This window comes from Notothenia rossii, assembly GCF_949606895.1.
Source record: "Notothenia rossii genome assembly, chromosome: 2".
NCBI classification, from domain to species: domain Eukaryota; kingdom Metazoa; phylum Chordata; class Actinopteri; order Perciformes; family Nototheniidae; genus Notothenia; species Notothenia rossii.
The window spans coordinates 52,142,556-52,286,734 of NC_136904.1; the positions used below are offsets into that span (position 1 = coordinate 52,142,556).

Below are 144,179 nucleotides of genomic sequence, written 5' to 3' on the forward strand. Positions count from 1 at the left end.
TTATTTAAAAGATAGTGAGTAGAATATTGCATTTACACAGAGCATCCACAGATTAGAAGTAGCAGAGTAGAACATTTAGTAGACTATTTTTGTAATTATGAGAAGGAAAATACATTACGAGTGATGTTGTTCCCCCACACAGAAAACTATTGTGTCCACACAACTAGTGAGGCCAAGAAGACGGGCTTCCACCCAAAATATGCAAGGGGCGGCGATACACCTGACGTGAAGCTGTCCAGACCTGAAAACAGAAACTCGATTCTGCTGTGGTGAAGTCTGGCTACAAAGGGAGGTGTCCGATAGGGTCGCTTGTCTCAAACCAGTGAAGAAGTCAACAAGAACCCAGCTGAACTAGAGAGTGACTGTTAACGGGAGAACAGTGACGGAGCGACGGAGACTGGCCCAACATTTTCCAGCCAGTACATAGATGGACCCCGTCAGAAGACCGGGGCTGTGTTTAAAGGGGAACTTCATTTATTGTTAGCCAGAAGTGCAGTTTTTAATCAAACAATTATTTGATTTATGGAGTCAGATTACATTTTTCTCATAAACACAATTTTATAATCGGTCTGAAGTATCTGTTTTAAGGCGTGAGCTGCAGATTAAATAACATAACACTGATTGAGAGCTTGGATGAAGAAGTTGTAGGGTTTTTACAACAGTTTCAAGAATCAGTCTTTATTTATTTATTCTTGAGTAACTTTACTGATTTATAGTGTAATGCGTAAGGCAATATCTCATTTGAGTGAGGGGCACCAGCCCTTCATGCAGGTCACTCTCTGTGAGAATAGTTCATATTTTCCCTCCAGTTTGGAGAAATATTATTTTATCATATGTTAGTTCAGCAGTGTCAACCAATCCTCTAATCCTAGAATTATTGAGACGCATTAGCGACACCAGGGGTATTGTTTTTCGCAGCAACGATGATGCATAATACCATTACAAAAGCCATTATTGAAACAAGTAAACTATTAGAAGTGCTAATTGCTGATTTTTTTTATAGTGAATATGCATTTATACCATCAGAAAACCATAAATCATACGATATTTTTGTACCCCTTGTGGGTACACGGAGAAGTTATATTTCTTTAATGCAACGTTATGGGTTTTACATGTCCTGTTCAGAATAGGGTAATCATTGCAATATTAATTGAGCATTTTATGCTCAAAGGAGGGAGTGTCATGATTATACAGATATGTTGATTTCAGTGACGTAGTTAATAAATAATAACATGTAGTCAACAAGAGGTATGCCGAAGCTCGGGCCTTCTCCAAGGAGGGAGTGGTCCAGTTTTAGATATTAGACAAATAGAAGTGGATGAATATGTCAGAACTCTGAATAATATTATGCAAGTTTTGTCTACACAGCAGGCTAGGAAAACTACAGAGATACCAGACGAGACACCAGAAGAGACTCCTGTTCGGCCAGGTGATTGGGTGAGGGTGAAAGTTCACAAAAGACAGTGGGCTGATCCCCGGTGGACGGAAGCGTGAAAGGTTGTAACAAACTTCACACGCGCTCCGGTTTAAAGGTAAAGAAAAAGGAGCAAATTGATACCACCTCACACATTGTCACCCTTCACTGGCGACTTCCAGAACATTATTGGGAGTTAGGACTGATTTGGCAGAGCTGGAACAAAACAATAAATAGAAATAAGATAAAGATAGAAACAGCTCAAAAGACAAATTGTTTATAGATTGTACATTAATGTGAAAACCTATTTTTTGTTTTACATCTGTAAAAAGAGTCCAATTTCTTATGTTATTTTTGTACTCATTATTTAAATTCTGTAACGGACACAACCAGGGATAAAATAGAGATGATGACAAGAACAAAGCCAAACCAATTGTGGGGTCCCCTAGGGATAAGAGTCAGAATAGCATTGTTGATTGTGCTCATTACACTTGGCACCTTTCTGGTTGGAAGGGGAGTACAATATTATGTAAGACATGGATCCATTAGTTCACTCATAGAATGCCCACATCACTAACAAGACTCCAGCTGTGTTTCAGAGACTTTCACTTATCCCCAGAGCCAAAAGATCAGCTGAGCAACAAGAGGAGGAGTTAGAAATACTCGGTCCCAAACAAGAGGCGGTTATAATCAAGATGATTCACCCCCTTATATGCAGTTCTTGTATCAAATGATGAGATGGGTTTAAGTGATTGGGATATGTAAGTGATGGGGATTTACAGATTAGGGGAATCTCTAAATACACTGGATCCATGTTTTAGTCTGTACCAGAAACACCCCCTGTTAAGCTATGAAAAACCGATCGGTGACCTGAGCACAATTATTGAAAATGATTGTTAGACACAGGCTACTAACCCACAAGTACAGCTTTGTACGTACAAACTCTATGAACAAGATTCCCCAGCAGATAGTGGCGACATTGCAGATATGTCCAGTCACAAAAGTTACTAAGGTTCTAAATAACAGTGAGATTTAAAGTGATGGAGAAAATATGGAGACGTTCTTTTATAGTGTGTGAAATATGTGGTGCTTGAAACATCTATGTATTTAAATGTATAGAAGAAAATGGTTTCCTGAAAGAGTTAATTGGATTAAACATGTTACAGTGGGTGAAGGCAATGTTTAGGGATATGGTAAAATTATTAGTAGACATGAATTGTGTTTAGACGACATTTAACAACTAAGATGGATAGTAAGATTAGGAAAATAGAGTGGAAAAGGTTGGATTTATTTTACCTCAGTGTGTTAGAATTAACTATAGATAATGCGTCCCGAGATCTCTCTCTCTCTCTCTCTCTCCGCCTGTCGGAACGCTACGACCCCATCGTCCAAGCAGACAAAAGACCTCACCACGGAAGACTCCTCCTCCTCCATAGAACAGACAGAGAACCAGAGCTGAACCAACAACTCCAACGCTGCATCCAGAACTATCTCCACCTGAGGCACCAAGAACCAAAACCAGGTGACATAAAAAGGCACACTCTCATCGGTCCCCCACAGGACATGAAGTTCCAAGCTGAGCCACAAGATTTGGGCACAAGAGCAGAGTGTGGGACATGAGAGCGGAATACGCCTTCCATGCAACAAAGTAGAGACTGTAAAGGAGGAGATGAAAAGCAAAGCAGATGGGACACTGAAAAGAGTTACAGCGGAAGGATCCAAGAGCAGATGGACTGAGGAGAAGGTGGACGGAGGAGAGGAAAGGACGGAGGAGTTGGCATGGTCCGGCAGAATGTGAGGGGGTCGTGGCTTGACAACCAGAGGGGGAGAGAAGGAAAACGGGAGTGAGTGAGTTTACACATAAACACACTTATTCACCAACGAGAAATACGTAAAGAAAAAGATTTATTAGCCATGAATTAATCAATTGGTGAATTTATAAAGAAAGAGGAAACTATTAAATAACCCTAAAAACACACTGAGGGTAGAACATATTATTCAATCTTTTCATCATATGAACAAATTATTCTTTAAGAGTTTTTATTCATGTGTGAATTTGGGTAAGATTTAATTTGTTACAGTATAGACCTACAGTTTAAAGGGATGGTTTTAGTAACCACTCTATAAAAGCAGACAAATCTTTATTTGTATGGAAAATGTTAAAGGTAGAGCTAGTACCAAGCCAAAGATGGTATTCCAATCTAGAGTATTGATTTCTCCATTGTAGCATGGTTATTACCTCAGGAGGGAAGATTAAGGTGGAAATAACATTTGTTTTTCGTCCAAGAGTATGAGTTTTAAAAGACAAGCGCCACCAGCTCCTAAAGGTCATCCATTCACCAGATGACCTGACATTTAGAGATGTTATTTAAAGGAGAAAAATATCTGCCATTAATGTAAATTCCTGAATTAAACTACAAACCATTAATGAAATGACTTCTGTTTTTAAAATCCTTGTTAAAGGAGGGAGTAATTATCACATGCTCGGGCACCCAAGGTTCCACACACTGTAAAAGGGGTTAGCATAGTTATTTAAGTAGACCATAATTGAAAATAAATTGGTATAATGAGTTATTGATATTCCACCGGTTTTCACACCATTTCAGGGACTTTATCACTGCATTAGAACAGACCACCCAAAGGCACTGAGTAGGAACTTTTAAGTGATGAAACTCTACAACTGTTGTAACTGACCAAAATCTTCTCCCAGAAATGACTGTCTAGAATGCCGTACCCCAGAGTAGAACGCACAACGGCCCCCTCTAGAGAACATATTACTTTCATACCTTAAATGGTATGAAAGGAGGGAGGGTAAATTTCTCAGGAGGAGACGGTTACAAATGCTAGCAGAACAAGACGACCCACCCCGTATACAGATGTGGATGACAATGATGAGTTAGTTTAAATGATATGGATGTTCGGAGATGAGATTGATCAATGAATGTCCAGCCGATGTGATTCTTTAAATGATGAAATCATGTGAAGAAGTGAGCAAAATTAAAATGGAGTGAATCCATTTCAATTTACTTCATACTATTCCAAGATAGTATATTTTTAATATTTTTATTATTCCAATTAATTTTACACTATTCTAAGATAGTCCATTTTATTTGACTTTATTATTTTATACTATTCTAATATGGTAGATTTCATGTTGTATCAATCATTGCTATTCTAAAATGGTTTGTTTCTTTTCACTTTGTAAAAACAAGTGCCTTAACACTGAGTGTGGTATGAGAACGGTTTCTGTGAAAGGAGGGAGGAAGAAATGTTCTGATACCAAGCCATTGCTGCTATTTTGAAGAATGATATTGAATGTAAACACTAGAAGTTATGCACAAGGGAAAACTTTTATGTTTGAGCCAAGACAAGAATTTATTTTGTATTTTTGTAAAGCCGGCTGTGAAACCATTCCATTTGATTGTATGTTTGTTAATATGAGATATGTAATATGCGAAGTTCAGATGAAGAACTCATTGATTTCAGTATTATACACACCTTTTAGGTGTGTAAGGAGGGACTGTTAGAAATTAAAATCAATGTTTTGATGGTATAATGTAGCTTAAACATACCGTCAGTTTAAACGCTCTTCTATACTGAAAAACCAGAAATTCTTGTGCACAAGCAGTTAAGCTTTTATTCTGAAAATCCTTCATCTACGGTTAGCATGTAGCATGTGGCTAATATACGATTTCCTAAAGAGGTGAATTGAGAAGCGAAATGACTTGGTGTGGTGAAAACCGAAACCTACTGATTTAACACTACAACGATAGATGTCGAGGTACTACCATGTTGAATATTAAATGAAAGTACAGTTTATTTGAATACATTATTGTTTACAGACGAGAGAAGCATGTGACAACATCCGGAATGACCGGAAACCAAACGAGCCGAGAAGTATTGTTTAGAGTATTGATTACAGCGTTTAGAATGTGTTAAATGAAAAGTGATGAAAGAGAATATGAGGAGAAACGGCGTGTTAAGCATATATTGAATGTGAAAAGAACCTATCCTCTGTTTAAATGCAATAACGGACATTGGAGACGAGGTGAGCCGGCTGGCGGGGAGGAGCCAGCAGAGGATATACAGGACTGTCTCAGAAAATTAGAATATTGTGATAAAGTTCTTTATTTTCTGTAATGCAATTAAAAAAAAAACAAAAATGTCATACATTCTGGATTCATTACAAATCAACTGAAATATTGCAAGCCTTTTATTATTTTAATATTGCTGATTATGGCATACAGCTTAAGAAAACTCAAAAATCCTATCTCAAAAAATTAGAATAGTTCCTCAGACCAAGTAAAAAAAAAAGATTTATAACAGCAAAACACAATCAAACATTTGAAAATGTCCATTAATGCACTCAGTACTTGGTTGGGAATCCTTTTGCACGGATTACTGCATCAATGCGGCGTGGCATGGAGGCAATCAGCCTGTGGCATTGCTGAGGTGTTATGGATGCCCAGGATGCTTCAATAGCGGCCTTTAGCTCATTAGCATTGTTGGGTCTGGTGTCTTTCAGCTTCTTCTTCACAATACCCCACATATTCTCTATGGGGTTCAGGTCAGGGGAATTTGCAGGCCAATCGAGGACAGTAATGCCATGGTCAGTACACCAGTTACTGGTGGTTTTGGCACTGTGGGCAGGTGCCAGATCATGCTGGAAAATGAATTCCTCATCTCCATAGAGCTTTTCAGCAGACGGAAGCATGTAGTGCTCTAAAATCTCTTGGTACACAGCTGCATTTACTCTGGGCTTGATGAAACACAGTGGACCAACACCAGCAGCTGACATGGCTCCCCAAACCATCGCTGACTGTGGGAACTTCACACTGGATTTCAAGCAACTTGGATTTTGCTCCTCTCCAGCCTTTCTCCAGACTCTGGCGCCTTGACTTCCAAATGAAATACAAAACTTGCTTTCGTCTGAAAAGAGGACTTTGGACCACTGTGCAACTGTCCAGTGCTTCTTTTCCTTAGCCCAAGTCAGACGCCTCTTCCGTTGTCTTGAGTTCAGAAGTGGCTTGACCATGGGAATACGGCTATTGTAGCCCATTTCCCGGACACGTCTGTGAACAGTGACTTTTGATACCTGGACTCCAGCTTCAGTCCACTGTCTTTGAAGCTCCCCCAAATTCTGGAAGCGACTCTTCTTCACAATGCTGTTAAGGCTGCGGTCATCTCTCTTGGTTGTGCAGCGTTTCCTGCCACATTTCCCCCTTCCAACAGACTTTTTGTGGATGTGCTTTGAAACTGCACTCTGTGAACAGCTTGCTCTTTGAGAAATTTCTTTTTGTGTCTTACCCTCCTGATGGAGGGTGTCAATGACGGTCCTCTGGACAGCAGTCAGATCAGCAGTCTTCCCCATACTTGTGATTTAGTTTACTGAACCAAGCTGAGTGTTTTTCAAGGCTCAGGAAACCCTTGCAGGTGTTTCGAGTTAATTAGACGATTCAAGTGATTCGTTGAACACCCTACTAGTATACTTTTTCATGATATTCTAATATTTAGAGATAGGATTTTTGAGTTTTCTTAAGCTGTATGCCATAATCAGCAATATTAAAATAATAAAAGGCTTGCAATATTTCAGTTGATTTGTAATGAATCCAGAATGTATGACATTTTTGTTTTTTTAATTGCATTACAGAAAATAAAGAACTTTATCACAATATTCTAATTTTCTGAGACAGTCCTGTATATAGCAGCGCCGGAGGAGAGATCCGCTGTCTTCTTCTTGCTCAGGAGAACCAGATCACAGCTGTTTTCTGCCGGAACAATATTCTGTCTGTAACACTACCGCGCCTTTTTTAATTAAAGTATCCCATTTGAATCTTTTCAGAGACTCCATTTAGTCTCATTTTAAAGCTTCTCTCCTGGACGCGAGAATAAAGAACATATTTAACAGCCTACATGCATACAAATTATAACATCACATTTATGTTATTAATTTTACAAATAGGACAGAGGGTGCAGCACAAACAGTACGAAACAAATAGAGAGCTTTCTGAACATCAGCAGGAGAGGACTCTTTCAAGACATTAGTAAATACTGAAATGAACATTAAATGTCCTATTAAAATGCAAGTTTCTTCGTGACACTTCCAACATAAATGGAATTCTCACTAACCTAAAACATTTTATTTTTTAAAAAACATGTCACTGTAGAGACACAAAATACTTGAACATACAAATGAACAACATCAAATTGAGCTCACTTTCTACACTCTTTGATGATCTACCTCCTACCTAGTTTGTTTTTTAGTCCATGTATTTTGGCAGAGGCTTGGTCTGGCTGTATCTTCATAACAACCCTCTGGATAAACTCAAATGAATATTTCATTTCCAGAGTATACTTTTTTTTCTTTTCTTTTCTTATTTAAATAAACAGACATTGCTCCAGATAACAAACCGTACATCAAAACATGTACATCAAAACATGTAACAACTAAACAAAACGTAACGGGGGAGGGGGGGGGTTGGATGCAAGGATGACTTCCTAAGACAGCTGATTGTGACATACACAGGACATTACATACACAATACATTATACATTACACAGGAGATGCAATATTGACAGGGTTAGACAGGAGAGCTAAGGGCAGTGAACCGCAATCCTCCTGTCTCCCCTCAAAATCCCCCAGCAGAGAAGCTGCACGCTCCATGTTCAGTAGGTCCAGATACTCCCTCAGCCATGAGTCCCTAGTAAAGCAGGCATGGCTCCCTCCTTACATTTTGTACTAATAATAGATGCTAGTTGTGCATATGATAGAAAAGATGAGTCTGAAAGACCATACTGATTTTTGAGTTGTTGAAATGGAAGGGTTTGGTCTCTATATATCTGTCCAATTGTAGTAATACCAGCCTTCTGCCAGATATTATTACTTAAAGTGCCTCCTCCTGCAGAAATACAGGGGTTACTCCAAATGGGGCAAGATGGTAAAGAGAGCCCCTCTATGTTGGGTCTCCTGTGCAGTTGCTTTACAATAGAACATGAAAAGCGGATGATGGTATTATCCATTGAGGGTGGTGGTTTTGGGCAGTACCACATTGATGCCAGAGATATGTTTTGGTTTACAGACATGATGGATTGCTCCAGCCATTGCCAACTGCCTACCGAAGAGGCACTTTTGTACGCCCACGATAATGGATACTTTGCATTGAAGGACAGATAATTCTGGAATACATCTGGGACTCCCAAACCTCCCATTGATCTTGGAATGATCAACTTATTATGTGCGATTCTGTTTTTTTTATTATTCCAAAGGAACTGAGTGAATAGGGATTTGATATCTTTAAACCATTTTAGTGGGAATTCAAGGATAGAGGAGATAATATGAGAAAGCCTTGGGACAACATTCATTTTCAAGGTTTCTGCTCTGCCCCATAGAGAAAGTGGTATGGCCATCCATATGTTAATGTCCTCCTTAATGGACTGGAAAATAGCAGGGCCGTTAAGGCTAAAGATTTTAGAGATAGGAGAGACGATGTTAATTCCCAAATACCTCATTCCATTTGTTTTCCAAATAAAGGGGGTGCTCATTAGGTTGTGTTTATATGTATATGAGTTAAGTGGGATTGCTTCACTCTTGTTCCAATTTATCTTATATCCAGAGAAGCTGCCAAATAAATGTATCATATCAAGAACTGCGGGTATAGAGAGTGCTGGCTTGCTCAAAGTAAGAAGTATATCGTCAGCGTACATATTTAATTTGAAATCGTGTCCATGAATGTTCACACCATATATGTCACCATTAGCGCGAATTGTACGGTGGCCCTGAGAGGCCAGGGTGCTGCAAATAAAAGAACGCTGCAAATAAAAAAAACGCTGCAAATAAAAAGAAACAGAAATGCCGCGCAAATAAAACGGTGGCCCTGAGAGGCCAGGGTGCTGCAAATAAAAGAACGCTGCAAATAAAAAAAACGCTGCAAATAAAAAGAAACAGAAATGCCGCGCAAATAAAAACGCCGCGATGCAAATAAAAAAGCCACAACGGAAGTGAATTACCGGGGACTATTATTGCTGATGCACATGCGGTTTTTTATGCGAGAGAAGAAGAAGTCTGGGGGATCTCCAGGAAACATCTCATGGGTAAGTTTATAATGTTAAAGTTACACAGGATGTAGATAATATCTGTCGCTGCCGTATTTATGACTTTAAATGACGTTATTTTGTGTGTGGGAGCAGATTATGTGTGTAGTGTATAATGTTAGTAGAACATAGCTTTGATCAAAACTGCAGAAAGCTATTTTCAAGTTGTTTGCTTGTCTGTAAAAACTGTTTGATTCTGCTTGATTTATCCGTGCAGCTTGAACCGTTTTAAATCTAGACCACACACACACACACACACACACACACACACACACACACACACACACACACACACACACACACACACACACACACACACACACACACACACACACACACACACACACACACACACTCACAGTATTCTTGCGTGTTTAACTGCCTGAAACTTGTCTTGCCCTTGTCAGTGGGGAATGTCGTGATTAAGACACACTTGCAATCCATTTTGGGAGATTCCTTGTATTAAGCCAGCGTTGAAAGTAGTACTGATTAGTCTTTCCAAATGTGTTAGTGTTATTTAAAAACTAGTGCAGTGCCCGTTCGGGGCATGGCCGTTCAAAGCTTGTGCCTGTACTAAGCGGACCGATTGTTTGGCTCCCATAATTGCTGCTTGCAATGTTGTCCGGGGGGCGTACCCGATCGGAGCGCGTAGATTCGTCCAAAATAAAGGTTTAGAAAAATGAATCCCAAAAAATTCTAAATGAAGGATGCAAATCATCATGCAATCCGCAAGCCATATCCGAAAGCTTAGGTCGATCTGACAAACAGTCAGAGAGATATGCGAGCCACAGACACACACACACACACGGACATTTCTTGCTTTATATATAGATAGATAGATAGATAGATAGAAAGATGTTCATGCAATTGAAGCGCAAAGCAACCTAATGATACTTTATTTGTTTTCTTGCAGGTCATAATGTATTGTCCTTTTTGTGGACAGCAGCAGGACTCTAAATCAGCCTTTTGCTGTTCATGTGGCAAGGACCTCAAATTCCTGTGTGATGTTGATAAAACAGGCACAAGTGGAGGTCATTTTTATTTTTTTATTTTTTTAATTAGGCTTAGGCAATGTACACTCTATATCTTATGAGTATGGGTGAGAACACTGTATGTCTCTCTGTTCTTTGTCATTGACGATTGATTGGACTCTTATTTCAAGCAGAGGCTACAGGAAAAAGCACACTGGAGTTATTCCGGACTTTCCGGAGTGTAAAAGAGAAGGAGAGACGAGCAGGTTTTAAGAAAAAAAAAACACCATCAAAAGACAACCTGAAGGTTGTGAAGGTACATTTTTTTGCTGAGATATACTAATAATTTGCCGACAGTCCATTCTGTCATGTATTTATAGTGTCACTGAACTAGTTAACAGTCGCCTATTTCGTTGTTTCTCTGTAGATTTCAGTAGGCCTTATGAGGCTGAAAGATGGTGTACTGAAGACTGTAAGAGGAACAGTACTTCCCCTTTTGATGCGACCAGAGTCGGATGCGGACGAATTGCAGAGAGCTGCTGAGCAAAAAATGAAGACCTTCGACAGAAATTTACATGGTGGTCCCTACGTACTGCTCTACCCTGACGGTACAAAGATAACTAATATACCAGGAACAGAAGTACCCTTCACTCTAAACGAGTACAAAGAGGTAGTGGGGAAGGCCTACCAACGTATCACACTGTACATTTGTACAGCTGAAGATTTCTTTACATCTTGTAAGTAATTGTGAAATTAATTACCAACCAAGAAGAGCTTTTTAAATTGATTTGTTTGTCAAGGAAAGCACTCTGTTGTTCTGAGTAGTCTAAAATCCTCTTATACCTGTTCTTGTATTTCACAGCTCAGGAAACCAGCTCTGAATCCAACTCATCGGATTCAGAGGTGATCATCATGAGTCCAACTTCTGCAGAATTCAATGCAGCTGATACATTAGTGAGTACTACATTTGTTGTATCTTAGATCGCTTATATTGTAAATTCTATCTGGAAGTGAAAATGTTTCTAGATTTCACATAGACGGCATATTTTTACGATGAAACATGTCCCAAAATAGCATTTTAAATTGCGGTAAATGTTGCAGCGTCCTGGCTTACACATATTATACAAACTTAAGGAAACAACTTTATTTAGTGCAGATCCCTGCAAAATCACACCATAATAATGTGTATGTTTTTCACTGAAAGTAATAATGTAAGAAGGATCATTCCCCCTGGCGCAAATCACATACACTTTCTGTCAGAATAATAGAATTCAATATTTATGTTCAAATGTGTTAAGCTCTAGTTCTGTCAAATTTGAAGTGTCACACTGATATATTGTTTTTTACTTCCAGGTATGGAATCTTTTGTTCACATTTAGCCTTGTCTGGAAATATTGTCACACAATTAATGTCTTAAACTACATGAAATAACGTGTCACACTGACCCAGAGATCCACGTTTGTGTACATTAGAATAGTCTTTTCTTTCTAAATCAGCCATCAGATAGCCATGATTTAAAATACTTCAACTTACCTGTCCTATCCCTGTTATGGTTTGTGATTCAGGTCTTATTTTCTGACTCACAAGAGGGCCCAGGAACATCAGGAGGTGTGCTGGAAACTGCGTGCTATAGGTATTATACTTTCCTTTCTACAATTCAAGTATGTTTTATATGAAAACATCAACAATGTAAACTTGTGTATGTCAATTTCTCAGCAAATATACTCAGCTGTATGCGCCCATTGTAATAGAGGATAAGGATGACTCAGACAGTGTTGAGTGCAGTCATGACATTCCAGAGGATACAAAGTAAGAGAAAAGTTACCCTTACTTCAACTGTGGTTGTTATTTTTCCTGATCAAAAATGTGTGCTATGGTGTACCATTTAACATGGTCATTAATTTATCTGATTTATCTGTGGACCAGCAATCACTTTCTGAGATAACTGCAAACCTGGCCCTAGAGATTGACCATCGAGCTGTCAGCAGATTTAACATCTGTCGCTCGAACATCTGGGATGGAGCAGTCAGAGGATTCAAAAGGGCAACATTCTCAGAAAAGAAAGACATCCTGGTGAAATTCTCTGACGATGAAGGGAGGTTTGAGGAAGGTCTCGATACAGGTGGCCCCAAGAGAGAATTCCTCTCCCTTCTCATGAAAGAGCTGAAAAAACGGCCCATATTTGATGGACCTGTGGAGAGCCGCTACCTGGTCTACAATTCAACAGGTTCTGTTTTGTGTATAATGTTTTAAAAGAACCCATATTTCAACCTTGCAGTGTTTTCAAATATGGAAACTGATTTAATATTTCTTTATTCTGCATTATCTTGGACAGCTATCAGAGAGGATGAGTATTATTTAGCAGGGAAGATGATTGCTGTGTCCATTGTGCATGGTGGACCTGGTCAGCTACATCTCAGGGCAGAGCAGTTTCAAGGCATCTGTCGGAGACATTACAGATGAGGAGATAGGGAAAGTCCTACAAGAGGTATGAGAAGGGTGTGAAATTCTAGAATAGGTAAAGAGAGAGTTTTGTCCACTTAACCCATTCTTTCAAGATATACTTCTGGCATTACCATTTTTTATAATTACGTGTCATTTTTGAAATGTGTGGGACTCTGTTATCTCTTCTTTTAGATTCAGAATTCACCCTCAGTGGAGATCCTTCAGGACTTGATGATACGGAACAGTGCCATGTTGCAGACTGCTGGGTGCTTCAGACATGTCAGGTCATGTGAAGAAAAAAAAATGATAGTAGAGGATTACCTGAAGTGGTACATAATCCACAGGAACAACACTGCAATCGAAAGGTAGGTTTTTGTATTTCATTGTTATTGCTAAAATAATTATGAAAAACGTGTTGCTGTTGTCCCATTTTCTTGCTTACTTACTTCTACATGATGCACATGTATCTTTGCATGCATCTTTTAATTGTATTTTAGATTCAAGGCTGGACTTGAAAGTTTGCAGTTTCTGACAGCTCTGCAGCAGCATCCGACGGTCCTGACCCCTGCTCTCTGTCATGCCGATGTGAAGCTGTCTGCTGCAGAGATGGAAAATCTGTTCCAGCCTGAATTTAGTCAACAGGGAAGCAACAGAAGGGCTCAGGAAGAGAAAGCTATGAGTTACTGGGCAGATTATCTTCTCGATTGTGAAGGTTAGTCAATTTGCTCTTGTCTGATTTTTATACACACAGATTATAAAGAGTTCCGGTGTTGATGTAGATAGTATTTACTGTCAATTGATTCCAATGTTCTCTACTTTTTAGAAAATGACAGCTCAGTGACCTTGGAGGAGGTGTTAATGTTTGCTACAGGTGTGCCATGTGTGCCTCCTGCTGGTATGAGTCCTCTGCCACGCCTTCAGTTCCTATGTTCTACAACGTCAACATTCCCAATGGCAAATACCTGTGCCAACATTTTAAAGCTTCCTCTTTTGGACACTTATGGTGCCTTCAAAGCCAACATGAACTTTGGCATTAATAATTCCCCCGGCTTTGGGTGCCTTTAAACAATTAAATAACTTGTGATAAAAGTTAATGTTCCCACACACAGTACACAGTCCGTTGTTTTAATGTTGCGGTCTGTCAGACCAAAATGTTGTGACGTAAGAGAGATGTGAGTATTTTTCATGGCAGATTTGTCCTATTTCATATCTAACATGTGAACAACACCACACATTTGTATTGTATTGTTATTATATTCTCGTTAGGTAGGTAAGGTAGACCGTGGTTAAATCAAGAGTTCAGAACATGTGTTAAGATGTTTTACAAATATTTACATAAACAGTAAATAAAGACTGCAAAAGGCACCTTGTTGTGCAAATGTGCCAATTTTGTTTTGCCCATTTTATCAACATGTTTTTACATGGACTTTGTGAAAGAGTAAAGCTGAATGACTCTTCATTAAATGGTTTAAAAGTGTTTCATTTTAACATAAGGACTTGTTTTTCTACGTATAGCATATATGTTACACACTCGCTACAAAGATGACACGGCTGTAGCTGGTTCACAAGATTTTATTCTCAGATCCACTGTGAAAACAGAAATAACAGTAGCATATGTGACTGATGCAATGAATGAATGTTATTGTTGATTCATCAATTTGTTATGGGCTGTGTCTGAAATCACTCAATACTCCCTATATAGAATTCCCTATATAAGGAGTAGGGAGTAGTGAATGAGAGTGATTTCGGACACGCCTTGGTCTTTAAAATGTCAGAAAGTGAAGCCTCACAGAGAACAAATTAATCCAGCAAATATTCACATTTTAGAGGCTGGAACCTGCTTATATTCAAAATTAAAATCAATTACCAAAATATTAGGTGTATAATCTTCTGACGATCGACCATTCAACTGATAACACGGATGTAACACTAAACATGTTTTACAAAATACATGAATATGGTGTATGTTTATTTAAACAAAGAAAGGTTTCAGTCTAATGACTTATGCAAAGATACAAGCTGAATATTTCACTGGACTTATCTACTCAGAATTGCAGCATTCTAAATAATATTCAACCTACATTGGAAACTTGTACACAAAAAAAGGTTCTGGGGGGCTGGTGGGGCAATGTATTCTACACTCCAGACATGTTTTTCATGGAAATGTAATTCTGAACAGCAGCTGTCCAGTTCACTGGTGGAGCCAACCCACTCCGTCTTTGCAAGTCCACAAAATGCATCTCCAGATTCTCATCACCACACAAATTGTACTGGGATGATGCTTGCATGATGCCATCAAAGTGGTGTAGGGCTTCCCAGGACACTGGAAATCCACACTCCCTTCCGCCAAACCTATGACCAGTCATAAATTGAAACATGAGTCAAGTGATTACAAATGGATCATTTAACCCCCCAAACATGCTAGATAAGCATTATAACTAAAACTCCATTGAGTCAGTTCTTCGTTAATTAAATCCTAAACAAAGAGCTTTGACTTGAGAAATTAATCTCAGGTTGACAGCAGCTCTTTCAGTCAAATATGGTCATTCTACTCACTTTCTAACACAAGGTACTTTTTGGAATTGAGTAAGATAAATCGACAGAATAGCTTTGGATATCTTCTGATTTAGGTTTTGTGTTGGAATCCATTTTTAGTCGTTTAAGACTTGAAATCATTTTGAAATAATGAGTTTTCAGACTAAATGAATCACGTTATTTATCAAGTGACAAACTTGTCATATTGGGCTGATACACCAAATTATATGAAGTCAGATATATTTTAAAGTAATATTACCAAACAATTTGAATACAAACCTGTGAGGCAGGTGGTACATGGCATCAGGTTTACCTGATGGACACTGAGACAGGCGAACAGGTCGGATGGTGTGGTTGTTCCACAGCTGTCTGTACTCATCGAGGTCTTTTTGGAAGATGCCCAAAAACACATATCGCAGCAGACACTTGTGCTCATGGCTCCCATTGAAGAGGTGCCTCTCTCTAAGGTCACTGAAGAGCTCGATCCAGAACTGAGTCCTAATGGTGGAATTCAAAACTTTTGTATTTCATGAAAAAAAGACAACTTCAAGTAAAAAGTCACAATATTTCTAGAGATGTTGAACATTTCTTGGTGCGCTCCTACATTATTTCATTTGGGAGCACATAAACTCCATTGGGAAAATGTTAGTGTACAGCTCTAATGTAATTTCACAATTTTTTTCATCCAGATAGATTTAAAGTATTTGGGCACCTCTGTACCCCACACACACACACACACACACACACACACACACACACACACACACACACACACACACACACACACACACACACACACACACACACACACACACACACACACACACACACACACACACACACACACACACACACATTATTGGACCTGACCTTAAAAGGCTATACCTTTGCTTTCTGAAGAAAGACCACCAACTCTCGATGCGCTGGTTTGCAGTTGAGGTACCATACATGTGACTGAGGGCTCCTGCAAAATCATCTGTGTGTTGAGATCGTAATGTGCAGTTAATGGCTGCCATAGTGCCGTTTTCAGTTCCACAGTCAGTGCGAAGGCGGGCTGGAAGTAGTCCAAACTCCGATACACACTGCAGGTAGTACTGCGCAATGATGCCCGGATCGTTGTTAGTGCTGCCACTCCTGAGCCACATAACTTTCCTTGAAAAGCCGTCGATGCAGCCACTGATGGCAATACCAAAGGGTTTAAGTTTATCATATCCATCAGCGTGCCACACTTGGTTTGGTCCTGCTGTGACGTATCCCCTTCGGACAAACCTTCGCCTGGAACGAAGTTGAACACCAGATGGATCCAGTCTGGAAATCGTCTGTCTAACATCCTCCCTTTTTACTGTCAGGTGATACTTTTGTTGCAATGTCTGCCACATAGCTCTGTAACCCAACAGCCGACCCGAGCCTCTCAGTTCATGTGCAACAGTTTGGTGTACAGTGCCAATGGGAGTGTAGTCTGTCCTTCTTGTTAAGCCAGCGTTCTGTAGCCTCCTCTTTAAGGTCCTCAGACTAAGAAAAATGTTGTGTCTTTTTTCTAGAAAATCAAGTATCACTTCATAAGCGTGTCCCTCCGTGAAGTACTTGTGGATGAGGCCTGCCTTGATTCCTTCATTAGATGCTGTGACTGAAGGGAAAAGACAACAGTGTCATTAGGAATGAAACTTAATAACAAAAAACCTATTAAGAAAAAAATGAAAATGTATCAGTAATGAGGAAAATACCTGAAATGTTTGATGCATAAGTGTATGTTTTCAGTATGTTCAATGCGTGAACAATTCCAGACATGAGGAGCAAAAAATAAGAGAAATAAACAGGCAAAGGACAACATATTGGGATACTTACATAATTGGTAAGGATACAAATACATATCAATCTAGAGGTAGCGAACACACAAAATAACGTCATTTAAAGTCATAAATACGGCAGCGACAGATATTATCTACATCCTGTGTAACTTTAACATTATAAACTTACCCATGAGATGTTTCCTGGAGATCCCCCAGACTTCTTCTTCTCTCGCATAAAAAACCGCATGTGCATCAGCAATAATAGTCCCCGGTAATTCACTTCCGTTGTGGCTTTTTTATTTGCATCGCGGCGTTTTTATTTGCGCGGCATTTCTGTTTCTTTTTATTTGCAGCGGTTTTTTTATTTGCAGCGTTCTTTTATTTGCAGCACCCTGGCCTCTCAGGGCCACCGTAGAATTGCACAGGCTAATGGTTCTAGAGCCATAATAAAAAGTAGGGGACTAACAGGACACCCTTGCCTCACACCACGGTGTAAGGGGAAAGGTTTTGAGATTAACCCATTAGTTCTAACAGAAGAGAAGAGAGCGCTATACAAAGCCTTAACCCAGCGAATCAACTTGGGCCCAAAGCCAAATCTTTTGAGCGTGTAAAACAGATATGCCCATTCTATTTGGTCAAAAGCTTTCTCAGCATCTAGTGATGCTGCAATCATTGGCAAATTGCTGGAGCCTGCTTCTAGGATAATCTGAAAAACCCTCCTCATGTTATTTGAGGACTGGCGGCCTGGAATGAAACCTACTTGGTCTAGATGCACAATAGATGGAACCACCTTCTCCAAACGGAGTGCCAGTATCTTGGCTAGAATCTTGTAGTCACAGTTTAGAAGGCTTAAAGGGCGGTGGTTACCCATCAGAGAAGGATCTTTGCCCGGTTTAGGCAACAATGAGATAATGGCCCTGCTCATGGAGGGAGGCATGGCTTCAGATTCTAATATTTCATTGAATAACAACAGTAAATATGGTGAAAGCTGTTCTTTAAAAAATGTATAGAACTCTGTTCCAAAACCGTCGTCCCCTGGAGTTTTCCCTGATGCCATCTTCATGATTGCGTTTTTTATTTCATTTTGGGAAACAGGTGCCTCCATAGCAGATCTGTCAGCCAAGCTGACGCTCGGGAGGTTAAAATCTCATTTCCAGAGTATACTGAAGATTGAAGCAATATATTAGTCCAAGAAGCATCGCAAAGCCACATCTTTCAGGTTGTGGAGCACAACTGTCTCCTCGACCACAAATGCCACATTGAAGATCTGCTGAGGAAAGGCATCCCATTCACCTTCGTAGCCCATGAGTAGACCAACTTGCATCACCTTCATGGCTTCCTCGAGAGTGTCTCCATGAGCCTTAAAAAAGGAGAAATAAAAGTGAGCTCAGTGTACTACAAGTACTTTTTCTCTACAAAGCTAATTAAGAGGCTTCTGCTATAAACATAGAAGCTAAAATCTACAGTTCACAGTGTAAAAGTGCAATGTGATGGAACATCATTTCAACTGCCTCTCTTTCACAGTTTGAGCTTTATATTTATTTATATTATTTAATAGTTACGTTTTCTTTCTGTTTTTGTTTATATTAAATGTATCATTCTTTATTGCAATTATTTTAGTTAAATTAAGGTAATTGTAAACATTACTTTTGAAGGAAACTTTGGGCACAGGGTGATTTGGGTTGATTTATGTTAAAATGTACAATTACATAAAGTAATTCAAGACAGTTATGATCTTACATCACACATCCTGATGACATTTTCCTGATTTTCGCCAGACATGTAGTGTGATAGTCCCAAGAGAGCAGCAGTCCTCCTCCTCTCATTTGTGTCCTGCAGGACAACAAATGCAGTGGGATTTAAACATTTGTAGCAAACAAATGGTGGCTAAATTATGGTCATCAGCATCTCCACTTACATCTTTCTCAAGGCAGTCCAAAAGGCCTTTTAGTGCCGGCTTCTTTCCAGTCCTGGATGCACCATTGTAGACCTCCAGCAATGCCAGGCCATCAAGTCCATCCAGAAACGATGAAAGCAGGTCCGTAGTGACAATTCTCTGGAACTCTGCCTGAATCTGAGGAGACACAGACATATAGAAAATATTCTACCAACAGTCTGCAACTGTGCATGTTGCCTTCTCATTGTAACTGGAAAACCTGCACAACTTACAAGTCCACTTCATCCAGTTGCAGCAAAACGGAAATCTTGGAAAATCTGTCTGTAATAGAGAACACACATTTAGGTACATTATGAAGCAGGCCTTAATAAAGTAATAAGAACTGAGAACATGACAAAGAATAAGATGCACACAATTACAACAGTCACGTTGCCCATAAACTACAAGCCTTGGCTTTCACAATTACAATATTATCCCTGAATTCATATGATAAAGACTTAAACAGTACTTCATTTAAATAAATAAACAACTTGAAATGTTCATCTTTGATTGATGAGGCATATTCAATCTAATAAATTCATGGGATGCATGTAATAATAACAGGGAAAGGTTAGTGTGCATCCACATAGAGCATTTTTGTGTCTACGTGCATGCCAAATATATCAATGAAAAAACTATTATTTGTTTTAACCAAACTTAAAAGAAATTGTACAATGGTTGTAATTGTTGATTATTTGCTTGCAGTTATTTTCCATAGACTATTCAGTGGATTATTATTGTTTTTTTAGTAATAACTTGACTACCTCTGAAAGCAGAAGTTTAGGAAAAATTATTGTTCATGTATAAATATTATTTATTTTATTATAATATAAATATCTAACAATTACAACCATTGCCCATCTTATTTATTATTGTGGGTGAACAGTAACCTTTCCCTGTGTTATAATTACATACATCCCATTAATTTATTAGATTAAATAATAATAATCTCATCAATCAAAGATCAACATTTTTAAGTGCCTTGAGCACCGACTGTTCCCGCAGCTAGAAACGGCTGATATTAAGACACTTCAGTGCGCAAGTCACAGAACGAAATGCATTGTGGTACATGTAATTTATGGGCACCATAGTTCAATAAAATAAACTAAATATATTCCTTTCTTTTCTATAAAATATTTTCTAAAAAGCAGAAATACAAATTTGTCTCCATTTCAAGAGTGGAACATAGCATTTGTACACAATATAAATGCTATTTCTGAACACAGTTAGCATTTTACTCGCTCAATGGCACCCCCTCTGTATCTGGTCAGGTTTAGCGTGAGCTGAACCAGAAAAACGTTGCAAGGATAGAATCACTTTAACACTTGCTCGGCCTTAACAAAAAACAATCTTCAAGTCCCCTATACTTATCCACAAATGACATCCATTTCAAAGCCATGGCGGGCCCGGGGGGCTAACAAGCTACAATTCTTAGCCGAACAGAGAGCCGGGACACGGCTAATTACTGGTAGGAACACACACAACCTCACCAAAACACGTTAATTTAGCTTAAATATTTAGCCGAACAGAGCCGGGACACGGCTAATTACTGGAACGAACAAACAAAACCTCTCTAAATTAAGCTACAAATATAGGCAGTTACCATTTAAACCTTTTAAAAATTCATAAGCGTCATACATAAGAGTAAGAATACTTGAAACTTATTTATTTAATAAAAGTTTAGATAATCATAATCCTGTAAAGTTAGTTTGGTTAACCGACATTTTCATAACACTGCCCTGAAATAAAATCTCTTTTATAAACATTCAAACACCAGTTAGGTGTGGATTTAACTCCATTTAGCTACTTTTCGTTTTGCCTGAAACCATTAAATATGCAACCACTCACCTGACTTTGCCTGTCCGTCAGTGGTTCATCACCAGCCGAAATCACTGTCATATCGCTTCACAAAAACGTATTCATCCGCCGCTTAGCTTTTCGTAGTCATCAATCTGTCCGGTGGAAGTTCTTCTTTTGATAATGGCGAATCAAACTCTGTGGTTCACTTGCTGTATATCGTAAAAAAATAAATAACTCATGTCCCTGTTAAATGCATTCAATTAACGAAAACAACTATGAGACCGGGACTATTTTCACAGGGCAGGAATATGTCAACACTACTGCCATGTTAAGAGGCCATGGAAAGTTTCAGAACATTATTACACATCACAACTCACTGTTCAGTCAAATGTACTTCATAGAATGTGGAGGTCATTGAACTGGCTTACAGAGCTGAGTTGAAATAATAACAACTTATGAAATTAAGTAGAAATTGCATAAATTGATATGTTAAGTGAAAGTAACTTAAAGACAAAAGTTTCAATAACTTAATGATCAAATCCTTTTTTACAGCGGCTCCATAATATAACTGGCAAAAATGTAAGAATTTCATGCATCGGCCTACAGTGGGAAAATGGTTTAATCTGTTGGAATATAGTATAAATATCAAATATCACTACTTTTCTTCTAAATGAAATGCTGACATTACAAAATGCATGGTTTAATGTAATGTAAACATTTACATTATTATTATGATTATTTAATATATAAAGACTATATTTTCAAATGCTCTTCAAAGCAGTTTCTGTCAACTACGAAAGGCAACATCATTTCTGTATTTGTGAATGAAGCGCCATCACCTGGTTAAAACCTGAAATTGAAAATCTGGCAACGCCCTCTTGGAAAATAGTGGGAGGGCTTAACATTCCTCTATAGAGAGGCGAAGTCCCGCCCATCTACTTCCGACCCATGGGACCCCGGAAGCGGAAAATTATACATTGACGTCAATGGAGAGAGAAAAGTCATCTTTCGATCCCGTTTGAATTGTGCCACGAATGACACATATGATGTTTGTCAAATTAAAAGAACATTTTGCAAGTCAAAAAAATAAAAATGTGTCGTAAAACTGTGAAGTTACAATTTTTTTTGTGTGAAACCGCTCAGTGAACTACAGGTCTCTGGTCTCGCACAATACGCGTCACCATCACAAAGATGGCTGTCACGTTAGTAAATTTCACCTGTTTCTTTCAGAATGAGGCGAAAAAGTATAAAACGAGGTGAAAATCACTACAAGTCTGGGCATGTTGAGAGCTGTACATACACGAAAGGGAACGGTTCTGTAAGAGCCAGCATGCGGGACCGGCTTTACAAGGTTTCAGTGAGTAATATGAGTGCAATGTTTAAGGTTAATGTCAGCTAGCTAACAAGGTACACTAACGTGTTTTGTTTTAGAAACTAGTTTTCTCCTTAAGAACTTTGTGGTGTCTGTGTATGCTGTGGATAACATTAGTGTTCACAAGAACAAGATACACTCCCGTGTTTTGTTTTAGTTGCTCTTCAGATTGAAGCGGCCAGTTCTATATCGACTATATGTGTGATCTCCTTTTTACATCTCGTTGTGTCATTTGAGTTTATTTGCTGTGTGTAGATTCAAGGATTTTGGTTATCTTGTCCAGGGATGCAAACTTGTCACCTTTCGGCGAAATTCTCCGTTTTGAATCCAAAATAGGTCGTTTTTGTGATTCCTGTAGATCTGCAATAAAAATATTTTTTGGGTATGGGAGGGGGTCTGGGACCCGGATTAATGTGCGGCCGCGAGCTTTTTTTATATATATTATAATGAAGCGCGAGCTGTGTGCTCGAGTCTTCCTGCCTGTCGGCTCTGCTCATGATGTATAATAAGCCTCTGCTGCTCGGCGATGATGGTCTAGCTTCAGCAGCTACATTACCTACGGTGCGTTCGTTAATATTAACTGTGCGTCCGGAGTCCCTGTGGCACAGACTGGACCGCTGGTGAACAGCTGTTAGAACGGGCCGTTCAGGTGTTCACAATAGAGCTCCCTGTCGGAGCGGCAGAGCGTGATGTGCACTGAAAAGTTTTTTTTTCCCGTCGCAATATTATCGTTGAGCTAGCTAACTAGCATACATTGTCACTATCTGCTAACGTTAGCTTTAGCCTTCGTTTTCTAATCGTTTTTTTCATAGGCTATAAACAGAGGTGGTATAAGTATATATCTTGTAATTGATTAAAATTAGAAGTACTTAGTTCTTGTACTTGAGTAAAAGTAGAAGTACCAGAGTGTAGGAATACTCTGTTACAGTAAAAGTCCTGCATTCCAAATGTTCCTCAAGTAAAAGTAGAAAAGTATTATTATCAAAATATAGTGAAAGTAGCGACAGTAAAAGTAGTCATTTTGCAGATTTGTCCATTTCAGAATAATATGATACGTTTTATAATGATTGATCATGAAAGTGTTCTCAAAGCTGGTAAAGGTGCAGCTAGTCTGAATGACTTTGTATACTGCAGGGTAGCTTTTGGATTTACTCCAGGTGGAACTAAAGTCTGATTTAACTCTTGATTATATTTCACATCATTCATCCACATCTGTAAAGTAACTAAAGGTATTACATACATGTAGTGGAGTAAAAGTAAACCATTTACCTCTGAACTGTAGTGGAGTAGAAGTACAAATTAGCAAAACATTGAAATACTTAAGTAAAGTACAAGTATCTCAAAATTGTGCCCAAGTATAGTACTTGTTGAGTTTATGAACTTAGTTACTTTACACCAGTGGCTATAAAGATAGAAAGACTAAGCCTTGCACAGAGGCATGAAAATACATTTTCAAAATGCTCAACAGTGCTGCCAAAATTATTAACTGACTGCTACACAATTAAAATAAATGCTTTTTATATATTTCTATTAGATGTGACTCTATGGCGTTTCTGTTAATATTAACACTGCTGCTTTAGTTGTTCTGACTGCTAAAATCCTCTGTTATTCCTCATTTTAAAGCCGATATTCTGTGGGGTCAGGGGGCTCGGATCCTTGTCACCTTTTTCATACCTGATGAGTTTGCATCCCTGTTGTCAATTTGTTTGGTTATCTAGGCACAGCTGTGTGTGACTCCCTCTGGTACACTGGTATGTGTTTTCCTAATGTAGAGAGCATTGATTAATTAATAAACTACACACTGAGTCTAGATCCTGACCAAATCCTTATTTTTTGATCAAATGTTTTTCAAAAAAATGTATTGTATATTATATAACAGCTGCAAATCACAGACCGGAGTCTCTGCTACTGTGGACCACGAAGGAGGGGATCATCATCCCCATCCCCAAAGACCCTGCATGGCATGGAAATCTCCTCCTCCTGGAACAATTCTACACCCAGCATATGCTCCCTGTGTTGGCCAGTAGAGAGGAGGACATTTAAATAAACATACTCTTAACACCCTCGGACTCTGCGTTGTGTTTCGTATGTGTGATGGGGTGTTATGCAGAGGGGAGGAAAACAGGACACAGCAGATTGGGATTGTGGTGGAGATGCTGAGCAGTTATTTAATTGTTGCGTGTAATTATTATTATACTGTGTGCTTCTTAGTTATTCCATCTTTTGCTGTAACATGGATCTGTATGTAACTCTATATTTAATTGTTATCTACCACACTTCCTTCTACATCATACACCATCATTATACATGATGGTGTATATAGGATATGTATTTATTTGTATACATATCTAAATTGTATAATTTTATTTTTCGTATTTGGGATTTCTCTTTTGTCCACTCAAATACACTTGGCCCTTTCTCTTTTCCATGTGGAAAATGGCAGCTGCATATTCTGCTTTTCTCATCTGCTCCCTGTCTGCTCATCTACGATGAGAAAATTATATAATTAATTACTAATAATCATTTAAACCTGTTATTACCAATATTTCACAAATTCTGCATGTAAACTTAAGAGCACAGCTGTATGTTGAGTATGTCAGCTTTGCTTGGTTCATCTTACTGGGGGGGCTGCTACATGGATGTCGGTGCAGTCCACAATAATTTTGCAGCTGAAGGCAGAATGAATTTATTATTGACTCAGAATGAAGCACAACTTCATGTCATACAATACATTGACTTTATTTGTAATTGTGTAAAAAAAATATGAGCATTGATTAGCAAGCAGGACCTGGCAGGAACAGAGAATGGTGATGGATGGAGCTGGGAAGAGAGAAGAATAAAGAAAACAGATCAACTTTATCGGATATTAAAAATTCAATTTCAAAACAAGTTGCCGCTCCTACAGTTTTCTAGTGTGTAAAGATGATTTCACATGACCAATGCAAAATATCACACTCAATACATGTGTGTCTCTGAGGGGTGCATTGTGCCTTTGATGTATATAAATAATATACCATAACCAAATACTATTACGTACAGTGGAAATCAGGTTACCAGAGCAGGTCAGACCAGTGTGCATGTTCCTCAGGGTCTCAGCAGTTACAGGTGAGGTAAAGAAAATAAAAGAGAAAAAGGTCAGTAACAACACTGAATAATTATCTCTTTTAATAATTTTCTCTCAGTAATCACTCAACTACTGTCTATCCAACAAACAGATTGACTCACTCTCACTATCATCACAATGAAACACGTCCAGAAGAATGTCATGCAAAGCTGCCTGCCTTCCTTCCTTCCTTCGACTCTCCCTGAACTGCCTGATCTTTTAATGGTCAATGTTAACCATTTGTGCAGATAGCATTAAGTAGAAAAGATCGCTGATACTAATGTGGCGTTAGCCTACCTCCCGCCCCCTTAGCACCTGGTGGAGGGGGCGATAGGCTACTCTTCAAATGTTTCACAAAATACTTACCATCATGACTACTCTTACTGTTTAACATTTTGGTTTACTTCATGTTAAGGCTAATACAAATGACAAGGCTAAGTAATGTAATATAATGCTAACTAACATGCTCGCTACTAGCTAGGTAGCTAACTTGACTATGTTCCATGCAAAACATGTATATTACCTGATATGTTTGGTCCAACGACTCCTGGTCCTTTCATCAGACGGGAAGCGATAGAACGAGCAAGTGGTATGATCTCTTTTGTGATTACAACCTCGTACAAAGCACACAGGCATCTTGTAAAAGTGAATTTATTGGAGCAATCTCTTATATTTATTGGAGGGAATAAATCAGTCTTCTTCTTCCTCTTTGCTTTGCGAGTCACAACCAGTCTTGGAGCATTATCGCCTATGACATCACTTACGCGACCCAGAATGCATTTGGGATTTGTAGTCTTTCTAGTTGCGTATTATTCATAGTCTTATATTTCAGCATTTTTACGACAAACTGTGACTTTTTTTGCATGGAAATGATTGTTTAAGATTGACAAACATCATGTGTCATTCGTGGCACAATTCAAACGGGATCAAAAGATAACTTTTCTCTCTCCATTGACTTCAATGTATAATTTTCCGCTTCCGGGGTCCCATGGAGGCTCCCGGAAGGGGAGGGACTTCGCCTCTCTATACTGGTTTTTGGCAGGTCGTAGGCAGGAAGCTGTAAGCTGGAGTCTGAAATTCAGTGCTACATCTGTAGATGTGTTTTTTTAATCTTTAAAATAAAAAAATAGACAGACACTCTATCAATCATATCAATGAGGGAGCGCAAATGAGAAGAGCTGAAGCGAGAGCAAAAGTCTGATCATGGAGAAAGAAGAAACAAGAACTGCAAACAAAAACCTATGTTAAAACAAAGAAAAAAGACTTATAGTTTACATTATTACACAAATGATTTGTTTGCAATTTATAGTTTTATTTTTGAAATGTATTTTATTTTGCTTGACTTATTTTACTTTTTTCTTTTAAACTCATAGTTTTGCTTTATTCTGAGAAAGTGTTGCTTTATCTTTAAGATACAAAACTAATCCCATACAGGCGCACATCAAATCTGTCACCAAATCGGCTTTCTACCACCTCAAAAACATTTCCAGACTCTGCCCTTCACTCTCTGACGGTGGCAAAAACTTTAATACACGCTTCATCACCTCCCGCCTCGACTATTGCAATGGAGTCCTGTCAGGGGTTCCCAGCAAAGCCCTGGAGAGGCTCCAATACGTCCAGAACTCTGCCGCCAGGCTTCTCACCCGCACCAAGCCCTGGCAACACATCGCCCCCACCCTCATCCATCTTTACTGGCTGCCGGTCAAGTCCTGGATTCAGTACAAAACATTCCTCCTCACTTACAAGTCTCTCCATGCCCTCGCCCCCCAGTACTTATCGGACCTCCTCCATCCCTACACCCCTTCTCGGAGTCTGCGGTCCTCAGACACGGGCCTGCTCTCTGTTCCCCGCTCTCGCCTCCGAACTGTTGGAGACTTGGCGTTCAGTGTTGCGGCCCCCACCATATGGAATGCACTTCCTGCAGAGATCCGCAATGCTGCTTCCCTAGACATCTTCAAGTCATCATTAAAAACTCACCTGTTCGCCATGGCCTTTGACCCCTAACCCATCACAGTCCCCCTGCTTCCACTCCTACTGCTATTTAATAAATGTCTTACTTCATTATTTGCCCCTTTTCTTTGTTTGTTTGTTTGTTCACCGTGTAAAGCGGCCTTGGGTCCCTTGAAAGGCACGATACAAATTTCTTCTATTATTATTATTATTATTATTAACCTGTTAAGCCCTGTGGCCTCATTTATAAACTGTGCGTATGCTCAAAAGATGGCATACACCAGTTTCTAAGCAATGTTTGCGATTTGGAAAAAAACAAACTTGATGGGAAAATGTGCGGTCCTCCACGCAAACTCTGACCTATGCAAAAACGGGAGGGACGAGAAACTGCGACACCAATGTGAGTTTGGAAAATTGCACAATATAAATGTATTTTAGTATACCTCAACAATGGAATTATGATCAGTAGAAATGGCCATGACATGGGACCTTTAATTGACTCCACTCCGCAGGGATCACCCAAAACTTTCTTACAGTTTCTCATCATGGGGAGGTCTCCTGTCACAAACTTTTTTCGGACCACTTATTTATTTATTTTGACGATCCGACCTTCATGCTGCTACTCTGGTTCAAACTGCATCCACCAAACAATGTGATTTGTCTCCACCTTTCCAAAAGAACCAAAATCTGACACGATGTGAAATGTATTTTTTAGCTGTTCTGTCTTCATTTCCTGCGATCTTCTTCATGCAGTCAGTCAGAATGAATATTAATACGGGGCATTTCTTTTACTATTTATAGGCAAATATGGGCTAAAGCTGCGCCGCATTTCGAGTTGATTTTGATTTATAAAGGGAAACCGGCATAGGACGTACGTTTTATATATCGAAAAATGTCTGTGCATATTTATTTGCTTTTTCCTACGTAAGCAACCTTCCCACATGAATCCTACGCAAGGCTTTATAAATGAGGCCCCTGAGCCTACATTACTTATAGTGAAAACCACTCTTGAATGATGGGATAGTAGACTAAAAGCTTTAGGAATCCAAACTATAACATATAATAAGTACCCTGTATCAAGATTGATGCAAAACAAGTGACATTTGACCTTTTTAGAGAGATTTAGAAAGAAAAAACCCACTTCTGGGGTCATTTGGGTGGATTTGCCATATCTCTGGCCCCCCTTGGTCGATTTTGATGATTGACACCTCTTTTGAACCGTTAGAGACAATAGAATCGAGGGGAAGTTCCTATAATCCATCTAAACATTACCATTGGTGAATGCATGCCAGCACGCCCAAAACCGGAAGCTGGGTTGTAGCTCTCACAAGCATGCATATGAAATCCCCGTTTTTTAGGGTTTTTGAAAAAAATGGAAGGATTGATTATCAGTAATACTTTTTAAAGTGACACAGAGACATAGGATTAACCATGAGCAGGGTTTTTATTCCTTTGAACACAACGTTTGATCACAAAACAGCAACGGTAAGACGTAATTATTGTTATGGTTTAAAAAAACGGATGTTGTTTTCTTGCTCTGTTCTGGCTGCTCGCTCAGTGAGTTCTGACCGTGCAGTGATGAGACTTATACCAATGGAATCTGTGGAATCTGAGCTTTCAGATGATATGTCGTTTGCGCAGATAGTATGAATTATAAAAGATCGTTTTTGTGAGTTATGAACAGAAATATCATTATCCCGGTTGGCCTAATCCAAAACATACGCGCTCTCGCTAAGCTGTACTATGACGCGGGTTATCAAGTGGATCGCTCAAGCCAGCCGTGTCCTATCTACTGTAGTTAGGTGCGCGTTCACATGTAAGGGGTGGTATTTGGAGCATTCGACCAATCACAAACATGGAGAAGCATGTGCAGCGCAGCGTCATACTTCCTGAATGAAAAGTCAACTATAATATTAGACATATGAAGAAGTTAAACTTTAAACATCCATGACTTAAACACTTTATCCAGGATAAAAGCCACATAGTTGCACCTGCAAGGTGAATACAGCTGGTAAAAGAAAAAGTGTTTGAATGCGTACATGAACAGGTTTATGATATCACTGCCCCATCTAAGACACGATCTGACTTTAATTACATTTGTCTCGAGTGTTTCGTCAACTTAATGTGTTGCTTAAAATAATACTAGTATGTGACACTGAGTGTTGCACGGCCAGATACGGCTCAGCTGACCCAGATAAGGAAATATATGATACATTATGATGTGATATGCCGCGGACTGTACTTAATGTTACTCTGATCCGGTTACTTATGTTGTGGCAGATATTTAAGTAAGCTTTCTTAACGCTAATGTTATAATAGTCAGATTGCTCTGAAGATGGGAGGTGATATTCTATTAATGTTCACGTTCACACAGTCAGTGATTTTTGCCGGCCGTCTTTCCTGCAACGGCAGCTTTTCCTGTAATATGACTTGATCGCTTTAAACTCTGCACACTGAGCTCTGATTGGTCAGCAGGCATTGCTTTCACTGATTTGAGCTCTTAGCCTGCAACCTAACCTGGTCCCGACTAGGTTAGCCGCACAGCATATGTTACCATGGAGATCTAGCCTGCTAAAAAGAGAACCACCTTCGTAGGACCAGAAACCCAGAGTTTTCCCTGAAGTTAGCCGGCTAAGCGAAAATCCTGCTTCGTAGTACAGGCCTCTGCTCTGTTGTGATTGGTCAACCGCTTAGAGAGCCCCTTAGCCACGTGCAATGTGAAACGCTAGCCAATAGAGGCGCACGTGTTACATAATGATGTCACTATGTTGCTGAAGTAAACAAATGAGTGGAGGGAACACAGGGATTTTAGGGCCTCTTTAACTTGGAATAATCCGAATATGTTTCCCTATTGACTGTTTACCAAGTTTTGTCATTTAAAAAAAGATATTCTGAAAAGAGTTTGAATCAGATCCGTGTGTGTGTGTGTGTGTGTGTGTGTGTGTGTGTGTGTGTGTGTGTGTGTGTGTGTGTGTGTGTGTGTGTGTGTGTGTGTGTGTGTGTGTAAACGCTAAATGATCCCCACTTAAGTAACAGTAAGTGTATTTCAGTGCTGCAGGGCGGGGAGGATGGTCCCTGCGCAGGGTCCGAAGCCCACCCTGTATCCATCTCCCTGACAGTAACCTAGACAGAGGAAAACATGGGACATTAGTATAATTGTAAACAAATGATTATGGATACGAGACAGTTAAATTCTATCATTAGGGCTGGTCTGAAACCTGTTTACATGTCATTTTACAGTCAAACACAACTTTAGATCCAATTCATTGCTAATATTTTCATTTTTAAAAGAAAGAAAAAAAGCCCTTCAGCAGTTTTACATCACTTTGCAAGTGTCTTAGCGGGGGGGGGGGGGGGGGGGGGGTTGTTTGATTGATGACTGGGGCATGGAGATGGAATACACTTGCAACACCAGGAACTGTGGTTTGCATTAAAAGGACAGAGCATGTTTTGTATTTGAGCTGTAGAAAAACAAAACACAATTTACCAGAAAGTTAGTATTTTGGGGAATCAAATATCTTATTTGAAGATTAGAAAAGTGACAAGAAGGAGACGACAGGGATGGTAAATTACATGCTCAACAAAAAAATGCACTTCTTGCAGAATACAAGTAAATGCTGAGTTGTAAAAAATGTAATTGCAGAGGACTGCTGTAAATGCAGAAACCTTAAAGGCCGTGCATCGCAGTGGAAGCTTGACATTATCAGCTGAGAGCTGAATATATCAATAATGAAATAAATTATGGTATTTTTGTTGTTTTCCTTATTGATAATAACGTTTTTTAAATGATAACCACCACTTGTTATCCGTGCTGAAGGCTGAGTCTGACCTTTGATGGTGACTTGATCTCCATCCCTCAGGAAAGTTCTGGTTTCTCCTCCCCCCAGATCAATGTTCTTAGAGCCCCTCCATGACAGCTCCAGCATGGAGCCAAAGCTCTCTGGATCCTGATGGAACACAGAACACATAGAATGAGCTCTGTATGCTAACTGCACATGTACAACACAAGGCTGAGAGGCATCTGGGACAATAACACATCATCCAACACAAGTCAGGTTTGAAAAATAGCTCATTTATTCTTTGTGCCACCTGGTCAAAACTATATGTTGACATATTCAATACAAGAGGTGGAGGTAAGAGGTTAAAAGAGACTGAAACGACAAGAAATAAAATCAATTAGATAAATTGTGCAAACCTCAGAATACACATGTATGCGTTTGAGGTTAAACTAGAGATCCCTAAAATCCACAGTTCACATAAAAAGATACACTGTTTAAAGAGAATCTAGTCTAGTGTTAAGGTGCACTCACAGGTCCACTGATGGTCCCCGAGGCCAGCAGGTCCCCTGGTCTCACGTTGCACCCGTTCACTGTGTGATGGGTGAGCTGCTGCTTCATGGTCCAGTACATGTACTAGAGACAGAGAGGAAATATGAGCAAAGAGAGGCAGAGCGTGAGAACAAACGTTTAGCTAAAACTGCAACAGTTATTTGAAAACTGTTGGTTGTGTAGAGGTGTTGTTACTTATTAACCAGGAGTTAAGCTAGGCATGGCCCCATTTTACCCAGTCCTGAAAATATTAGTTTGGGACTTTAGCAGAGATTGTTGTTATGGATCCTCTTACCTTAAAGTTTGTCTTGCAGATGGTTGCTGCATCTGCCATTTCCTGTCCTATAAGAGCAAACTTATTTTAAAAGGAGAAATCCACTTTATCACATATAACAGAAGGTTATATTTTCTGGGACACCTCTCCATTAACGCGTGTTTGTGCATTTCCAGCCGAATAAGTAGGCCTATAGGTCCTTTGCATGTGCGTATTTCAGGTGTTCTGTATGAACAGTAACAATGGAGTGAAAGCTGAATTTCCCCTTGTGGGATTAATAAAGTATGTCTTAGATTTAGAGCAAAAGTGAAATTAGGACTTGACATGACCACGGTAGTTTTATTTCGCCATGGCAGAAAGTACCTTGGTACATTTACATCTTGAGGTACTTTTCTTCTACCTCATATTAGCCGCGTTCACACCGGAGTACTTTTCCCTGTACTTTTCCCCGTACTTTTCCCCTTTATTTCCGTTTATTTTGCGTTCACACCAAAAAGAGTACTAAGTGCCGGGAACTTTTAGCCCCATTTTTAGTGCCTGCTGAGAGGTGGTACTATCCTGAGGGGAAAAAGTGCCCCAGTTCTGATTGGCTGGGCGAATTGCAAACCACGCCCCTTAAAACTCTGAAAAGTTTTGGGAAGCCGCCATTGTATTTGTGGCATTAGCATTATTAGCATTAGCCCCACGCACCAACGGAGAAAGAATAACTTATGGCAACACGAAAAAAAACATGGGAGCGGTGGAGTGATGAGGAGGTGTCGACGTTCTGGTGATTTACTTCTGCTGAAGCCAGTCCCCAACTCTGGGGACTTCCGGCCGGGGACTTCCGGCCGGGGACTCCGGGTGGCAGTATACACCGTGAAGTTGTTTGCAGCCTGCCAGTAAACCCAAAGCAGACGAAGTGACATCAGCGTCTCATTTGCGTAATCTTCCCTCAGGGAAAAGTACTCCCGTGTGAACGTGATTGGTACTTAGTGCCCTGGGGTAATAAGTGCCGGGGCACTAAGTGCCGGAACTAAGTACTGCAAAGTACGCGGTGTGAAGGCGGCTATTGTACTTTTTCTCCAGCCAAAAAATTACATTTCCTTACAATGAAACTACATGTCTACCTACCAGTGACAGGTCGCTCCGAGGAAAGAAGTTGCGAAGACCAAAATGCAAAGCTCCAGACATTAGAAGACTGAAACACTCTGTGTACTGTACCTTTAAGTGACACAGACAGGTTAATGTTGAAGGTGAAGGGGTCCGGGTGCTGCAGGTAAGGGAGGGGCTCTGGATCCTGCAGAGAGAGGAGCAACAGGGAGAAAGTAGAAAAAGTGAGGAGGGGGAGGCTTCATTATGGTATGGTCAGTTCCTTTAAATCAGGTTTTTATGACAGCGTGTAAAGCAGTGATATGTCTACCTGTCTGTGAAGATGAGTGAGGAAACCATAGTTATATCTATCGCAGGCTCCGCCCTCTATGGGTACTACCTTATCATGCAAGCATTCACCTACTGAAATTTCTATAGACGTAGCCGGCCCCGGGGTGGGCCTACCTGAATGCGTGCGCATCTCACTTCCGTATAAAAGGAGGCTCCGCCTCCTGACCATCATCCTTTACTCTTAAGCGAGCGGAGGTGATAGCCTAGCACTGAGTCCGAGAGGTATTTTTGGAGAGAAAGGAAGAAAGAGAAAGAAAGAAAATGAGTATTTTTTGAAATCATGCCCTGGCTTAAATAGCGGGCGCCGATCCCCACCACCTCTGCATAGAGTGTTTGGGGGACCAGGATATGGCTGAGGCGGTGCCATTTCACGTTCGCCATTCCTTCCGAGTCCGGCGTCCATGGAAGTCCACCGCCCAGGGCTGTACTCTCCCTGGATGATGATCATGGCGACGGGTGTGTGGGCTACTCGCTCATTGCTAGAGATGCCCCCGCCTCACCAGGTCAGAGCGATTATTGAGCCGCAAGGCCGAATAAGTAGCTTGGTCCACAGGCCTTGCTCCAGGCCCGGTTCCCCTGGGGACCGGTGCTCGGTGGCTTCACATGATATAGGGTCGACCCTACTTCATCACAGGCCGCAGCGTGGCTGATTCTTGCCCATCCCCAGCGGAAGAAACACTGTCCTACCGCTGTAAACCCCAGTATAGGGAGCCAGCAGGTGGGCGTGTGCACGTGAGTGGAATAAACCTTGTGCTGTCAAAGCACTGTGCGGGTTCAAGAGACACTATTGCCGGTGTGCTTTTGTCAGAAAACACACCTTGCCTGGTATAATAGCTCCGATTAATGCATTTCACCGTTGAATAGTAAATACAGCGTTAATACGTGGGGGCTCAGCCTTCGTGAGAGTGGCCGCGGTGCGTTCAGGGACCTCCGCAGGGGAACAGTGGTTTACGGTTGTAAACTCTAGTTCTAGAGTGATGTGTGTGGGAAATAGTGCCGGATCGCGTCGGGGCTCCGTGGTACTCAGAGATGACACAGATGAAGGTGGACCAGCCCTGGGCGATTCCCCAGTTCTGGGGGGCGATGTCTCAAGAGGCAGGTGCAATCGGGGCGTTACCCACTCTGGGCCGTCCACTCCAGGCTTGGCTCCTGAGAGGGACAGGCTGAGACAGGGTGGATTGTCTGACAGCGTTATTCAGTCTATCCAGGCAGCTAGAGCAGGATCCACCACAGCCTGTTACAGGCCAAAGTGGCTGGGATTCCAGCGGTGGTGTGAGGAGCGGAAAATAGAGCCCCTATATTGTGAGTTGGGCTCTATTTTGTCCTTTTTACAGTTATTGGTGGACAGAGGACTTGCTCATTATACTGTATAGTGTATGCAGCAGCCATCTCGTCCTGTCATGAGGGATTCAACGGCAGGTCATTCAGCCACTCAGCCACTAATGTTGCATTTTTTACAGGGGGTCAGGAGGCTGCGCCCAGTAGTGCGCACCTCCACCCCGCAGTGGGACCTGCTGCTGGTGCTCGAGGCTCTGGTCATTTTGCCATTTGAGCCTCTAGAGCTCTCCTCCCTGAAAGCACTGTTGTGGAAGACAGCGTTGCTACTTGCCTTAACGTCAGCCAAAAGAGTGTCCGAGTTAACCGCTCTGTCGGTGCACCCGAGTTGTTTACTGATTAGGGGTGACCGGAGCGAGGCGACACTCAGACCGAACCCCTCCTTTATGCCCAAGAGCCTAAGGAGTGCGTTCAGGTCGAGGGCTATTCAGTTAGGGGGATTTAGTCTTCCACCCCATGGTGGGGCCAGGGAAGCTAAATTACACCTTCTCTGCCCGGTGCACGCGTTTTAGCATGTTATGTAGAGCGCACAGCTACCCTGAGACGCACTGAACAGCTGTTGGTGTGCTTCGGGGGCGGGGTGACTGGAAAAGCTCTTTCCAAGAAACGCCTGGCAGGCTGGCTTTGCGGAGGCATTGCACACGCCTACGAGCAGGCAGGGAGAGCCTGTCCCACGGGGGTCCATGCGCACTCCACACGAGCTGTGGCTGCGTCGACAGCTTTATTCAACGGTGTGAGTGGGGAGGATATATGCAGCACGGCGGCGTCTTGGTCAACGCCAGGTCCCTTCATAAAGTTTTATCTCTTGGATATGTCTGGCTCTTTCTCAGCGTCTGTGCTTGCTGGGGCAACACAGGACTGGTGAGGTGGTGAGGTGGAGGGGGGGCTGTGGGTCAGTGGGCATCTGACCCCCTCCCCGGGCGTAAATGCGCTTACGTTTCTCCGGACTCTTGGAGGGTCGCGGGGTGACGTAATGCGCTTTGGGCCCTTACAGGGCTAAAGGGCTCCCCTCGCCTGCCTGGGGGCAGGAGGGGGAGAACCCTCCATACTATAGTCCATACGCACTCTGCACAGGGTCAGTGTCTGAGTGTGGGGACATAGGGGGCACTTGCGCTCTACCCGTGCTCTTTAGGGACTCAGGAGAGAGGGTGCATAAACCCATACAGCTGCGGACTTTCGCTGTCTGCCTATAGGCGGACGCAGGGGAGCCCTCAGCACTGTTTTCAAGCACACTTTTTTGCGAGGCAAGCTCGTCAGGGTGTGCTCTATCGGCCGCAGCCTGGACTTCTCCACGGTTACAACCGAGGGAGAGGTGAGTGAGGCGCAGCTGCTGCTAAAGCCGGACAGGGACAGTGAGGTGGAACGGTGTGCTGGACAACAGTGCGTGCATACATCGGAGCCTGTGAGAGATATAACGCCGGGTTACGTATTGTAACCCTTGTTATATTAGCACAGGCGGAGCCCTCTACCCTGGGGCACTGTCTGTCCTATACCGCTCGCTGAAGAGTGGTGAAGGATGATGGTCAGGAGGCGGCGCCTACTTTCATACGGAAGTGAGATGCGCACGCATTCAGGTAAGCCCGCCCCGGGGCCGGCTACGTCTATAGAAATCTCAGTAGGTGAATGCTTGCATGATAAGCTAGTACCCATATAGTCCAGTAGAGGGCTCCGCCTGTGCTAATATAACAAGGGTTACAATTAGGGCTGTCAGTCGATTAAAATATTTAATCGCGATTAATCGCATGATTGTCCATAGTTAATCGCGATTAATCGTAAATTAATCGCACATTTTTTATCTGTTTTAAATGTACCTTAGAGGAATATTTTTCAAGTTTTTAATACTCTTATCAACATATGAGTGGACAAATGTGCTTTATGAAAATGTTTATATTAAACACAACAACCTCTGAACATTACAAATATTCGCCTCAATTCAATCTGGAACCTCTCTCATACAATAATACAATACAAAGTGTGTGTGTGTGTGTGTGTGTGTGTGTGTGTGTGTGTGTGTGTGTGTGTGTGTGTGTGTGTGTGTGTGTGTGTGTGTGTGTGTGTGTGTGTGTGTGTGTGTGTGTGTGTGTGTGTGTGTGTGTGTGTGTGTGTGTGTGTGTGTGTGTGTGTGTTGGATCATTGGAGCTATGTGCAGCTCAAGGCATATGCTCGAACGGGAGCTGCCTGGTTGCTGCAATCATGTTGCGCGCACTATCCGTGCTGAGTGTGCTGAGTTTTCCCACAATGTCTCACTGTCTGGCTGCCTGCGTAAAGTGAAGTGCTCGGTGCAGTTATTGGCGAAATGTTGCTCCTCTGTTTTCATTTAAACAGCTCCTTATATCCGTTAGCGCAGCTAGCTAGCACCATATGCTAACAACAACGACAATACACGTAAGGTCTCTCTCTCGCGCCACACATACACACACCCTCCCGGTCCTCCCGATGGCCAGTCGGTGCCTGCCGGTGAGCGTGGAAGTGTGGTCTGCCGCAAGCGGACGGCAGGAGCGGGGCTGTCAGCATCAGCTTGTAGATGGTATTTTAAACTCGATGCGCTCTGAAACTACGGGGCGGCCGAGGACAAAAAATACACATGAGTTAATCGCGTTAAAATAATTAGTGGCGTTAATAACGCGTTAATAACGCGTTATTAACGCGTTATTAACGCCCTAGTTACAATACGTAACCCAGCGTTTTAATATTCGCCAAAATGCCAAAGCCATTATGTTATTCTCTTTTTTTTATACTTCATTTATTATTGAAACTATTTTGCTCCAAATTCTCCACCTTTCTCCTCGACGTGTTACGGCCCGTCCACACAGCGACGTGCGTTGACGCTTGCCGGCGGGCGTGTCTGAAACTCGACCAACAACCAATCACATGACTCTCCCCCCCTGACACATAAGCAGCGGTTTGATTGGCTAGAGCTTGTACTGGCATATGATTCGATTGGCTGACGATTCTGCCGAGGCGTCAAAAGTTGAACATTGCTCAACTTTTGCAGCGAGCCACGCCAGCAACGCTCCGTGTGACGTCACCCCATTCAAAGTGAATGGTGAAGCGTCAACGCACGCCGCTGTGTGGACGGGACGTTAAGGCCCTGACACCAGTGGCGACTGGTCATAAGGGGCAGGATTTTTTTTTACTGGGTGGACGGGGGGAGACACTAGGACGCGCTCGTGAACTGTCAACGGGGCGGGGGAGGGGGGGTACACTGTGTGTGGACCTCTGTGTCGCCTGTCAGCACAACTTACATGATGCCGTGGTAATAAAAAAAGGGCGGTGCCGGCGCGACTGTCACTCAAATGCGGGACATAGTCTCAATTTGTGGGACGCAGGACAAATAAAACAAACACACACACACACACTTCAAATCAAGTTGCATAAATGCTTGAGCTACGCTTTTATTATAATTACTGTGAAATCTGCCTATTATGTTTTCGTCATTATTACAACAAACTTGCAATTGATAACACTGGCAATGGTTTTATATTTATTAGACTATTAAAAAAATATATCATGCTTCAAATAAGTGGACGTACGGCGTACCCCCGCGTCCAACACCCACTACACCACTGGTCAGCAGAAAGTAATAAAATAATAATTACAAAAAAATGCAAAAATAATACATCTTAAAATATATTTTAAGATCATGTTTAATCATCTGATTCGTCTGTACATTGCTGTTTTAGACTGTGTTCTTCTAATTAGTTTCTACAGTGTGTGCTTATTGAGCCATTTTGAGCCATGTGGGGGCAAGCCCCGATCTAGCCCCTCCCTCTCACTGTCTAAGTGAACGTGTACTGTAAAAACTACACTGCGCATGGTCAGAGTCTTTTTCTATTCAATGTGTGCGGCAAAAAAAAAAATCACCATAGGGGCAGAGTGCTGGCATCCCCACCAAACGTCATCTCACATAATTCAGAGTTAATTGGCTGTAAGTAAGTGTCCCGGGAAAAGTGTAGTTTGTGAAGAGGAGACGAGATAGTGGTGGGCCCAATCCCAAACCAGGCCTACACACTACCCCCTCCGTTCGCGCGGAGGGTCCGCCACATTAAGTGCTGTTCCAAACCTACGAGTGTGGAGCGGTGTGGAGGGGCAGTGGGCTATCAAGCCACTAAACAGCAAGTCTGCATCGGTGCTGACCATGGATGTATGATAAGAACTGGATATAGCGTCGGAGGCGGGGTCTCGTTCTTTCCTATGAGATCTGTTCATTGGCGCATGATGACAAAATGGCCCGACTTTTGAGAGATTGAAACGTCACAGATTACCCGTCATGACTCATGCTTAGCTTTCAGAGCAGAATAACCCGTATGTGCGCTCACAGAGCATGCGCCCCTTAAGCCCCGCCCCCCGAGCTCCCACTCTCGGCTCAGTAGAATGAATGGAGACAGAAAATAAATCTAGAGATTCAGCTTATAGTGCATTTTACAACTTTAAGGACCTAATGATTATAATAAGGGCTATAAAATAGTTCATACTGGGTAGTTTATTTAGTTTATTAAAAAAATATCCGCTGATTTACAGACGTTTCTTTCCCAATGTTAGTCAATGGGGAAAAGTCTTTCTGGGCCCAATGACGTCACGGACTGATACGGAAATTGTAGTACCGCCATTTGGAAACAATGATACCTGTGTTTAGTCTAGAAAAAGGTAAATGTGTGCATTTTATTATAAAGTTGTGTAGATTTACAGACTGTGGCGGCGCCAGGGGGCTGAAGCACCCCCCAGGATAGCCCCCAAAAAATGTATGTGTTCATAATTTGAAAAAGTATTGATTTGAAAATAATATGCTACAGTACAAGTAGGCTACTTCTGGGTCTCTGTGTTTCATTCAAGCTCTGCTCTGTGTGCGCGCGCGAGGGAGAGAGAGAGAGCGCGCACTGGTACCGGAGATCGTTGTGGTTAGCATCTGGTGCTAGCTACACTTACGGATATAATGAGCTTTTTCAACAACAAGATGGAGGGAGAACTCTCTCCTGTCAGACTGAGAGTCTCAGGTAACCTCAGCTCAGGTGAAGTAAAGGACTCTCTCAGTGTTTAGATAGTTCACTTTAGTCTAAGTCATCTCAGTGGGTCTGAGGTTTGGTCACGATTAATGTAAATAAGTATTTCTGAGGCACACGTTTATAGGATCATTATAGGTATAAAAAAATAAGAGCATAAATGAAAAACAGGTATGAAATACTATATGACAGTAAAACAAGAATACAGTTTAAAAGGAGTGATTTGTAAAATATCCATAAATAAATAGAACATCTGTTTACAGTTCTGTTTCATATGGGTGTTGAGAGGTATCCATAGATCTCTTGATTTTGGTCTCAAAGTGCACCAGATTGATGCATTTAATTTCAACATTTCCAAAAGTTATTCCTGGAGGAGCATGCCCCCGGACCCTCCTAGAGGATGTTAGGTCCACCCCCCACTTGTAAAAAACACAATTAAAGATGTTTGGATCATTTAATACAGTTATTAGTTTTTTGTCAAAGAGAAGCTGATTTGAAACCGTTGTTACATACAGTTACCAGGGTTCCTGCAGGTTTCGCCAACTCAAATTGAAGACTTTTTAAGACCTTTTTAAGACCACTTTGAATAGAATTTAAGACCTATTTCACAGCAAGAAAGTATGAAGGAAAATTGCTACGAAAGAAGAAATACGTCCCATAATTACTTACAAAGTAAATGTATTCATGTTCAACATAAGAAAATGACTGAACATAACAGCATAACAGTACAGAACTGTGTTAGCCAAAAAAGTGTGTATGTGTGTGCTTGAGTATGTGTTCGGGCTGTGCAATTAATCGTATTTTAATCGCAACTACAATTTTGGCCTGCCACAATTACAAAAACAACATAATCGAAAAAAACAATTATTTAGCTTTGCTAGGTTGTGACAGTGACAACATATTTAATCTAATTAATTTGAGTCTAATTTATATTTATTGATCATATTTATATATGTTTAGTAGCTTGTGGAAGTGCGCTCCAAAATATTTGTTGATCTTGTTTATTGGCATTTATTATTTTGATATTATTTATTTAAATATATCATTTATTTAATACATTTTTGTATTGCTTTTTCAGTTGAATTATACGTTTAGGTTAATCAACAGTTAAAAAGATAATGTTCAAATTCATATTTGTTTTAAAGTTCAATAAATGGATGTTTTCAAAGTCAATGAATAATCGTATTTAATAATCGTGATATCAATTATTGACCAAAAATAATCTTGACTATGATTTTTGCCAAAATCGAGCAGCCCTTGTGTGTGTGTGTGTGTGTGTGTGTGTGTGTGTGTGTGTGTGTGTGTGTGTGTGTGTGTGTGTGTGTGTGTGTGTGTGTGTGTCATACTTGTCAACCCTCCCGATTTTCACGGGAGACTCCAGATTTCATTGCCCTCTCCCGGTTTTCTCCCGGGTCATATTTCTCCCGATTTCTGACCAGTGTTGGGTGTAACGCGTTACAAAAGTAACGGAGTTACAGTAATATATTACTTTTTGCTGTAACGAAGTAATGTAACGCATTACTAATGAAATGTGGGTAATATATTACCCGTTACAATGCTCAGTAACGCAGTTACAACACATTTTAACCCGAAATTGAATGGTGTTTTGTTTTTTAAGAATGTACTAACATAGCGAGACATTCCGACACCGGACAAATTGTGCGGGTAGATTAGTAAACCTGGTGTTTACCCTTCAGGCTTCGCGTCGAGATCTTCGGGGAAGTTGAACGTTATGCAACCATTCAAAAAAGAGAACGTAGCGAAAAATACAAACAACAAATTGTGTCAGGTGCGCGTTACCTGCTCCGCTGCGCGTGCATCATTTCCAAAGTGCTTCCACAGCAGTGACACACATCTGATCTGTGGATAATCATTTATACGAAAATGGTTAAAGCAACCATCACTAAACGCCAGCAACACTGCATCTACTGCAGACAGTAGCAACAGGTCAGATGCGGTCATCACGTTACCCTCCGTTGTGGACACTAGCTTACTCCCGCCTGACTCGCCGGCCCCGGAGCATCAGTCTTCGTCGCCCGACACTACGCCGCCCCTCTGTGGCCCGCAGGTGCCAGGTATATCTAAACAACTACCCGCCTGTACAGTGGGGTAAGGTGGTCATTTGGCAGCTTGTGTTATAAAAATAGACAATGGCTAGAATATTCATGTGAAAATAGTACCATATTCTGACATGCCTGTAGAAATGTTGGGTCAAAAATAATGCATACAATAGCACAGATGCCTTCACCACGAATGGCTACAAAAATATCTCATATCCCAAGCTTATTATCAACGAGCTGATGTTGCAGCTGAAATGTTCTCCAGGTCACAAAGTCAACCTCACATGATGATGTGATACCAGTTTTCAAGCACAGTAAATATTCTCTTCCCAGCGTATATGACGGGACCAAGGTGATGATGTAGTAGGCTACATGGTTTTAATAATACTTTTGCCTTTCAATGTTTGCCATTTCAAACCATGAGCATGGTTTAAATAATATTTGCCTTGATTTACAATATGTTAACCTTCATTATAGTCCTTGACAGCGGTCTGTACTGCTGTATTAACAACGTGTCACATGTTAAGTATTTACAATCAGAATCGAGTATTCAACTAAGGCCTGTAATACAAGTTGTTAGTAGCCTTAAGGGCCTACACAGTTGATATGCTATACCACATTGCCCTTCACTGGATGCATAATGAGCTGCACTAAACTACATTTTAGCATTTAAAATACCTAGCTATTCTTTTGCGGTTATTTTGGTGAAAGTAACTAAAAAGTAACTAAAGTAGTGTAACTCATTACATTTCAGAGACAGTAATATTGTAATGTAACTTATTACTTTCAAAAGAGAGTAATAAGTAATATGTAATATATTACATTTTGGAAGTAACTTGCCCAACACTGTTTCTGACAAAATCAGATTTACTCAGGACTGTTTCCATTCGGACCTTAATACAGCTTCACCATTGTTTGGTTTCCATGGTAACACGTCTCTTTAGTAGCGCGCGCAACTGAAAGTCTGAGAGGGTGAGGCAAATAGTCACAGAAAACAGAATCGACAACTACTCTACTCTCTGCTCACTCCTGCTCCTTTGCAGCCCACACATATGCTCCATCAAGGATGGTGCTACAGGCCGCAAGGCATTGCACTTACAACTACAATAAGCATGTTAATGTTAATCGAACAGCTCCGGCGATCCACTTGCAGCACCTCCCCCCCTATTTTGCATTTTGAAATGCTCCCGATTACTGAGGTCTCAAGGTTGGCAAGTATGGTGTGTGTGTGTGGGGAGGGAGAGAGAGTAACAACAAGAGCTATATTCAGAGCTCTGCTGCCTTGGCTACAATCTTTCATCATTGCTGTTGTATGATTGGTGTTTAACTACGGTATTTAGCGTCTACAGCACCTCCGCCTTTAGGGTTGACGTAGACCCAAACGCAGTGGTGGGCCGTCAGGGCCAGCAAGGCCTTCTCTGCTGGCCTAAACATCATCAGAATATAAATTAAATTTTGATATATTTTTTCCACAAATATGTATTAAATTATTCCCTGTAGTCTATTCTCTTCATTTCATAGCTTTCCTCTTGGTTGCGCTGCTTCCAGCCTCAGAACGAGATTTGGAGGGTTGGCCTTTATGTTAGAGCTTTTATCCAATCATATTTCAGCCATAATGTGTTGCCAGGGTCCAAGAAATCTGCCCTTAGGCCTTCAGAATCAACAGTGCGGGCGCCTGTAGATTAAAGTGAACGGAAACAAAACTGTGGCGTTAACCAATCAGATTTTGAGTTGGCGACAACGGGCCAGCTAGCAGGCGTACGATGACGTTAGCACGTGCACGTCTTTTGATTGGATACGCACTATTGAGAGGCAGAGCTATGTAGAGCTAGCAAACTGAACTTGAATTTGAACGAGCTAATTTGTGTAGATTTCTACAAGCTGTTCTTTTTCAACCCACAATGGCTGAAGGAGGAGAAGAGATCGATTTGGTCGCAGATATAATTACAACGCCATTTTCAAGACGAACTTTTCAAGAAAAGCTAGACATCGTGAGAAGAGAACGGCCAACCCCGACGCTAGCGAGCCTATCACAGCGGGGGAAAGGGTTTGTCCGCCACTTTCAAATCACTAACTATGAGCGGTACCCCTGGCTCACAGCCTCCGAGAGGCACTGCAAAGTGTACTGCTGGGAATGCCTGCTATTTGCAACTGATCGATTTGGTGTTTGGAGCCACACTGGATTTGCAAACTTGAGTTGTCTAACCAAGGCAGCAACGAGACACCAAAGCACGGCTGGGCACTTACAAGCAATGGTGCTTTTGAAAACCTTTGGGGACACCCGAGTGGATCTACAGCTCAACGAACAAGTGCGCCGGGAAACGGAGCTCCACAACGAAAGGGTGAACAAAAATAGGGAAATATTGAAAAGACTGATTGATTGTGTCCTGTTTTTGGGTAAACAGGAACTTTCATTTAGGGGACACGATGAAAGCGCCGAGTCCAGAAACAGAGGAAACTACGTGGAGCTTCTTTCTTTGCTTGCTGAGAACAACACAGACTTGCATTACCACCTGTCCACAAACAAAGTGTTTACTGGGACGTCAGGCAAAATACAAAACGACCTGATTTATGCTATTGCTGAAGTGATGGGAGAAGAGATCAAAATGGAGATTAAAAAAGCACCCTTTGTCGCTGTTATGGTGGACGAAACGACAGACGTGGGTAATGTAGCACAACTGGCACTTGTCCTGCGTTATGTGACGGACACAGGTGTCAAGGAGTGGTTTGTCAGATTCGAAGATGTTACAAGCGGCAAGCGAGCTGATGACATTGCCGCTCTTATTTTTCGTTTCATGGAGGAATATGAATGTAGTCTGGATAAAGTTGTGGCACAGTGTTATGATGGCGCAGCGGTCATGGCATCTGGACTAAACGGGGTGCAGGCTAAAGTTAAGGAGAGGGCACCTATGGCCTTATTCATTCACTGCTATGCACATCGACTAAATTTAGTACTGACTCAAGGGGCCTCAAAGCTTAAAGAATGCAAGGTCTTTTTTGCCAGCCTCAATGGCCTTGCAGCATTTTTCTCCAGATCCCCTAAGCGCACGCAACTGCTGGATGACATTTGCAAGCGTCGTCTTCCTAATGTTGCACCAACGCGGTGGCAATATACATCGAGATTGGTCAATGCAGTCTTTGAGAAGAGAGTTTCCCTAAAGGAGGTGTTTGACCACATACTGGAACATCATGAGGAGTATGATGGGGATACTATGCTTAGCGCTGATGGATTTAATGCACGTCTGGATGATTTTGAGTTTTGTTTTTTGCTTGAAACATTCAATGGGATTTTTAAGCATTCAGATGTGCTCTTTGGAATACTACAGAAACAAACATTGGATGTACAATTCTGTCTGACAAGGGTGAACGAGTTTTGTGAAACAATTGAGCGAGAGAGGTGCCAGTTTCGTCAGATCTACGAGGACACAGCGCGCATCTCAAGTGGTCCGAGCGCACGCAGAGGCCCACGTACAGCACAAGGAGACCTTCGCGCATACTACCAACAACTCCACAGCAATATTCTGGACAACATTCTTTGCCAGACACGGAGTAGGTTTCAAGACCACGAAAAATTAATGTTTCTCTCCCTCCTGGACCCCCAGCACTTTCAGACCTACCGGAAAAAATTCCCGCATACAGCCTTAGCCAAATTAACACAGAGTCACGGAACACTGTTCGATCTGTCCCGGCTAAAAACAGAACTGACTGTAATGTATGCCATGACTGATTTTGAAGGGAAAAGTCCCATTGATCTCCTTGATTTCCTTAAGCAGAAAAATCTGAGTGAGAGCATGGGGCAGCTTTACACATTGGCATGTGTGGCAGTGACTATCCCTGTGTCCACTGCTTCTGTCGAGCGGTCATTCTCGGCCTTAAAGCGAATTAAAACTTATGCCAGAAATTCTACTGGACAGACTAGGCTTTCATCATTAGCCTTCATGTCTATAGAAAATGACTTATTGGTGGAACTGAAACGCACAGATAAACTGTACAACAGAGTCATTGAAGTCTTCTTGAGGAAAGAAAGGAGGATGGATTTTGTATTCAAATAATCAGTTGTTTTGGTGAGTACAAAGCATTTTATTTTTTATTTTATTTTAATATATTTTTGTCATTTTATGTCGTTAATATTAAATCAATATTAACGAATTAATATATATGTAATTAAAATGACAAATATATAAAAAATAAATGTTTGATGCTTCTGCAAGAGATATAGAGATGTGTGTGGCGCACTGGCTCAGCTGTGCAGTAAAAGTACTCAAGGAGACTTGTTGAATTGTTTTGGTTTAACCTTTATCAAAGTGGACATTCAGTGCTAGGAATACACTTTCACCACTGTCGCAAATATATCCTCATGAACAAATGCAAATTATTTGTTTGTTTTCTTTTATTTTCAGTGAATAGTTTGTGTCTTTATCGTCACGTTTCTTAAATGAAACTGCTTTGGGTGCGACAATGCGCTGTTTAGTGAACAAACTTGGTTTGGTGGACTTAATAAAACTTTGTAGACTAATGCCTTAAAAGCCCCTTTTATTTTTAAGTTTTGACCGTATCCAAGCGATCTTAAAGCTGGTAGTTTAACACTCTTAATTGTAAATGCGGATATATTGATTATAAATGCTTCGGAAATATTAATATAACTCTGTTGTACTTGACTATGTTAAGGTGATGCAACGCCCGATTATACTGCGTTTCTGTCTAAATGTATAGTTTCTAGAGCCATGGCGTCATAATGATGGTATTAAGAGGTGGAATAATTCAGGTAGGACTGTGTAGGACATCACTGAAGGCCTAGGTGTGAAATGCAAGGCCCGCCACTGCCCAAACGTCGCCCGGAGGTTCCTCGGTGTTGCTGCGGGAGCTGCTGCACTAGCTAACGCTAAACTAGCTAACGCTACATTAGCAAAACAAACGCTGATTTATTTTTGCAAAAGGTGCAGCGGGCTTCAAACACGTTCCCCTCCACTGGTTTCAACCAAGCACTAAATTCGATGTTTTCCAACAAAATACGGTTGAACTTACACTTCCCCATATTTATTTGTAAGTAAATTCGAAGAGACATGCGTTTCTGACTGCCGCTAGCTGAAGCTTGGTTGCTAGGTTACTAGCTGGGTGTTCTCCGATAAGGGGCCGGGGGAAACAAAGTTAGTGATTACTGGTTCCATGTTGATTTATTTCAATACAAATTGTTGGGGGGAACTGAAAGGCTCTTACTGTACTGGTTACTTTGCAGCCCGGACCTTTTCCCCAAAACACATTTTAGACCTGATCACAACACAGAAGTACCTTTCAAATCCGATCATTTTTAAGACCTTCTAAATCATATTTAAGACCTTTTTATTGTTTTGGTCATATTTAAGACCTTTTTAAGGCCTTAAATTCAGATTATCAAATGTAAGACTTTTTAAGACTTTTTAAGACCCCGCGGGAACCCTGAGTTACGGCATTTCCCGTTTCTGCCGGAGAGAGTGGAGTTTGTCCCAAAACTTGCCGCTGTATTTACTCCCTCCATCTGAGAGGAGGGAGCCTCGTTGAGCTGCGAGTATCACTCCACCGAGTTCACTCCGTCAAGGAGGGGGAGTGTGTAGGGGTAGGGCATGGTTTGGGATTGGGCCGTGCAGTGACGCGTCCTAAAACCTGGGTTGCGCACGGGTTCCCTCGGCAAAAAAGCAATGAGATTTCTCCATAGGATTTCAGAAAAATAGTTCGAAATAAGGTCTGTGTAAAACGTTTTTGTTCAGCCGGATAATATCCACATGTCTACCCTACTTTTATAATTTTTGAATCATAAATCTATCAATTAAAGAGAGAGAGAGAACAATTCAATATTTAAATGATAAAATTACATTTTTTGGGTATCCTTTTGTTGAACTTTCTGTTTAAAATTAATCGAAGCATCAGACAAAAAAAGCTTTTGAAAATAATAGATTTCTTTTGCCGACAGCCTTTTGCCGACAGTCTCCCGATGTTGAATCGGGAGCGGAAGGTGTCGGCACGGCCAAAAAGACACGACGGTGCTGGACACACTAATCTGAGTAGGGCGACAGGACGCTCATCGACGGCCAGACATCTATCGGCGGCCGAAATCGGCCCGGTATGTCCGGGTGGGTCCCCCCCACCTTTTAAAATGATTAGTTTAGACCCCCCCACTTTTACCATTTCTCATACAATAAAGCCATCGAAAAGAATAGGATAGAGCATTAAAAGTTATTCTGGGTCTTTGAGTGTCATAGCTTGGCTGTGTGTGTGGCACGACGAGCGCATTTTGTGTGAGCGAGCGAGAGAGAGAGCGCTAACGTACATAACGAGTTGTTTCTACAAAAAGGAGGAGGAGAGCTCTCTCCTGTCAGACACATCTTATAATGTCAGCTCAGGGAGGTAAAAGAGTGTTTAGATCGTTGACTTTAGTCCAAGTTATCTCATGGAAACAAGTATTTCCAAGGCACACCTTTTATATGATCAATATAAAAAACAAGAGAATAACAGGTATGAAATAATTCCAACTCATACTATAGGACAGTAAAACAAAAATACAATTTAAATGGGGAGTGATTTGTAAAATATGCATAAAGAAAAAGTAAGTCTGTTTTAAACAGTACTGTTTCACATGGGTGTTGTTGAGAGATGTATCCATTGATTTAGTCCCTAATTTTGCTCTCAAAGTGCACCAGATAGATGCATTTAACTTCAACATTTAAAAATAAATCTTCCCGGGGGAGCATGCCCCCGGACCCCTCAAGAGGAGGAGAGGTCCACCACCTGCCCACACCCCCCGTCAAATTGTCCCACCCACATTGAGGATGCTTCCTACGCCCATTATCAGAGCAGTTACAGGACCGCGGTGCTGACCTGGATGGCGTTGGGCTCTGCGAAGGGTAACAGCGCCTCCATGGGGATGATCCAGGGGGAAATGGTTGTTCCAAAGTTCTTCCCCAGGAAAGGACCGAGAGGAACATACTCCCACGCCTGGATGTCCCTGGCTGAGAATAAACATGAATATAACTGCAGGATAGAACACACATTCATGTATGGATCTGCAGCCTCAGGAGAACTGATAAATCTAACGGGATTACATAATCAGGATACAGTAAAAGGTAACTGTATTCCCTGTGTAATCCTGTATTGAAAATTATGGATTACTACTTGCAGGATAGCAGTATTATTAAAACCTAAAAAGATTGTCTAGTGTTTGTTTTAAAAGGATCAGATGTTATCTCTTCTCTGTGTAAGCTGAGTGTGAATCTATATGCCTACTGCCTGAATCTGCTTTATGGTTTTTACTTTTTTTGTTCATTTGTTCTGTTTTTAATTCAGTAGGTGAACCTATATGTTCATAAAAAAGTGTATATATTGTGATAGCTAAATAAGTAAGAATACATTTTTGTATGTGAAATTAGTCATTGTAACTCTCCTAACCATGCATATTGGAGAAGCAATTTCAAGTAAGGATTTCTCTGATTATATTAATATTTTTTTGCAATGCCAGTTTAAATGAACTACTGATGGCTACAGTATGCTGGCAGTGAAGGGGTGGGGGGGTATTAGAGACAATGACAGTCAGAGAGCGCCAGCCCTGTGCATGTCTCTCCAGATCTGAATCAATAATACATACACCTACTAATATTTTTGATGAGGACTGCCATTATATCTAAAATCATTTCCATCAGACTATATCTGCAGTGGCAGCCCCATGTATAATGAAGATCTGCATTAAGGAACAAGTGTGCTTCTAAGTGAAACGTCACTGCTGATTACAGTGTTGGTTTGGATGCGTATAAGCAGCTGAATCACTGATTTAGAATTATCTGACAAACTTTCTCACAAATATCAGCTTTCCATCATCATGTTCAATGACTGTAAAGCCTATCATTATCACAAAGGGTGGCCTTGATGTATCAGGGAACCATAGCTACAAGCACACGGAGGATGTTTGATTTGTTGTGCAGAGGCTCACCGCTCCAGTCGTTCATGAGCACCATGCCGAAGATGTGTTCATGGGCTTTCTCGATGGGGATTGGCTCCCCCAGCTTATTCCCTCCTCCAACAAAGAAGGCCTATCAGAGTAAAGAAGAAATATAATGGCAATGAAATACTGACATTGTGTTAAAGGTCCCATGTCATGCTTTTCCGGTTATTACCCATCCCCTTGTGTGTTATGAAGGTTTTTATGCATGTAAACGGTCTGCAGAGTCATAAACCCTCGAAGTACACCCTGTAGCAAGTAAAACTCTAGGACAGAAAATACCCGCCTATGCTGCCCCAGAACGCCTCGTTGGAGATTTGCCAAAAGGACCAATCCGCGGTCTTCCTCATACACACACACTCAATCTTTTCTCAGCTGCAGCTCCGCCGATTTCTTCTCCCTGAGACGGCGGGACGCGGCGAGGCTGTGAGTCGGTGTGTGAGCACACACACAAACTCCCAGCCAGGCTGCGGGTGTGTGTTCGGGCTGGGTTTCGCTGTGTCTCGCAGACGGCCACTGGGCTCATAGGGAGGGGGGGAAGGAGCTCCAACAAGCCACGTAGGACAGAGAGTGAATACACATACTATACAGAGATGCTGTATGAGAAACCAATGTGATTTTGGAAAATTGCACAATATAGATCTATTTTTAGTAGACCTCAACAATGGAATTATGATCAGTAGAAATGGCCATGACAAGGGACCTTTAAATTCACAAAAGCTGATAAAAGGCTAGAGAGAAGGGAAACCTTGGTTTATCCTAGGGCTGCTCGATTATGGCACAAAATCACGATTATTTTTGTCAATAATTGATATCAAGATTATTAAAAAACGATTATCCATTTACTGACTTAAAAAAATGTGAACACTATGTTTTTACCATTTGATTACCCTGAACTTTAAGTATAATTAAACTAAAAACCAATGAAAAAAAATTAAATTAAAAAGAATAATCGTTTTATTTCGATTACGTTGTTTTCGTAATCGTTGCAAGCAAAAATCGTAATCGAGATTAAAATACGATTAATTGCACAGCCCTAGCTTATCCCCAGGTGATTTTGAATTTGGAAATACTCACCATCTCCAGCTCGATATCCAGCTGCTTAGACGGGCCAAACACAGGAGGCTTTGCTGAGAGGAAAAGGAAACATGCAGTAAGATGTGCAGCTCTGTGTATATGTCGATCAGGGCAAACTATTCCATCTATGGGCCAAGGCTGCATTCATTGAAAAAGCAATAAAAAGTATGTTCTGTTTGAGACACATTTGTATAGTTTAAATCCATAATAATGTAAACAAAGATGAAATATAGAAGGTGTATAATACATGAAATAACAAAATAATTTTCACTGGAAAGGAGCGACCAGTGGAGTCACAGGCAGCGAATAAAGAGGGACCACAAAGAGTGGAGGACAGAGAGAGCAGTCACAGAGAGAAGAAGTCTGTAGTGTAGTATATCTTTACTATTTAATTAAATATTGACAAATGGATTATTCATTGGTACATTTAACCTGATTCTCATGCATTACTGCTTCAAAGATAATGTATGCTGCTGCGCACTATCACATCTAAATGTTGTCCAATTTTGCCCACTCCAAATGTCTTAAAAAGCACATCTTGAGCAAGTCCAACGTTGTTGGGGTCATTCCCCTGAACCTCCCCAGCCGGCTTATTTAAGACCTCAGTATTTATGGTTGGCAGTCGAATTTTAAAAGGGTAAAAAAAGTGTGAAGAAAAATAAACAGTGCAGTACTCTTCTAGGGTTTGCAAAGATGTAATAACAAGTCTTAAACATGTATCTGTAACATGCTCATCTCTGGTGATTTGTTGAGTGGACTGTGTTGTCTGTCAGCTGTGGGGATCTTACTCTGGTCCGGCCTCATCTGGCCTGAGGGCCGGCGGATGGGGGTCCGAGAAACGACCACTGAGGAGGCCCTGCCATGGTAACCCACCGGGAGCCTCAGCCTGCAGACCCAGGATCAGTGTTAGCATGATGGGAGCACAGGGAAATACAGCACAGACAGAGCAGTGAATGGGCCGCTGGGCCTAGATCAGATAACGTAAAATATATATATATATATTACCAATGTCTGCTTTCCTTTTTTTTATCATAGCATGCCTTTTCTACCTGCTATGCCACTTTTTCTGTTACACTGTTATTATGTATTGAAGTCAATGGGGAGAGAAAGATTATCTTTCGATCCCGTTTGAATTGTGCCACGAATTACACATATGATGTTTGTCAATTTAAAAGATAATTTTGCAAGTAAAAAAATAAATAATGAGTTGTAAAACTGTGAAGTAACACATTTGTTTCTGTGAAACGCTCAATGAACTACATCTCTGGTCTCGCAGAACAACACACGTCACCAAGATGGCCGTCACTACTTTCTTGTCAACAAAACTATTGACTACCCTCACTATCACCACAATGAAACACGTCCAGAAGAATGTCATGCAAAGCTGCCTGCCTGCCATCCTTTGATTCTTTCTGAACTGCTTGGTCTTTTTAATGTTTAATGTCAACCATTAGATAGCATGAAGTAGAAAAGATCGGCGATCGCCGATGCTAGCGTTAGCATTTCTCCCCCGGGCTTAAATTGTGTATTATAGAATGATCACACCGGTGACAGTACTCTTCAAAGGGTTCACGAAATATGAATACTACTCTTACTGTTTAACATTTTGGGTTACTTAATGTTACTTCATATTAAGGCTAATAAAAATGAAAAGGCTGTAATGCTAACTAACGTGCTAGCTACTAGCTAGGTAGCTAACTTGATCCAGCCACTCCTGGTCCTTTCATCAGACGCGAAGCGAATGAACGAGCAAGACCCATTGCTGGTATGATAACAACCTGGTACTAAGTAAACAGGCATCTTGTTAAAGTTATCTTATCTTAGCCAGCGCCATATAGATAGATTCTATCCAGGCATAACACCGGAGCCCCGCTGCGGGGAAACTTTGGCGCTGTTCCGAGTTTGTTCTAATCCGTTAAAATGACGGACTGCTTTCAGATTTTTCCGTCACTGTTAAAAATATTCGGTTAACGTGACCTCTGGTCCTGACTCTGGTTCTTTAAACCTCCCGCTCCTGCTGTTCCCCCCCATCTGCTGTAAAGGACAGCCCACGACTGACCTCTCATCCTGTCTGACGGCTGCCAACAGCTCCACTTTCAGCGCCGCTGGTCTACAACCAAAGCCAGTGCTGTGCTAACGCTAGCATCCTACCGCGGCACTACAATGTTACGATACTCTGTCTCCCAAATGTTTTATCTCAATAACTTTTCTGCGCTTCCTCTAAGCTTGTCTGTCATCAAATGCCTCTGGCTTCTACGCAGATCGTGGTATGTCCACAGAGGTTCCAAATGCAGATTGGTTTACTCCCAGTCCGGACAATCATCCATAACATCTATCTAGTCGACTAACCGCTATGTCCCACAACTGTCATGTCTTCTGAGAGCCTTTATTACTCCATACTATACACCAGTGGCGGGCCGTGCATTTCACACCTAGGCCTTCAGTGATGTCCTACACAGTCCTACCTGAATTATTCCACCTCTTAATACCATCATTATGACGCCATGGCTCTAGAAACTATACATTTAGACAGAAACGCAGTATAACCGGAGAGACAGCAAGCGCATTTCGTGGCATCTGCGGGCAGTGGCAAGTACTTCCGGCATCTGCCACAGAGGCCGCTACTCCGTGGTATCTGTGGCAAGTATATGCCACAGATGTGGTATCTGTGGCAAGTATATGCCACAGCCACAACTTGCCGTGGCAAGTAAATGCCACAACCATGCCACAACTTGCCGTGGCAAGTATATGCCACAACTTATATATGCCACAACTTGCCGTGGCATGTAGGCTATATGCCACAACTTGCCGTGGCAAGTAAATGCCACAAGTTAAGAGTTAAGAGAAGGTTTACGGTAGCTGCCACTCGCCTTCCGTGGCAAATGCTGATATTTAAACCCGTATTTATCGCGTAAAATGTCTCGCTGTTTTAGCATGACTTTATCGGACTGATCTGTACACAAGACTGATGATCTGTTACTGATGGTCCGATCATATTTTTCAAAAAGATTAAACATATGTTCTATAGATTATACTTGGAGAACGTGGTTTGTTAAAATAAATAAACGTGCTATTTTTATGATAATAGTCGGTACTCGAGTTGAGGGGGGATGGCATCCCCCCTGAAATAAAAACGGTTAAAATCATCCCCCTTCTAAAACGCATGGCGGGACCAATACGATTTTCATTGCCATAAGCAATAGCTGTGCACATGATATAACCTTTCACCCTTGATGGATTTCCATCATAAATAATACACATAAGGATTATCTTATGTTAATGTTGGTATAGGCTACTTGACAGTAAGTGTGCTTCTATTGTTTGTTTTATATATAAATATATACATTCACTTGAAAAGACTGTAATTTCCTATTGTTACTGTTTTACTTTATGACAACTAGTGGTCATTTTCTGTGTTTTTGTTATGTCAGTGTTCATTTACTGAGTTTGTGATTTGTGACTTATTAATAAGGAAAACATCATCCTTAAAATTATTTTTTTAAATGTATTTTTAAATGTTCTAAATTTGAAAAAAATAGATACAAATAAACTAAAGTTAAAATCTTGTTTTTCATGCCCCAAGAGCAATAAAAACAATTGGTAAAAAAATCCTGAGTGAGGCTTTCATAATTCATGGATGAAAGGGTTAAGAAAGACAAATATATGTTTCTATTGGTTTTAGTGAGATGGTTTATTGTAGTGTATTCTTACATATTCAGTAGGCTATATTGTTTATTCTTTAGATACTCTGTAGATAAATATCTACTAATAATGTGTAAATTATTTCCTGTTTCTTTTTATTATTATTATTTGCTGTAACGCAAAGATTTCAACATTTTAGATAAATAAATTAAATACAACGTATCATATCAAAATCTGTTTATGTTAATTAGCAACACAATGATTTGATATTTGCATGCATGACATATAACCTTTTTACTGATGCACACAAAAAGTTTTAACAAGGGTGTAATTATATTACATTGTAACCCTCTTTCCTCAACATATTAAATCAACTTTATACGGTTAAATGAGGATTGCTTGGAGTATCATGCTTAAGAGAACATTCTTCATGTTAATTGTTCACCACTTTCAAAACGCAATAAAAGGATGGATAAAAAAGCATGCATTGTGTCTTGATTTTTAATATACTGTCATGATTGTCTTAACGGAATAACATGGTTTGTTTGGATTCACCGATATCAATATCTAATAAGAATAATCTGAAGCCTTTAAATAAAAATGTTCAACCAGAATTAAAATATTAAACAACAAAACAGATACAATGACATTAATCTGTTTATTAACAACGCAAATAATACAAATTAAGTACATATGCCTGGATTTAAAATAACACATTTATACATGTGTACAATCAAATATAACTGTCCTTTGCCTCATTTATAAAATATAAATCTTAGCATCTCACTAGCAGTGGCAACTGCAATCAGTTACAGCTGCCCTAAGTCTGTAGCCAAGTCTAATAACACCATTGTACACGTTGCTGTGTCAATACAGATATTTATTTTTAATTATTTGTCTTTACTAGTAAGAATACACCTGGTTATCGTAGCAAGCAGTGGAAACTCCCCTCAAGAAGCGACAATTGCCAAAGGCTTGCGTTGCAACGCTCACTTGCCAATATTTTTTTTTTTATTACAATATAGGCCTATGTTTAGCATACTATCATAGATATAGCACGTTTGTTTATTTTAGCAAACCACGTAGGCTATTCCAAGTAAAATTGAATATAAATGATCATTTATTATCTTTTTGAAAAATAGAGATCGCACATCAGTCCTGTGTACAGATCAGTCCGATAAAGTCATGCCTAAACAGCGACATTTTACACGATAAATACGAGTTTAAATATCAGCATTTGCCACGGAAGGCGAGTGGCAGCTACCGTAAAACTTCTCTTAACTCTGGCATCTTGTGGCAACTCCCGTTCAGCATGCGCAAATGCCACGGCAAGTTGTGGCATATGCTTGCCACGGCAAGTTGTGGCATCTGTGGCATTTACTTGCCACGGCAAGTTGTGGCATATACTTGCCACGGCAAGTTGTGGCATATGCTTGCCACGGCAAGTTGTGGCATCTGTGGCATTTACTTGCCACGGCAAGTTGTGGCATATACTTGCCACGGCAAGTTGTGGCATATGCTTGCCACGGCAAGTTGTGGCATCTGTGGCATTTACTTGCCACGGCAAGTTGTGGCATATACTTGCCACGGCAAGTTGTGGCATATAGCCTACTTGCCACGGCAAGTTGTGGCTGTGGCATATACTTGCCACAGATGCCACAGAGTAGTGGCCTCTGTGGGAGATGCCACAAATGCCAAGGCACATGCCACGGCAATGTAGTGGCAACACTCATTGTGTTCTAGTATGATAAATAAAATAACATTGTACCTTGAAAATCAATGCATTCGTTCATTTGACACGTTGATGGTTTTAGGTAGGCTATACAGCGACCCCTTGTGGTTCTAGTGTGAAGTAAAAGTAGAAGTAGCCAACCTAAATGTTGGAATACTCTGTTACAAGTAAAAGTCATGCATTAAAATGTTACTCAAGTAAAAGCGCAAAATAATTAGCATAACAATATACTTAAAGTGCATATTACATGTTTTCATTATAATGATTGATCATGAAAGTGTTCTCAAAGCTGGTAAAGGTGCAGCTAGTTTTAATGACTTTGTATACTGTAGTAGGGTATCTTGTGAATTTACTCCAGGAGTAACTATAAAGTCTGATTTAAGACTTGATTATATGTATCATCATTAATCAGAATCTGTAGTAAGTAACTAAAGGTAGCGTATTAAATAAATGTAGGGGAGTAGGCTACAATTACACAATTTACCTCTGAGTTGTAGTGGGGTAAGTAGCCTACTACGTAACATACCATTTACATACTCAACTAAAGTACAACTAGGCTATTTCTAAATCACAAGCACAGTACTTGAGTATACAAGTTAGCCTATTTCCCACCTCTGGTCAAGAATGTTAGATCTTTATGTCAACTTACTAATAATATATCTTGAGTATTATCATAAAAATAGCACGTTTATTTATTTTAACAAACCACGTTCTCCAAGTAAAATCTGAACATATGTCTAATCTTTTTAAAAAATATGATCGGACCATCAGTAACAGATCATCAGTCTTGTGTACAGATCAGTCCGATAAAGTCATGCCAAAACAGCGACATTTTACGCGATAAATACGGGTTTAAATATCAGCATTTGCCACGGAAGGCGGGTGGCAGCTACGGTAAACCTTCTCTTAACTCTTAACTTGTGGCATTTACTTGCCACGGCAAGTTGTGGCATATACTTGTCACGGCAAGTTGTGGCATATATAAGTTGTGGCATACTGGCATGGTTGTGGCATTTACTTGCCACGGCAAGTTGTGGCTGTGGCATATACTTGCCACAGATACCACATCTGTGGCATATACTTGCCACAGATACCACGGAGTAGCGGCCTCTGTGGCAGATGCCGGAAGTACTTGCCACTGCCTGCAGATGCCACGAAATGAGCCAGGCCCTACTGTATAACCGGGCGTTGCATCACCTTAACATAGTCAAGTACAACAGAGTTATATTAATATTTCCGAAGCATTTATAATCAATATATCCGCATTTACAATTAAGAGTGTTAAACTACCAGCTTTAAGATCGCTTGGATACGGTCAAAACTTAAAAATAAAAGGGGCTTTTAAGGCATTAGTCTACAAAGTTTTATTAAGTCCACCAAACCAAGTTTGTTCACTAAACAGCGCATTGTCGCACCCAAAGCAGTTTCATTTAAGAAACGTGACGATAAAGACACAAACTATTCACTGAAAATAAAAGAAAACAAACAAATAATTTGCATTTGTTCATGAGGATATATTTGCGACAGTGGTGAAAGTGTATTCCTAGCACTGAATGTCCACTTTGATAAAGGTTAAACCAAAACAATTCAACAAGTCTCCTTGAGTACTTTTACTGCACAGCTGAGCCAGTGCGCCACACACATCTCTATATCTCTTGCAGAAGCATCAAACATTTATTTTTTATATATTTGTCATTTTAATTACATATATATTAATTCGTTAATATTGATTTAATATTAACGACATAAAATGACAAAAATATATTAAAATAAAATAAAAAATAAAATGCTTTGTACTCACCAAAACAACTGATTATTTGAATACAAAATCCATCCTCCTTTCTTTCCTCAAGAAGACTTCAATGACTCTGTTGTACAGTTTATCTGTGCGTTTCAGTTCCACCAATAAGTCATTTTCTATAGACATGAAGGCTAATGATGAAAGCCTAGTCTGTCCAGTAGAATTTCTGGCATAAGTTTTAATTCGCTTTAAGGCCGAGAATGACCGCTCGACAGAAGCAGTGGACACAGGGATAGTCACTGCCACACATGCCAATGTGTAAAGCTGCCCCATGCTCTCACTCAGATTTTTCTGCTTAAGGAAATCAAGGAGATCAATGGGACTTTTCCCTTCAAAATCAGTCATGGCATACATTACAGTCAGTTCTGTTTTTAGCCGGGACAGATCGAACAGTGTTCCGTGACTCTGTGTTAATTTGGCTAAGGCTGTATGCGGGAATTTTTTCCGGTAGGTCTGAAAGTGCTGGGGGTCCAGGAGGGAGAGAAACATTAATTTTTCGTGTTCTTGAAACCTACTCCGTATCTGGCAAAGAATGTTGTCCAGAATATTGCTGTGGAGTTGTTGGTAGTATGCGCGAAGGTCTCCTTGTGCTGTACGTGGGCCTCTGCGTGCGCTCGGACCACTTGAGATGCGCGCTGTGTCCTCGTAGATCTGACGAAACTGGCACCTCTCTCGCTCAATTGTGTCACAAAACTCGTTCACCCTTGTCAGACAGAATTGTACATCCAATGTTTGTTTCTGTAGTATTCCAAAGAGCACATCTGAATGCTTAAAAATCCCATTGAATGTTTCAAGCAAAAAACAAAACTCAAAATCATCCAGACGTGCATTAAATCCATCAGCGCTAAGCATAGTATCCCCATCATACTCCTCATGATGTTCCAGTATGTGGTCAAACACCTCCTTTAGGGAAACTCTCTTCTCAAAGACTGCATTGACCAATCTCGATGTATATTGCCACCGCGTTGGTGCAACATTAGGAAGACGACGCTTGCAAATGTCATCCAGCAGTTGCGTGCGCTTAGGGGATCTGGAGAAAAATGCTGCAAGGCCATTGAGGCTGGCAAAAAAGACCTTGCATTCTTTAAGCTTTGAGGCCCCTTGAGTCAGTACTAAATTTAGTCGATGTGCATAGCAGTGAATGAATAAGGCCATAGGTGCCCTCTCCTTAACTTTAGCCTGCACCCCGTTTAGTCCAGATGCCATGACCGCTGCGCCATCATAACACTGTGCCACAACTTTATCCAGACTACATTCATATTCCTCCATGAAACGGAAAATAAGAGCGGCAATGTCATCAGCTCGCTTGCCGCTTGTAACATCTTCAAATCTGACAAACCGCTCCTTGACACCTGTGTCCGTCACATAACGCAGGACAAACTTGTGCCAGTTGTGCTACATTACCCACGTCTGTCGTTTCGTCCACCATAACAGCGACAAAGGGTGCTTTTTTAATCTCCATTTTGATCTCTTCTCCCATCACTTCAGCAATAGCATAAATCAGGTCGTTTTGTATTTTGCCTGAGGTCCCAGTAAACACTTTGTTTGTGGACAGGTGGTAATGCAAGTCTGTGTTGTTCTCAGCAAGCAAAGAAAGAAGCTCCACGTAGTTTCCTCTGTTTCTGGACTCGGCGCTTTCATCGTGTCCCCTAAATGAAAGTTCCTGTTTACCCAAAAACAGGACACAATCAATCAGTCTTTTCAATATTTCCCTATTTTTGTTCACCCTTTCGTTGTGGAGCTCCGTTTCCCGGCGCACTTGTTCGTTGAGCTGTAGATCCACTCGGGTGTCCCCAAAGGTTTTCAAAAGCACCATTGCTTGTAAGTGCCCAGCCGTGCTTTGGTGTCTCGTTGCTGCCTTGGTTAGACAACTCAAGTTTGCAAATCCAGTGTGGCTCCAAACACCAAATCGATCAGTTGCAAATAGCAGGCATTCCCAGCAGTATAATTTGCAGTGCCTCTCGGAGGCTGTGAGCCAGGGGTACCGCTCGTAGTTAGTGATTTGAAAGTGGCGGACAAACCCTTTCCCCCGCTGTGATAGGCTCGCTAGCGTCGGGGTTGGCCGTTCTCTTCTCACGATGTCTAGCTTTTCTTGAAAAGTTCGTCTTGAAAATGGCGTTGTAATTATATCTGCGACCAAATCGATCTCTTCTCCTCCTTCAGCCATTGTGGGTTGAAAAAAAACAGCTTGTAGAAATCTACACAAATTAGCTCGTTCAAATTCAAGTTCAGTTTGCTAGCTCTACATAGCTCTGCCTCTCAATAGTGCGTATCCAATCCAAAGACGTGCACGTGCTAACGTCATCGTACGCCTGCTAGCTGGCCCGTTGTCGCCAACTCAAAATCTGATTGGTTAACGCCACAGTTTTGTTTCCGTTCACTTTAATCTACAGGCGCCCGCACTGTTGATTCTGAAGGCCTAAGGGCAGATTTATTGGACCCTGGCAACACATTATGGCTGAAATATGATTGGATAAAAGCTCTAACATAAAGGCCAACCCTCCAAATCTCGTTCTGAGGCTGGAAGCAGCGCAACCAAGAGGAAAGCTATGAAATGAAGAGAATAGACTACAGGGAATAATTTAATACATATTTGTGGAAAAAATATATCAAAATTTAATTTATATTCTGATGATGTTTAGGCCAGCAGAGAAGGCCTTGCTGGCCCTGACGGCCCACCACTGCTATACACCCAACACTGGTCCATTACAATCCCAGCTGTACCGAAAACCTGGAGTGGATTCCACCGCCATCTGCTCAGAGCTGGTCCAAATACCTGGAGTGGATTCCACCGCCCTCTGCTCAGATCCGGTCCAAATACCTGGAGTGGATTCCACTGCCCTCAACCACCAAAAACTGATAATAACACACTTCCTTCCACCTTCACTCCGCTCCTCCCCCCCATCTCATGTTCCTCCCCGCACTGTCAACCTGGACAACCTCTTACCTCTTCAGCCTGTGACCACACCACGCCCATCCCACTCAACTAACATTGCCCTCCTTAACATCCGATCACTCAACAAGAAAGCCCTCATCTTCGATGAACTAATCTTGGAAAAATCCCTTGACTTCCTTCTGCTCACCGAAACCTGGCAACAGCCCGATGACTTCTTCTCCCTCAACCAAACATCCCCCCCCTGGCTTTAAATACATCACTAAATCCCCTCCCGCCGTGGTGGTGGCCTTGCTGTAATCCACAATCAGAACATCCAGATCACAGAACTAACCCTCCCCTCAGTATCATCCTTTGAATTCATTGCCTTCAAAGCCCCTCCCTCACTGACAGTCATCGTCATCTACCGGCCTCCTAAACCTCATCCCTCTCCGATTTCACTGAATTCCTCACACTTGCCTCATCCCTCTCTCAACGTCTGTTACTACTTGGTGACCTCAACATTCACATTGACTCACCCACCTGCAAACTGGCATCCGAATTCACAACCCTACTGGACAATTTCTCTATCACCCAACATGTCACCTTCCCCAACAATAACAAAGGACACATTCTTGATCTCGTCTGCTCTAACAACCTCCCAGTGCTTGACCTCCACCCTTGCCCATTTCCCCTATCCGACCACAAACTCATACAATTCACCATTGCCCCCCCCCCACCCGAAACCCCTGCCCACCCAGAAACATCACCTTCCGTAATCTACACTCCATTGACCATAACCATCTCTCCGAACTGCTATCGTCTAATCTCCCCCTGGAGCTCACCTGATGATCTGCTCAACCACCTCAACTCCACCCTACTCACCTCCCTCAACACTTGAGCCCCCCTCAAAAATAAAACTGTTAATTTCAAGACCTCCTCACCCTGGTTCACACCCGCACTCCATAAAATGAAGCAGCGAGGCCGCCAACTTGAACGTCTTTCAAAGAAATCATCCCTCACAGTCCATTACATAAGCTACAAACTCCATCTCAATGCATACAAAGATGCTCTTATTGCCGCTAAATCTGGCTACCTCTCCAACATCTTCACTGTCCCCTCCTGTAACCCCAGGACCCTCTTCTCCGGAGTTAATAGGCTCTTCAAACCCTGTGCTGATAACCTCCCTACTTCTACTTCCGCTACTTGCAGCTCATTCCTCCAGTTTTTCGCAGACAAAATTAACGCCATTAACCACTCCTTCACAGCTCCATCTGATATACAAGCATCTCCCCCAACCTCCACCGCTTCTCCCCCAATCTCCCTTGACCTCCTGACTTCTCCTCCCCAGCGCCGCCTCTCCCAGTTCAACCTGGTTACCCCACTTGAAATACTCCATCTGATCGGTTCCTCAAATCCCACAACCTGCTCCCTTGACCCTCTACCCACTCCTCCCCTGAAGTCATGCTTCCCCGTCCTCTGCCCCTATCTTGCTAACCTTTTCAACTCTTCGCTGTCCCATGGAACCGTCCCCTCTGCCTTCAAAACTGCTGCCGTTACTCCAATACTCAAAAAACCTGGTCTTGATCCCTCCTCCCTCACTAATTACCGACCCATCTCCAACCAACCATTCCTCTCAAAAACTCTTGAACGCATTGTTGCCAAACAAATTCACTGCCATCTCCAAACAACTAGCTTTATGAACCCCTTCAGTCTGGATTTCGTCCTCACCACAGTACAGAAACTGCACTCGTCAAAGTCCTCAATGACCTCCTCACCTCTGCTGACACCTCAATATTCTCATCGACCTCGACCTGAGTGCAGCCCTCGATACCGTGAGCCACAACATCCTGCTCACCCAACTCAGGGACATTGGCATTGAAGGAATTGCACTCAGATGGCTTCAGTCCTACCTCACTGAACGATCCCACTTCATCTCCCTCCCCAACCACTCCTCTGCCACAGCTTCAGTCACCCAAGGCATTCCTCAAGGATCAGTATTTGACCCCTTCCTCTTCATCATTTACATCCTCCCACTTGGTCAGATACTCTGCCACTTCAACCTGGACTTCCACTGCTATGCTGATGACACTCAGATCTACCTGAGCACCAAATCCCTCCATAACCCACCCCTTACCCACATCGATTCCTGTCTGACAGCTATTAAAACTTGGATGCAACATAACCTTCTCAAACTGAACAGCAACAAAACAGAACTCCTCTTAATCGGCTCCAAATCCACCCCCAGCAAGGTCACTAACATAACACTCACCATCGATGGCACAACTGTTTCCCCCTCCAATCAGGCACGCAACCTTGGCGTAATGTTTGACCCCACCCTCTTCCTCGAACTTCACATCCGCCAAACAGTCAAAACCTCGTTTTTCCACCTCCGCAATATTGCAAAAATCCTACCCTCTCTCACCCGCCCCGCAGCCGAACGACTAATCCACGCCTTCATTTCCAGCCGCCTCGACTACTGCAACTCACCTCTTTACGGCATCAGCACTACATCCCTCAACAGACTCCAACGGGTTCAAAATGCAGCTGCACGTCTCCTTACGCATACCAAATTATGGCATCACATCACCCCAGTCCTCAAAGATCTCCACTGGCTTCCTGTCTCCCATCGCATCAACTACAACATTCTGGTCCTCACCTACAAAGCACTCCACAATCTGGCCTCCCCTTATCTCACACACCTTCTCACTCCTTCTCAACCCCCACGGTCCCTCAGATGCACCGCAGCCGGACTCCTATCCATTCCCACATCCACACTCTACAGCTTTGGGGACAGAGTCTTCTCAGTGGCAGCTCCTAGGCTCTGGAATTCCCTCCCCCAAGATCTCCTTGACTCTGAATCCCTCAGTCTTTCAGTCCCGCCTCAAAACACATCTTTTCAACTCTGTCTACCCATAAGCCCCCCCGCCCCCCTCTCTCAATCAACTTCCTCTTGACTGCCTTTTTTTTGTTTATTTATTTTACTATATTTATTTGTTTGCCTGTCCTTGTTTGTCTACCCTCCCTCATACTGTAAAGCGTCTTTGAGTTGTGAAAAGCGCTATATAAATAAAATGTATTATTATTACTACATTTGAATGCACAAGGTACAGTGTGAGAACTATATACACGTATGAGTGAATTAGGGTTTTTGAAAGGGGAAATTAAATATTGAACATGAAGGGGATTTCACTGAGCAGCTTTGTGTTTTTGATAGAAGTACTTATGTTACAATTAAAGCATGTATAGAAGATGTTGGGTCAGTTGTAAAACAGTTCTCTTAAACTATATTGAAAATGAGCATGTTTAGATGTCCCAATACTACCCAGGTGATCTCTGGGAAATGAAGTGGAGAAATGCTGGCGGGTTTAAGAAGTTCTGGGGTGCTTTTTAATTAAAGTAACCTTGAAGCCTCCCTCCATATCAAACCGTCTGCAGAGATTGATGAACAGTTTGCTGTCACTTTCTGCCCCTAGTGGAAAGTATCAAGGCCTGGTTTGATGGAGTGTGTACCAGTTTGGCATCAGAGCGTTCTCCTTCCCCCGGAATATGGTGCCCACGTTGGTGGCGTGGTCTCTGGAGGAGTAGAAGTCGGTGTAATCTCCTGTAAAAACAGATCAGATGAGAGGAACAGGCTGGAAGAATCTCATCTGCTGGATGTACTTCAGCACCAACTGGACTGAATGAACCAAGTCACCAGTGGTAGAGATGTGATACGATGCTAAACAGCGCCCTCTGGTGCTGATGGGCCCTGACTACATTCTACTATGGGAATGCTATTGCCAGTATTTATTTCTTCTTAGCAAACAAAGCAAATAACCTTTATTGTGCCTTTCTTTATGACCCAAAGAATCAAAGATGTTGGTGTTAGTTATCAAACATACATTTACAGTTGGTTAAAAACACAGAAATGTGAGTAATTACTAACACAATTAGTGTCATTTTTGCTCGGGGACTATTTTTGCATATGAATCTTTAAAGTTTAAGCACATGAGAACATTTTAAGGCTTGTTATGTGTACATATAAATGTGGGTATTTTGTTTCTATTCACGAAAGAATTTAACATTTGAGTAAAACCTACTGATGAAATCTTAAAAATGAGGTGCCGTACACACCAGCATTCAGCGAGAAACAGCTGACACTTTTATGAAGTACAGTTCATCAGAAAGGTCAGATTTCTGAACAGGGTACAGAATCAGGGCTGACTGCTATGGCTAACACAGTCACAAAGCCACTTGTTCTTTAGTGGCATTCTGAGAGGATGTTCCCTGGAAGGAGAGACTCACCGATGTCTGCAGGAAGGTGCATGGTCACTGCACTCTGATGGACCAACGCTCTGCAGAGATAAACACAGAAACATATTTGTATATAAATGTATGATGGAACAAGCCGTCTCGAGAAAGGCCAAATAACCAGCCAGCACACGAAAGAGGAGAAGCTTCGTGTATAAGATTAGGGTCCAACTGTACAAGATATTATTTTTCGCGAATAGGTTTTGAAGGGCTTTTCCTTAGATGTTATATTTATATTTTCTAATGGTTTGTTTAACATGTACGGAAGAAGATTAAGGCCAGAAGTGAAATCTTTTGAGTTCTGAGAATAAAAAGCTTCTTAGGATTCGGACTTCAAAGATAGAATTTAAAGTCAGAATGTTGACTTGTTTCTCAGAAATCTGTAAAATTTCAGAAATCCTCAGAACTGAAGAAAAAGCTGATGTAAGAACAGTACTATTTTGAGGGTTTGATACACCTGTTACAGGTGAAAGGAGAAGAAAAATGTAGGGATATTAAAAAAATTAACAATTACATTACATGTCACTTAGCTGAGGCTTTTATCCAAAGCAACTTAAGAACGTTTGAATACCGCAGACAGGCTAAATCGATAACATTTAACAGGATTACGTAATCAGGATACAAAAAAAGGTAACTGTATTCCCTTACATACAAAAAAAGGCGTAATCAGATTACTTTTACATTTCTAAAAGATTATTTTGATAATCACATAGGGTTAATGTTTGCATTTTTTCTAGTTACTAACAGAATCCATTTTTAAAGTCCCCCTCCCACTCCTGACTGACCTGCTGCGGAGGCTGACATCATCCCTCAGAGCGCTCTCATTGGCTGACAGCAGCCCCTGCACCGTGCTCCTGGCCTCCCTCCAGGACTCACAGCCCAGAGCCATGAAGGTGTTCAGGGTGGGCTGCAGACACAGAAAAACATTCAATATGACACATTAATGATGGGATAGATTCAAAGTATGCTTCTGAATGTAACCTTCCTGTTGTCCTCGGCTCACATTCGTCCTTCTCCTAATGTAATACGGTTGGACTAAGGGGTTATTGATTGATGATTTCTTACTACATTATTTGCAAGAAAAAGTAATGATTACTACTTTAATTGAATGATGTGTTTAATTTAAGTCAATAGCATCTGGTGTTCTCAAATTTGAAATGTTTACAAACTTTGACATCAATAAATGTGCCCTTGATCCCTCAACTATAAGAAAAATAATTCAATTGTGATGCCTAATCGGCACAAAAATAAGGTTTTATTTTTCTGTAAATGATATGTATTGACCATAAATGCCAAAAAGGAAAGTAAAACTTGGTAAAAAGCAGGGATGAAGTTGAATGAAAAGGTTAACAGATTTGGTTGAGGATTTTTTATATGCATTTAAAACAGTCAAACCAGGACAAAAGTTCCACAGTTGATGGGAAGACAACACAAAGATTATACATCGGTGATAATAACATAGACAAATAAAATAATGATCATTAAATATTATTACACTAACCCCTTTACTCAACCCAAACACTTCTCAAATCATCCCTGTAGTTTCTGTAAAGTGGCAGGAACATAATGATGTTGTATACAACCACAGGAACAGGACTGAGTGGACCTGCAATTTAAATGCCATACTGCAGTAAGATAATACTATTTCCCTGCCATTAGAGTAGATTAATTGATTGATTAATTGATTAAAGTGTCAACTCTCTGATAATAAGGTCAAACGTACCTGGTCAAAGACGTCCTGATGTTGGGACAGCAGCGGCCCTCGGAACATGGACATGATCACACTGAGGTCCAGTATCTGGTCTCCAATGGCAACACCGACGCGGCGTTTGGGCTGGGGAAATAAAACACCTTGACATGAATACAGGTCATCACAGAACTACAATCAATAACTTTATTTGCTTAAACATGTTTTCAATGTTTCAGCAAGGTAACCTGCATCACTTGAAGTATATCGGTTTTCCTGGGCTTATAGCTGAAAAACTTTTTTTTTGCATTTAAAGTATATAATACTCTATTTATATATATATTGGTTATTAAGTTTGTAATGGATTTGGTCTTTGGGGATTTCTTGATGAGTGGCAAAGGTTCCTCAATGACCGTCTTTTCCTCTTAGACACACACATGTATGAAATGCAGTTGTTTTGAAAAATAATAAGTACTTATTGTTTCTGACATGACACAAATCTGTGTAAAGCAGGTAGAAAGAAGACTGCACTTACATTATTATCTGTGGAGAATATTCCATAGGGCAGGTTGTGGAAGGAGAAGTCGGAGGATGGATCTACTTTAATGAACGACATCTTCTCTCTGTTCTTCTCTCTGTTCTTCTCTCTGTTCTTCTCTCTGTTCTTCTCTCTGTTTTTCTCTCTGTTCCTGAGTTACTGAGTGAGCTGCAGCAGTAAGAGCTGCCAGATGGGGGACTTTGTACAGTCCCGCCTCACTTTGCACCGACCAATCACACGCAGCCTTCAGCATCCACCCCAACCCAGACCCCTGCTAGTTAATGCAAACCAGCCTGTGGAATGACTCAGCGAAATGCACTCGATACTGATCAGCCTCCTCTGTTTTTAGAGCAGATTCTTAAATGCCTAACAGTTGTTTATCAATTAAAAACACTTTTCAAAAAACATTGCAACTTAAGTGGAAGATTGAACTGAGCAATAGTTTCAGAAAATAACAAAATGTAAAAACAGAGGGTTTGGGTTTCATATGATAGGTATAACATGAAAGAAAAATAAGGATTTAAAGACTCCTTAAAGATATTAAATGAAAATAGGAAAGAGTTAAGACATTGAATAATAACAGAATAAATCAGTTGAAAGTAAATGGGATTGAAAGCTTTTCATTTTGTAAAACTATTCCAAACAACATGTGGTTAAAATCAAGAGTTACTCGAGTATAAACTGACTTGTCTAATGGAGAAAAGCTTTTTCTTTAAGATAAAAGTTTACTGTGAGAACTTTGCCTGAAATTGTGAGCGATGCTGTTGTTTAAATATTGTTTTGTGTTGGTGTTGTGACTGCATGATGGTGGTAATTAAGTTGCTCTGTTAGAATGGTCTTTCTTCAGGATTTACAACGTCTTTAAAACTGCACAAACGGCAGATCACATGTCTACTTCTGCCTCTGAAGCTGAACAATTATTTGTATGAAGACTTGGTTTCTGACATGCGCCCTACAAAACTGCTACAGGTCATCAGAATGTCAATCATTAGGTTTTAATGTGCAATATTATTCACTTCTGCATCAAGATATTTCAAGAGAGAATTGCATTAGATCTAAGAATGGATTCCCCCCATACACTAGTGAATTGTTACAGAAATATTATTAATATCCTGTGCTATAATTTGTCCAATTGCTTTTTTGTTGAGGGAGCCATTACTATGCTAACTTCATGGTCAGCCTACATCATCACTGCACCACACCATTTATTAGCATGGTATATTTAGCAAGCTAATTTGTTCAACAATTTGAACTAATTGAGCTAATTTGTTTGTTTGGTCAGTATTTGGTCACAACAGCGCAACGTCAGTCCTATTTGATTAACTTACACTAATAATTGAAAATATTGCCAATATTAGCAAATATATGTGAATTTTTAGGTGGTTTTGGAGTGTGTCAATGGGAAAAACAGATTGAAAACACGGGTTTTATAAGTACAAATATGTCACATTTGCAGTGTTGGGACTTTTACTGTAACGCAACTACTTTTTGCGGTAACTAATAGCGTTACTACACTGAACAAAAATATAAATGCAACACTTTTGTTTTTGCTCCCATTTTTCATGAGATGAACTCAAAGATCTAAAATGTTTTCTATATACACAAAATAAACATTTCTCTCAAATATTGTTCACAAATCGGAAAATATCTGTGATAGGGAGCACTTCTCCTTTGCCAAGATAATCCATCCCACCTCACAGGTGTGGCATATCAAGATGCTGATTAGACAGCATGATTATTGCACAGGTGTGCCTTAGGCTGGCCACAATAAAAGGCCACTCTGAAACGTGCAGTTTTGCTTTATTGGGGGGGTCCGAAAACCCTAGGGTTAGCACCTAACCCTAACATGTCACCCATTGAGCATGTTTGGGATGCTCTGGATCGGCGTATATGACAGCGTGTTCCAGTTCCTGCCAATATCCAGCAACTTAGCACAGCCATTGAAGAGGAGTGGAAACAACATTCCACAGGCCACAATCAACAACCTGATCAACTCTATGCGAAGGAGATGGGTGACATGTTAGGGTTAGGGTTTAACCCTAGGGTTTTCGGACCCCCCCCAGACCCCCCCAATAAAGCAAAACTGCACGTTTCAGAGTGGCCTTTTATTGTGGCCAGCCCAGTGGCGGTTCTAGACCAATTTGACTGGGGGGGAGAACTAGACAGTATGAAGTAATTGCGCATAAGAAAACAATGCAATACAGTTATTGGTATTTGTTTCAGTACACTTATTTATTTCAGATAGATCTTGTAGTTATTACTGTTAGCTTCAGCTTAAGTTATAGTACCATTTTTGCACTAACACCATATCATATTTATATAAAAATAAAGGCAATGAACAGTTATATCTTTACTTTACATAAGGGTGTATGCATCCCAGGCTGTAGTTTCCTTCCCAAAATCTCACATTACAGCAACAAAATCCTGCTGTTTTTGGCAAATCGATCAACAAGTTTATACAACAAGATTACCAGAAAATATACATTTTAAATCCACAGAAAAGGATTTCATGTAAAAGTCTACAAATCTTAAATGTTGACTTAAATAAAAAACATGGATATAGATAGAAAACATAGATTTCAGATGTATTATTTCCCATAAGCACAGACACGTAGGCTATTTAACAAACATGAAGACTGAATACAGAATGCACACCTGTTCTGCACGCGCACTAATCAGTTTCGTCTATTCCGTCACATTTCTAATAAACGTAAAAAAGCTATATCTGGAAAACACACAGATTTACATATACAAATAAAGGCAATGAACAGTTACATCTCTACTTTACATAAGGGTGTCTACATCCCAGGCTGTAGTTTCCTTCCCAAAATGTCACATTACAGCAACAATCTGTGGTTTTTGTGATTTTTGGCAAACCGATCAACAAATAAGTCAAGATTCAAAGCCTTTGACCTCCTTGACTCAATACTAAGCACACCCAGATTGCTCAGTCTCTCATCAGTTATGATGGATCTGAGAAAAGTTTTGACCAGCTTCAATGTAGAAAAACTACGCTCACAGGAAGCATAACTGACTGGTATTGCGACTGCTATTTTGCAGAGTCTGAAGAGCTCAAAAAACACTTATTTATAAGGCTCAATGAACTGAACAAGCTCCACTGTACTACCAGGTCTCTGCATCCCAGTCTTTATTTTCCTATCTAAAATTCTGCCGAACTGATGTAGTTCATGCCCCAAGTCCTCAATATTTGCATCGTACAACTGAGCAAATAAAAACGTTTTCTCCTTCAGAAATGTATCACTTTTGGGGTTAAGAGCTTGGATGCTATTCATCATGTCACAGTTTGTGTTTGAAAACCTTCTATTAAGCTCATTGAGCCTCTGATCAATGACAGGGTAGAAAAAGGCTGTACAAAACCCGTGTTTATCTTGTTCTGTCTCTCTCTCTCCGACAGTAGTCAGTATGAAGCTTTCAGCAAGTTTAGAGCTCAGTCGTTTTTGTCGTTTTGCTGCTGGCTGTATTGCAGTATCACATTGCTCAGAAATGTTCAACACTTCATCCCACAAGTTATCAAAAAATGACTCCTGCCTGAAGTCATTCAATGTCTGAACTAAAGATCCAACTAAATCCACAGCCTTTGAAAGGTCAAGGGATGAAGACTGTAACATGTCAAAGAGACATTTTGTTTCTGCAAACACTTTAAGGAGTGTTACAAGATTCACAATGAATTCTAGATCCAACTGTGCCAGCTGACCACGTGCCTCAATAGATCTCTCACCATTGCGTCCTTGGGCTATGTCTTGCTGTACTCGCTTGAGGGCCGGTAATCTATCAATAATGTTAATGTTTCTATTATGCTACAATGATGTGGAGTTGTCTTTTCTCTTACTGTGCCACAGAACAACACAAACACTTTTATTGTTATTATTTTTAAAGTAACGTGTTACTAGTTACTTTTATAATTTAGTAACTAATAAAGTAACTAGTTACTTTTTGAGAGCAGTAACTATAACTATTACTAGTTATAGTAACTTGCCCAACACCAATAAATCATCATTTTTTCATTTTTTTCACTTTTCATTTTTAGGGGGGCCACAGGGGGTCAGAGGTCAGTATTAGGGGGGCACTGGGTGCGTTACTGCGTTACTATCACAGATTTTTTCAGATTTGTGAACAACATTTTAGAGAAATGGTTATTTTGTGTATATAGAAAATGTTTTAGATCTTTGAGTTCATCTCATGAAAAATGGGAGCAAAAACAAAAGTGTTGCATTTATATTTTTGTTCAGTGTAGTTACCTATTCCCATTAAGTAACGCCGTTATAGTTACAGTGATTTAAATCGGTGCGTTACTGCGTTACATTATGTGATCCGACTGAACCGAATCTACCTGCGGATGTAACTTACAGGCGAATACAGCGATGGAACCATGGAAAAGTGAAAGTAACCAGAGAGGAGTGATGATTGGTTAACGCGGGGTAACATTTCAGGGTAACTCAATCAGCGACAGAGTTGGGCGGGTCTTGCCTTATGGGGAAAATACAAACACGAACACTTGCTAATGCTAACACACACAGACACGGCAACGCTCTCACCATCAGCACACACACACACAATAGGCTCTGTGCACAAGATGGCGTCTATCAACTTCCGGTGGCTGGGTGTTCGCACCAGTACTTCCGGTCTGCGGTGTTGTGGAGTTTGAGCGGGTGGTTAGCGATACATACAATAGATAGAGAGAGAGAGATAGATCGATAAATAGATAGATAGATAGATAGATAGAGAGAGAGAGAGATAGAGAGAGAGAGAGAAAGAGAGAGAAAGATAGATAGATAGATAGATAGCAAGATACATAGCATACAGATAGCGATATATAGTTAGCATAGATAGATAGATAGATAGATAGATAGAGAGAGATAGACAGAGAGAGCGAGAGAGTGTAACCAACTGCTAACCAACTGCTAACCAACTGCCAAACTGACGGTTAGCCTAACTGTCCTGCTAGCTAACTAACACCAAGCTAAGAAGAGGAATTCAGGAGTAACAACAGCAGCAGTTCGGCAGCAGCAGCGCCCCATGGCTTCAACCACAGCCTGTACAGAGGCTGTTCCTCTTGTATATCCACAAGAGGTCAAAAATGACAGTGCCAGGGAGGGATACAAACTAAAACTGTTGAAGGATAGACCAGAGACGCTCTTTGCTGACCTGTACAAGAGTGGAGAAGTCAGCAATCTGATCTTCCTCACAGACCAGCCATTAGCATGGCACGCCGCCATAAGTGCCCACTACCCTTCTGTGAAGAAAGAGGGGATCTGCAATGGCTGGAAACTCAAAATTAAAGAGGTAGAAGACCCAGACACTGTCATGACAACAGTCAACATATATAAGAACGGGACTGTCATGGTGCAGGGGAACCTCACACAATTTGAGCTGGACTTTCTCCTTAGAAAGGAACGGGCCCAACAGGAGAAATCTGCCCCCACTGAGAACAACCACACCCTGCCAGAGACCGACACCTTCCCCACTTCTGGCTGCCCCACTACTGATCCTGAGGAGAGAAAACCCACCGGCCCAGAACAGACCCAGGACCACCAGGTGAACCACACCATCACTGACCTGAAGGTGAAGTTTACAGAGTTGGAGAGAGAGCTCGTACAGTTGTGAGAGCTGATCAGCCAACAGCCAACCCAGGACACCACGGTCCAGGGGGACTCGTCTGCCATCAGCACAGAGCTCACCAAGCTGAGGCAGGACAGAGACAGCCACAGGAGAGAGCTGTCCACCGTGAGGACTGAGGTGCGAGAGCTGCAGCAGGACAGAGAGAGTCACATGGCACGGCTGGCCGCTCTGACAGAGGAGGTGAGGGAGCTGAGAGAGGAGGGACAGAGCTACAGGAGATAACTGACTACTCTATCTGAGGAGCTTCAGGAGACAGAGAGAGTTACACAGGCCCTGAAAGAGCAGCTGGACTCACACCCAGGCCACAACCAGAACCCTGGGACCCCCATTGAGAGCAGCCAGAACCCTCCAACTCAGCAGCCACCCTCTACCCCCAGCTCCATCTCTAGCTCACATGTAAACCCAACTCCCAGATCTCCCCCCATCACACAGATGAACACCACCCCTCATCCTTCCAGAACAGCACAGCAGAGAGGGAAGCCAGACATTGTCATCCTCATCGACTCCAATGGCAAATTCATTGATGAAAAGAAACTTTTCCCCACCCACACAGTGGCTAAAATATGGTGTCCAAACACCCAACATGCCATGGACCTGCTGTCAGAGGAGCAGCTGGGATCCCCAAGCCACATCATCATCCACACTGGCTCCAACGACCTTAGGAGCCAGCAAGAGAGAGTGTCAGAGTCACTCAGAGGAGTGATAGAGAAAGCCTCCACCACCTTCCCCAGCAGCAGAGTGGTCATGTCAACCCTGCTACCAAGGAAAGACCTCCACCCCGACACCATCCACAGGATCAACAGCAACATGTCCAGAGACTGTATCCTGAGGCCCAACGTCCACCTGGCCCACCACCCCACCCTGGATATCAACTGTCTATACGACCAAGTCCAACTGTATAAAAACACAGTCCCCATCTTCGCCCGGACACTGAAAGACGTCGCTCTCAACAGAGACCAATCCACACCCCGCAGAAGGAGCAGCCCAGTCCAAAACCCCCTTAGACCAGAAAGGCACCCCACTGGACCACCACCAAGTCAATACCCATGGAGACAAGATCATCCTCATCTTCTTCCGCACCATGCCCCACTAAGATCCCACCAGGGCAGCTATGATTACCCTCAAGCAAGGCCAGAGCCACTCCTGTCCCCAGGGGTCCTACCCCAACCACAGCGACGGAAGCTACACCCTGACCCACTGAGTTATGCTCAGGCAGTGAAGAGAACAGCAGGCCCAACCCTTACCACCACCACCCATGTCCCTGAACCCACCTACACCCCCCCACACGACGAGCTGAGAAACATCCAGCAGATGTTCAGCCTGCTCTGCTCCCACCTGATAGGTCAGGTACCACAGTAGACAATCAGTAGTCATTGTTTGTTTTCTTGCAGTATATACAGTAGACAAAAAAACAAAAAAAACTGTTCTGTAAAATTGTTAAATCTATCGTATATTGAAATCCCATATATCTAATGTGTTCTTAAATCAACCTATTTATTGACAACCAGCGATTTGGGAGTTTATCTCATTTTAATGTTGAATGCTCTGAATCTTTCTCTGTTTTAAGTTTAATGCAATCTAGATCATTTATTATTTCATGTTGGAATGTCCAGGGTCTGAGGTCCTCTGCTTTTGGCCTTAAGAGCAGGACCCCAGACTTCACCAAAGAGTTAGGAGATGCAGATGTGATGGTTTTACAGGAGACCTGGACTAGAGGAGACATGTCCACTGGTTGTCCCTTAGGCTATAGAGAGATAGTGTTCCCATCCACCAAACTCAAAGGAGTGACCCAGGGCAGGGATTCAGGAGGAATGGTGATTTGGTACAAGGAAAAACTTGTACACTCAATAGAACTCATAAAAAAAGGCGAATTTTCAATTTGGCTCAAAATAAAAAGAGAGGTGGTCGCCATAGATAAAGACATTTTCATGTGTACAGCATATCAGAATCACCTTATTATAGTGAAAATAGTTTCTCCATTCTTGAAGATGAGATCAATGAGTACCAGGCCCAGGGAAGTGTACTGATCTGTGGGGACCTTAATGCCAGGACGGGTAGAGAACCAGATTATATTAGCCCACAGGGAGACAAACATATACCTGGCCAAATCAGCATTCCCCTCCCTTCGCATCCCCACAGGAACAACTTTGACAAAACTGTCAACAAAAGCGGGCAGCAACTACTGCAGCTGTGCCGAACGCAGGTCCTGTACATTGTTAACGGTCGGCTTCGAGGGGACTCCTTTGGTCACTACACACCAGTGGCGAACCGTCAGGGCCTTCAAGGTATTCAGAGAATACCCTGGAACACTCAGATAAAACAAACAAAAAATCGATTTAATTATATAAATAAAATGTATATAAAAGGAATGAATGAGAATCGTATCTGTGTTGTTGATCTGTAATATTACAGTGTTACGTTGATTTGTTTGTCCTTCTCGGACCATGCACTACGCATTTCAGTGGTTTTGTGTTAGAAAAGAAAGCAACCAATCAGATCTTGTTCTGGGTCTCTGGGTAGAATATCCTTCAGCCAAGGTATTCTACATCCTTGATAGAATGCCCTGGCCGTTGCAATGAATGAGAGCGTACGTTTGGACTGACAGTTTGATCAACCAAATATTGATTTGCAGCCAATGGGCGTGTTCTTTCAGAGTTCCCCTCGGTTCCAGGGTACTCTAGAAGGCCCGCTAGTTAACTGGCTCGAGACAGAGGATCTAGAACGAATGCGACGAAGCAATTCATGCCGTTTTATTGTTTTTAACGTTGAAATGACAAGTGCAACAGGTGAAGATGAAGTTGTTGCGGAATTGTTGTGAGTACCCTTTTCAAGACGACAATTCAGTGAAAAGACGGACATTATAATGCCGCGGAGGGGGGGGAGGGAGGGGGGCGGGTGGCGGCGGCTGGGTGTGTCTACAGAAGGTCCAGTTGTCATAGCCACGGTTCGCCACTGCTACACACACAGCTCTCCTCTTGGCAATTAGATTATAGCATCACAGACCTCGACCCCTTCTGTCTGAGGGCATTCACAGTCAGCCCCCTAACACCCTTATCTGAGCATAGTAAAATTACACTCTACATTAAGAAGACAGTAACAGACCCTCACGCAGCAGAACCCAGTAAACTGAACTATACCAAACAATCTTATAGATGGACAAACAATAGCAAGGACGACTACCAGAAAGCAATGAGACATCAAACAATTCAATCCCAATTAGACCATTTTCTATCCACCCCGTATCCCCAGAGTAATGATGGCCTGAATCAGGCTGTATGGGATATTAACAGCATCTTTGACAATGTGGCAGATGTATCCAATCTGAAAAAAACACAATATCATAAATCAAAAAAGTCAACCAATGAAAAATGGTTTGATACAGACTGCAGACATCTGAGAAAAACCCTCAGAAGTTTATCAAATCAAAAACACAGACAACCTGACAATCCTAAGCTCCGCCTCCAATATTGGAAAACACTGAAAGTATACAGAAGAACACTCAGAACTAAAAGGGAGCAACATGTGCAGCACCAACTTGAAATCATTTAAGAGTCCATTGATTCAAATCATTTCTGGAAGAAATTGCACTCTTTCAGCAAACCACACAAGGAAGAACTGGCTATTCAAAATGGGGACATTTGGAAAACACACTTTGAAAACCTGTATAGTACCGTTACACTGAATTCGGCCCAAAATGATCTCCTCAACAAACTACAAATTCTAGAATCAGTCGTTAAAGACAACCAGAACCCTTTAGACTATAACATTACTGAGGAAGAGCTCCTGGCTAAACTCCAGGCCCTACAACCAAGGAAGGCCAGCGGTCCTGATGGCATTTTAAATGAAATGCTGAAATTTAGCAGTCATAAGTTCAACACTGCCATGTTGAAACTATTCAATCTCGTTCTGAGCATTGGACATTTCCCTGACATCTGGAGCAAAGGAATCATCACACCAATATTTAAAAATGGAAATACATTTGACCCAAACAATTACCGAGGCATATGTATCAGCAGCAACCTGGGGAAGTTATTCTGCAGCATCCTAAACAGCCGACTGCAAGACTTCCTCAGTAAACATAATGTCCTGAGCAAGAGTCAGATTGGATTTACACCATCGGACTACAGACCATATATATACCCTCCACACCCTCATTCATAAACATGTTCACCAAAATAAGAAGATTTTCTCTTGTTTTGTAGATTTCAAAAAAGCATTCGACTCAATTTGGCATAACGGTCTGTTCCTGAAGTTGATTGAAAACGGTGTAGGGGGGAAAACATATGATATCATGAAAACAATGTATACCAATAATAAATGTGCGGTGAAAATTGGCAATATGGAAACCGATTTCTTCCCCCAAAGTAGAGGGGTGAAACAGGGCTGCAGTCTCAGCCCCACCCTATTTAACATTTATATTGATCAATTTTCAAAATCATTAGAACAATCCGATATCCCTGGACTCACCCTCTCTGACACACAAATTAAATGCCTCCTGTTTGCAGATGATCTAATATTGCTTGCTCCATCTAAGGAGGCATTACAACAGCAAATGGATCATCTGCAAAGCTTCTGTCAGACCTGGGCCCTGACAGTTAATCTGGAAAAGACCAGGATTATGGTCTTCCAGAAACGACCCAGGGGTCAGGGAAACCCACACCGGTTCTTACTGGGCTCCACTGACATAGAACACACACACAGCTACACATATTTGGGACTCAAAATTACTTCGACAGGAAATTTCAATCTGGCCATTAATGATCTCAGAGACAAAGGAAGAAAGGCTTTCTATGCTATCAAAAAGTCTTCAAATATAGATATACCTGTTAGAATCTGGCTCAAAATATTCAATTCAATAATAGAACCAATCATACTGTATGGTAGCGAAGTGTGGGGTCCTCTTGGGAATCAAGACTTTGATAAATGGGACAAACACCCAATAGAAACCCTACATGCAGAGATATGCAAGAGCATCCTGAGAGTCCACAGGAACACCCCAAACAATGGATGCCGAGCTGAGCTAGGCCAATTCCCCCTTTTAATTAGGATACAAAAAAGAGCAGTCAAATTCTACAACCACCTAAAAACCAGTGATCCCAACTCCTACCATTACAAAGCCCTCCATTGCCAAGAGGAGAACATAGAGAGGAGTCCCCTCAACCAGCTGGTCCTGAGGCTCACCTCCTCTAACAGGACAAGGCCTCAGGACAGCCCTCACACAATCTGGCCCAACCAAATCATAGGTAAAGAAAAAGAAAATTACATCAACTATTGGGCATGTACCACGAAAACCCAAAACAAACTTCAATGCTATTTGGCTCTAAACAGACAGTACACGGTGGCAAACTATCTGACCGCCGTGACTGATCCCAAACTGAGGAAGACATTAACAATGTACAGACTCAGTGACCACAGCCTGGCCGTAGAGACTGGCCGACACAGGCAGACCTGGCTGCCCAGAGAAGAGAGGCTGTGTCAGCTCTGTCCACAGAGACAGGTGGAGACAGAGCAACACTTCCTGCTGCACTGTCAAACATACCAAGACATTAGAACAGGGGTTCTCAACCTTTTTTGGGCCAGCGCCCCCCTGTCCATTATCCAGGTCTCTTACCGCCCCCCATCAAAAAAGTAGACTTATTTTCTTCCCTGAATATTAATGTTGACTAATATTCTGTGTTATATCATTTAAAAAGCATGTCACTGAATGCCAAATAATAGATTTGATTTAACTGGGCAGTTGGAATATCATTATCATTAGTTTACCAGAGAGCAGAAAAGCCATATGAATGTGAATAAAAATGATATTTATGAGTGTTAAACAAACTCAGACAAGAGCAGAGAATACAAACAGACTGCTACGGAACAGCAGCAATTTCACACATGTCCAGTGCAGAACAAACAGTAGGCTACAAAACTGTACATTAGGCCTACAGAACTAACAGGTCGGAAAGGTGTTGCATTTCGCCAAATTGCGGGGGGGGGGGAAGGTTAGTGTGAGCCCTGCGCTTGGTGGTTCTCCGCCAGTTTCTTCACTGCGGGTTGCAGAGAACTTAGTTTCAGTCGCAGTGTACCTGAGGCCGTCAAGTTCAAGCGATTGCGGTACTTGGACTGCATGTGGAAGACCTGGCTGAATCCCTGCTCCACGAGGTATGTGGTTGGGAAAGCCAAAAGAAGCAGCCTCGCTTTCTCCCAGAGAGCCGGGTAACGCTGAGAGTATTTGACCCACATGTTGCCCCAGCCAGAGGTGCGGAAAATAGCCTGGGTCTCATCGTCACTCTGGATGTCGATGAGATGCTCCTGTATTGCTGGCTCGCATTCCGCCACGTCCACCTGAAAGGGCTGCACCACCCAGGTGGCAACATCGAGGTCCAAAAGATCTCTGAAGCGGATCTCCAAGTCGGCATTCACCATCCTCAGGTGGTCTGTGTAAATGAGGAGGCGCTCATCGGTAAGAGCCTCAGACACCTGCAATGAGTATAACCAGGAAATTGTTATCGGTGCAGAATGTTACCATCCGATTTTAAACTGGTTATTTTATTGCTAATTAGTTTACTAATTTATGTTTCTTTATTCTCATAATACATTCAGAACATAAGTTATTTATACTAACCAGGAACACAAATATAGTATTGCATAGAGTAGCCTACATTTATTACATGTATTATTTATTATTATCATTATTTAGTAGCCTAGGCTAGATCACCTTGGTCAACAGCGGGAAATGAGCAAACTGCCTCCTGCCTATGCTCTGCCGGTATAGATCCAGCCTGGAGGTGAGCCTGTGGATGACCGCCTTGTTCTGGATCAGAGTAACTCCTTTTCCTTGGAGCTTCAGCGTGACTTCATTCATTTTGCCAAAGAAGTCTGCGAGGTACATGATGTCGCAGCGGCTGGATGACACCTGTTCCCCGAGAGCTGCATCCACCTCCTCCAGGAACTCCACGATGCTGTCAAACAGCTCACAAAAACGAGCAAGGCAGTTTCCTTTTGAGAGCCAGCGGACATCAGTGTGGAGAAGAAGACGCTCAAAGGTCTCATCATTTTCCTGACACAGCTGTCGGAACAATCTGTTATTCAGGGCGTGGGCTTTTATTTTGTTTATTGCCTTTACTGCAACATTGAGAGACTCGTGGAGAGGTGGACTTTTAGATTTGGCCACAAGGTTGTGGCGGTGCAAGACACAGTGGACTGTGAGGACATGCGGGACCTGCTCCTTCAGCAGAGTGGTGAAGCCACGGTACCTGCCAACCATGGAAGGGGCACCGTCAGTAACACATGCGAGGATGTTGTTGATCGGGATTGACTTCTCCTGTAGATAAGCATCCAGTGCATTAAAAATGGTCTGGCTCTTGGTGTCTGTGACCAGATATTTGGAAAATAAAAATTCCTCAGCCATCTCCTGACTGTTGGAGGTGCTATAGCGGACATAGGCCATCAACAGAACATTGTTGTCAGAAGTGGTTGTCTCATCCAGCTGAAGGCTGAATGGAGTTTCCCGCAGGATGGCACACAGCTGCTCCTCTGTATCAGTGCCCATTTCATCAATCCTGCGTGCTACGGTGTCATTACTGAGTGGGATGGATTTCAGCACCTGTGTGGGATCACGCTCCATCACAGTAGATATGACCTCTTTGATGGCAGGGAGTACCAACTTCTCTCCGATTGTGAACGGCTGCCCACATTTGGCTATCAGCAAGGAGATGTTATATGACGCTATTAGCCCGCTGTCAGTCTGGGTGGTCTTCCTAGCGAAGAGACTGCTGATGGTGCTCCTACCATGTTTCTCTTTGAGGGCCTGGAAGAACGGACGCTCCTTATCTGCCTTATCTGGGTGGATCTTGGTAAGGTGCTCCTTTAAACATGAGGGTTTCATTCCCTCATTGGAAAATACATGTTCGCAAAGTAAACACATTGGGAGTTGTGCATTGGTAGGAGACGGTATGAAGCCATAGCTAAGATATTCAATAGAGTACTGTCTGCATTTTATCTTTTTCGCGGCCATTTTGCTGATGTGATATGATTTTTGTTGTTTTATGATGCTAATATTTAGGGGGGGGGGTAGTGTCACGATATGGCGGCAAACGCTAGAGGGCTAGCTGGTGACATGACAAGACATCGTGCCGGGAGCGGACCGGAAGTCGTTGTAATTTTGAACAAACAGAGCTCTGTGTGGAGCAGCCTGGCTAGCCAGCTCTTCCATGTCGTAGCAGACATAGAAACGGGTATTATTTTCATAAACTGACCACTTAGTTTGAATCTCTTAGTGGAATTTGTCATATCAAAACATATCAAAATTTAACAAAGTGACACAGATTATTAACAGTCGCGATCCCAAAATTACAACGACTTCCGGTCCGCTCCCGGCTGCTTTTTGTAGGGTACGTTCGTAAATGCGCTCAGAGCGCTCCGAGCGTCCCCGTTCCACAGTCCAGAGCGCTGCGCTCTGAGCGCTCACAGCTGGGTGCTCTGGCGGAACAGACGGGTTGTCCGAGCGGACTGACCGTTCGTGCATTTACGAACGTACCCGTAATAACACTGCTGACAGCTGACCAATCGCAAGCAGAGTTGTGGTTTCCTATAGCAACAAAAGATGCTGACAGCTGCTTTTTGTACAGGAAAAGACGCTGTGGCCAGCGTTTTTCATGACAAAAAGACATTATGCGTGAACGCCCCCCAAGAACACCTCAACGCCACCCTTTCAAAAATATTGCTTCCAGCGCCCCCCGATGTTCTCTGAACGCCCCCTGGGGGGCGGTACCGCCCCCGTTGAGAACCAGTGCATTAGAACAAAGTTATTTACAAAGATACCATGTTAACTCCAAGATTTTGAATCACTGTCTGACCAGAATAAAATGCAACATGTACTTGGAGAAAATAGTGCCAGGAGCATAGAAGCAGCGAAATATGTGAGCACATGTCACAGCCTAAGAGACAACAACAACAACAACAACAACAACAACAACACATAACAGCTGTTCCTCTCAGCTCACTCTGATTGCTCCTCTACTTCATGTGTCTTTCTTTTCTTCCTTTCTTTCTTTTTACATTTGATACTTGAGGTTTTGTAATATATTGTTGTAAATTGTTTAATGAATGAATTGTATTTGTAGTTTTTTTTTCTTATCATATATCCTTGACGCTTTGGCAATATTGTTCACCTGACATTCATGCCAATAAAGCATATTGAATTGAATTGAATTGAGAGAGATAGATAGATAGATAGAGATAGAGAGATATATATATAGAGAGATATATAGATAGATAGATAGATAGATAGATAGATAGATAGATAGATAGATAGCAAGATACATAGCATACAGATAGCGATAGAGTTAGCATAGATGATGAGCGGTAAAGAAAAGCGATTTGCCTTCCAGCGGGTAACAAAGTCGGCACTACATTGCTGTGTGCCCCTTTGTACAAAATCGTACCGTTATAATCGGGAGATAAGCTTACATGCATTTCCCATTGATGCTGAGGTAAAGGCTTTGTGGCTGATCAAGGTCCGTAGGGACAATTTCAGCCCCACAAAAAATACCCGTGTGTGTAGTAGGCATTTTCGACCAGGTGACTTATTGGTCACAGCTGGATGACTGAACAGAGTAAAGAAAGGAGCTACACCTGTTCTCTTTGCTTGGAATAACTACGAGCTACCTACACCAAGACGTAATGTTTGGGAGCATCGGCCGAGGGCAGAGAGTCCCACCCCGGACTTGACAGCTGAGTACGAGGTGGAAACAGTTGCGCCGCCGGATCATGACTACTCTGTAAATGCAGCGACGGCAGTGATGGCAAATCAGGTGGCCGAGGTCTCTCTATCAATCTATGCTATCTATCTATCTATCTATCTATCTATCCCTCTATCTCTCTCTCTCTCTCTCTCTCTCTCTCTCTCTCTCTCTCTCTCTCTATCTCTCTCTCTCTATCTATCTATCTATTAATCGATCTATATCTCTCTCGCTATCTATTGTATGTATCGCTAACCACCCGCTCAAACTCCACAACACCGCAGACCGGAAGTACTGGTGCACACCCAGCCTGCCGGAAGTTGATAGACGCCATCTTGTGCAACTAGCCTATGGCAGATGCAAGTATCAGCGAGAGCAGCAGCGCATTTGCAACTTGGAAATATAACCACTATTTTCAATTTGTGGGGATAAAGGATAGAAAAATATATTACGGTAAAATGTAAACTGTGTGCAGGACAGAAAGCATTGTCCACATCAAAAAAACAGCAATGCCAATCTCCTGAGGCACCTAAGTAATGTACATGTATGGGGCTATAAAACTAGTCGCCAAAGACCCCACCATCTCAACCACCATCGCAACGGTCTGTCACAGTCCAAACTGTGTCCCTGTTTGTTCCCCTGTGTGTGTGTGGAGAGGGTGTGGTGTCCCTTGCAGGCAGCAGCCTGATTGCTCTCACCTGGCCGTCCGACTCAGCTGTCCCTCATCATCTAATCAGGACACAGCTTATCTACTCCAGTCTCCCAGCAACTCACCGCCAGATTGTTTTCTACACCAGTGGTATTACATCCTCCTGGCTGCCCATTCAGTTATCCTGTCTGCGTGTAAATCCGTACTCTTTGTAACTAGTTTCTCTTGTGTTTCCAGTGCAATCCCTCGGCCATCATCCACCAGAGCTTCCAGCCAACCTGCCTGCTTCTTCCTGCATCCTACCTGCCTGCCTGGTAATCAGTCCAGCCTCTCACTGCCTACCTCCACTCCAGACCTCCATAATCACCAAACCTGCCTGAGTCTCCGAAACAATAAACCATTTAAACATCTTCAGTCATTGCCTGCGCCTGGGTCCTGTTTAAAACATAATCCTAACAGAACAATCTGGCCACCATGGACCCAGCAGGCCCGGACCCAATTTGTGAGGCTCTCTCCAACCAAGGCGTCCTCGTGGGCCGGCATGACCAGATGCTCAGAGAGGTTATGGATAACCTCGCATCACTAGCTGCCAATGTAGCACAGATGGGACATCACCTCAACCTGGTTTCAACTCATCTTGCTCCGCCTGCTCCGGAGGATCCAGCTCCCTTAGCACAGGTTCCAGCCCAGCCCGCTCTCCTTTCACGTGAGCCAAACATTCCCACTCCAGAGCGGTACGCAGGTGCCTTAGGGACATGTAACTCTTTCTTAATGCAGTGTTCTCTTGTGTTTGAGCAGCAGCCGTCTACTTATGCTAATGACAGAGCTAAGATTTGTTATATGATAGGTTTACTTACAGGTAGCGCCCTAGCTTGGGCATCAGCTGTTTGGGAGAGTCAGTCCAACCTCTGTTATTCTTATCCAGAGTTTAGAGAAGAAATGAAGAAAGTTTTCCACCACCCCGTCAGCGGTAGGGACGCTACTAAACGCCTCCTCTCACTGCGACAGGGCTCCCGTAGTGTAGCCGAATACTCAGTGGAATTTAGGACCTTAGCGGCAGAGGCGGGGTGGAATGACACAGCGCTTCAAGGGGTTTTTCAAACCGGGCTAACTGATTCTGTTAAAGATGAGTTAGCAGTCAGGCACGAATCAGCTAACTTGGATGAGTTGGTCTCCCTAGCCATAAGACTGGATAACCGCCTTAGGGAGCGCCGTAGGGAAAGAGCCAGTCGATCTCCTGGGTCACTCCCCTCTCGCCCTGTCTCGTCTCCTCTCGCAAGATTCAGGTCGGAGACTTTCCCAAGTCCTAGTGCTCCATCTGAAGTCTTTTCTCCTCTCCTGTCTTCAGAGGAACCGATGCAGCTTGGCAGAGCCCGACTCACTCCCCAAGAACGTCTCCGGAGAATGAGAGAGGGACTTTGTGTCTACTGTGCTCACTCCGGTCATCTCGTGGACACATGCCCCCAGCGCCCAAAAGAGGGTGCTCGCCAGTAAAGGTGGGGATACTGGTGAGCAAGGCTGTTTCTTCCTCAACCCCCCAGACCCGCAAGCCTCTTGAAGCCACACTGCTGTTAAATCAACAGTCTCTCTCTCTGCCTGCCCTAGTGGACTCTGGGGCTGATGAGAGTTTTTTGGATGCCCAACTGGTTGCCTCAGCCGGCATCTCAACTTAACCTCTGACAGCTCCTCTCAATGCTCGAGGTCTGAATGGGAAGCTCCTGGCACGCGTTACCCATGTCACCGAACCCCTACATCTCGTCCTGTCCGGTAATCACCATGAAATGATTCAGTTCCATGTCATGTCCTCCCCTCACACACCCCTAGTTCTGGGCCAGCCATGGTTAAGACTGCACAACCCCCACATGGACTGGTCGGAGAATCAAGTAAGGATTTGGAGTTCCTTTTGTCACTCTTCATGCCTGCGGTCTGCAATTCCCCCAGCAGAGGTCGGTATTCCTCCAGTTCAGCAGGAGCCACTCAACTTGTCCGCTGTCCCTCCGGTTTATCATTGCCTGGGAGAGGTTTTCAGCAAGCAGCGAGCTCTTTTTCTGCCCCCTCATCGCCCTTACTACTGTACAATAGATCTTCTTCCTGGGGCATCTCTCCCATCCAGTCGCCTGTTTAACTTGTCCCGAACTGAGCGTGAGGCCATGGAGACATAAATCAAAGACTCACTGGCTGCTGGCATCATAAGACCCTCTTCTTCTCCCGTCGGAGCAGGCTTCTTCTTTGTATCCAAGAAGGACCGCTCCCTACGCCCCTGCATTGACTACCGGGGCCTTAACAACATCACCATCAAGAACAAGTATCCACTGCCCCTCATCAATTCAGCCTTCGAACCCCTACAGAAGGCCACCATTTTCTCGAAACTCGACCTCAGGAATGCTTACCACCTGGTCCGCATACGTCAAGGAGACGAGTGGAAGACGGCGTTCAACACCCCACTAGGCCATTTCGAGTATCTAGTGATGCCCTTTGGACTCACCAATGCCCCAGCTGTCTTCCAGGCTCTTGTGAACGATGTCCTCCGTGACTTCCTGAACCGTTCAGTATTTGTGTATCTTGATGATATCTTGATATTCTCACAGACCATGGAGGAACACACCCAACATGTGCAGCAGGTTCTACAAAGGCTCCTCGAGAACAAGCTGTTTGTCAAAGTAGAGAAATGCAAATTTCACGTGGATTCAGTGGATTTCCTGGGCTACATCATTGAGCAAGGTCAGCTGAGAACAGACCCAGAGAAGGTACAAGCAGTGGCACAATGGCCCAAGCCTTCCACCAGGAAGCAGCTCCAACGTTTCTTGGGCTTTGCAAATTTCTATCGCCGGTTCATCAGAGACTACAGTCGTGTTGCCGGTCCTCTCAACCAACTCACCTCCCCAGCAATCCCCTTCTCGTGGACTACTCAGGCTGAGGCTGCCTTCTCTGAGCTGAAGAGACGTTTCACCTCGGCTCCTATTCTTATGAACCCTGACTCATCTCTTCAGTTTATTGTTGAGGTTGATGCATCCAACACCGGTGTGGGGGCGGTTCTATCACAACGCTCAGTCTCCGACCAAAAGCTTCACCCTTGTGCTTTTTTTTCCCGACGACTGACAACCCCTGAGCGCAACTATGATGTTGGCAACAGGGAGCTGCTTGCTGTTAAGCTTGCGCTGGAAGAATGGAGGCACTGGCTGGAAGGCTCTGAACATCCATTCATTGTGTGGACAGACCACAGGAACCTGGTCTACATACAAACTGCCAAACGACTAAACTCCCGTCAGGCACGCTGGGCATTGTTTTTTGGGAGGTTCAACTTCACCCTTACCTACCGACCTGGTTCTAGAAACCTTAAACCTGACGTATTGTCCCGGCAGTTTGCAGTGGATCAGGATCCCATAGTTCCTGACACCATAATCCCCGCTACCAGAGTGGTGGGCGCTGTAACATGGGAGATTGAGAACTCAGTGAGGAAGGCACAGAGAGACCATCCAGATCCAGGAAAGGGTCCAGCTAACCGTTTGTTTGTACCTGACTCTGTCCGCTCACAGGTTCTCCTATGGACCCATGCTTCCCGCTTTGCCTGTCACCCGGGTGTGAGTCGGACCCTATCCCTCCTGAGACGACACTTCTGGTGGCCTTCTATGGAAGCGGACTCTCGAGCCTTTGTGCTGGCCTGCACGATTTGCGCCCGTAGCAAGTCTTCACACCAGGCTCCTATCGGTCTACTCCAGCCTCTCCCAGTCCCTAGTCATCCCTGGAGTCACATCGGCCTAGATTTTTTTACCAGCCTCCCGGTTTCACAGGGTAACTCAACCATTCTCACTATTGTTGATCGCTTTTCCAAAGCAGTTCATTTTGTGCCTCTTCCTAAACTCCCCACAGCCTCTGGAACTGCTGACCTCCTGGTCAATCATGTTGTCCGGCTCCATGGCATTCCAACAGACATTGTTTCCGACAGAGGGCCACAGTTCATATCTCAGGTATGGAAAGCATTCTGTCGAGCACTTGGAGCATCTGTCAGTCTCTCCTCAGGCTATCATCCTCAGACTAACGGGCAGGCCGAAAGAGCCAATCAGGACCTTGGAGCTGCACTTCGCTGTGTCACCTCCCGGAGCTTACATCTGCCCTGGATTGAATACGCTCATAACTCACTGTCTAGTGCTGCTACCGGTATGTCCCCATTTGAATGTTCTCTTGGATATCAACCCCCTTTGTTCCCAGCCCAAGAGGATGAGATCGCAGTTCCCTCTGTCCAAGCCCATCTCCGTCGTTGTCGTAGGATTTGGAAGGATGCCCGCTCTGCCCTTCTCCGTTCCGATGAACGCAATCGGCATATTGCAAACCGCTACCGGACCGCAGCTCCCCAGTTCCAACCAGGTCAGAAAGTTTGGCTTTCTTCAAAGAATATTTCTTTACAAGCTGAGTCTAAGAAGTTGAAACCACGCTTCATTGGCCCCTATGTGATCGAGCGCATAATCAATCCATCTGCTGTTAGACTCAAGCTGCCTCCCTCCATGAGAATTCACCCAACCTTTCATGTGTCCCAGTTGAAACCAGTGTTGTCCAGCCCTTTGTGCCCTCCAGCCATCTCCCCTCCACCCACCCTTGTTATTGATGACCACCCGGCCTATACGGTCCGACGGCTGTTGGACATTCGCCGCCGGGGCCGTGGGTACCAGTATCTGGTTGATTGGGAGGGTTATGGTCCTGAGGAGAGGAGCTGGGTGTCCCGCAAGCTCATTCTATGTCCCTCTCTCATTCGGGACTTTCGCAGGGACCACCCAGATAAGCCTGGTGGTTCGCCTGGAGGCTCCCGTTGAGGGGGGGGTACTGTCACAGTCCAAACTGTGTCCCTGTTTGTTCCCCTGTGTGTGTGTGGAGAGGGTGTGGTGTCCCTTTCAGGCAGCAGCCTGATTGCTCTCACCTGGCCGTCCGACTCAGCTGTCCCTCATCATCTAATCAGGACACAGCTTATCTACTCCAGTCTCCCAGCAACTCACCGCCAGATTGTTTTCTACACCAGTGGTATTACATCCTCCTGGCTGCCCATTCAGTTATCCTGTCTGCGTGTAAATCCGTACTCTTTGTAACTAGTTTCTCTTGTGTTTCCAGTGCAATCCCTCGGCCATCATCCACCAGAGCTTCCAGCCAACCTGCCTGCTTCTTCCTGCATCCTACCTGCCTGCCTGGTAATCAGTCCAGCCTCTCACTGCCTACCTCCACTCCGGACCTCCATAATCACCAAACCTGCCTGAGTCTCCGAAACAATAAACCATTTAAACAGTCACTGCCTGCGCCTGGGTCCTGTTTAAAACATAATCCTAACACGGTCGAGTCTGTTGCCTTCAGAGAACTAGTCAGCAAAATACCAGTGAAAGCATTTGATTTTCAATTGTATTGTTATTATTTTTAAAGTAAAGTAACTTGTTACAAGTTACTTTTATAATTTAGTAACTATTAAAGTAACTAGTTACTTTTTTGAGAGCAGTAACTATAACTATTACTAGTTACTTTTTTTAAGTAACTTGCCCAACACTGCACATTTGCCACAAAACAGTCTTGTAGTCAGTGACAGCAGAAAACGGCAGGTGGATGGTTTCTGTTCAGAACAATTGTCGAGTGAAAGTATCACTTTTCAGTTTTTCCGACTGTCAGAAAATGCACCAGGAGACCAAGCATTGCAACCATGGAAACCTCAGAGTCCGCTTGACCCTGGCCTCTCACCTTCCATTAAACTACATTATATACAACTATAATCCTAATACTCAGCAAAATATTAAAATAGTAAAGCCCCTAAAACTCAATTTTGACAAAAGGTCTCGTTATATGTAAAATATGAGCTAATAATTTCTTCAAGGCACACACGTGCAACGTTTGACAAGGGCCAAACATATTTCTATTGAGAAGCATACAACCATACCATAAATAAATTATCCAATTATTGCAAAATACAGTCTTGGTTTATTTCAAATAATGTATAGAAATGCGTGAAATTACTGACCGTAATCCTCCAGTTTCCATATGGACAGCATCTGGCTCGGCTGTTTGACCACATTCCTCCGTTGATGCATTTTAAGCAAAATAAAGCCTTTTTTAAATAAAAAAATTGGGTCAATTTAAAATATAAATTATATTTTCTGCAGTATATTTACTGGTATCATCCTGTCTGTCAAATACATCCACTGTACCATGTGACAATATTTTTTCCAAAAGAAAGCACATTAAACTTCACTGCTGTCCATGTAAAGAGAAATACTTACAGGTATTATTTTAGGCTTCCTACAAAGAACAACAAAGGATTGCTTTTAGCAGTCTTGTTGGGACACAGGTAACTGATTAGTTTAATAAAAATAGTAATAGCACATTGTAAAAATACTCCTGCAAAGTCTTGTAGAAGTAAAAATGGCATAAAAATATACCCGATGTAACAAAAATTACTCATTATGCAGAACAGACATTTCAGAATAATATGAAATGATTGTCTTTTATGAAATGATGTTGTAACTGGTAAAGGTGGAGCTAATTTTAACCTTTTGAGATGTTACTGCTGGGAAGATTAATCTATAATAATTTTATATCATAATTTATTTGTTTATTTTTTATCTAAATTTGCAAAGTAACTAAAAGGTATAAACAACATTTACTGAGAAAAAAGTAAAATATGTGCCTCCCAATTGTATTGGAGTAGAAATATAAAGTAGAATAACATTTAAATACCCAAGTACCTTAGTATTGTACTCAAGTAGAGTACTTGAGTTACACTGATATACCTCATTCACACCAACGGTGTTTCAGGGACGGTTCGGAGCTGGAGCTTGAAAAGCACCGGGTTTTCCTGTTCACACCGCAGTGGAGCAGCCATTTAGCTCTGGAATCCGGTTAGTTTCAAGCACCAAAAAATTGTCCGGCCAAAGCAAAAGCACCACATACTTCACGCTTACGTCGAGGCGGGGGCAGGGGCAGGGGCAGGGGCGGGGGCGGGATCAACTCCTGAACAACAACAAAAAGCCCGCGTTTTAGCCAGTTTATACACAACGATGAAGAAACTTAACAAGCAGCAGTGGTCCACTGAAGAGACCAGCTACCTACTGGGAATCTGGTCTTCTGAAGAGGTACAGAGGAAGCTGGAACACAATCGGCCATTGTTGTTGTTGTCTGTGTCAGCTGTGAGGGGTTTCCGCGCGCTTTGGCTTTATGAAGCAGGCACGCAAACGATGACGCAGCACCAGTCGGACTCTGGGCAGTGTGAAAAGAGCCGGAGCCAAACCGAAGAACCGGTTCTGAACCTGAAAAGCTCTAGCACGGAGCTTGAACGGGAGTTGCGTTGGTGTGAATGAGGTAAGAGTTATCATTCAACAATTTATATGTTATTATTAGGGCTGTCAAGATAACGCGTTAATAACGCAAAAAAAAATTAACGCCACTAATTATTTTAACGCGATTAACGCATGTGTAAAAAATATCCCTCTAAGGAACATTTAGAACAGATAAAAAAATGTGCGATTAATTTGCGATTAATCGCAATTAACTATGGACAATCATGCGATTAAATATTTTAATCGACTGACACCCCTAGTTATTATACAAATTGTACATATTGATTATTTTGAATTTTAGTCATATGTAACAATGTATTTTTTCAATGTGGTTTTACACTTTCACGAAAGTAAAATATCTTCCTCCTTTTTCCACCACTGCTAAAATCTAATTCCATACTTTCCATACTGTGTAGGAAGCCTAAGCTACTGTAAAGTAGGAACGAAATGACCTCCATGAAAATATATTTTGCAAGGTGTTTCTTGACACAAACAACTCTAGATACAGATCAGAGTGTGAGGAGTGTTCTTCAGGGGAAAAACAAATTTCACCTTTAGATCTGCTGTCATTTGTCTTCACAGCATCACAAAACCAATCAGCATTAATCAAACCATGTTTGATATTGGGGGGGGGGGGGCCTTCACATTTATTGAATATTCTGTCCAGTCAGCTCTTCCTGTGCTTCATGTTTCTAGAGTCAGGTTGCTGTTCCTGCTTTCTCAGTCTGAATCTTTTCAAATATATTTTTTCCAGTTTAGTATCCATCACCGTGGTAACCTGTGTGCCGTCAGCCACTTAAAGATGGCAGTATCTGTTGGTAGATCTCCGTCATGTTGAGTTCCTGGAAGGCTGCGCTCAGCTCTGGTAACGACTCGTAGCTCTTCACCACGAAACCCTGCAGCCTGACAGAGAGGTGGAGAGGAACACAGAGACAATATAATAATAATAATAATAATAATAATAATAATAGATTTAATTTGTTAGCGCTTTTACAGGTGCTCAAAGACGCTTTACAGATAATAGTGAAGAAAAAATAAAAGAGAAGAAAGGAACAACAAATAAATATATAGTTAAAGTTAAAGTCAAATAATACAAAAACAATCACACATGAAAAGCCAGATTGAAGAGGTGAGTTTTTGTGAGTTTTTTGAAGGTGGTGAGGTCGGTGCAGTCTCTGGTGGGTTGTGGGAGAGAGTTCCAGAGGGAGGGGGCAGCGACGGAGAAGGCTCTGTCCCCACAGGTCCGGTGATTGGTGCGGGTGGGGATGGATAGGAGGTTGGCTTCTGATGAGCGGAGGCAGCGGGAAGGGGTGTGGTGGTGCAGCAGGTCTGTGAGGTAGGGGGGGGCCTGGTTGTTGAGGGCTTTGTAAGTAATGAGGAGGACTTTGAAGTGGATTCTTTGACGGACGGGGAGCCAGTGGAGGTTCTGGAGGATGGGAGTGATGTGGTCTCGGGAGCGGTTGTGGGTGAGGAGGCGGGCAGCAGAGTTCTGGATATGTTGAAGTTTATTGAGGAGGTTGTATGGTATGCCATAGAGCAGGGGTCACCAAACTTTTTTCTGTGGGGGCCACATTATTGTTCCTGACTGTGATGGGGGGCCGGGGCAGAGTCAGCTCATTGTGTAGAAGAGATTACTAGCCCGGCACAGCCATCCCCACTACTACTTCCACACTACTATATCAACACTTGATTCCTGTCACATATTTGTTTATCATCTTTACTAGTGGTTTACAAAAGTAGCAATTGAGTCTTCACACTTTGCTTTAATTTGAAATACCACAGATATTCCATTTATTTGTTTTCTAATAAAAATAACATCAAAGCTGTCAAGGTAAGAAACATCTGCCTAGTTGAGGTGATTGACACTGGCAAAGGTGAGTTCAAAATTATAAATTATAGGTAGGCCTGATGATGATGATAATAATAATAATAATAATAATAATAATAATAATAATAATAATAATAATAATAATAATAATAATAATAATAATAATAATTGTGTGCAGCACTTAATAAAGGTCAAATAAATAGGCCTATAAAATAAATAAATAAATAAAAAACATCAAAATTATAATAACATGAGAACTAGCCAACTCTTATGCCTATCCAGTTGAGCATGTTCAGTTAACATTTTTTTTAGGTCAAGGTGAAAAGGACAGGAACAGTGTAGGCTCAAAACTAAAGCTAAACAATAATACAGAATAATTGCAATCAAAATCAGTAGCCTATATGTAGGTGAGCTGGATTTGTACTTGTTGATGAATTGTGCTGTCTTTGGGATGGGGTCAGCAACAGCAATCTCCTCTCCTCACTTCGGAGTGCCTTCTGGAGCCCTGGCATGGAGGGATGACGGATTGAACACAAGAAGCACCATATTCAGTAAATGGCAAGACATGCTGCTGTCTGCTTTTCTCTGTGACATAATTTTACAACATATGTAGCAAATTAAAAAGAGCCTTCACATTTCATATTTATAGCAATTAAAATCAGTAATTGTTAAAATCTGTGTGCTTACCGTATCAGTGTGAACTGTGTGTTTGCTTCTGGCTGATGATAAGTTCAATGTCTGGTTGCAGTCTAGTGGTAGCCAGTATCAAGGTCTGATGCAAGTGTTTATCTGTGAGTCTGTTCCTTGTTGTATTCTTGGTTTGCTTCATGCGGGAAAAGGTTTGCTCACAGATGTAGGTGCTGCCAAAAACTGTGGACATCTTCATTGCATGCTGTTTGATGTTTGGGTAGGTTTCCTCTGGGAGCGAAGCATAGAACTCAATAAGACTGTCAGGCTTGAACGCGTCTTTAAGGATATCACAATTCTGCAACTCGGCTAGTTCAAACTGAAGAGAGGGATGGGCATCATTTATGTCGGCAGCAAAGGGGTTCTGGAACAAACGTATTGCTTTACTGTTGACATGAAGCTCACGGAACCGCACACTGAACTGCCCCTGCAGCATTTCCAGTGCATCCTTGCACTTTTCGACTGGGAACGGGACAGGTGGTTTCTCAGCGCAGTAGCTCTGGGTGGCAGGGAGATGCGTAAACTCCAGCTTTTCGACCTGTCTAACAAGCAGCACTAGTTTGACCTCGAACGCTTTGATGTGGGAATACAGGTCAGTGATTAGCTTCCCTTTGCCTTGGAGCTGCACGTTAAGGTGGTTCAACATTTCAGTCACATCTGTTAAAAATGCGAGGTCCCATTTCCATTCTGACTCGGTCAGCTCTCGTACCGTTTCACCTTTAGACTGCAGGAAGGTATTGATTTCGGGTAGCAGGTCGTAGAAACGGCGCAACTCTTTGCCTCGGCTTAACCACCGGATTTCTGTGTAGTACAGCACATCCTCGTAGGCAGACTCAAGCTCGGAGAGGAAGGCCTGGAACTGTCTGTGTTTCAGACCATTTTTTCGGATGTAGTTGACACAGTGCACAACCACCTTCATGACAGACGCCCACTTCAAAACTTTGCAGCATAGGTCTTGCTGGTGAATCAGACAGTGGACTTGTAGTGGGGGGGTGAGACCTCGTTCCTCGAATTCGCTGTTCAAGCGCCCTACTAGCCCCCTTGTCGTGCCAACCATACTAGGTGCGCCATCCGTAGTGATGCTGGCAAATTTACACCAGTCTAGACCCAACTTTTCCATTGTTTTGCACACTTGGACAAAAATATCCTCTCCTGTTGTAGTTCCTTTGAGGCTTTTTAGTGCTGCCAGCTCCTCAGACACTTCAAAGCTTTCGCTAATCCCACGAATAAAAATGAGCAGTTGTGCTGTGTCCTGCACATCATTGCTCTCATCCATGGCCAAAGCAAAAAACTTGAATTGTGATGCTTTCTCGTTCAGCTGCTCATAAACGTTGTCCCCGAATTCTTCTACTTGCCTGGTCATAGTAGTCGCGGAGAGACTCACACCGTTGACTGCCTCTCTCTTGTCGGGACACACCTCCTCGGCCACAGCAAGGATGCATTGTTTAACAAAGTCCCCATCAGTGAAGGGCTTCCCATGGGTAGCTAGTGTTGTGTATTAGTAGAAAGAAATTAATGAAACAAGGGACAGAGGATACGGGTACTCAACTCTTTACTGTTCGTCATGCTTAACTGCCACAGCATCAACTCCCGGGCTTACTCTTCTTCTCTCAACATTGTATGTATACTCTGGTTACACTGCGCCCCCTATTGGCAGGAGTATATTAGAACACAACATTTCCCCCCTTCTTAAAAAGAGTTACTTCTCCCCTTGAACAGCATGCATAACATTAGCATTTTAAACAGACACTTACGTAGTAACCATGAAACCATCTGTAATGATAATAACTTCACATATCACAATATGCAGAACATTTTCAAACATAAATTCAACCACAGTTTAAGTGACATAGTCCTCAATCCAAACAGGCTGCTTTCTGATTCGCTGGTTCCTGCTCTGAGCCCCATGCACTGTAGCTGGCTCAGCAGGCCTCACTTCTTCTGATGGAGGAGTGAATGTTTCTGGAAGCACCGACAGGTGTGAAGCATCCCAGGTTTTTCCATTATCAAGTGTGTAACTGTGAGGTCCTTTCTGCTTGGTCACTTTCAGAGGCTCACTGAACTTTGGCTTTCCCTTTTTGACATGCAGCGGGTTTCTCACACGCACCAGGCTTCCCGGATGTATTTTGGGAATCTTGGCATTTCTTTTTGCATCAGAATATGTTTTCATGTGCCACTGTTTCTTTTCCACTCTGTCTCTCAGTTCCTGATCCTGAGTATCCGTAAGCTGTGGCAGGATTGAGAGTTTGGTTCGCATTTTTCTTCCATACATGAGCTGGAACGGAGATGTCCCTGTAGTGGCGTGAGGTGTAGCTCTGTAGACCTGAAGAAACTCAGCAACGTGAGCTTTCCACGGAGCGTTCTCTCTCTGTGCCGTGAGAATGCTTTCCTTCAGCACTCTATTTAGCCTCTCCACCGCTCCATTTCCTTCTGGATGGTAGATTGTAGTCCTGATGTGTTGGATGTCTCTTTCTTCTAGGAAAAAGGCGAGTTCTGAGGATGTGAATTGTGGACCGTTATCTGTCACCACAGACACAGGGTTCCCTTTTTGGCTGAACACTGATCTCATGAAGGTGATCACTGTTGCAGTAGTGCATCTTGGGGCAAAACACACTTCTGGCCATTTTGAATAGTAGTCAGTCATAGTAATAGCAAACTTACAGTCCACCGGACCAGTCTCAAATGGGCCCACGATGTCGAGGGCAAGCTTTTGCCATGGCCCCTGAGGCAGAGGGACTGGTGTCATAGGTGCAGGGTTAGTTTTAGCTGTTTTATCATTCATCTGGCAGGACACACAGGCGGCGATAACCGATTGTACCAGTGCATCCATTTTAGGCCACCAATACAAGTCTCTGAGTCTCTGTTTTGTGCGTACAATGCCTTGGTGGCTCTCGTGTGCTAAGGATACCATGTGTGAGTGTAGCTTTACTGGAACAACTAACCTGTGACTCCCTCTCAGAATGAGTTGTTCATGTGCAGAAAGTTCATTTCTCACCTGGTAGTACGGCAACATGTTAGCAGGCAGGCCTTTGGATGAAGCTGGCCACCCGTCTGTCATGTAGTTGCGTAGCTGACGTAACTCTGGACAGGAAGTGCAGGCATCTGTGAAGTCAGACGAGGGAACAGCAGTCAGCAGGGCAGAGACAGCAGCAACCATCTCTGGTTCCGTGTCTGAGGTGCAGTCCTGTCCGTGTGGCAGTGGCAGCCTGAGAGTCACTGGATCACTGGGTGATGGAGCATCCCGAATAGCTGCAATGTGGTCATCATTTGGCAGCAGACCTTCCTTGCTTATGCTGTGTCCTAGATACGTTAGTTTGTCCTGGTAGAATTTGCATTTATCTGTGTTGAGACTTAGTCCAGCTTCCTGCAGTCGGTACAGTACTGCTTTCAGGCGGGTTTCATGCTCAGCACGGCATGAGGAGTAAATGATGATATCATCCAGATATGCCTGCACTGCAGGTAAATCTTTCAGCACCATGGACATCATCTTCTGAAATGCTGAGGGTGCTGATGCTAGCCCATAGCAAACTCGCTTGTACCTGAAAAGTCCCTCGTGAGTAATGAAAGCAGTCAGATCTCTGCTGTCCTCATGCAGTGGAAGCTGGTAGTATGCATTAGCCAGGTCGAGGGTTGAGAATATGGTAGCTCCTCTGAGTTCTGAGAAGAGCTCCTCCATGTGTGGAATGGGGTAGCAATCCATTATGACGGCCTTGTTAGGCTCCCTGAGGTCTGTACACATCCTTATTTTAGATGAGTTCTTTCGTTGAGTCACAACGATCGGTGATACCCAGGGAGAAGCATCTATTTTTTCAATGATGTCAGCATCAAGAAGGCGCTTTAACTCTGCAGAAACAGCATCTCTGACTGAGAATGGAAGCCTTCTCAATTTCTGCTGCACAGGCTTCACCTCATCTTTCACTCTTACTTTGTGTACTACGTTCCTAACACAGCCCATAGGTAAAACTGTATTAACAGGTGCAGATGCAGTAGGTGTCGGTGTAGTAGGAGTTGCAGGTGGGGTTGTTATCTCTCTGACTGTGTGCTCTGACTTCAGTACCACTCTGTTTCTCATGATGACCATTTCCAGTGCCTCAAACAGGTCCAGGCCCAGCAGTATTGAACCTGACTTCACAATGAAAAGGGTAGCTGAAGCAGTATTTCCGTCATGGAATGCACGTAAATGCAGTTTCCCTAGTACTGGGATTCTCTGTCTTGAGTATGTGACTAGAGGAACCTTTGTAGGTTTCAGTGGTATGTGACTGAAATAGGTCTTGTACACATGAGCCGGCAGCAGTGACACTGAAGAACCAGTATCTACTATCATCTCAAATGACTGGTTAGCAGGAGAAAGTCCCAAATCTACAGTGCACATTATTTTCTTCTCTTTTGGGGCAGAATTATTCAGCAATAAAACAGTCAGTTCTGGAATAAAGACCTCCCTCACTTCACGTTTTTGTTCTGAACGACACACTTTGGCAAAATGCCCAGTTTTTCCACAGGATTTGCATATTTTGTTTGTAGCAGGGCATTGTGTGGAATTGGCCATATGTTTATCTGAATCACATCTGTAACATCTTCGTGCTTGCTCAGACTTTCTCTCACCTTGCCTTTGTTTACTTGCAGCGGGACGTTTTTGTTCCCATTTTGGCGCGCTGATCTCTCTCACAGGCACTTCACTGTTGGAGAACTCGGCCACGTTGCGCGCCGCCATTTCCACCTGATTTGCAATCTGAATGGCTTTATCCAGTGTCAGTTTGTCTTCTAGCAGCAAGCGTTCACGTATGCATCCACTGTAGGCTTTTTCCACGATCTGATCACGCAGCATATCCTGTTCTGCATTTCCAAATTCACAAAAAAAGAGCATTTCACGTAGCGCAGAGACGTACTGTGCAATTGTTTCATCATGTCTCTGGGCTCGTTGGCGGAACCTGTGTCTCTCCGCAATTACGTTTACCTTCGGCACGAAATGCGCCCGTAGTGCAGCCACGGCATGGTTGTATGTAGTTCCCGTTTCAGTCAATGTGTAGAATATCCTCTGTGCTTCGGTTCCGACGCTGTGTAGCAGCGTTGCACGTATACGGGTATCCGGCCACTTGGCTCCTTCCACGTCGATCACTAGCAGATAGTTTTCGAACATTTTTAGCCATGTTCCAAATGGCATAGTAGGTTCTCCCGGACACTGAAGAAAGGTGGGAGGTAAAGGAGTAGAAGCCACGGCCATCCTCGTCGCCAATTTGTTGTGTATTAGTAGAAAGAAATTAATGAAACAAGGGACAGAGGATACGGGTACTCAACTCTTTACTGTTCGTCATGCTTAACTGCCACAGCATCAACTCCCGGGCTTACTCTTCTTCTCTCAACATTGTATGTATACTCTGGTTACACTGCGCCCCCTATTGGCAGGAGTATATTAGAACACAACAGCTAGTATGTGAGCTACCTTGAAGCTAGCTCGAACAGCAGCCTGGTTTACCTGGGTTTGGCGAATGAATGTTTGTTGTTGTGCTGCCAGTCCGCCTTTCATTCTGCGAATTCTGTCTGCTCTTGCTTGCCCTCGCAAGCTAGCAAAGTCACTGTGGCGGGTTTCGTGGTGACGACGAAGTTTATATTCCTTGAAAACCGCCACACTCTCTTTACAGATAATGCAAACGGCACGGTCCTTATACTGAACAAAAAAATAGTCGTTGGTCCACTGTTCTTTGAAAATTCTGCACTCTCTATCAACTTTTCGTTTAACGTTAGCCATTTTTGCTGTCCTGAACACTGACAGTTCTCTACGCGTGCGTAGTCTGTCACTCACTTGATCTCCATCATGTTGGGGGACGACAATTCGGCAAATATAGTGCATTTTATTTTATAACTAAATATAATTTTTTTAACTGAAACAAAATCAACAAAATACCAAACGCAGACATGTTATTATTTTCCAAAAATCAATTTGAAAAAAAACAACCATCAGTCAGGCGTGCCGTAAACCAAACCATCAACGCGCTCTCTAGACCACATATCATCCAACAGTTTATCCGGTTTCCTTTGGACAACAACAACTACACAGAATCAAAGCTAACTTCATGGCAATTGCAGGTATGCCCGGTGCTATTGACGGGACGCACATAAAAATAATTGCGCCATCAAAAGATGAGGACGTGTTCATCAATAGAAAGAAAGTACATTCCATCAACAAACGGATTGTTTTCATTCATCATGATAAGGGAACTTGAACGGCGGTATGGGCTGTTATTGAAAGTGTTTAAGTTCTGGAAATATGCTCATTGGATAATAGTTTGCAGAGTGCTTTTAATTGCCTCCTTGATTTAATGCAATTTACGTATTTTTATTGTTTGCTCTCTCTCTTTAACGTGCATATACAACGTCATTATCGTGGTCTGCACAAACTTGTCATCATGCGTGTATTCTGCTAACTGCACTGTCCATAACTATTTGATAGGAATACATTTCTAGCATAGGCTATTTCCTTGTTTTTCGGTGATTTGGTGGGCTCGTTTGTGGGATGTTGCGGATGAGCTTCACCGAGAACAACCTCTGAACAACCAATCACCGTACTGACCGCTTCTATACTCATGCACGAGAATCGACGTAATCCATAGCAACGGCGCGTCACTCTTAGTTCACTCTTAGTGATTTATCCTTAGTATGAGTAGGTCTCAGCGGCTTTGTGAATAACTTTTAAGAAAAAACTCCTACGTAAAATGTTTTAGCGCGAGTTAGGAGCACTCCTAGCGGTAAGATAAAATGCTTTGTGAATACGGCCCCAGGTGTTCAAATGAAGAAACATCAGGGATGGGGATAATGGTAGCTTTTATTTCCTTTCTGATTATAGCAGCTATACCACCACCCCGCCCTTGTGGGCGAGGTTTGTCAATGTATGTGAATCCTGCTGGGGTGATTTGATTTAAAGAAAAATAGTCCAGGGGCTTTTGCCATGTTTCGGTCAGATACAGAAAGTCCAGGTTATTGTCTTTAATGAAAGAATGAAATATGAGGAGAATTGTGCAGTCAGACCTGGGGGGGACCAAGTACATGCAACAGGAATACTTTATAAGATAACCAAAATACATTTATAAAAAGATGTAACACGTAATTACTGGTTATATTTTTTTTATGGAGATTACTAGCAGGATTACAATAATTGTTACACTACATTTTGAAGTAAGGATACATGCATACATACAAAGCACATGCTTACACATTACAAGTCAAAAGGTACATAGTGAAACCAGTCTTGAATGCTTCTTTTAGTCTATTTTATTTAAAGTGGACACATTTAAACAAGAATACTGCGTATGGTTTTATTAAAGCATTAAATAAAGCATAATTAATTAGCTTTATGGTTTTCAATTTTTGGTCGACATTTATTTTCTCTTGTATTTATCTGCATTGCATTTGATATACAGGTAATCAAAAGTAATCAGCTAACATTACTATGGCTGTCAGTCGATTAAAATATTTAATCGCGATTAATCGCATGATTGTCCATAGTTAATCGCACATTTTTTATCTGTTCTAAATGTCCCTTAGAGGGATATTTTTCAAGTTTTTAATACTCTTATCAACATATGAGTGGACAAATATGCTTTGTGCAAATGTTTGTTTATTATCATTTGATCAATGACAAACATAACAACCTCTGAACATTAAAAATATCCGCCTCAATTCAACCTGGAACCTCTCTCATACAATACAATACAGCAGTGGTTCTCAAAGTGGGGGCGCAGAGGCATGACAGGGGGGGTGCGAGAGACCAGGAGGAAAAATTTTTATTTAAAAAAAAAATAAGATAAAAAATAAAATCATATTTTGAAAGATTATTGATTAGAAAATAATATGATACAGTACTATTATGTCTGGGTCTCTGTGTTTCATTAAAGCTCGGCTCTGTGTGTGTGTGGAACGAGCCATTTTGTGTGCGTGTGCGAGCAAGAGAGAGAGAGCGCACCGGTACCGGAGATCGTTGATGTTAGCTTCTGGTACTAGCGAGCTACGCTAACGGATATAAAGAGTTTTTTCAACAACAAAGTGGAGGAGAGTCCTCTCCTGTCAGACTGAGAGACTCAGTGAGCTAAAGGACTCTCTCAGTGTTATCTCAGTTTGTCTCAAACGTTTTGGTCACCATTAATGTAAACAATTATTTCTGAGGCACACATATGATCATTATAGTTATAAAAAAATAAGAGAATAAATTAAAAACAGGTATGAAATACTATATGACAGTAAAAAATGAATAAAGTTTAAAAGGGGAGTGATTTGTAAAATATCCATAAAGAAAAAGTAAATCTGTTTACAGTTCTGTGTTGAGAGATGTATCCATAGATCTCTTCATTTTGCTCTCAAAGTGCACCAGATTGATGCTTTTAACTTCAATATTTAAAAATCTTCCTGGGGGAGCTTGCCCCCGGACCCCCCTATGTGAGGTCCACACACCACCTATAAAAATAGCACTTTAACCCTGTTTACACCTATATGCCGTGAGCTGATTATCGAGCCTTCATTGTAACAGTCGCGGGTACATTGTGTATATGCGTGGGGATTGTTGCAGTAGAAAATTCCACTGTAGCGACCGATACATTAATGGGAAACCCTTAATGTTTGAGCACCCTCTATGAAACGTCAAGCTACCCCACAGCACCCCCAAAATAAATCGTTGGCGCGGCCACTGAGCCTGACTATTTGTGTTGGGGGGGCCCGACTTTTCTTTTTCTCCAAAGGGGGGGCCTGACAGAAAAAGTTTGAGAACCACTGCAAAACAGTCTGTGTGTGTGTGTGTGTGTGCGTGCGTGCGTGTGTGCGTGTATGTATGTTTTAAAAAATAAAATAGAATTTGCTAATATTAAGTGATAATATTAGGATTAGTGTGAACAACTAGTTTACATGTTAGGCTAACAGTGCCTTGTTTAAAGAGCGCGTTGCTGTTTTGAGGTAACTTGACATTCTTAAATGTACATTAGAAAAGTTAAAATAGCCGATCATGTTATTCAAACTTGAATCAGTAAAATGACTGAGAAAGCATCTCAAAATAATAATAATAATAATAGCTTTGAATTCTTTAAAACCAATATTATCGTCATCACTTTCTAATGTTTATTGATATATTTAGAGGGAGGGGATCTAAAGAAATGCTTCAAAATTCAGATTTGATTCATTTCTACCATTTTCTTAAATTCATGGTAGTTTCAGTAATCCCATGGTAATTGAGGACACAAGTTATCTAAATGACTAATGTCATCTTTATGCCTTTCAGAAAGGACAGGAGACCGACGGGTGACTATCAAAAGGACTAGCAGCAGCAGCAGCAGCAGCCGCAGCATGATGATGATGTTAAATGTGTTGTTTTAGGAACATCCATTGCAAATACATGGAATTCAATAAACATTGAATAGCATATCATGCAGTTTGTCTGTGCCTTTTCCTCCGTGTTGTCCTGGTTTGCTGTGCTGCCTCCTAGTCGCCACCATGGTTTGCTGTGCTGCCTGGGGATGCTCAAATCGCTCCAAGAAAGGAGTATGAATGTACGGCTTCCCCACTGACACAGAGTGGAGGAAAAAATGGCTGGCTCAAGTCAGCAGGAGCAATTTCACGACCAACAGCAAAAAAATATGTGAGGTTATTATATACAAACACTGCATTTGCACTTTTTCACAAAATGAAAACCACACCATTTGGAAAGCTTAATGTTTTGTTTAATACAAAAAAACTGGGAAAGGCTTGAAAAACACAGAGTTGAGACTCAGGGTGCAGGGTGAGGGTCTCAGTGCAGGTATTCAGGCTCCATTGAATCCCCCTCTGGTTCTTGTGCTGAAAGAGGGAGTAACAGACAGGAGAAAGGGTTATACACACCTATATAGCACACCTATTGGATGGGAATTGCCTTGGGGAGATAAGGTGTGGTCTTTGTTCCCAACTGAAGTTATGGAACTTTATTATTTGTGAGTTTAACAAAGTATGACAAATGGCATCAGTAACAGATGTGATATGAATTTCTATAAAGTTGTCTCACATTCTTGGTCATATTTTATATACAGTATGTAATGAGTATAACATGTCCAGTAAGTATAAAGTGTTTCCTAATACTGTGTTTTCAACCACTATGGTATAGTGTAGGGTACTATGGTATGGTATACTAGCTTAATCTGTTATCTGTAAACGTTCCCTAAATCTACTAATTTAGAGATAATCCACTGACATCCTTTAATACACATGTTAATTTGAATCAGATGTACTGATAATATCCGCAATATAAATCTTTAAACTTCTTCTTACCTTTAAAAGTCCGTCACGAACGGTCTATTATGCTGCAACTCTACAGCTCTGCTAGCCTTGGCGCTAACTTCCGGGGAACGATTGAGAGGCTCCACGTTCCGCCATTGCTGTAAAAAAGTGGTCCATTGGAGTGAACGGAGATGACGTAACTCTTAGTCTATATGGCGCTGGTTGGAGCTATGTGCAACTCAAGGCATATGCTTGAACGCAGTGGCGGTTCTAGAACATTTTATATGGGGTGGCAAAGGGGGGGCAAGAGGTCATGCCAGGGTGGCATGGGAGGGCGGACAGTACGTGGTATTTTATACTGTATACAACCTATTTATTGTTAATTCATGCCCTAACACAAGTGTTCTTAATGCACAAGAGAAACAAGGTGTTCAGACAAACAATCGGGTGCCCTTTGAGTCCCCCAAGCTTATTTCAATAATTTTAAATGAAAGGAAACTACAAAATTTATTTTAAAGCAATGAATTAATGGAACAGGTTGATTTGCATTACAATGTAAAACCAAATATATATATATATATATATATATATATATTGTTTTTTTAAAAATGGGTTGTCTTAGTATTAGACAGACGTATTTGCATATCCTCACTAAGCATTATTACATATTAATTTAATATTAAACTAATCAAAATGGCCAATTATCCCAAAATGTTGCTGCTAATATAATCATATGCTTGTCAACTTTAACTGATCAAATTCGGAAAAAATACTTGTATTATCAATGAAATTGCAATATTGACACACGTCCCTCAGTTTGTTTCAACCCTGTCACGCCATACCTCCTATTAAAATAATGGATCAGTCCATGTGTGATCTGCATTGAGGGAATTACATCACAGAAGTCTTTTGAAGGAAAGATGGCAAAGAAAGGCAAGTGTCAGTTTCTTCTCTTACCTCTATTTCAGTTTTTGTATTTTCAGATTAAGATTGACAAGCTCAACATTTCAACTCTGTTATATTAATTAATAATAGTAAATAATTATTTGTTACAAGATAAACAATAGTTTTGCAAAATATTACAGTTTTGTAATGTCCTTAACTTCCATGTGGTGCCATATCTTAGCTAAACATGGTCTCATGGCTACTTTTTGTCAAAAACTTCAACCCTGTTATATTTTTTCGAAGAACTTCCTAGTAATTATTTATATTTTTTGCCTGAGGTGGGAACATGTAAGTAGTCCACTTCCAGATGTTATGACCAAACATTTTGGTTTCATTTTTCAAAGATGTAAAGACCCAAAAGGCACCCGATTCAAAGAATACTCTGCTTACTGGTACAGTAAAAGTACTTACTTATAATTAAGTACACAAATGGCATCACCCATCTCTTCAGAGAGCTAAAGGTGACATGTGCAGCAACACATCTCAATCAATATTTGTCAATACTAAGAGCAAGATTGTGCTGCTGTGATGGAATATGTAAGGAGAATAAGAACATACCATGTGGTCCAGCTGGAGTTTCATCTGCCTCCTGATCCCTGCCTCTGTCCCTCTTTCTGACACTTCATCTTTATTCCTCACATACATTTCTTCTTCTTCACTAATGTCTTCATCTCCTCTTCCTCCTGCTCTGACCTTCCTGGTCTCTTCAGTGAACTCTCTTTTCCTTTTCCTCTTTCTGTTCGTCCTGATCACTTCTCAGATATGTCTTTTTGTTGTTTTGGAATCACTCCAGCTCCTCTGGCCTGCAAGAGTCTACTTGTGAAAAAAACTGGTACAAATGCTTGTATAACTTTACACGTTAGGGCCATGTAGCTAATAAGTAGCATATCATAAATATAACATCAGAAAGTATTTTTCAAACGCACACAGGCAGCTGTGTTTAGATCCAGTTTTTACGGTAAAGGATCCTGGTTTCATTGATCTGGCCTCATTGCTGTGATGTGTAGTTTACGTGGATTTAATAGTACCGCATAGTTTAGCAAAGTGATCGATCTCCCAGCTAGCGCTGTCTGCGTAGCATTTTGTAATGTAACGCCCCAAACAGCGCCCGTCTGTTAAACGCTATCGATTCAAACGGCAGCGTTTTATTAATATTTAGTTTCAAGCTCTCGTCCTTAGTAAAAACAAAACTAGTAGAAAGGGAAATGCTCCCAGGGGAAGCTGATCCATAGGTGCTGGGACAGCTCGTTCCCTCTCTGCAGCTCTGTGAGCCGCGGTCTGTGTGAACGCCGCTCCGCAGTTTAATGCAGGGCCGTAGCTGCGTTTTTAACGGGCCTAAAATGATATTTAAAATGATTAACTTTTAACTCATGTAATGCTTGTTTCGTTGCTTGAGAAGCTTGTGGAAATAGTGTAGGTTTGTTTTAGTACAGTTTTAGGGAAACAAAAGTTTGGGGGGCAGCTGGGGGGGCAAGGCTCTACAGTGGGTGGGGCAGCTGCCCCCCCTTGCCCCCCCCCCCACGTAGATCCGCCCCTGCTTGAACGGGAGCTGCCTGGACGCTGCAATCATGTTGCGCGCGCTATCCGTGCCGAGTGTGCTGACTTTTCGTACAATGTCCCACTGTCTGGCTACCTGCATAAAGTCAAGTGCTCGGCGGAGTTGTCGGCGAAATGTCGCTCCTCTGTTTTCATTGAAACAGCTCCTTATATCCGTTAGCGCAGCTAGCTAGCACCAGATGCTAACAACAACAATACACGTAAGGTGTGCCCGTTCTCTCGTTAATCGGAGGGAGCATCATGGTTTGGGGCTGCTTTGCTGCCTCAGGGCCTGGACAGATTGCCATCATCGACGGAAAAATGAATTCTCAAGTTTATCAAGACATTTTGCTGGAGAACTTAAGGCCATCTGTCCACCAATTGAAGCTCGACAGAAGATGGGTGATGCAACAGGACAACGACCCAAAGCACAGAAGTAAATCAACAACAGAATGGCTTCAACAGAAGAAAATACGCCTTCTGGAGTGGCCCAGTCAGAGTCCTGACCTCAACCCAATTGAGATGCTGTGGCATGACCTCAAGAGAGCGATTCACACCAGACATCCCAAGAATATTGCTGAACTGAAACAGTTTTGTAAAGAGGAATGGTCCAAAATTCCTCCTGACCGTTGTGCAGGTCTGATATGCAACGATAGGAAACGTTTGGTTGAGGTTATTGCTGCCAAAGGAGGGTCAACCAGTTATTAAATCCAAGGGTTCACATACTTTTTCCACCCTGCACTGTGAATGTTTAAATGGTGTGTTCAATAAAAATATAAAAACATATAATTGTTTTTGTGGTTTTAGCTTAAAGAGCCTGTGACACGAGTTTCCCCCATCATCCAAACCCATCAATTTGAGTAAATATTGTCCCCTTGAAAACCGTTACTGAACTGATTTTGGATATTTGTACTTTGATAACCATTAATCTGCCCTTCAATGTTGACAAATTTCTAGATCTTCTCGGGGATTCTTCAAGTCCCGCCAAATTATGTGTGACGTCATTGCGGCCACAGCGCTCCAGCTACACCGTTCAGGATCCCAGCATCTGCATGTAAACGCACGATGGCGCACACAGCAGCAAGCTCAGAAAGCGATGACAGTTTAATTTTGAACGTGTCTGAGAGCTCATATGAGGCTGAAGGATCGGTTTATGTTGTATCTGTTAGAAGTTTAGGAATTAGGTGCGTCAATATGGGCGATCATACGGTCATGTAGCCAGTGGTGGACTGGGACTAAAAATCAGCCCGGGACTCTCGACCGGCCCACTTCGGTACCACTAGTAAATTGTCAACGGGGGGAGTGGGGGATGTGCTAGTGACTTATCCGAACGGCCCACTTCGGTACCGGCCCACCGGGATTCGTGCCGATGGCCAGTCCGCCACTGCACCCAGCCCAGCCGACGTAAACTGTCAACGGGGGGAGCCTCGCTGCGGGGAAACGGTGGACCTATTGTCCCGATCGGAGTGGGAATAATAATAATAATAATAATCCGTGCATTTTATCCATTAATTTCCCCAACATTGTGGTAAAAATAAAAACACGTTTAATCCATGTTGGTTTACTACTACAACCAGTGGTGTAGTGGGGATGTTTTTACTGGGTGGACGGGGTGTTGGGTGGACGGGAGACACTATGGACGCGCTCGTGAACTGTCAACGGGGAGGGGTGGGGGCTTGGGGACCTCTGTGTCGCCTGTCAGCGCAACTTACATGATGCCGTTTAGACAATATAATAATAAAGGGTGGTGCCGGCTGTCAGCGAACCGATCCGGCCTTTCTGCGCGACTAACTATTTTTATTATAATTACTGTGAAATCTGCCTATTATATTTTCGTCATTATTACAACAAACACACACTTGCAACTGATAACACTGGCAATGATTTTAGTTGTATTAGACTATTAAAAAAAGAAATCATGCTTCAAATAAGTCGGGGTACGGCGTAACCCCTGCGTCCAACGCCCACTACACCACTGACTGCAACTACAAAAAGCTAAGGTTTGTTTTCTCATCAGGAAATGCAGAACGGCTCAAACAAAAGATTTTTAAATCATCATCCTCACGATCATTTAATGTATCATATGTTCGCCGAATTGACATGAAAGCACTAATAAATGTAGTTTCATATACTTGAGTTTACAACTACAAAAATAATCGATTTGTTTTTATATCACATCCGACGGGAGGAAATTCAGCAGCTCTCACTACCGATTTTTAATCCTAATTTAATCATCAGCTTCACCACGATCATTTATGTTTATGTTCGCCAAATTGACATGAAAGCACTGACAAATATGAATATACTGTAGTCAACTTCATTAAAACGTTATTAACGTGCCTAAACTCAGTAATTCACAATTTCTACGCATGACAACACACTTTGTCCGTGTTTGGCTCTCTCACCGCACAGTGAAGCGTTCCCGCATTGACGTCACTTCCGGCTTCCCCCAAAACCTCAAAATGAGTCGAAGGAATTTTCCCGCGATATTCGAAATTATTGATATTTATCGGAACGGTATCGCTTTTTCTTTTTTAAACTGACGGTTCGAGATTACTAGTAGCCCACTATTTCATTGCACAACAGTTGTTGGGTTCATGTCACAGGCTCTTTAAGCAGACTGTGTTTGTCTATTGTTGTGACTTAGATGAAGATCAGAACACATTTTATGACCATTTTATGCAGAAATCCAGGTAGTTCCAAAGGGTTCACATTATTTTTCTTGCAACTGTATACACATGTAGCGATTCATTTCAGACAGTTTGAAACGCGAGGGCCGTGATTGGCACGTGATCTGCCCTCGCTCAAGGGAAAACCTCCAGCTTGACTTGAGACTGCCCCCGTGATAGATAAATGTAATTATAATGAAGCCAGCTGCAATGGATCATTGATCCACCAGGGGGTGCAGTGGGGATCCACACTGGAGCTCATGTGAAATAAAGTCAGATACAGTACGATGGATGTACAGCGGAACTTTTTTAAGATCCATATGTCACGGATATCATACTCTGTGCTAAATAAGAGACATGTAATCATTTACAAAACATCACCATGTTGTTATTTAACAAAATAATGTTGTTTAGTCGAAAAAAACGAAAGGGAGGAAATGGAGCCCGGCTCTCGATTTTTAATCCTAATTTAATCATCATCTTCACCACGATCATTTATGTTTATGTTCACCGAATTGACATGAAATCACTGACACATATGAATATACTGTATTCAACTTCATTAAAACGTTATTAACATGCCTAAACTCAGTAATTCACAAAAAATATTTATATTTTAATGGAGCCTTGTCGGCAGATCAGGATCCCAACGCGCAGCGGAGGGATATTGGTCTGCATGACGGGTGTTATTTTCCCCATAAGGAACAAGTCGCTGCAAATTATCCCGCTTATTACATGGCCACATTCTCAACAAAGTAACGACATGACTCCCAATATTAATTTAAATGCTTTTATGGATTTAGAAAATGTTTTTATTGATTTCAAAAATAGTTGTATGTATTGATTTGAATTGACATGCATCCGCTAAGAAAAATAGTCAGTTGTTACCGTTTTTTAAACAGTGTGAATGAAACGGCAGCTCTATCCCCCCTCCCCCCCTGATCTTTCTTCTCCAGCAGCTAAATTAACTGTAGGTTACTCTGAGTGACCATAGACTGTATGTGACAAGCTTACAGTTAGTGACGTAACAACACCATAAAAGCTGGTGGGTTGAAAGCAATACGAGAGGTAAAAATAACTACAATAATTGGGATTTATTTATTGTGGCTTTTAGGTTTTTAGGTATAAAATGTTATGTAATTCAGGCTTATAGTTCATCCTTCTCTAAAAGCCTTCAACAATGACAATATTCAAAGTAATTTAATAAATCCTTCCAACACACATAATATAAAAAATAGCCTACTGTAAGTTAAGAAATCATTCCAATATGTACATCTTCGGATGTAACAACAATAACATTATAAATAGTAACATAGCTGAACATGGTATTGCACATTTAGCTTTGAGTGTTACTGACCTGAGATGTTTTTATTACATGAATTAAGGTGACTGAGGCTTTGGGATGTAAACTCATCTGTATGAAAAAGGCGAAAAGGATCCGAGCCCCCGGCTCCCCCACCCCACGGAATATCGGCTTTAAAATGAGGAATAACAGAGGATTTCATTAGTCAGAACAACTAAAGCAGCAGTGTTAACAGAAACGCCAAAGAGTCACATCTAATAGAAATATATAAAAGCATTTATTTTTAATTGTGTAGCAATCAATTTATAATTTTGGCAGCACTGTTGAGCATTTTGAAAATGTATTTTCATGCCTATCTGCAAGGCTTAGTCTTTCTATCTTTATAGCCACATGGTGTAAAGTAACTAAGTTCATAAACTCAACAAGTACTATACTTGGGCACAATTTTGAGAGACTTGTACTTTATTTAAGTATTTCAATGTTTTGCTACTTTGTTCTTCTACTCCATTGCAGTTCAGAGGAACATGGTGTACTTCTACTCCACTCCATGTATATAATACCTTTAGTTATTTTACAGATGTGGATGAATGATGTGAAATATAATCAAGTGTTAAATCGGACTTTAGTTGCACCTGGAGTAAATCCACAAGCTACCCTTTAGTATACAAAGTCATTCAAACTAGCTACACCTTTACCAGCTTTGAGAACACTTTCATGATCAATCATTATAAAACATATCATATCTATTATTCTGAAATGGACCAATCTGCACAATGACTACTTTTACTGTCGCTACTTTCACTATATTTTGATGAGAATACTTTTCTACTTTCACTTGAGGAACATTTTGAATGCAGGACTTTTACTGTAACAGAGTATTCCTACACTCTGGTACTTCTACTTTTACTCTAGTACAAGATCTGAGTACTTCTGCTTTTATTCTAGTACAAGATCTGAGTGCTTCTACTTTTACTAAAGTACAATATATATATATATATATATATATATATATATATATACCACCTCTGTTTATAGCCTATGAAAAAAACTATTAGAAATAGAAGGCTAAAGCTAACGTTAGCAGATAGTGACAATGTATGCTAGCTAGCTAGCTCAACGATTCCTTAAATAATATTGCCACAGAAAAACTTTTCAGTTCACATCACGCTCTGCCGCTCCGACAGGGAGCTCTGCTCTGAACACCTGAATGGCCCGTTCTAACAGCTGTTCACCAGCGGTCCAGTCTGTGCCACAGTGACTCAAGACGCGCAGTTAATATTAACGAACGCACCCGTAGGTAATGTAGCTGCTGAAGCTAGACCATCATCTCGGAGCAGCAGATTATAGCAGCATTATAATATATAAAAAAAGAACACCATTCGTGTCATGATGGCACATAACAGCTCACGGCCGCAGATTACTCCGGGTCCCAGACCCCCCCAATACCCCAAAAATATTTTTATTGCAGATCTACATGAATCACACAAACGACCTATTTTGGATTCAAAACTGAGAATTTCGACAAGTTTGCATTAAGGACAACTGAAACATAACATCTGAAACAATGTAACAACATAATACACTTTGATGCAGCTTGTGATGTGAGGAGTGAGGTACACGGCTTAGAACGGGCGTGTCGCCTGGCAGGACAGGAGAGTGTGTGCACCAGTCTGCCTTGATCTATGAATTCATGTCCGTGATATTCTAGATACTAAAATAAATATTGTTCTCCTGTGTCGAGCAAAAGAGGAAGTCATGTGACGTTTTTACAGAGTAACAGAGGGGGGAGGCTGGGACAGAGTGTCTGATTCTACACCAGAGAGCGCTGTTCAGATCAGTAAAATCAGCGAAATACAGGGGAATAGTGTAAATATTTTAAATATCACTTTTAAAGCTGATTACTTACATGAAGGCAATTACCTTTCCTGTTACCAGTTTTAAAATACAAATGTGCTTATTTGCATACATTTCCAGAGCAGAAATGGGAACATTGGATGAAGCCAATTTTAAAATGATCTTTTCCTTTAATAAACATAATGAAGTCTAACGTGTTTTAGTAATAAAATGTAATATAAATCTGGCAGTGAATGATATATGACAGATACTTCTATAGGAAGTGCTACAGAAATGGAGATGTCCGTTGGTGTGTGATTGTCATTGCCATGAAACTTCCCCAGTTGGACACACACATTAAGACAAATATTTTAGACGTAGGCTTTATATTATTAAATATGTTATATTATTAAATATGAAGTGGAGATTTATATTAGATGGTATGAGAAGAATTTTGAGAAAGATATGTATTGTAAAATGATTTACATTTTGCATGACACCACATTACTACTGCACCATAAGGTAACACCGTTTACTTAAATATTTCACCATGAAACTTTATGATTGATACCTTAAAGAGCCTGTGACACGAACCCCACAACTGTTGTGCAATGAAATAGTGGGCTTCTAGTAATCTCGAACCAGGGCCGTATTCATGGAGTCGACATTGGGGGGGACCAAAAATTCAAAAAAAATTGGAATACTAATTTCCTGCCATTCTAAAGGAAAATACATAAAAAATCACTAACACATTGGATACTTTAAAACCTGTTAAAACCCCATGCCCCTGCCCGTGGGGGCAAAACACAACAATAGTCACGAAACTGTGTCTCAGGCATGGGTGTAGGAGGCATCCTCAATGTGGGTGGGACAATTTGACGGGGGGTGTGGGCGGGCGGGTGACCTAACCTCCTCTAGGGGGGTCCGGGGGCATGCTCCTCCGGGAAGATTTTTTTTTAAATGTTGAAGTTAAAAGCATCAATCTGGTGCACTTTGAGAGCAACATTAGGGACTAAATCTATGGATACATCTCATCAACACCCATGTGAAACAGAACTGAACAGATTTACTTTTTCTTTATGCATATTTTACAAATCACTCCCTTTTTAAACTGTAGTATGAGTTGGAATGATTTCATACCTGTTATTCTCTTATTTTGTATAACTATAATGAACATATAAAGGTGTGCCTTGGAAATACTTGTTTTGCATCAATCTTGATACAGGGTACTTATTATATGTTATAGTTTGGATTATAGTTTTACTATCCCATCATTCAAGAGTGGTTTTCACAATAAGTAATGGTTTATTTTTTGCAAGGACACTATCATTTACATTTTTTTACTATGTTCAATCTGAATTTACTTTGAAAACATCTATATTTATTCTGACTTTTTCTACATCCAACTCACAGGTTTATCATTGCTTTGAGAAAAGAGATTATTCATTTAACCATTTTTAGAAGTGAAGATATAGTCAATTGTTCTGGGAATGTCATTTTCAAACCTGAGACCTGAAAAACAGGCTTGGGGCTTAACTGGTTTAAATGTTTTACCGTAATGTCTAATTGTGCATTGTATTACATCGCCCTATTTTATCTAGTTTAGCTTTTATTGTTTTGTTGTTTGTAATGGCAGAGATTAGGGATGAATAAAGTACAACTATAACCATAATCACCTTAAAGCATTTCAATCCATAGAAAGGTCTGTGCCACACAATTTCAGTAGAAACAGGAACACTTTATTGCCCTTTTGTTTTACAGCCACGACTCGCACTAGCTGCTTGCCGCTCATTCAAAATCAAAAAGACCCCCAACTTCCTCCCAGGCACCCGCCTAAAAAGCCCAACCCTCAAGTAAAGGACCCAAAAGCCTTTTTGCGCTTATCGTTGGCACTGATAAAAGACTGGCATATTCCTTCAAAGTCCAGTCTGTTCAGTTTCTTCTGGTGCACATGACATATGGCCACATTATTCAGCCTCGTTTGACTCATCGATGATCTAAGCCATGTCTTAAGCCTCCTCAGGGCACTAAAACTCCTCTCAGCCTCTGCAGAAGAGGCAGGGACGACCAACAGAAGCCTTACTAAAGCTTCCACCTGACCGAAGAGACCTCTCACCTCTGGCACCATTTCCCGAATAATGCTAGCAACATCTGAGCTTGTTTCATAGGTGTAATTAGCCCCAAACATGGCCAGCTGCACCTGCAGTAGTCTTGAATTCAATTCAGGATACTCTTCTACCACCTTGTCCATGTCTCCGTGTAGCAGCACATTTTCAAGCTACTGCAGCTTGTGGAATCCAGCTTGTTCAAACCTCTCTATGAATTGAGTATTCACTGTGTTCAAGGCATTGTAGAATTGGACTCTGTACAAGGACTGGGCATCGGGAGGGATATGGGCTGCAGCCTGACCGGTGTAACGCTTTGTAGGTTTGCGGACATGAGGGATCTGAATGGTTGTAGGTCCAACTTTGTTGCCACAGCAGTTGCTTTCGAGAACAATACATCAAAATGCTCCTCCGTTCGTTTGACCTGCATGCTTGTTTTGACATGGTCTACAGCCTCCAACATGCCTGAAACGGTCTGTTTCCTAAGCTGCAGGGAGGTGTTCAGGCACTCCAAATTACATTACATTACATTACATTGCATTTAGCTGACGCTTTTATCCAAAGCGACTTACAATAAGTGCATTCGACCAGGAAGATACAACCTTTAAGAAAACAGAATCATATAAGTACATCAGGTTTCATAGAGCCAAACATTTCAAGTGCTACTCAACTGGCATTTAGAAAGCCAGCCCTTTATTAGTATATAAGTGCTTTGTTAGTAATTCTATCGCTCGAAGTGGAGTCTAAAGAGATGAGTTTTCAGTTTGCGTCGGAAGATGTGTAAGCTATCTGCTGTCCTGATTTCAATGGGGAGCTCATTCCACCATTTTGGAGCCAGGATAGCAAACCCACGTGTTTTTGCTGACGGGAACTTGGGTCCCCCTCGCAGTGCGGGTGCAGCGAGCTGTTTGGCTGATGCAGAGCGGAGTGCACGTGCTGGGGTGTACGGTTTAACCATGTCCTGGATGTAGGAAGGGCCAGATCCATTCACAGCATGGTACGCAAGTACCAGTGTCTTGAAGTGGATTCTAGCAGTTACTGGAAGCCAGTGAAGGGAGCGGAGGAGCGGTGTGGTGTGGGAGAATTTGGGAAGGTTGAAGACCAGACGAGCCGCTGCATTCTGGATGAGCTGCAGAGGTCGGATGGCACATGCAGGTAGACCAGCCAGGAGGGAGTTGCAGTAGTCTAGGCGTGAGATGACGAGAGCCTGGACCAGAATCTGCGCTGATGTCTGGGTCAGCTGGGGACGTATCCTCCTGATGTTGTAAAGCGTGTATCTGCAGCAGCGGGTTGTAGCAGCGATGTTTGCAGTGAAGGACAATTTGTTATCTAGGACCACACCCAGATTCCTTGCAGTCTGAGTCGGGGAAACAACAGAGGTGCCGATGTTGATTGTTAGGTCAAGAGTGGGACAATCTTTTCCCGGAAGGAAGAGCAGTTCAGTCTTGTCAAGGTTGAGCTTGAGGTGATGAGCAGACATCCACCGAGAGATGTCTGCTAGGCAAGCAGAGATGCGTGCGACGACCTGGGTCTCTGAGCGGGGAAAGGACAGAATTAGTTGGGTGTCGTCAGCGTAGCAGTGGTATGAAAAACCATGCGGGCTAATGACAGACCCGAGCGAGTTTGTGTACAGGGAGAAGAGGAGGGGACCAAGAACCGAGCCCTGAGGGACCCCTGTAGTTAATTGACAAGGGTCGGACTCGGACCCTCTCCAAGTAACCCTGTAGGTGCGGTCGTTGAGGTATGAGGTGAGGAGGGAAAGTGCAGTGCCTGAAACTCCAAGTTCTTGGAGAGTGCGAAGGAGGATCCGATGGTTCACTGTGTCGAATGCAGCAGACAGGTCCAGAAGGATGATGACAGAGGAGAGGGAGGCTGCTTTAGCAGTGTGCAGTTCATCAGAGACAGCAAGGAGAGCAGTTTCTGTTGAGTGACCTGCCTTGAAACCAGACTGGTGCGGATCCAGAAGGTTGTTCTGATGGAGATAACAGGAGAGTTGTTTAAAGACAGCGCGTTCAAGTGTTTTAGACAGGAACGGGAGGAGAGAGACGGGCCTGTAGTTAATAACATCAGACGGATTGAGAGTGGGTTTCTTAAGGAGAGGGTTTACTCTTGCCTCCTTGAGACTGTTTGGAAAGTGACCAGAAGTTAGAGAAGTGTTGATGAAATGGGTGAGAAATGGTAGAATATCAGGAGCGATAGTCTGAAGGAGGTTTGAGGGGATAGGGTCCAGAGAACAGGTGGTAGGACGGGCAGAGGTAACGAGGGTAAGAACCTCACTTGGAGAGAGAGGGGAGAAGGAGGTCAGTGTGTGGGTGAAGGGAGGGTCTGGTGACCCAGCGGTGAGTAAAGGTGAGTCAGAAAAGGAAGAGCGAATATCATCAACCTTTTTTTCAAAGTGGTTAACAAAGTCGCTTGACAGAAGGGAGGAGGGGGGAGGTGCTTTGGGAGGGTCCAAGAGGGTGGAGAAGATAGAAAATAGTTTTTTGGGATTGGAATAGGAAGATTGGATCTTATCTTGAAAGAAAGTGCTTTTTGCCTGAGAGATGGAAGCAGAGAAAGAGGAGAGGAGAGCCTGATAGGTTAGGAGGTCGTCATGGTGTTTGGATTTCCACCATTTCCGCTCTGCTGCCCGAAGGATGGTTCTATTAGCACGCAGTGCGTCATTTAGCCAGGGAGCAGGAGGGGACTGACGAGCCGGCCGCGATGTGAGAGGACAGAGAGAGTCCAGAGAGGATGAGAGAGTAGAGAGGAGAGTTTTTGCAGCAGCGTTTGGAGGCAGGAGTTGGAACGAGTCAGAGGAAGGGAGGGCTGAGAGCACCGATGAGGCAAAGGTAGAGGGGGAGAGGGAACGGAGGTTACGGCGGACAGGAGCAGAGTTAGAAGAGATGAGGTTGTTATGTTTGGAAAGGGGTAGAGAGAATGAAATGAAGAAGTGATCGGATGTGTGGAGCGGGTTTACAGAGAGGTTAGAAGTAGAGCAGTTCCTTGAGAATATGAGATCAAGGACATTGCCAGCTTTATGAGTTGGTGGGGATGGAGACAGTGAGAAAGCAAAGGTGGTTAACAGAGATGTTAGTTCAGATATCTTCCCTGTCTGGAGGTTGAAATCTCCGAGAAGTACAGCGGGAGGGCCAGTTTCAGGGATGTGTGAGAGGAGATTATCTAACTCCTCCAAGAAGTCCCCCAAGGCGCCTGGTGGACGGTAGAGAACAACAATGGTTAATTGTATAGGATGGGTTACTGTGACGGCATGGAATTCAAAGGTAGAAGGAGTGAAATTAGGTAGCTTGAAGAGGGAAAAGCTCCATTTGGGAGAGAGCAGGAGACCAGTGCCACCTCCTCTGCCAGAGGGTCTGGGTGTATGGGAGAAGGAATATGCTGTGGAGAGAGCTGCTGGGGTGGATGTGTTGGATGGAGTGATCCAGGTCTCCGTGAGAGCAAGGAAATCCAGAGACTGCAGGGAAGCGTAGCCAGAGATGAAGTCAGCCTTAGGGACAGCTGACTGGCAGTTCCACAGGCCCCCTGAAACGAGATGTTGGATCTCAGTGGAGCATGTGGGATAGACGAGAGCAGGCCGGTGAAATCGATTAGGAGAAACACGGGGCCAGTGATAATTGCGAGAAGACACATGAACAGGAATGCAGAAAATACACATGATTATAGCATGAGGGGCTAGAGAACCCAAGAGAATTGAATAAAACTAAATAACACCAGCGATACTTGGCGCAAGCAGAGTAGGATTTGCCTCCTCTTTGCCTCCCACAGGACTCTTAATGTCTTTGTCAGTCTTCGTCTGGCTGACGCTGAAGCTGACGCTCCAGGAAAACGCAACCTAAGATGGATACCTGATTGCTCAGTTCTCACAGCTTTGGGGGCACGCCGCTGTAATTAGTTAACTATTTTCTGCTGATGGGCGACAGCAGAGTCTTCCAACCTCTTGGAATGCACACTTGAGGGGCGTGACTCACTGAGACCTGAGTTACAGCTGCTGGACTAGAGCAGATCTGAGATTTTAAAATCTCTCAGAAATCGCCGTTTTAGCTACAATAACTACAGAACAATTATACAGAGTAGAATAAATGAAACAGAGAAGTCTATTTAAACAAGAATATAACTTACAGTGATTGCTGAGTCAGTATCGATAGTATCCTCACCGAGTCTGGATGCACACTCAGTTATTCTGATTTGAAATGCGCTATTTAAAATGTTTTTCGGCTGGGAAGCGTTATGCACTTCACGCAATCAGCAGAGTCTTCCAACCTCTTGGAATGCACACTTGAGGGGCGTGACTCACTGAGACCTGAGTTACAGCTGCTGGACTAGAGCAGATCTGAGATTTTAAAATCTCTCAGAAATCGCCGTTTTAGCTACAATAACTACAGAACAATTATACAGAGTAGAATAAATGAAACAGAGAAGTCTATTTAAACAAGAATATAACTTACAGTGATTGCTGAGTCAGTATCGATAGTATCCTCACCGAGTCTGGATGCACACTCAGTTATTCTGATTTGAAATGCGCTATTTAAAATGTTTTTCGGCTGGGAAGCGTTATGCACTTCACGCAATCAGCAGAGTCTTCCAACCTCTTGGAATGCACACTTGAGGGGCGTGACTCACTGAGACCTGAGTTACAGCTGCTGGACTAGAGCAGATCTGAGATTTTAAAATCTCTCAGAAATCGCCGTTTTAGCTACAATAACTACAGAACAATTATACAGAGTAGAATAAATGAAACAGAGAAGTCTATTTAAACAAGAATATAACTTACAGTGATTGCTGAGTCAGTATCGATAGTATCCTCACCGAGTCTGGATGCACACTCAGTTATTCTGATTTGAAATGCGCTATTTAAAATGTTTTTCGTCTGGGAAGCGTTATGCACTTCACGCAATCAGCAGAGTCTTCCAACCTCTTGGAATGCACACTTGAGGGGCGTGACTCACTGAGACCTGAGTTACAGCTGCTGGACTAGAGCAGATCTGAGATTTTAAAATCTCTCAGAAATCACCGTTTTAGCTACAATAACTACAGAACAATTATACAGAGTAGAATAAATGAAACAGAGAAGTCTATTTAAACAAGAATATAACTTACAGTGATTGCTGAGTCAGTATCGATAGTATCCTCACCGAGTCTGGATGCACACTCAGTTATTCTGATTTGAAATGCGCTATTTAAAATGTTTTTCGGCTGGGAAGCGTTATGCACTTCACGCAATCAGCAGAGTCTTCCAACCTCTTGGAATGCACACTTGAGGGGCGTGACTCACTGAGACCTGAGTTACAGCTGCTGGACTAGAGCAGATCTGAGATTTTAAAATCTCTCAGAAATCGCCGTTTTAGCTACAATAACTACAGAACAATTATACAGAGTAGAATAAATGAAACAGAGAAGTCTATTTAAACAAGAATATAACTTACAGTGATTGCTGAGTCAGTATCGATAGTATCCTCACCGAGTCTGGATGCACACTCAGTTATTCTGATTTGAAATGCGCTATTTAAAATGTTTTTCGGCTGGGAAGCGTTATGCACTTCACGCAATCAGCAGAGTCTTCCAACCTCTTGGAATGCACACTTGAGGGGCGTGACTCACTGAGACCTGAGTTACAGCTGCTGGACTAGAGCAGATCTGAGATTTTAAAATCTCTCAGAAATCGCCGTTTTAGCTACAATAACTACAGAACAATTATACAGAGTAGAATAAATGAAACAGAGAAGTCTATTTAAACAAGAATATAACTTACAGTGATTGCTGAGTCAGTATCGATAGTATCCTCACCGAGTCTGGATGCACACTCAGTTATTCTGATTTGAAATGCGCTATTTAAAATGTTTTTCGGCTGGGAAGCGTTATGCACTTCACGCAATCAGCAGAGTCTTCCAACCTCTTGGAATGCACACTTGAGGGGCGTGACTCACTGAGACCTGAGTTACAGCTGCTGGACTAGAGCAGATCTGAGATTTTAAAATCTCTCAGAAATCGCCGTTTTAGCTACAATAACTACAGAACAATTATACAGAGTAGAATAAATGAAACAGAGAAGTCTATTTAAACAAGAATATAACTTACAGTGATTGCTGAGTCAGTATCGATAGTATCCTCACCGAGTCTGGATGCACACTCAGTTATTCTGATTTGAAATGCGCTATTTAAAATGTTTTTCGGCTGGGAAGCGTTATGCACTTCACGCAATCAGCAGAGTCTTCCAACCTCTTGGAATGCACACTTGAGGGGCGTGACTCACTGAGACCTGAGTTACAGCTGCTGGACTAGAGCAGATCTGAGATTTTAAAATCTCTCAGAAATCACCGTTTTAGCTACAATAACTACAGAACAATTATACAGAGTAGAATAAATGAAACAGAGAAGTCTATTTAAACAAGAATATAACTTACAGTGATTGCTGAGTCAGTATCGATAGTATCCTCACCGAGTCTGGATGCACACTCAGTTATTCTGATTTGAAATGCGCTATTTAAAATGTTTTTCGGCTGGGAAGCGTTATGCACTTCACGCAATCAGCAGAGTCTTCCAACCTCTTGGAATGCACACTTGAGGGGCGTGACTCACTGAGACCTGAGTTACAGCTGCTGGACTAGAGCAGATCTGAGATTTTAAAATCTCTCAGAAATCGCCGTTTTAGCTACAATAACTACAGAACAATTATACAGAGTAGAATAAATGAAACAGAGAAGTCTATTTAAACAAGAATATAACTTACAGTGATTGCTGAGTCAGTATCGATAGTATCCTCACCGAGTCTGGATGCACACTCAGTTATTCTGATTTGAAATGCGCTATTTAAAATGTTTTTCGGCTGGGAAGCGTTATGCACTTCACGCAATCAGCAGAGTCTTCCAACCTCTTGGAATGCACACTTGAGGGGCGTGACTCACTGAGACCTGAGTTACAGCTGCTGGACTAGAGCAGATCTGAGATTTTAAAATCTCTCAGAAATCGCCGTTTTAGCTACAATAACTACAGAACAATTATACAGAGTAGAATAAATGAAACAGAGAAGTCTATTTAAACAAGAATATAACTTACAGTGATTGCTGAGTCAGTATCGATAGTATCCTCACCGAGTCTGGATGCACACTCAGTTATTCTGATTTGAAATGCGCTATTTAAAATGTTTTTCGGCTGGGAAGCGTTATGCACTTCACGCAATCAGCAGAGTCTTCCAACCTCTTGGAATGCACACTTGAGGGGCGTGACTCACTGAGACCTGAGTTACAGCTGCTGGACTAGAGCAGATCTGAGATTTTAAAATCTCTCAGAAATCGCCGTTTTAGCTACAATAACTACAGAACAATTATACAGAGTAGAATAAATGAAACAGAGAAGTCTATTTAAACAAGAATATAACTTACAGTGATTGCTGAGTCAGTATCGATAGTATCCTCACCGAGTCTGGATGCACACTCAAACACCCAAATCCCCAATCAGGTCTTCAGCCATTAAAAGGCCGAGCACAGTGTTCCCTTTAAGAAATGTTCGATGAAGACCATTGGCTTTGGCTGAAGTTTCAGGTGAGCTGCATGATGCCATTTCTTCAAGGGCCATCAGCACTGACTCATACTGCTTGAGAACTGAGCGGATGGCAGGGGTACGTACAGTCCACCTGGTGGGACAGAGAGGCTTCAATGAGGTGAAAGTTGAACCATGCTCTGATTTTGCAATATTCTGGAAAATCAACTTGAACCTCCCAGATTGATTAAAGAAGCCCCCCAATTCATGGACCAGACCCATTGCATCTCTTACTAGTGGAGAGGCTCCACAGGAACTAATTAAGTTCACGCAGTGGGGACCACAGTGGCAATACACAGCCAGCGGTTGTTCTTTCCTTAAAATGGCTTGTACTCCCTGCAATCGTCCAGCCATGTTTGCGGCACCATCATAAGTTTGTCCTCGGAGTTGAGACAGAGGAAGCTGTAGGCGCGTCATCACATCACATGCCATCTTGGCTATATTTTGCCCTGTTGTTGATGACACTTGGTAGATTCCCAGTAATTCTTCCTTTGGTTGTAGATCTGCATCTACAGAGCGCACACATATTGACTCCTGCTCAACTCCTGATATATCTTGGGTGCCATCAATGATAATTGAGAACTGGACCACTGGCATTGATGTTATTTCCGACACAATTTCTTTGATGATTGTATTGGCCATCACCTTCAACAGTTCGTTCTGCAATTCCGGACTGGTGAAATCGAGGGGACCTTTTAGCCAGGAGGTCAGCTCTGCATCGCCCGTTAACTTGTACTTTAGAAGCTGGCTTAAATTCCCACTCTCCTTCTGATCGCCTCGAAAAGCCAGACCTTGCCGCGCCAAGTATCTCACACCCTCAACAATCTTCATCAGATTTCTTCTTGCTTGTTGCTGCCGTCTTTCAAGCTCACGTGAAAGTTGCACATTAACAGGCTCTGGCTCCTGAATCCTAGTCATCACAGCTAATTTGTAACACTGGCTGTGTTTATGCACACTACATTTCTCCAGTGCCTTCTTCCAATTGTTAAAACCAGTCTTGACAAACACTGAATCTGCTTTTGACGCAAGCTTAGACTTTTGTGCTGCAAAGTATTTAGCACAATAGAAACAGAGGACCCCTTCTACAGAGGGGCTGTAATGGAGCCATGTATGATCTTCAAACCACTTCTCCTGAAAGTAGAGTATTCTATTTGATAGGGTTTGACTGGGTATGACTTTGACATTTGGATGATTTGGGCAAAGTCCAAGCTCCTCCCCTTCCTTTCCTGTACCTTCATTTTCGCCGGCCTGGCTGCTCTCTCTCTAATTGTCAAACTCACTCTCCCTGCTTGATGGTATTATCTTAAATACATATGAGGATGATCTCATCTTAAATTAACATTAACATTAGACTGCTATGTTGTCATTATACTGTCTTAACCATCAATATAGCTCCTTTCTGGCTTACCTCCATGTCACCAGCGCACACTCTCCCTGTCTGGTCGCCATGCTCACATTCTCTCTCTCCCTCTCTCTCTTTACTCTGAACACACCAGAGTGAACATGGAAGAAATATCAGTAAACTATTGACTAGAAAGACTGTTGATACACATTATACATATGGGGGGACACAGGAGTCTGTACATTAACATTAGACTGCTATGTTGTCATTATTCTGTCTGAACCATCAATATAGCTCCTTTCTGGCTTACCTCCATGTCACCAGCGCACACTCTCCCTGTCCGGTCGCCATGCTCACATTCTCTCTCTCCCTCTCTCTCTTTACTCTGAACACACCAGAGTGAACATGGAAGAAATATTATCAGTAAACAAGCTATCTGACTGGTAACAATACTCACTTTCTCACTGCTCTTAACTTGAGGCTGCCCAAAAAACTGTCTAATGTCACTGCCACCCTTCCTCTTGCTCATGCTTACAGCTTGACCTCGGCAATCTGCAGTTGCTGATGTGATTAATACGGGTCAGCAGCGCTGGATATAAGATAATTAAACATGTTTATTAGCAATTCTGAGCATTCTAAACCCAGCACAAGCTATGATGCACACTGCAAACCTCCTGTGTGTGAGTATCTTTTAAATGCTTCTGACGATTATGAAATACTATTTCATAATAATTGTAGAGTATTTATTATTTAATTAATTCTGGCACCTTTGGTATTCCATAGGTCTCACTCATCACAGTTTTAAATCTTTCCACACCCTACAAATTACAAAATAAAATAGAAATAATCCACATGAATAAATATCTATTGGGTGACATCCAAAACGACACCGTCATTTTCCACATAGCTGACACTAGCCCGCCAAACCCTGGCTAACAACTGAAACCAGCTAGCCCACAGCTAGTTAGCTACTATTCCTGAAAAGTTCGGTTTTAACATCAGAACTACAAGTTACTTACACAAAGAAGCTAAACCGGAGGGTTCATTAACATTACCATTACGAAATAAAAATAATATAGATTACTTTAGGGCTAACTAGAACAGATACCAGAACTGATGGAGGGCAAATTAAAACATGACTGACCTGCTTGGAGCATCAAGCTAACTGAAGGTGGACTCAGACGTGCAACAGCGAAAGACACCCCCGGGTGCAAAATAAGGAACCAATTTACATTTGAAAATAAATATCATTTTGGTGAAGTTCACAATAACAGAAAATATAGATGTTCAAGTATACAAATAACCAAAATAAAGAAGTCATAGAATAGCAATATTATTTTAATTAAAAAATTAAAAAAAAAATTTTTTTTTTTTTTTTTGCTATTTATTGGGAGGGACATTTTGAGTATATCTGAATATTGGGGGGGATTTCCCCCCCCCCAATGTATATGGTGAATACGGCCCTGTCTCGAACCGTCAGTTTAAAAAAGAAAAAGCGACACCGTTCCGATAAATATCAATAATCTCGAACATCGCGGGAAAATTCCTTCGACTCATTTTGAGGTTTTGGAGAAAGCCGGAAGTGACGTCAATGCGGGAACGCTTCACTGTGTTGCGAGAGAGCCAAACACGGACAAAGTGTGTTGTGTTAAATATGTTCTTTATTCTCGCGTCCAGGAGAGAAGCTTTAAAATGAGACTAAATGGAGTCTCTGAAAAGATTCAAATGGGATACTTTAAATTAAAAAAGGCGCGGTAGTGTTACAGACAGAATATTGTTCCGGCAGAAAACAGCTGTGATCTGGCTCTCCTGAGCAATAGAGAACCGCAGTGACGCGTCGTAAAACCCGGAAGTAAGTTAGCATTTTTAGCACTTCCGGTTCCTTCCTCAAAAAGCAATGCATTTTTTCCATAGGGTTTTGGAAAATAGCTCGAAATAAGGTCTGTGGTTGACACAAATTTAAGAGGTAATTGACGTTTTGTTCTACGACATTAAATACATCAGCAGCCAGTGACCCCACTGGGGATTTTTGAAGAGTTTAGGAGTCTGAAAAACGATGGTTGTTACCGAATGGCTGAACAGGACTACAGAAATTGTCGAGGCCGTTGTACGTCATTACGCCGAACACGTAAACACTCCCGCTAAGTTTGTTTTCCCCTGTTTTCTGCTTGAAAGCAAGTACCTGCCTATCTTTAGTATCTGTATATCTATATCTGACCATTAGAATCTGTATTTTTGAAATTGTCGTTTTTAACACCGTAGTTTTACAAATTATAGAATAATTAATTACCAGTGTTTTCCAATTTTACTTGGCAGTTCGTTTCGTTGGCTAACGTTAGCTAAAGCTAGCGCTACTAGTTAGCTACGCAATGGTTTGTTGCTTTGCTCCGGGTTGCAGCCACAGGTCTTCGCATGAAACGTGCTTGTTCTATCGTTTCCCGGCCAATGTTTTCCAAAGGAGAGTCTGGATTCGTGCCATGAGGTAAGCTGACGTTACATTTTTGTCCATGTCACGGTGAAATGTAAATAATGGGTAGTGCCTGTATCGCCGTTATAGAGATGGCGCTGCTGAAAAGAACGCAACATAAGTAAAGATAATGAATACATCCTATTAAAACCTGTGTGGCTTATATGATAAGTCTTATTAGTACAAGCAGCATAACGTTTCACCATGTAACTAAAGATTGTAGTCAGGGAAATCAGTTTGACATATTGAACTAATAACAAATCACCTCTGGCTGGCAGAGAACTCTCTGCTCCATAGCTTCTCTTGGACGTAAAATCACATGTACATTTTACATTTATATTCAATTTAATATTCCATCCCTCACATACTTTTACCTTAAAACTGTAGGTCTATACTGTAACAAATTAAATCTTCCCCAAATTCACACATGAATAAAAAACTCTAAAAGAATAATTTGTTCATATGATGAAAAGATTGAAAAATATGTTCTACCCTCAAGTTTGTTTTTAGGGTTATTTAATAGTTTCCTCTTTTTTCCTTTATAAATTCACCAATTGATTAATTCATGGCTTATAAATATTTTTCTTTATACGTATTTCTCGTTGGTGATTAAGTGTGTTTATGTGTAAACTCACTAACTCCCGTTTCCCTTCTCTCCCCCTCTGGTTGTCAAGCCACGACCCCCTCACGTTCTGCCGGACCATGCCAACTCCTCCGTCCTTTCCTCTCCTCCGTCCACCTTCTCCTCAGTCCAGTCCATCCGCTCTTGGATCCTTCCGCTGTAACTCTTTTCAGTGTCCCATCTGCTTTGCATTTCATCTCCTCCTTTACAGTCTCTATTGGTTGCATGGAGGGCGTATTCCGCTCTCATGTCCCACACTCTGCTCTTGTGCCCAAATCTTGTGGCTCAGCTTGGAACTTCATGTCCTGTGGGGGACCGATGAGAGTGTGCCTTTTTATGTCACCTGTAGTTCTGGATTCCTCAGGTGGAGATGGTTCTGGATAAAGTCTTGTCATTGTTGGTTCAGCTCTGGTTCTCTGGGGACGCATTATCTATAGTTAATTATAACACACTGAGGTAAAATAAATCCAATCTTTCCCACTCTATTTTCCTAACCATACTATCTTTCTTTGATGTTAAATGTCATCTAAGCCCAGTTAATGTCTTCTAATAATTGTACCATATCCCTAAACATTGTTTTCACCCACTGTAACATGTTTACTCCAATAAACTCTTTCAGGAAACCACTTTCTTCCATACATTTAAATACCTACATGTTTCAAGCACCATATATTTCACACACTATAAAATAACGTCTCCATATTTTCTCCATCACTTTAAATCTCACTGTTATTTAGAACATAAGTAACTTTTGTGACTGGACATATCTGCAATGTCGCCACTATCTGCTGGGAAATTTTGTTCATAGAGTTTGTACGTACAAAGCTGTACTTGTGGGTTAGTAGCCTGTTTCAACTGTAATCATTTTCAATAATTCTACTCAGGTCACCGGTCGGTTGTTCATAAATTTAACAGGGGGTGTTTCTGCTACAGACTAAAACATGGATCCAGTGTATTTAGAGATTCCCCTAATCTGTTAATCCCCATCACTTACATATCCCGATCACTTAAACCCATCTCCTCATTTGATACAAGAACTGCATATAAGGGGGGTGAATCATCTTGGTATAACCGCCTCATCTTTGGGAACGAGTATTTCTAACTCGTCCTTTTGTTACTCAGCTGACCTTTTGGCTCTGGGGATAAGTGAAAGTCTCTGAAACACAGCTGGAGTCTTGTTAGTGATGTGGGCATTCTTTATGAGTGAACTAATGGTTCCATGTTTTACTTGATATTGTACTCCCCTTCCAACCAACAAGGTGCCAAGTGTAATGAGCACAATCAACAATGCTATTCTGACTCTTATCCCTAGGGGACCCCACAATTGGTTTGGCTTTGTTCTCGTCATCATCTCTATTTTATCCCTGGTTGTGTCCGTTACAGAATTTAAATAATGAGTACAAAAATAAAATACAAAAAATTGGACTCTTTTTCAGATGTAAAACAAAAAAAATAGGTTTTCACATTAATGTACAATCTATAAAAATCTATAGACAATTTGTCTTTTGAGCTGTTTCTATCTTTATCTTATTTCTATTTATTGTTTTGTTCCAGCTCTGCCAAATCAGTCCTAACTCCCAATAATGTTCTGGAAGTTGCCAGTGAAGGGTGACAATGTGTGAGGTGGTGTCAATTTGCTCCTTTTTCTTTACCTTTAAACCGGAGCGCGTGTGAAGTTTGTTACAACTTTTCACGCTTCCGTCCACCGGGGATGAGCCCACTGTCTTTTGTGAACTTTCACCCTCACCCAATCACCTGGCCGAACAGGAGTCTCTTCTGGTGTCTCGTCTGGTATCTCTGTAGTTTTCCTAGCCTGCTGTGTAGACAAAACTTGCATAATATTACTCAGAGTTCTGACATATTCATCCACTTCTATTTGTCTAATATCTAAAACTGGACCACTCCCTCCTTGGAGAAGGCCCAAGCTTCGGCATACCTCTTGTTGTTATGAGACCTATTGTTGACTACATTTTATTATTTATTAACTACAACGTCACTGAAATCAACATATCTGTATAATCATGACACTCCCTCCTTTGAGCATAAAATGCTCAATTAGTATTGCAATGATTACTGTATTATGAACAGAACATGTAAAACCCCTAACGTTGCATTAAATAAATATAACTTCTCTGTGTACCCACAGGGCCTACAAAAATATCATATGATGTATGGCTTTCTGATGGCATAAATGCATATTCACAAAACATTTTCCATTAGCACTTCTAATAGTTTACTTGTTTCAATAATGGCTTTTGTCATGGTATTATGCATCATCGTTGCTGCGGAAAAACAATACACCTGGTGTTGCTAATGCGTCTCAATAATTCTAGGATTAGAGGATTGGTTGACACTGCTGAACTAACATATGATAAAATAATCTTTCTCCAAACTGGAGGGAAAATATGAACTATTCTCACAGATTGTGACCTGCATGAAGGAGTGGTGCTCCTCACTCAAATGAGATATTGCCTTACGCACTACACTATAAATCAGTAAAGTTACTCAAGAATAAATAAATAAAGACTGATTCTTGAAACTGTTGTAAAAACCCTGCAACTTCTTCATCCAAGCTCTTAATCAGTGTTATGTTATTTAATCTGCGGCTCATGCCTTAAAACAGATACTTCAGACCGATTATAAAATTGGGTTTATGAGAAAAATGTAATCTGACTCCATAAATCACATAATTGTTTGATTAAAAACTGCACTTCTGGCTAAGAATAAATGAAGTTCCCCTTTAAACACAGCCCCGGTCTTCTGATGGGGTCTATCCATGTACTGGCTGGAAAATGTTGGGCCAGTCTCTGTCGCTCCGTCACAGTTGTCCCACTAACACTCACTCTCTAGTTCTGCTGGGTTCTTGTTGACTTCTTCACTGGTTTGAGACAAGCGACCCTATCGGACACCTCCCTTTGTAGCCAGACTTCACCACAGCAGAATCGAGTTTCTGTTTTCAGGTCTGGACAGCTTCACGTCAGGTGTATCGCCGCCCCTTGCATATTTGGGTGGAAGCCCGTCTTCTTGACCTCACTAGTTGTGTGGACACAATAGTTTTCTGTGTGGGGGAACAACATCACTCGTAATGTATTTTCCTTCTCATAATTACAAAAATAGTCTTCTAAATGTTCTACTCTGCTACTTCTAATTGGTGGATGCTCTGTGTAAATGCAATATTCTACTCATTATCTTTTAAATAACATTCAACCTCTCCCTCCTGTGGTGACATATGTGGCTCTATGTAGCTGGATTTCAAAATACTCTAGTGCTGAAGATGCATCACCAGATGGTCCGGTCCTCTAAGCTTCCTCATTGTTGTGGATGATACCAGGCTGTCAGTGGCATTTGGTTCATGTTTGGAAATCCTGTACGTCTTTGACATCTCTGGGACCCCCTGCCTCCGTCGTCATCATGGAAACTGCATGGTGGGCCGTTGTTTGGTGCATGTGGTGGGTATTTCATTTGTTGTTGTGGACAATCTCTAGCCCAATGGCCCAGCTGATTGCATATGTAGCATCCCTCGAACCGGAGAACTTTTCCTCTGCCTCTGCCTCCTCGGAAACCTCCTGGTTGTTGGTTCTCCATCTGATTCTCTGGCACTATCTGAGATTCAACTGTTTGAGATGTCTGCCCTGCATTCTCTGGTTCTTCCTGAGCTTGAATTGTTGGAGGAATCTGCCCTGCCTTCTCTGATGTAGCTGCCATTTGCCTTGCCGCTTTCTTGTTTTTATTAGCTTCGGTATCTTTCTCAGCCATTTGTATCTTCAAGAGTCTTAATTGTAATGTTTTAATTTCTTCGTCTTTTCCCCTCTGGGTTGCTTGGTATTTCATATCGTGGTAAATGAGATGTTGTCTCCATTCTTCAATGGGTATAGCGTCTAATGCCACCACATCTCCCAGGCTTGCCTGCACTGATTGGGGAAGGGCGTTAATGACCGCGTTCTTCCACAGCATTACGACAGACGGTGAAACGTCATGTCGTTCTCCAGTGCAGTCCTCCCACACTCCTTCACATCTCTTCAGGAAGGCATACATGTCTTCCCCCAGTTCTTTTCTCAGGCTGTTGAGGGCATGTAAACTCCGTGTTGTTGGGTAGATTTGACGAATGGCAGCCCAATAGCTCGACCTGACTTTGTTGAAGAAAATGTAATCTGGAGAGTTGGTGCATTTGGCCTTGGAATCCACTGCTCTTGCCTCTTGTCTTCCTTCTATCCGTCCAAGCAGTGCCCTCATGTCTCCCAAGCACAGGTGGTCTTGGACTGTGTATTTCTCCAGATCATTCACCCACTTCTGACCTCCTTGTGTAAGTGGAGGTAGTTTTGCCGCTAATGCTTCCATGTCTCTGTGAGTCCATGATTGGTATTTCAATCCTCCTTCTCCAGCCGCTATCAGCGGTAGCATGAGTGTTGAGTAGTTCTTGAGTCTTCCAGCTTCAGTTACGGTTGTGGTGTCTGGAGAACCTTCGCCTTCTCTTCTCTTGAGTTGTGCTTCCATACTTTTGCTGAGGTCTTCCATCTTTCTGTTGAGCTCCTCTTCCATTCTTATGCCTAGTTCTTCCAATCTTCTGTTGAGCTCACCAGATAGGAGTCTTACCCCATACTCCAAGTCTTTGACACGTGTAGCTGTGGGGAGACCGTCCAACTCCAATACTCCTCCTAAAACACCTAGAGTTGGAGCTTGTATTGGGGGTTGAAAGAAACTGTATTCTTCTGTCATGTAGGGAGGAGGCGCATCTGTCAGGCTTGGAAGGAGCTTTGAAGGTTGGATTACTGGAGCTTCTTCTGTCTTTTCTTTCTTATCTTCCTTTGCTGTGAGCTCTGCTCCTTGAGCCACATACATGCTGTTCGTTGATTCTTGGCTGACATATTTTAGATGGAGTACCAGACTTGTAACTCTAGATTTTCTTTTTTCAGCTCTGTTCATAGCAATGTTTTCAGGTCCATACCAAGAGGGTTGTCCGGCTTTGATCCATGCTTTTTCCTGTTGTAGGTATTCAGCATTCTCATGTTCAACTACAGCTTTTCTATGGGCTTTCGTTGGTCCAGGCTGATCATCTGCTGGAAACAGTCCTCTCGTTTGCCACTGTTCCAACAGTTTCTCCATGTGGTTCCATGTCTTTTGTCTAAGATTTGGAACTGTTATAGCATCTGATCTGATTTTTATCCTTCCCTTGATATCTGCTGTTGAGCCTGCCTCTGCGTCTAGTCTCAACTTAGTTTGTTTTGGTGACATGTTCTCTAATTATTTATTAACTTATCAAAGATGAAGCACTAATCTTCTGACTAGCACCTTCGTTGCTGTTCGTCCAAACTTTAACTCTTTTTTTGTTTTAGTTGTTCAAGGTTTTATATATCTTTTTCTTTTTTTCTTTTTTTAAAGTTATAGATTTATTTTTATTTTTTAAGTTTTAGGTAAAATATTAATAAAGTTAATTAATATATAAAAATTATGCAAAATTAAAATATGAAATGTTAAAATAAAGTTGTACCGTGTATGGTTTTGACTTTGAAATATGAATATGGTTCAAATCCAAATATCCTGTGTACAGTGCATACCGAAATGTATGAAATTATGCAAATGTCTCAACTTGTGTTAGCTTCAATAAAGTGGTGTTTGAATATTCTACAGTCTAGGTTATGTTATTATGTAAAGTTTATCATCTTATAATTAGAAACCACTTTTCAATTCTATTCTGGCGATCAAGCTTATGTTTATTTATAACACTTAAAATTATACTTCACAATGTTATGGTGTTTCTTCTATTTGTGTAATAATTCTGTACTACCACCAGAGTGCGCTATTTTAATTTCCTAGGTTAATCCACTAGGGAATAGCTGTTGCAAAACTGACTTGTTTTTAACAAGGAGAAACTTATTTTCCTTAAAAATATCTTTAAAATAGGAAGAACATTACACTATGGTTAAACAACACAGCACGTAACCGCCAAAACACATTTACAACCAGGAATATTTCAAAAACCGCCAAAACACATTTGCCAGCCGAAATACATCAATAATCCGCCAATACACTTTTGCCAGCAGCAATACTTCAAAACTTTGAAAATACAACAATCCTTCCCTTTAATATCCAAAAATTGATTCAGCCTTCTAGTTCCAACTGTGACAAGAAGTATTATTCGTTCTTCACAAGATGGAGGTCAGGAAAATGCCTCATTGTAGTGAAACCAGCTGCATAAGAACAAAGAAAGGAGTGCTTTGAATTTGCATTTCACGAAATGGCGATTGCCCTGTCTTTGTTTTTCCACATGTGGGGTGTAAACAAGATGGCCCCCGATTATTTCGTACTCTGACCTGTAGACAAAGAGATTTGTCCATGCGGCTCTCAAGTGGGAGTTTAAACAATGGCGAGGCGATCTTTAAACAAACCGTAACAAAGTAAACCACTGGTGTGGTATTATAAACCCTGAAATCCAAGCCAAAACAACACTTAGTTTAAAAAAACAACATTTCTATCTAGTTTACTATGAAAAAAATGGGCTTTATCTTATTGATATCATCACTTAAAGTTAGGAACCCTTACGCACAAGCTATAAACCTGTTCACGTAATAATTGACTTTATAGTCGACTATTGGTTAACTGTTGCTATTTGGACACGCCAAACCGGGACCAATATGGAGACCTATCAGCAACTAATAATAGACCGTCGTCTTATTACTGCACTGCTGTTGTAATTCCGATTACCGTAACCCACCTGCAATATCTTGTTTAAAAACAGAACAGTTTTAACCACTGATAAATGCTTAGACCTTAACCAAGCCTTTTCTTGAAAAGGACTTCTTTAAAGCACTGACTTCGGTTACTTAACCCTGAGTTAATTCGCTATGCCCTGCTGGTTTTCACTTACTCGGCCCTTAACCGATTCGCTGTGTCTCCAGATCTTAACAAAAATCGTCAGATGGGCTATATACCCTTACGTCATAGGCTAACTAACTACTAACGTAACAAGAGACACCTACGTGAAAACAGCAAGGCACCTATCCGAAGTACAATGTCCACACACATTTATATTTAAAATTCAACACCCACACATGGTTAATAGCATGCAGGGTTAATGGAAAAAAAGAAAGTGTGAACTCACCCTGCTTGTGACAAAACAACGCCTCGTGGTTTTAGAGTGATTATTTTATCAATTTGGGTTGTTTTAACATTAAAATGCACAGCTATTTTCAGGATCAGACGGCTGCCGTCAAACACACAAATCTAACATTGCCTAGTTTAACTAGTGAAGAATGTTTGTCATAACAGGCATCTTCGTACCGATTGATTTGAGCTCTTGTGTGTCGAATGGCTGCAAGCGTCTCCAGGAAACAGCCGGTTGGTTTTCTCTCCTCGGTTGGTGGGATCACGTCGGGGAGCTCACCAGATTGTAAACTGTGTTCGTTATTCTCCCGTCCAGGAGAGAAGCTTTAAAAGGAGACTAAATGGAGTCCCTGTGAAAATTCAATTGGGTACTTTAATTAACAAAGGCGCGGGTTGGTCACAAGCATGATATTGTTCAGTCAGACAAACAGCTATGATCCGCTCCTCGTTAGGGAAGAGAAGAGCCCCGATCCCTCGTCCGGTGCTGTTTATATCCTCTGCTGGCTCCTCCCCGCCAGCCGGCTCGCCTCGTCTCCAATGTCCGTTGTTGCATTTAAACAGAGGATTGGTTATTTTCACATTCAATATATGCTTAACACGCCTTTTCTCCTCATATTCTCTTTCATCACTTTTCATGTAACACATTCTAAACGCTGTAATCAATACTCTAAAAAATACTTCTCGGATGGTTTGGTTTCCGGTCATTCCGGATGTTGTCACATGCTACTCTCGTCTGTAAACAATAATGTATTCAAATAAACTGTACCTTCATTTAATATTCAGCATGGTAGTATCTCGACATCTATAGTTGTAGTGTTGAATCAGTAGCCTTCGGTTTGCACCAGTCCATATCATTTCGCTACTAAATTCACCTCTTTAGGAAATTGTAAATTTACCACATGCTAACTGCCAACCGGAGATGAAAGAGTTTCAGAATAAAGCTTAACAGCTGGTTGTGCACAAGAATCTCAGGTTTTTCAGTGTAAAACTGCATTAAAACTGACGGCATGTTTAAACTACATTTCCCAATTAAAACATTGATTTTAATTTCTAACACCTCCTATTCTTAAAACGTTTTCAGCGGGAAGTTTTTGTTTGGTTCCCAGAACGTTCTTCTGAAAGGTAGCATAACGTTCTCTAAAAACATTCTTAAAATGTTTGGTGATAACATTGTTAGAACATTATGCCCTCCTATTCTTAAAACGTTTTCAGCGGGAAGTTTTGGTTTGGTTCCCAGAATGTTCTTCTGAAAGGTAGGATAACGCTCTCTAGAAACATTCTTAAAATGTTTGTTGATAACGTTCTTAAAATGTTTTTGAAAACATTGTTAGAACATTATGCCCTACTTTTCTTAAAATGTTTTCGCCAGAAGCTTTTATTTTGGTTCCCAGAATGTTCTCCTGAAAGGTAGGATAACGTTCTCTAAAAGCATTCTCAAAATGTTTTTGATGACATTGTTAGAACATTATGCCCTACTGTTCTTAAAACATTTTCAGCTGCAAGTTAGATTTTTTATGTTGCCAGAATGTTATTATTTTAGAGAAGGATAACATGGTTTATGTCAAAGAAATTATGCAAATGTTCGATGGTAACCATTTACTAAAATGTGTTTACATTATTTGAACATAAAGACATAATATTCCTGTAATTGTTCAACCCAAAATTCCTGGGTAAGTGGACTGACCACTGTGGTCATTAGGATGATTATGATAGTTTACTTAACAATTTGAATTTGACTATTAACACATGTAAAAGGTTGACACAGAATCAGCTTGTGAAAGTAACATTTGTTTATTAGAAAAGGGGAACTGGGAGTGAAGGTTGGTTATGGCGGCAGTGGGAAACAGTTGTTCCAGGGTGGGTAGAGAGGCCTGGCTGGTCTTGGGAGTGTGGAAGGCTTTGGATTCCTCCTGGGAGAGACTCAAACATCAGTGTGAGGCAAAAGCAGGCAAAGTTGTCAAAGAATATGCTGGTAAAAAGCTAGAGCAGCAGGCAACAAACCGTTCATGGCAAGAATCCGGGAGGGAATGAGTGCAGGCTGCAGGCTTTCATAGTGTGGCTGACGAGCAGGTTGCAGGTGTGGTTGATTGGAGATTGCTCCCAGCCGTGTAGAGCATACCAGCAGGCAGAGAGAGAGACACACAGTAGAAAGAAACACATACAAACACTAACAGGGGTTTCAGGGACGGGCAGTGATAGTCGGTCTGTCTTTGGTTTGCTAAGTGTTATTCAATCCATATGACAATAGAGATACGTATGTGCATAAACAACAAAAACACTTGGGGTATAATGTTCGAACAATGTTATCACCAAACATTTTAAGAATGTTTTTAGAGAACGTTATCCTCCCTTTCAGAAGGACATTCTAGGAACCAAAATAAAACTTCTCGATGAAACCATTCCTAGAACAATGAATGGTAACATTCTCAGAATGTTTTCAGAACCAACAATGTCTAGCTGGGAACTCAGACATGCCTACGCAAACATGCAATATCATGAATTACGTGCTTGTTTTTTTCTAAAAAGGAAAATGTGGTGACATCAGATTTCTTTTAAACATCCTTTTCAAACAAATGCAAAAACTTTGTTTTTTAAAGCGCACTACAAATAAATCTGACGTTGACCATGACCCTGTTAATATTTAGCATCACAGGAACATTTTATAAAAAAATAATAACCTCCTGAAAACATTATCCAAATGTTGCTTCCAAAATATTCTTCTTTGGTTATCATGTAACATTGAGGGAATGTTCTAGAAAAGAACATCTTTAATGTTTTACCCCAACAACGTCCAAAACACATCCTTAGAATGTTGGAGGCAAAACATTCCACCTTTGTTGACTTATCACATTAAAGGAACATTTTATAAAACACTTTCTCTCATCTCAGGCCTCAATATCAATCAATCAATCAATGTTTATTTATATAGCCCAATATCACAAATGTTACATTTGTCTCAGTGGACTTCACAGTTTGTACAGAATATCAGTATGACAATACGACACCCTCTGTCCTTAGACCCTCACATCGTACAAGGAAAAACTTCCAGAGAAAACCCACAGTTTAAAGGGAAAAATGGGAGAAACTTCAGGGAAAGCAACAGAGGAGGGATCTCTCTCCCAGGACGGACAGACGTGCAATAGATGCCGTGTGTAAATTTAAAAGATAATACATTTGCAACATAGGTAGTCCAAATGTTTGGAAATGCATGTGTGTATAATAGGAAGATGAATCCACGAGGATATCCATCCAGGACTTATGATCCAGGACCACAGCCACGACTCAAGATCCAGGACTCGCGATCCATGACACAGGACCGCAGGATCATCCATGACTCCGGATCCCGGCGTATATAGACACCAAAAAGAAAGAAATTTGGGGAAGCTGGGTTAATCGGAACATGAGAGTAAACAGGTATAGACAGAGAGAAGGAAGAAGTAAGATGTCCCCCGACAAACTAAGCCTATATCAGCAAAACTAGAGGCTGAATCTAATCAGCCCTAACTCTAAGCTTTATCAAAAAGGAAGGTCTTAAGCGCACTCTTAAAAACGGATAGGGTGTCTGCCGTCCGAACACAAACTGGAAGCTGATTCCACAAAAGTGGAGCTTGATAAGAAAAGGCTCTGGCTCCCATTGTACTTTTAGAGACTCTATGAACAACCAACAACCCTGCATTCTTGGAACGCAATGCCCTAGTAGGACAGTAGGGTATAATGATTTCTTTAAGGTACGATGGCGCCTGCCCATTAAGGACTTTGTAGGCGAAAAGAAGAATTTTAAATTCTATCCTGTGTTCTATAGGGAGCCAGTGTAAGGCAGCCAGAACAGGAATAATGTGGTCCCTTTTCCTAACTCTGGTTAGTACACAAGCTGCAGCATTTTGAATCAACTGAAGTGACTTGACTGACTTCTTTGTACACCCTGATAATAAGGAGTTACAATAATCCAGCCTTGAAGTAACAAATGCATGGACTAGTTTCTCTGCATCGTTTTGAGGCAAGATATGCCTGATTTTTGCAATGTTACGTAGATGGAAGTAGGCGGTCCTTGAAATTGATTTTATGTGGGTGTTAAAGGATAAATCCTGATCAAATATAACACCAAGATTCCTTACAGTCTCACTGGAGGCCAAATTAATGCCATCCATAGTTAGTATATTTTTAGATAATTTGTTTCGTAGATTCTTCGGGACAAGTACAATAACTTTGCGTGTTTAACATAAAAAAATGTAAGGTCATCCATGTTTTTAAGTCCTTGAGGCAGTCTTGAATTTTATTTAGAAGATTAATTTCATCAGGCTTGATTCATAAATATAGTTGAGTATCATCCGCATAACAATGAAAGTTTACAGAATGATTCCTTATAATATTGCCTAACGGAAGCATATATAGTGTGAACAAAATAGGTCCGAGCACTGAGCCCTGTGGCACTCCATGGCTAACTTTGGTTTGCATGGAAGATTCATCGTTGACACGTACAAACTGAGAGCGTTCAGATAGATAGGACCTAAACCAGCCTAAAGCAGTTCCCTGTATGCCAACTAAGTGCTCTAGTCTTTGCAATAGGATATCATGGTCGATAGTATCAAATGCAGCACTAAGATCGAGCAAAACAAGAATAGAGACAAGTCCCTTGCCTGAGGCTATTAGAATGTAATTTGTGACTTTAACCAGAGCTGTCTCTGTGCTATGTTGTGTTCTAAAGCCAGACTGAAAATCTTCAAATAAATCATAGTTTTTTAAGTAATCACACAGCTGTTTTGCGACTGCTTTCTCAATAATTTTTGAGTGGAACGGAAGATTAGAAATAGGTCTATAGTTGGCTAAAACCTCTGGATCGAGGTTGTGCTTTTTAAGAATCACTGCTACTTTGAATGATTGTGGAACATAGCCTGATAATAAAGACATATTCATAATATTTAATAAAGAAGTGCTAATTAATGGAAAAACTTATTTTAACAGCTTAGTTGGAATCGGGTCTAAGATACACGTTGATGGTTTAGAAGAGAGAATCATTGAATTTAATTGTTCAAGGTTTATGGCTGAAAAGCATTCTAGTTTACTATCTAGTGTAATATTAGAACTTACGTTTCCGGGAGCTGTTGATAATACTATACTGGTCAAAGGCAAGAGGTCATTGATTTTGTTTCTAAGAGTAAAAATGTTATCGTTAAAAAAGCACATAAAATCACTACTACTGAGTGCTATGGGTATAGAAGGCTCAATCGAGCTTTGGCTCTCTGTCAGCCTGGCTACAGTGCTGAAAAGAAATCTTGCATTATTCTTATTCTCATCTATTAATGAAGAGTAGTAGGCTGCTCTCGCTTTACGCAGTGCTTTCTTATATTCATTGAGAGTAATATGCCAAATTAAACGAGATTCTTCAAGTTTAGTGGAACGCCATATCCTTTCAAGTTGTCTCGACTTTTGCTGTATTTTACGGGTTTCGGCATTATGCCATGGAGCTAATCTATGTTGTTTTATTTTCTTCTTTTTCAAAGGAGCAACAGAGTCTAATTTTATTCGCAGCGCATCTGTAGCACTATCAACAACATGATCAATTTGGGGTGGTGTACATTTTGTATAAGTTTCCTCCCTTACATGCAGACATGCTATCGAGTTAAGTATTGGTGGAATCTCTTCCTTAAATTTGGCTATAGCACTAACAGATAGGTTTCTGCTGCAGGAGCTTTTGATTAATGCTTTGTAGTCTAGTAACAGTACTTCAAAAGTTACTAAGAAATGGTCGGATAAAGCAGGATTATGCGGTTCGACTAATAGTTGCTCAATTTCAATACCATAAGTCAGAACAAGGTCGAGAGTGTGATTATAGCTGTGGGTTGGTTTATTTACACTCTGACAGAAACCAACAGAATCTAATATAGAGTTAAATGCAACAGTAAGGCTACTTTTATCATCGTCAACATGAATATTAAGGTCACCTACGATAATTACTTTATCTGTTTTAAGTACCAAAGTTGATAAAAACTCAGAGAATTCTGATAGGAATTCTGAATAAGGACCTTGTGGACGGTACACTGTAACAAATAAGATTGGCTGCAAAGTTTTCCAGGTCGGATGCGTAAGACTAAAAACGAGGCTTTCAAAGGAGGTATAATTTAATTTTTGTTTAGTATTGATAAGTAAACTTGAGTCAAAGATTGCTGCAACTCCACCTCCTCGGCCCGTGCCTCGGGCAATATGAGTATTGATATGGTTGGGTGGAGTGGCCTCATTTATGCTGACATATTCTTCATGTCTTAACCAAGTTTCAGTGAGACAGCATATATCAATATTATAATCTGATATTAAATCATTTACCAATACTGCTTTAGATGCTAGAGATCTTATGTTTAAGAGACCACATTTAATCTTCCTGTTTTGTTGCACTGTATTGGTTGTTACATTTACTTTTATTAAGTTATTATGTATGACACCTCTATTAGGTTTTACCTTAAATTTTCCTTGGGCAGACACACACACCGTTAATATTGACATGCGGCTATACATGTCATCATTGATCAGATTAGGGAGGGGACCAGAGAAGATTACGTCCTGAAAACATTTTCAGAATGTTGCTTGGAGAATGTTCTTTATTTGTTATCATGTAACATTGAGGGAACGTTTTATATAGAACATCTTTAATGTGTTACCCAACAACGTCCAAAACATGTCCTTAGAATGTTGGAGGCAAAACTTTCCACCTTTGTTAACATATCACATGAAAGGCCTCAATAACATCCTCAAAACATCCTCTGAATGTTGCAGTTAAAACGTTATGTCTTAATTAACCTTAAACCTTATAAGAACATTATTTGAACAAATAAACATCTTAAGAAGGTTCTTTGAACATCAGATTAAAACGTTTCTTTAAAACCTTGTTAGAACCAATAGGTAACGTTAGCCAAAGTTGTGAGAACGTTCCCCGCTAGCTGGGATGTATTTATTATAAACGTTAGTCCTTAACATCTATCACTGTGTATATCACCATTCAAACATATTTTAAAAGTTGAACAAACCCCACACAGCTCTGTGAAATGTTGACTTTATTTAATCATTTCAGTAAAAACTAACGTTCATATTTCTCTTTTTGATTATAATACTGATGAACGTTCAAAACAAAGCACTTTGGCAACTTACCACATACGTTTTAAAATACTTAATAAGTATAGTATAGTATTATAGTTTCATGATATAATTTCTCCGTCATAATCGGTTGTTTCCGTGAACGGCCGACTGTTGTGTGATGGCAAATGCTGCGGCTGCAAGGCATTGTGGGGCAGCATTTTCTCCTCTCCTTTCGGTAAGGGAGGTTTAGTGGTTCCTAAGCTAAAGGAGGTTATAAAGGAAGTTTGAAACCTCCTTTCCTATCATGTAGAGAATTTGAACGGAACTTATTATTAAGATGTATGCGCTCATACATCTTAAGAAAGTTATCACCAAAAATGGTAAGAATGTTTTTAGAGAACATTCTGGGAACCAAAATAAAACGTCCCGCTGAAAACGCTTTAAGAACAGTAGGGCTACGCAAACATGCAATATCATGAATTACGTGCTTGTTTGTTTTTTTCAAAAGGAAAAAATGTTGACATCAGATTTGTTTTAAAACATCCTTTTCAAACAAATGCAACAAGTTTGCTTTTTAAAGCGCTCTAGAAATAAATCTGACGTTGACCATGACCGTGTTAATATTTGCCATAACAGCAACGTTTTATAAAAAAAGAATAACATCCTGAAAACATTTTTAGAATGTTGCTTCCAAAATGTTCTTCTTTGGTTATCATGTAACATTGAGGGAATGTTCTAAAAAAGAACATCTTTAATGTGTTACCCAACAACGCCCAAATCACATCCTTAGAATGTTGCAGGCAAAACGTTCCACCTTTGTTAACGTATCACATTAAAGGAACATTTTATAAAACACTTTCTGCCACCTCAGTCCTCAATAACATCCTGAAAACATTTTCAGAATGTTTATTGGAGAATGTTCTTCATTTGTTATCATGTAACATTGAGGGAACATTTTATACAACCCTTTCTCTCATCTCAGGCCTCAATAACATCCTGAAAACATTTTCAGAATGTTGCTTTGAAAATGTTCTTCATTTGTTATCATGTAACATTGAGGGAACGTTTTATAAAGAACATCTTTAATGTGTTACCCAACAACGTCCAAAACACGTCCTTAGAATGTTGCAGGCAAAACGTTCCACCTTTGTTAACATATCAAATTAAAGGAACATTTTATAAAACACTTTCTGTCATCTCAGGCCTCAATAACATCCTGAAAACATTTTCAGAATGTTTCTTGGAGAATGTTCTTCATTTGTTATCATGTAACATTGAGGGAACATTGTATACAACCCTTTCTCTCATCTCAGGCCTCAATAACATCCTGAAAACAATTTCAGAATGTTGCTTTGAAAATGTTCTTCATTTGTTATCATGTAACATTGAGGGAACGTTTTATAAAGAACATCTTTAATGTGATACCCAACAACGTCCAAAACACATCCTTAGAATGTTGCAGGCAAAACGTTCCACCTTTGTTAACATATCACATTAAAGGAATGTTTTATAAAAAAACTTTCTGTCATCTCAGGCCTTAATAACATCCTCAAAACATCCTCTGAATGTTGCAATTAAAAGGTTATGTCTTAGTTAACCTTAAACCTTATAGGAACATTATTTGAACAAATAAACATCCTAAAAAGGTTCTTTGAACATCAGATTAAAACATTTATTTAAAACCTTGTTAGAACCAATAGGTAACGTTAGCCAAAGTTGTGAGAACGTTCCCCACTAGCTGGGCTGTCCTCTTCCCTCTCAGATATCCATTATCTGGGAGTGGAATTAAACTCAGCCTGCAGAGCGCGGCTCTCGCGGCAGCGAGTGGAGGAACTGACAGCTCCCTCTCCGGCTTGTCACATCCCGCAGGCCCTCTCCGGGATGCGTCTATCATTATTCCAACCCAGTTTAGATTTAACCACGCCCACTTCCGCATTACGCAAGGATCGACGTAGCTCTACGTAAACATGGCACACCCGCGAAATCTGAATCCGACAATGAATCTGACAAGCAAAATACCGTACGGCACACCCGCAAAATCTGAATCCGACAATGAATCTGACAAGCAAAATACCATCCTTATAAACGCTGCATAATATACAATATCTTTGTCAATATGACTGACGACCACACTTATGCAGTACTGAGGTAATGTTAATTCATCATTTAATATTAATTCCTGATGGATATAAGAGGGATACATTAGCAAACATCTGTATAATAGCCTATATATAATGTTTCGTTTTTTTGTTTGTCATGTAACATGTTAACGTTTATTTAATATTTTATAGACATTTATAATATGTTATAAATGTCTATTTTAACATTAATAACATATTAACGTTTTGCCATGTAAAAATTAAATGTTGGGACATTTATAAAAATGTATTCCTTTACATAAAAGTGCTTTCCAGAGGTATAAGAAGTGATCTTGTACTTGAGTAAAGGTACAAGTACCAGAGTGTAGAAATACTCAAGTATAAGTACTAAAGTATTAGCATCAGAATAGTACCTGAATAACTATAGGCTCTTTTTTTTTGCTTTCAGACCTCGTGTTTTAGTGTGCTCTGGAGGCACACAGAACAATATAGAGGAGTACCCGCAGCTGAAGGTATCTGATAAGACCTATCTCTCAATACTATGATGAACATCAAATTACATTGGATGTGTTTGCTCATATCAATGCCTCACCTACACATCATCATCATCATCATCATCATCATCATCATCATCATCATCATCATCATCTAAACTATACCACTTAATAACAGACTTATTGTCCAGATAAGGCATTACAAATAATAACATGTAAGCACATGAAGAGGGGTGATGATGAGGGATGAGGGTTGGATTTTTATTTTTCAGACTTTTTAAGCCTGCAAGTATAATGTGTATTCTATTCTAGTTCTAAGTAAAGTCAGTACATTTTAAACCTCATGGTCCTCTTTAGTTCTTCAGATCATGGCACAACTCTTACTGGTATTCTGAGCTGACACAGTATTATGTGTGTGGATTTTAATTAATAGTTGTCTGTTTTCTTGTAGGGTTGGCTACCAGGTGAGTTCAGATACCACGTGTGCCAGTATGAAGAGGTGGTTTCACTGGTGGACCACACTGGTTTTGAGGCCACTTTGAGGCTGGATGTCCACACTGTGGAACAGGTCAAGGAGTGGGTAGAAAAGCTGAAGGGGTCATCAGGGGTGACATGGAGAGTGGATGTTGCCCGACCCAGGTTGGGGAAGCGGGTGCTTTTCAAAGTAAGTGTTGTCTTGTTGATATTTCTTGAAGTTACCTTTTAATGATCCTTTTTACTTTGACCTGTACTATAATAAATCTGCTTTATTTTGTTCAGGCAAGTTATAAGTGTCAGCATAGGGTGAACCCGAGAGCAGCCAAAAGCAGCAAGAACACCTGCTGTCAAGCAAAAATGCACACAACACTCAAGAGTACTCGTGGGGAAATGAAGAGAGTTTACTGATCCACATACTTATTATTTCACGTTTAGCTTTTTTTACATAATATTGATATATATATTGATTTATGTTATAGGACCGAAGACCCACACATGCCTGACCTACCATTTAAGGTTATTCTAATAAACAGGCACAACCACAATATTTTTGTTACGGACGCCATCCACCCCCGAGATGTTGGGGAAAAGGCAAACAGCATACTCACAGGGCTCTTTGAAATTGGCCACACTCCAACATCTGCACTGGCTGTCCTGAAACACGACTTCCAAATGGAGTATGGGCAGCGATATGTGTACGTGTCAGCCAACAGGGAGATTTGCCCCGACCTGCCTTATGTACAGAGGTGGGTATCACATCTGGAAACATGTTCAAGATACCTACTACCCACTATATAAATAATGATACAATAAAAACTATGATGTATTCAGTGAATACAAATACGCTTTTCTACTGCATGTAAGTGACACCCATACCAACTAATTCATTTTCCACCCAGACTGTTCCACAAGGTGTGTAGGGAGGAGTATGGCACGCAAACAGGTCCCACGATGTTGGCAGCGCTCAAGCTTCAAGTGAAGATTTACAACAATAAATGTAATGACACCTGTGCTCTCCTGGGAACAACTTCCCACGGAGCACCTCTTGTGGTTGTGTGTTCTCCACTGATGAAGAAAGTGCACCA

At 41.7% G+C, this 144,179-nt stretch overlaps 4 protein-coding genes and 2 long non-coding RNA genes across 17 annotated transcripts; 2 read left to right on the forward strand and 4 right to left on the reverse strand.

The window, feature by feature from the left end:
- The first annotated feature begins 9,308 nt into the window (after positions 1–9,308).
- Positions 9,309–14,398, forward strand: LOC307030292 (G2/M phase-specific E3 ubiquitin-protein ligase-like). 7 transcript variants are annotated; one of them, XR_013805612.1, is made up of 9 exons: positions 9,324–9,505; positions 10,419–10,536; positions 10,671–10,792; positions 10,904–11,213; positions 11,339–12,109; positions 12,193–12,964; positions 13,114–13,286; positions 13,419–13,633; positions 13,745–14,398. XR_013805612.1 is itself a non-coding variant. In XM_079666628.1 (4 exons), exons 1-4 carry the CDS (start codon positions 12,869–12,871, stop codon positions 13,984–13,986), a joined length of 726 nt encoding a protein of 241 aa, XP_079522754.1. In that variant the 5' UTR covers positions 12,035–12,868; the 3' UTR covers positions 13,987–14,398. The 7 variants fall into 7 exon arrangements, 1 of the variants encoding a protein (XP_079522754.1); XR_013805608.1 differs by having other exon boundaries at positions 9,309–9,505; positions 10,671–10,783; positions 11,339–12,964; XR_013805609.1 differs by having other exon boundaries at positions 11,339–12,994.
- A 79-nt stretch (positions 14,399–14,477) lies between these two features.
- Positions 14,478–21,148, reverse strand: LOC307030289 (uncharacterized protein). Of its 5 annotated transcripts, XM_079666622.1 has the most exons (8): positions 21,031–21,148; positions 19,416–19,464; positions 19,165–19,320; positions 18,987–19,079; positions 18,540–18,606; positions 16,342–17,083; positions 15,736–15,954; positions 14,478–15,273 (listed from the first exon to the last, which is right to left on the reverse strand). In XM_079666622.1, exons 4-8 carry the CDS (start codon positions 19,026–19,028, stop codon positions 15,057–15,059), a joined length of 1,287 nt encoding a protein of 428 aa, XP_079522748.1. In that variant the 5' UTR covers positions 19,029–19,079; positions 19,165–19,320; positions 19,416–19,464; positions 21,031–21,148; the 3' UTR covers positions 14,478–15,056. The 5 variants fall into 5 exon arrangements, with proteins under 5 accessions (XP_079522748.1, XP_079522750.1, XP_079522749.1 ...); XM_079666624.1 differs by lacking the exons at positions 19,165–19,320; positions 19,416–19,464; positions 21,031–21,148 and having other exon boundaries at positions 17,434–18,606; positions 18,987–19,068; XM_079666623.1 differs by lacking the exons at positions 19,165–19,320; positions 19,416–19,464; positions 21,031–21,148 and having other exon boundaries at positions 17,302–18,606; positions 18,987–19,068.
- Positions 21,149–21,300: 152 nt separating this feature from the next.
- On the forward strand, positions 21,301–30,406 carry LOC307030294. The gene is made up of 2 exons (XR_013805614.1): positions 21,301–22,339; positions 24,234–30,406. It is a non-coding gene; the product is annotated as an uncharacterized lncRNA (long non-coding RNA).
- fah (fumarylacetoacetate hydrolase (fumarylacetoacetase)) lies at positions 28,833–67,625 on the reverse strand. 2 transcript variants are annotated; one of them, XM_079666627.1, is made up of 15 exons: positions 67,548–67,625; positions 67,432–67,511; positions 66,933–67,043; positions 65,995–66,116; positions 65,204–65,253; positions 64,430–64,520; positions 51,658–51,755; positions 50,870–50,922; positions 49,784–49,883; positions 48,679–48,809; positions 33,213–33,288; positions 32,031–32,077; positions 31,718–31,819; positions 31,237–31,354; positions 28,833–30,530 (listed from the first exon to the last, which is right to left on the reverse strand). In XM_079666627.1, coding segments are annotated over exons 1-15 (1,257 nt in total). In that variant the 5' UTR covers positions 67,549–67,625; the 3' UTR covers positions 28,833–30,453. The 2 variants fall into 2 exon arrangements, with proteins under 2 accessions (XP_079522753.1, XP_079522752.1); XM_079666626.1 differs by having other exon boundaries at positions 67,432–67,611.
- Positions 67,626–92,793: 25,168 nt separating this feature from the next.
- LOC307030355 (general transcription factor II-I repeat domain-containing protein 2A-like) lies at positions 92,794–94,668 on the reverse strand. The gene is made up of 2 exons (XM_079666708.1): positions 93,271–94,668; positions 92,794–93,088 (listed from the first exon to the last, which is right to left on the reverse strand). Exon 1 carries the CDS (start codon positions 94,631–94,633, stop codon positions 93,275–93,277), a length of 1,359 nt encoding a protein of 452 aa, XP_079522834.1. The 5' UTR covers positions 94,634–94,668; the 3' UTR covers positions 92,794–93,088; positions 93,271–93,274.
- Positions 94,669–102,946: 8,278 nt separating this feature from the next.
- LOC307030546 lies at positions 102,947–106,906 on the reverse strand. The gene is made up of 3 exons (XR_013805684.1): positions 105,001–106,906; positions 103,549–103,655; positions 102,947–103,083 (listed from the first exon to the last, which is right to left on the reverse strand). It is a non-coding gene; the product is annotated as an uncharacterized lncRNA (long non-coding RNA).
- Positions 106,907–144,179: the final 37,273 nt, after the last annotated feature.

Excerpts from the sequence above, each read along its gene's own strand:
- fah (XM_079666627.1), bottom strand. Across the intron at positions 64,521-65,203 it reads GCACCTTCCTGCAGACATCG|GAGATTACACCGACTTCTAC; the intron begins GTGAGTCTCTCC and ends CTGTTTTTACAG. Across the intron at positions 30,531-31,236 it reads AGATCAAGTCACCATCAAAG|GTTACTGTCAGGGAGATGGA; the intron begins GTCAGACTCAGC and ends TCCTCTGTCTAG.
- LOC307030292 (XM_079666628.1), top strand. The coding sequence starts at position 12,869 with ATGGTGGACCTGGTCAGCTACATCTCAGGGCAGAGCAGTTTCAAGGCA. Across the intron at positions 13,287-13,418 it reads AACAACACTGCAATCGAAAG|ATTCAAGGCTGGACTTGAAA; the intron begins GTAGGTTTTTGT and ends ATTGTATTTTAG. Across the intron at positions 13,634-13,744 it reads TTATCTTCTCGATTGTGAAG|AAAATGACAGCTCAGTGACC; the intron begins GTTAGTCAATTT and ends TCTACTTTTTAG.
- LOC307030355 (XM_079666708.1), bottom strand. The coding sequence starts at position 94,633 with ATGACCAGGCAAGTAGAAGAATTCGGGGACAACGTTTATGAGCAGCTG.
- LOC307030289 (XM_079666621.1), bottom strand. The coding sequence starts at position 17,364 with ATGACGTTATTTTGTGTGTTCGCTACCTCTAGATTGATATGTATTTGT. Across the intron at positions 17,084-17,180 it reads TTATGCATCAAACATTTCAG|TCACAGCATCTAATGAAGGA; the intron begins GTATTTTCCTCA and ends TTTTCCCTTCAG. Across the intron at positions 15,955-16,341 it reads TCTTTCTTCAGAAAGCAAAG|GACTCAGTTCTGGATCGAGC; the intron begins GTATAGCCTTTT and ends TTCCACCATTAG.